General features: G+C 42.8%; 4 protein-coding genes and 1 long non-coding RNA gene across 10 annotated transcripts; 4 read left to right on the plus strand and 1 right to left on the minus strand.

Moving 5' to 3' along the window:
• The first annotated feature begins 10657 nt into the window (after positions 1-10657).
• RHBDL2 (rhomboid like 2) lies at positions 10658-67294 on the plus strand. 6 transcript variants are annotated; one of them, XM_033422086.2, is made up of 10 exons: positions 10673-10812; positions 24537-24611; positions 36170-36251; positions 37743-38009; positions 42750-42898; positions 46977-47089; positions 59735-59835; positions 61493-61553; positions 65908-65969; positions 66735-67294. In XM_033422086.2, exons 4-10 carry the CDS (start codon positions 37764-37766, stop codon positions 66912-66914), a joined length of 912 nt encoding a protein of 303 aa, XP_033277977.1. In that variant the 5' UTR covers positions 10673-10812; positions 24537-24611; positions 36170-36251; positions 37743-37763; the 3' UTR covers positions 66915-67294. The 6 variants fall into 6 exon arrangements, with proteins under 6 accessions (XP_033277976.1, XP_033277980.1, XP_033277978.1 ...); XM_033422085.2 differs by lacking the exon at positions 24537-24611 and having other exon boundaries at positions 10658-10812; XM_049695487.1 differs by lacking the exons at positions 10673-10812; positions 24537-24611 and adding an exon at positions 34969-35103.
• A 5982-nt stretch (positions 67295-73276) lies between these two features.
• Positions 73277-75082, plus strand: GJA9 (gap junction protein alpha 9). The gene has a single exon (XM_049695446.1). It carries the CDS (start codon positions 73440-73442, stop codon positions 74982-74984), a length of 1545 nt encoding a protein of 514 aa, XP_049551403.1. The 5' UTR covers positions 73277-73439; the 3' UTR covers positions 74985-75082.
• Positions 75083-76210: 1128 nt separating this feature from the next.
• On the plus strand, positions 76211-83349 carry MYCBP (MYC binding protein). The gene is made up of 5 exons (XM_004266427.3): positions 76211-76339; positions 76533-76605; positions 80440-80488; positions 80729-80858; positions 82127-83349. Exons 1-5 carry the CDS (start codon positions 76256-76258, stop codon positions 82169-82171), a joined length of 381 nt encoding a protein of 126 aa, XP_004266475.2. The 5' UTR covers positions 76211-76255; the 3' UTR covers positions 82172-83349.
• Positions 83259-86605, minus strand: LOC125960693 (uncharacterized). Its single transcript, XR_007470621.1, has 2 exons — positions 86208-86605; positions 83259-84426 (listed from the first exon to the last, which is right to left on the minus strand). It is a non-coding gene; the product is annotated as an uncharacterized LOC125960693 (long non-coding RNA).
• Positions 86606-86687: 82 nt separating this feature from the next.
• Positions 86688-103132, plus strand: RRAGC (Ras related GTP binding C). The gene is made up of 7 exons (XM_004266425.3): positions 86688-87034; positions 88729-88932; positions 89900-90099; positions 92612-92726; positions 93895-94037; positions 96037-96185; positions 100420-103132. The coding sequence occupies exons 1-7, from the start codon at positions 86798-86800 to the stop codon at positions 100569-100571; spliced, it is 1200 nt and encodes a 399-aa protein (XP_004266473.1). The 5' UTR covers positions 86688-86797; the 3' UTR covers positions 100572-103132.
• Positions 103133-143417: the final 40285 nt, after the last annotated feature.

Raw genomic sequence — 143417 nt, forward strand, 5'->3', positions numbered from 1 at the left:
AAATATATATGTATATGAATGTATAGTTGACTCGTGAAAAACTCAGGTTTGAACTTCCAGGATCCACTTACACAGATAAGGAAGGCTGACTAAGTTATATGCTGATTAACCCCTTCCTTGTTCAAGAGTCAGCTGTAGATATAGATATTTGTGTATGTATAAATATGTGTGTATATATAAAATCTAAACAGTATTTTGGAAAATATTATTAGATTTGTCCTAGGTACTTTATAGTTTTCAAAAATATAGTTAATGATATATTCTTAAAATATTATAATGATATCATTTAAAGGTCTTTATATTATGTTAATTGCTGGTATGTAGCAACTGAATTGGCTTTTGAATATTGATCATAAAGCTGATACATTTCCTAAATTATTAATTCAAATAAATTGCTTGTAGTTTTTTTTGGGGGGGGTTTCTATATAAGTAAGCATAAGCATATTACCTGCATGTAATTTGTTTTGTTTTTTACTTTCCAATTCTTCAAAAAAAAAAAAGAGTTTTCTTTTTTTACTTTTTCTTTTTCTTTGCCCATGCATGCCATGCAGTTTGCAGGATCTTAGTTCCCCAACCAGGGATTGAACCCGGGACCAGCAGTGAAAACACTGGGTCCTAACCACTGGACCACCAAGGGATTCCCCTTTTTCTTTTTTTAATGTACAGTCTATCACCTCCAGCATAATATTGAGTAGAAATGGTGATGATGGGCATTCTTGCCTTATTTCTGATTCTAAAGAAAAAATTATTTTAATATTCCACTATTTGTAGTAGTGGGCCCCTAAGATGGCCCTCAAGGGTCATTACCACTTAATATTCACACCCTTGAGTAGTTTCCTCCCTCAGTGAATCAGGGCTGGTTTCTATGGTGGTAGAAGTGATGATGTGTGACTTTGACGCTAGATGATAAAGGGCATTGTGGCTTCCACCTAAGTACATTGGATTGTTTGCTTTGGGGTAAGTCAGCCATCATGTTGTATGAACTCAAGCAGACCTGTGCAGGGGTCCACAAGGAGAGGAATGAAGGCTTCCTGCTAACAGCCTGCACCAACTTGCCGACAATATGAGTGAGACACCTTAAAGTTCATCCTCTAGCCCCAGTCAGGCCTTTGGATGACTGCCACCTCATTAGAGTTTCTGAGCCAGGACCATCCAACCAAGATGCTCTTGAATTTCTATCCCACAGAAAGTATGAGATAATAAATGTCTGTTGCTAAAACTAAATCACTAAGTTTGGGGGTAATCATTTATATAGCAATAGATATTTAATGCACTATTTAAATATATTATTTCTCTGTAAGTGCTACTTTTGCTGCATGCCAAAAATTGTGGCCTGTAATAGTTTGGTTTCAAGTGTATTCTTTTTTCTTTAATTTATTTTTTATTGAAGTATAGTCAATTTACAATATTGTGAAGTATTTTCTAATTTCCATGATGATGTCTTTCTGACCATTGGTCATTTGGAAATATGTATTTTAAATTTCCAGATATATTTTTTGTTTTGTTTTTATTTATCTTTTTGGGGTTTTTCTTAAATGTTTTATTCTGGTAAAATATACATACCATGAAATTTGCCATTTGAAGCATTTTTAAATGTACAATTCAGTGGCATTAATTATATTTACAATGTTGTAAAACCATCATCACTATCTATTTCCAAAACTTTTTCATCACCCCAAACAGAAGCTCTATAACCAATAAGCAATAACTCCATGTCTTCCCCACCCCTCAGCCCCACCCCTGGTAACCTCTATTCTATTTTCTGTCTCTATGAATTTTCCTTTTCTAGATATTTCATTTAAGTCGATTTTTTGTTATTAATCTGTAGCTTAGTTATATTGTGATAAGAAAATGTGATTTGTATGATATGATTTCTCTGAAATGTTTTGAGACTTGCTTTATTACTTAATATAAGTCATTTTTATAAATATTTTTATGTTCCTGGAATGATAGGTACAGTGTTCTATTTAAGTCCATTAGATCAAGCTTGCTAATTATGTTACTTAAGTTGTTTGAATAAGTGTAGGGATATAAGAAGTTAATAAATGTGTTATTATAGTAAGATATTTTAACATACTCCTCACAATCATTAATATGTAAATATTCAATTAAATTTATCAAAACTAATCAAACAGACTTGAAAAGGAATCCAATAAAATGTACAGAAAGAAAAAATGTAATAACCGACATTAGAAATCCATTGTATGGGTTAAATCACAGATTAAAATGAAAGAAAGATTTAGTGAATTAGAAGTTGTGCGTGAAGAAGTTATGCAGAATACAACACAGAAACCAAGAGAGAGAAAATATAAAACAGAAGTTTAAAGACAACGAGTGGACAGTAAGAAGATCCAATGTCCATCTAATCAGAGTTGCATCCAGAAGGAGATAACAGAGACTGAAGGAGAGATGCTCTTCAAAAAGGTCATTGTAAGAATATTCCAGAACTGATAAATAATATCAACTCATAATCAGGAATCCAAATGAATACAGAGTAAATAAATAGAAAATCATAATAGTGAAACTTTAAAACATCAAAAACAAAGAGAAGACTTAAGAAGCAATGAGAGTCCACTGAGATGTACACTTAAAGATGGTTATAATGGTAAATTTTATGTTATGTATATTTTATCACAAAAAAGTTCTGAGAAACTTACAAAGATCAGCAGCTCTAAATTAAAACCTTCAGCAATCTCTGTAACTCGTGGCATGGTGAACTTCAATACTGTGATCTCAGCCAGGCAGCAGGCCCCATATATTAATCCTTCCATTTACCCTGCTGTTGGTTTTCTGGCAGTTCAAGGGTTCTTAAATTTCTCTAGTGAAATTAAACAAGGGAAAATATCGAGGATTTTTAGAATCTCTTGTTATTTGCCCAGACTTATTGTCATTACTATTTACTTTTTCTTGGTTGTACTTTTCATTCCCTCTTTAATTTATTTCAACATATTAAACATAATAAAATTATAGTTTATAGCTGTTAATAGCAGTATCTGTGATTTTTTTTTTTTTTTGCGGTATGTGGGCCTCTCACTGTTGTGGCCTCTCCTGTTGCGGAGCACAAGCTCCGGACGCGCAGGCTCAGCGGCCATGGCTCACAGGCCTAGCCCCTCCGTGGCATGTGGGATCTTCCCGAACCGGGGCACGAACCTGTGTCCCCTGCATCGGCAGGCGGACTCTCAACCACTGTGCCACCAGGGAAGCCCATATCTGTGCTCTTTATGGGTATAATTCTCTAGTTGGTTGCTTCTGCTTGTAGGCATTTGTTTCTTTGTGTAGTTAGAGACTTTTTAAAAAAATTGTGAGTCATGCTGAAACTTTGTGGGAAAATGTTTGAGGCTTGGAATTAATGATATTCTTCAAGAGGAAGTTTGGGTTTGCTTCTCCCAGATGTCTGTCTGTCCTACCAATCCAGAAACACTTTAAATTTTCATCTTGGAGTGTTTTGGGTCACACAGCTAAAGTGCGTATGTCCCTAGGTAAATATATATGAGTGGAGGTATGGGATAGAGAATTCTTGGGATAGAGAATTCTCAGGAGAGAGAGTTTTTTGTTTGTTTATTTTTTACTTTACGCTGATCCAAGTTAAGATAGACCTGCATCCCCACCACTCCCCGTTTTTGGTTTTTGTTTTTAGTTTACCCACTGCCCACGAGGATATTAGTGGTTAGGGGATTGGAGAGGCTCAGCCTTATCCTCTGATTTTACTTTCTGCTCTCCTTAGACTCAGGCTTCCTTACCTCCGTAACCCATGAAAACACAGATGCTGGATCACTAGGAATCTGTATATGCCACTGGGGCAAATACGATTCTCACAATTGCTTACTCCTATTTTCTCTTAGGGATTCCTCACATCCAGTCAAGGTCAGTCATGCATTAAAAAAGATTTCTTTACATCTTATCTAGTTTTTGTTTGTTTATGTTTGTTTTGTTTTGTTTTAAAGTTCTGCTCTAATGGGTTTTCTGTGAATGGTATGTCTTTTTTCATAAACAAATATCTTTTTAACAATTTATTTTTCCTTTAGGCATAGAATGCTAAAAACCATAAGGAAAGGACTTCCCTGGCCGTTCAGTGGTTAAGACTTCGCCTTCTAATGCAGAGGGTGCGGGTTTGATCCCTGGTCGGGGAGCTAAGATCCCACCACGTGACTCGTGGCCAAAAAACCAAAATGTAAAACAGAAGCAATATTGTAACAAATTCAATAAAGACTTTAAAAATGGTCCACCTCAAAACAAAAAAACAAAACAAAACCATAAGGAAAGCTAATTTATTGGGAGGCTTATGTTTGCAGTTCATCTGACACATTGAGGAAAGAACTTAGCATTTGGGGAACATGCTCCATGCAATCTGGAAGAATACAATGAGTAACTTGTTGCAGCCTACTTTTTTTTGTTTGTTTGTTTATTTTTGTTTGTTTGCGGTACACGGGCCTCTCACTGTCGTGGCCTCTCCCGTTGCGGAGCACGGGCTCCGGACGCGCAGGCTCAGAGACCATGGCTCACGGGCCCAGCCGCTCCGCGGCATGTGGGATCTTCCTGGACCGGGGCACGAACCCGCATCCCCTGCATCGGCAGGCGGACTCTCAACCACTGCGCCACCAGGGAAGCCCATGTTGCAGCCTACTTTAAATTGCTTCCTGTTAGAGCCTGACACACTAGGGCCTCAGAGCTGTCCAGGTAGTCACTCTGCATACCTCTAGTGACTCTCCTGTACTTTTACCACTCACTATGGATCAGACAAGTAGCTTGGTGGCCAGAAGCCACAGAGACATGTCCTGACACCTGCTAGTGGCTGAGGGAGCCTTCACCTGGAAAAGGTGGGAACCTCATTTATGTTGCCCAGTTTGAAAGTTCAACAAACATTCATTGTTTCATACTTTGTGTCAGATTCGGGGCATAATTGCATGGATACAAAGATGAAACAGTGAAGGTTACTGTTCTTGAAGAACTCATAATCTCAGGGCATGCCCTTTAGCAGGGAAAGAGAAAGACACACACTCAGGTACTTTAAATACATTGTGGTAGGTGTTATGATGTGTGTGAGATAATAGAACGTATGTATTGGTCTCTGCACCCAGTTGCTGGCACAGAGCTGCTAAAACCCTTGTAATTTCCTAAGTGGTAAGAGCATCTTTCTTTCTAATGGGGTGACTCTGAGTGGGCTCCTGGATGGGGGCTGGTCACCAGAAGGACTAAGCCATGATTAGAAGCTTGGAATTTTCAGCCCTACCTCCCCACCCCCACTTCTCTAGTAAGGGTAGAGGGATTAGAAATGGAGTTGATAATTGATCATGCCTACATAAGTAAGCCTCTTTAAAATGCCAATAGCACGGTGTTCTGAGAGCTTTCAGGTTGGTGAATACATCCATGTACTGGGAGAGTATGCACCCTAACTCCATGGAGGCAGAAGCTCCTGCTGTTGGGACCCTCCCAGACCTGGTCTTGTATGTCCTCACCTGCCTGTTCATCTGTATCCTTTATCATATTTTTTAACAAACTGGTAAATATAAGTGTTTCCCTGAGTTCTGTGATCCACTCTAGCAAATTAATCAAACCCTAGTAGGGGAACGTGGGAACCTCCAATTTGTAACCAAGTGGATAGAAGTTGTGGGTAAAAATGTAAAATGGATGGCTAGTGGGAAGCTGCTGCAGGCACAGGGAGATGAGCTCGAAGCTTTGTGACCCCCTAGAGGGGTGGGATAGGGAGGGTGGGAGGGAGACGCAAGAGGGAGGGGATACGGGGATATATGTATACATATAGCTGATTCACTTTATTGTACAGCAGAAACTAACACAACAATGTAAAGCAATTATCCAATAAATATATTAAAAAAAAAAGAAGTTGTGGGTAACCTGGGGACCCACTACTTGGGACTGGCTGACATCTGAAGTGGGGATAGTCTCGTGGGACTGAGCCCTTCACCTGTGAGATCTGACACTCTCTTCAGGGCAATAGTGTCAGAACTGAGTTAAATTGTAGGACACCCAGCTGGTGTCACAGAAAATTGCTTGGTGGTCACACATTTGATGACCAGAAGTGTCAGGAGAGAAGTGTTCTGTATGAGCAGAAGAGGAGACACACAGGGGGAAAGACTGGAATTTTCTACATACACTGTGGCAAGCTCAGAGTTCCAAGAAAATATTTCTTTACCCCGCATCTCCACACAAGGAGCTCTCTGCAGCTCCCAGGTTAACTTCTTTTAGTTACAGCTATAAGAAGAGACAGAGTAGAGTCTCTCTTCCCCTATGGCCAATTTTTAGGAAAAGGAAACGAACTGGCCCAGCCTGAGTCAAATGTCCTCCTTCTGTGGTCCAGTCACTGAGACCAATGCTGGGCATGGATTACATATATGACCGCCAAAGTCTGGAGTGATGGTGTGGGGAGGAGCTGGGTGTGGTGAGCTGGAAAGATACTTGGCCCTTGTCTTCCTGTAGCACCCAAACCCGAATCAGTCCTACCACCCTACTATGTTCCTTGCCAGAGCAGCTAATAGCTGTAGGAGGGGGGAAAAAAGCCACACAAACAGTTGTAGAAATTTCAAATGCAAAATCTAAATGGGAAAAGATACTTTTTTTTTTTTTTTTTTTTTGCTGTGAGGCTTGTGGGATCTTAGTTGCCTGTTCAGGGATCAAACCCAGGCCCCTGAAGAGGAAGCACAGAGTCCTAACCACTGTACCGCAAGGGAATTCCCAGGGAAAAGATATTCTAGGTCTCACGATGTTGGTTGGGTGAGGAGGGATGGTGCTAGGTGTGGTGCTTTACAAAGAAGGCTGGTTCACTGACCCCAGAGGGCCATGGTCTTTATATACAATGGAATGCTACTCAGCCATAAAAAATAATGAAGTAATGCCATTTGCAGCAACATGACCTACAGATTATCAACTAAGTGTGGTATGTCAGAAAGAGAAAGACAGGACTTCCCTGGTGGTGCAGTGGTTAAGAATCCGCCTGCCAATTCAGGGGACATGGGTTCGAGCCCTGGTCTGGGAAGATCCCACATGCTGCGGAGCAACTAAGCCCATGCACCACAACTACTGAGCCTGTGCTCTAGAGCCCGCGAGCCACAACTACTGAGGCCGCGTGCCACAACTACTGAAGCCTGCGTGCCTAGAGCCCGTGCTCTGCAACAAGAGAAGCCATTGCAATGAGAATCCCGTTCACCTCAACAAAGAGTAGCCCCTGCTCGCTGCAACTAGAGAAAGCCTGTGCACAGCAACAAAGACCCAACACAGCCAAAAATAAAAATAAATAAATAAATTTGTAAAAAAAAGAAAGAAAAAGACAAATACCATATGATATCACTTATATGTGGAATCTAAAATATGACACAAATGAACTTATTTACAAAACAGAAACAGACCCACAGACATAGAGAACAGACTTGCAGTTGTCAAGGGAGAGGGTGGTGGGGGAGGAATGGGATTGGGAGTTTGGGATTAGCAGATGCAAAGTATTTTATATAGGATGGATAAACAACAAGGTCCTACTGTATAGCACAGGGAAATATATTCAATATCCTGTGATAAACCATAATGGAAAAGAATATGAAAAAGTATAGATGTATAACCGAATCAGTTTGCTGTACAACAGAAATTAACACAGCATTGTAAGTCAACTATACTTCAATAAAATAAATTTTTAAAAGTGGGGGTACGACCCTGGCGCTCACCACAGTCCAAGGTCAGGCTCTGAATTTTTCAAGCTTGGATACATGACCTTGTCAATATTTCAGAACTGAAGTGATTTGTAGGTACTGATCCACATGAATGAGATCGTAAGCAACCAGTGTACAAACTGTGAATGAGAATTTATTAATTTACAAAATGTATTTAAGGGTATATCAGCCCTCCCCAGATCTGTTTTTCAAATACTTTTTGGAACCCCAACTCAATGCCGAACCCTGTGCTGGCTGCTGGGGACACAGAGATACATTAGATACAGGCTTTGCTCTCTGAGAGCTCCCTAACTTACGTGTGGGTTGGGTGTGGGCAGACACCTTTGCTCTCTGAAATCACACAGGTTGGGAAGCCAAATCACAATCAGGAAGCAGCTTGTTGAGGGTGAAGGAAGAACAAGGGGGGTTGGTTGGAGGGTTGGACTGTTCAGTGAGTGATGTCTTTGGCAGCCTGGGTCCTGCTTTACTTGGTGGGGAGAACTGGGTACTGGAGTTGACCAGGCACAGCCACTGTCCCTGTGCAGTTCTGCGACCCAGCGCTGCCACTGTTGGCCTCAGACGCTCTTTGCACTTTTATGGCTTCCCTCGGTCCTTTTGAGCAGGACCTTCTTTCTATAGACAGTTCCCATCTTATGGGAAAACTCCCTCCAGTCCTGGGAGCCTATGGTGTTGGTGGCATTCCCCATGAGTCTTGTCCATTTCGCAATGATCTTAATGTCCTATCACTCAGGGCAGTATCTGCTTTCCCTGGTTTCTCACTCCCTGAGGGCCCCTCACTCTTGCCTCTTTGTTAATCTGTGTTATTCTGATTGGGTTCTCACCACCCCCTCTGTGAGCCTCTACATTACTTTGGTCATGTTTCCCTCGTCCTAACCGTTTTTTCAAACATTTGACAATTTCCTTCAATCTTTGATTGAACTTCTTTCCCTCTAACTCCGAACGGGTGACCTTGCCACCTACTTTAGTTAGAAAATAGGGATGGGGTGCAACTCCCTTAAGCTCCTGAAAAAAGGCTCTAGTGCTTTGGGGCATCTCCAAGTGACACCCCTCCCCCTTTCAGCCTACTTGCTCTGTTCCTTCCAGTTCTCATCTGCTTTTATGGTCTTCCTGCTCAATCCCTATAGTGGAGAGGATGCCTGGTGCTATAGACTGAATTGTGTTCCCTCTCCCTCCACTTCATGTGTTGAAGCCCTAAGCCCCCCGTGTGATGGTGTTTGACATGCAGCCTCTGGGGGGTAATTAGGTTATGAGAGTGGAGCCCTCATGATGGGATTAGAGCCCTTCTAGGAAGAGACAACAGAGAGCTTGCTTCCTCTCTCTGCTTTCCACCATGTGAGGATATGGCGAGAAGGTGGCCATCTGCAAACCAGGAAGAGGGCTCTCACCAGACACTGATCTGCCAGCACCTTGGTCTTGGTCTTCCCAGCATCCAGAACTGTGAAAAATGAATGTTTTTTGTTTAAGCCACCCAGTCTATAGTATTTTGTTATAGCAGCTCGAACTGACTCAAACCCTTGGTTCTCACTACTGGCCTTTCCTCTTTCTTTCCCCTGCTCCATGCTCTGCATGTCCCTTGGTGTTTCCCAGAGTTCTGTCCTAGATTTCCTTTTCTCCTTTCTCTGGTTTCTCTCCCTGAGTGATCTCACCCAATCCCAGGGCTTCAGTTGCTATTTCTGTGCAACTCCTAAATATCTTTTTTCCAGCTGTTTGCTTCCCCTCTGTGAGATACTAGAAAATACATATATTGGTCTCTGTCCCCGGTTCCTGGCACAGAACTCCTAAAACTCTTGTAATTCCTAAGTGATAAGAGCGCTGCAAGCATCTTTTTGTTGTAATATTTGGTCTTTGACTCTGTCCCTGACACAGGGCTCTTAAAACCCTTGTAAACTCCTAAGTCCAGATAAGAGCACAAGGAGCATCTTTTGTTGTAACAAGGCCACTCTTTGTGGGCTCCTGCATGGGGCTGGTCACTAGGAAAACCAAGCCAGTATTAGAACATTGGAATTTTCAACCCGGCTCCCTCCACTCCTTTAGAGAGGATAGAGGGGCTGGAAATGGAGTTAATCATCGATCATGCTTACCTGAGGAAGCCTCCATAAAATCCCAATATCAGGGGGTCCAGGGATCTTCCAGGTTGGTAAACACATCCACCTAGTGGCAGGGTGGTACATCCCAACTCCACGGGGACAGAAACTCCTGTGCTTGGGACCCTCCCAGACCTCGCCCTATATATCTCAGGAAGGGAACACGAGAACCTCTGATTTGTAGCTAAATTGGACAGAAGTTGTGGGTGAGCTGGGGACCTACTTCTTGCAATTGGCTTCTGAAGTGGAGGGCAGTCTGAGCCCTTCATCTGTGGGATCTGACACTCTCTTCAGGTAGGTCATGTCAGAACTGAGATAAATTGTATGACACCCAGCTGCTGTCGCAGAATTGTTTGGTGTGGGGAAAACCCACACATCTGGTGTCAGAAGTGTTGTGTGGTAGTCGTATGTGAGTAACGGAGAAACGCAGGAGGGAAGACTGTTTTTTTTCTCCTTAGTTGCCCTTCCACCATCCATTCTCTCTACCCGGCTCTGCCTTGCTCTGTGTCTTGGGACGCTGACCCCTGTGGATGGCATCAATAAGCTCTCTTGCCCTCCGGCTTCTTGTCGAGTTGAGCCAGTGAGAAGAATTAGGAAATAGGAATGCGGGGAAAAGAAAGAAGCCCTCCTGCTGAGCTCTTTCCCCAGAGAGCTAAGAACGCCGGGCAGGAGACCCAGGAGGGTAGGACTTGGAAGAGGATTGGAGTTCAGGGCCTCGGCCAACGAGAAAGAGCTAAGGGGCGGTCACAGGCTCTCTGGCTCAGACCCAGGCAGGCGGAGCGAGAGGACTCATTCATCCAGGGCCAGCCCAGGGCTGAGACTGCCGAGCTGGCTGGACCGGCCCAGGCCGTCTCAGGGCTGGGAGGGGATTTCCTCGGGCTCCCTCCCCTGGGGGCTGGGCCGGAGGGAACCTGTGCGGAGGATTTTAATTTGGGGAGGGACCTAGGAGTGCCTGGCAGGGCGGGAACTTCAGGGCAGCTGAGGCAGTCCCTTGTCCTGGAACACGGGGGGAGCAGTCTGTCCTGCCTGGAACGGCCCTTGGCCTCCCCGAGGTAAGCTGCGAGAGCTGGTAGCTGGTGGACCGGGTCCCTCTGTCTGGCGGGTGGGGGGAGAGCCCGAGGCCCAGAGCCAAACGTGGGGTGCTCCCTTGGCAGCCTCCTTCCGCAGTAGCCTTCATGAGTGGCCGCTTGGGATCCTGCTATTTTCATTTTAAAAGTTGGCAGCACGGGGCTTCCCTGGTGGCGGAGTGGTTGAGAGTCTGCCTGCCGATGCAGCGGACACGGGTTCGTGCCCCGGTCCGGGAGGATCCCACATGCCGCGGAGCGGCTGGGCCCGTGAGCCATGGCCGCTGAGCCTGCGCTTCCGGAGCCTGTGCTCCGCAACGGGAGAGGCCACAGCAGTGAGAGGCCCGCGTACCGCAAAAAAAAAAAAAAAAAGTTGGCAGCAGGTTGGGCCAGCAGTCAGGGGGCTGGCTCTGACTCATCCCCCTCCCCCATGGCCGGAGGGCCAGGTAATGCCATTGCCCCTCCCAGCGCTGGTCAATCACTGGCCTTCTTTCTCTTCCTTCATCCCATTCTCCTCAGTGACTTGCCTCCCAGTTTTTTCCTCCCTCCAGCTGAGCCAGATCCTAGTCCTGTGCTGCCCGACCTCTGCCCCAGAGACCACAGCCAGGGGAGACATCTCTGGCTTCTTCCTGCACAGCAAGTCTCCAAGGTTATTTGTTTCCTCCTTTCTGGTACAGGTGTCTGAGCGATTCTGTTCACTCGTTCATCTGTTACTATTCATTTGTTTATTCATCGTTCTTTGAGCAAGTGGCTGGATTCTCTCTGGTGGGTAGGGCTGGGGTTGGGTAGGGGTGGGGTTAGTTTGGGGTGGGACACACAATTTCCGCTCTTCCTGGGAATAAGAAAACTGAAATTTATTTCACAAATGTGTAGTGATCATTTATAATCTGGTGGCCAGCGTGGCAGAGTGGAAACTCATTTTGGAGTCATAGACACACTTGGATTTATATCCCACCTCTTCCTGAGCCTCAGTTTCCGTATCTCTAAATAGTATTGTTATGAAGATGACATGAGACATACATGTCAAGCACCAAGCCGAGTGCCAGGCACACAGTGGGGCCTCAAGAAACATTTCTACTCTTTCCTTCTTCTTTGGCCTCCTGCCTGCCATGCCCCTCCCTAACTGCCACCTTCTCTATCTTGTAAAGATGTGTCGACACCCATGGCCTTGAAGGCACTTGGGCAGACCTGGAAACACTGAGCTGGGAGTGAAGGAGGTGGTGAAGGGAGGGGCTGAATAGGGAAAGCACCTCCTGCGGGGTTTGAGGTAAGAACACTGACCAGGGCTGGAACCTCTAGTTGGAAGGAAAGGAAGGCTCTCCTGCTGTGTTTCTGAATTTGCATACTCACACCGAGCCAAAGATAGGAACTACCAGTTCCAAAAACCAACTCTGCCTGGCCTCAAGTAACAGGCTTTTAAATGCGTAATCTTGTTGAATCATAACCCTGTTACATTATTAACAGCCCCATTTTACAGAGGAGGAAATGGAGATACAAACAGACAAAGGGATTTGCCTAAGGTCACATGGCTAATAAGTAGTGCAACCAGAATTCAGATCTGGCTCAGACTCTAGACTCCATGGGCTTTGTTTAACTCCTTGCTGTCCTTCAAGCTTCTGTGTACCAGAAAGAACAAAAGGGCATCAGCATTCCCCCAACTTCCTAGACACTGGCTTCTCACTTCCTCTACATCTCCTGATCTGGGCTGCTTCATCCAAGTGGGAAAGAGCACACTCCTTCCCTGATTCGTTTATTAATTCACTCATTCATATTTCATTCATTTAGTCAAGTGCTCTGTTAGTCCCAAGAGGGCAGGGGCCATGTCTGTGTTCACAGTTTATAACAAGCACCCTATGTGTCCCTGATAGAGAAATGGTCAATGAATCCTTTGTGAGTAAATGAATTCAACAAACGTTAATTGATGCATTCTGTGGGCTCCATAATAGGGATTCAAAGATGAAGAATCCCTATTAAGAATCTATCTTCAGGGCTTTCACAGCCTTGTGGAGGAGACAGTGATAATGCAAAGAAGACAATCGTAACTTAGACAGGAGCAGAGGTTGCTGAGGGGACCAGGAGGGGCATTTAATTTTACCATGTCTGCTTTGTTCGCTACTGCATCCGGTGCCTAGCACCACGGCATGCACATGGTAGATGCTTAATAAGGCTTTGCAGAGGAGGTTTAGGACAGTCTTGGAGAGAGCGTTAGGACTTTGCCAGAACAAATTAGAGAGAGAAGATATTCTAGCAGAGGGAGATGCTCCTGAAAAGACCTAGTGGAGGGTGGGAGCTGGAATTGCAAGGGGCTTAGTAAGGCTGAAACTAGTGGTTACCAGTGGGGAGAGGGGAGGGGGAGGGGGAGGGGGAAGGGCAAGAGAGGGGTAGGAGATTGAGAGGTTCAGGCTACTCTGAAAAATAAGCTGCAAGGATATATTGTATACCACAGGGAATATAGCCAATATTTTATAATAACTTTAAATGGATATAATCTATAAAAATTTGGAATCACTGTGTTGTACACCTGAAACTAACATAATATTGTAAGTCAGCTATACCTCAATAAAAAATTAATTAATTAAAGGCAACAAGAAAAAAAATGAAGGTGGATTCTCTCATAGACAGAAAATTATTCTGGTTTGACTCACTGGCTTGACAGTGAGGACTGGTTTTGACAATTGGATTGTATGGTAGACATTTTCCATAAACTGAACAGGCTAATTCTGTAGCTCCAAGGCTTGGATGAAGGTATATCTAAAGAGTGTCTCTAATAAAGACTATGCCAGAAAATTCTGTCTTGGAGCCAATTTTAATTTGTGAGAAATAATTTTAGTTGTTGACTTAAAAATGTATGAGAGTAACATAGCTTGTCCAAAATTCTTATGGGGATTCATGAGCAAAAAACATGAAGACTACACGTGTATGGCATAAATAACATCACCGGGCCAGGCACATCATGGTGGGGATCCTGATCAGGTGAGGTGAGTGGCTTGCCTGGAGGTAAGCGGGGGTGGGGGGGGTGGGGGGCAGAAGCGGAGCAAGAACCAGGGTAATTGTAGTGCTCTTTCTATGACCCCAAACTTCCTCCTTCCTTCCTTCTTCCACTTACTTGATGGTTTATTCAGCAAACACTTAGTAAGCACCTTTAGATGGAGTAAAAAAAAGAAACATTTCCTACCTTCCTGGAGCTTACAGACAACAAATAAACAAACCAGATATTTTTAGATAGTGGTAAGTACTAGAAGTGAGTTAGCAGGGGGATATGATAGCGAATGTGGGGTGGGCGGAGGTTGGCCTGCCACTTCAGAGAGGCCCGAAAAGGAGCTAGCCTTGAGGCAGGAGAGAGCTTGGTGTGTGCCTGAGACAGGAAGACGCCCCATGGCTGCAGCACAGAGATGTTGGGGGAGTGGTAGAAGGCTACAAAGAAGACAGGAGCTAGGTCACGCAGCATTTATCAGCCATAGTAAGGATCCTGTATTTATCTTGAAGACAATGGGAAACCGCTGAAGGATTTTTTTTTTTTTCTCGGTACGCGGGCCTCTCACTGTTGCGGCCTCTCCCGTTGCGGAGCACAGGCTCCGGACGCGCAGGCTCAGCGGCCATGGCTCACAGGCCCAGCCGCTCCGTGGCATGTGGGATCTTCCCGGACTGGGGCACGAACCGGTGTCCCCTGTATCGGCAGGCGGGCTCTCAACCACTGCACCACCAGGGAAGCCCCCGCTGAAGGATTTTTAAGCGGAGAGTTGATGTACTCTGATTTATGGTTTTGTTTTGTTTTGGAAGGGGGGCAGGAGCAGAGATGGAGACTAACTGGGAGGCTCTTGCAGGTGAGACACCTGCAGTCTACTCTGCTGAGGGGTATGAAGATGAACAGTGTTAACGGGAAGGCAGAATGGTCTGGGATGTCATGTCGTCTTCTAGTTCTTCTGAGGAGTGCTGGTAGCTATTGCTGTATAACAAATCACCATGAAACGTAGTAGCTTCCAACAACAACCATTTGATTTTGTCGTGATTCTGTGGGTCTGGAATTCGAGTTCAGCTGAGCAGTTCTGCTGCATGTGGTGTCAGCTGGGGTCATTCCCTTGGCGGCGGAGCTGGGCTGGAAGGTCCAAGAAGGCTTCACTCATAGGTCTGGCACCTTGGTGCTCTTCTGTGTGGCCTCTCTCTCCATGTGAGTAGCTTGGGCTTCCTCAAGGCATGGTGGCCTCAGTGTAGGTTGACCTTCTTATATGGTGTCAGGCTTCAAAGAGAGAGTATTCTAAGAAGAACGAAAGTGGGACTGCAGATCTCTTTAGGCCTGGCCTTGGGAGGTACCCAGCACTACCTCTGCTGCACATTATCAGTCAAAACCAGTCACAGGACTGGCCCAGATTCAAAGTGGGGAAACAAACCCACCTTTGAGTGGAGGAATGGCAGGTAATATGCTCCATCTCTAATCTGCCACACTGGGCTTCTGGAAACTGAATAACCACAACTACCCTGATGATGTTGACCCACTTTTAAGTCTAAACCACAGTTTAGTAGTCTCGCCCTCTTACCTGCGGTTTTGCTTTCCCCTGGTTTCACTTACCTGAGGTAACCTTGGTTTGAAAATATTAAATGGAAAATTCCAGAAATGAACAATTCAAAAGTTTTAAATTGTGCATTGTTCTGAATAGCTTGATGAAATCTCGAGCTGTCCTGCTCCATCTGGCCCAGGACGTGAATCATCTCTTTGTCCAGTGTCTCCTGCCTGTTCACCTAGTAGCAGTCTCGGTTATCAGTTGAGGTATCGCAGCGCTTATGCTGAAGTCACCCTTATTTACTTAATAATGTCCCCAAAGCACAAGAGTAGTAATGCTGACAGTTTGGATATGCCACAGAGAAGCCATAAAGTGCTTCCCTTAAGTGAAAAGGTGAAAGTTCTTGACTTAATAAGGAAAGAAAAATGGGGACTTCCTTGGCAGTCCAGTGGTTAGGACTCTGTGCTTCCATTGCAGGGGCACGAGTTCGATCCCTGGTAGGGGAGCTAAGGTCCCACAGGCTGCGTGGAGTGGCCAAAAAAGTAAATAAGGAAAGAAAAAGAATCGTATGCTGAGGTTGCTAAGATCTATGGTAAAAATGAATCTTCTGTCTGTGAAATTGTGAAGAAGGAAAAAGAACTTTGTGCTAGTTTTGCTGTCTCACCTCAAACTGCAAAAGTTATGGCCACAGAGCATGATAAGTGCTTAATTAAGATGGAAAAGGCATTAAATTTGTACAATAAGGTATTTGGAGAGAGACTGCATTCACATAACTTTTATTACAGTATATTGTTTTAATTATTCTATTTTATTATTAGTTATTATTGTTAATGTCTAATTTATAAATTAAACTTTATCATAGGTATGTACCTATAGGAAAAAAAACATTGTATGTCTAGGATTTGGTGCTATCCGCAGTTTCAGGCATCCACTGAGGGTCTTGGAATGTATCTCTGTGGATAAGGGGGGACTACTGTATACTGTGTTGGAACAATTTACAGTCTTTATTCCGCACTGGATAGAGAGGGCCTGGGGAACAGGAAGTGGTTTTGTTTTTGTTTTTTTCTTTGTGTTTCCAAAGCCTAACCTATACAAGGCATTCAGGGTATGTTGTCCAATGAAGTCACACATCACATAAGATTCATTGGTTATCAAACCATAGTGTATATGAGAATCCCTTGGGAAGCTGTTAAAGAGACAGGCAGATTCCTGGGCAAGACCCCAGCCCAGAATCCAAATCTCTAGGGCAGGGGGTTTGAGTCTTGGCTTCACATTAAAAAATCCCAGTGCCCAGGCCCTAGCTCCAGAGGCCCTAATTCCACTAATCGGGGTGAGCTCAGATATCGACACTGTTTTACAGTCTCCTCAGACAGTTCTGATGTGTATCCAGGGTTAAGAACTACTGCCCTAGGATTAGAACCAGCCATCTTCACCTGACTTCTCCAGATGATTCTGAGGTAGATGGTGACCAGCTGTCCTTGGTGTGCCCAGGACTATCCTGATGTTAGCACCCTAAGTCCCATATCCCAAGAAATCCCTAGTCCTGTGCAGATCAGCACAGTTGGTCATTATCAGTGGACCGTTGTAGATGAGGCAGTGAAAGCCTTTTTGAAAAATACCTGGAAATGTCTAATGAAAGCAATGATTCTGCCTCCTTACTTAAGGCACTGAAATAGTATCATAATGTTATCAAACAGAGCCAACTCCTTGAATTAAGGAGGGTTGTCGCAGAGCACTGCGCTCTGGTGGGCTAGGTCATTAACCTAGTTAAATAGTGTGTCTGTCTTTGGGAATTCTTCCAGACTCTATTCCTTAGTGTACATGAGGCAGCTTTGAAAGCCTGACCACAATCAATAAGGATGATGTGTTGAGGATAGTATGAGATACAAGGTGAAGTTTTTGTCTCTACACCAGTACATGTTATTATTACTATTATTCATATTATAATAGAGTACACAAATATATGTAATATCTTAAATAGCTCTGTGGGGTGGCAGTGGGGTATAGTAGAGCAGATCAGGATCTAGCCTCAGAAGAATGGGATTTTGCTCTGGCTTTGCTATGACTAGGTGTGCAATCATGGGTTCCTCTTTTTGCTTTAGTCGTTCATCTGTAAAATGGGAATAAAAATGGCGTCTTCTTCACAAGGCAGCTGGGAGGCTTCATCAAAATAACATGAGTGGGGGCTTCCCTGGTGGCGCAGTGGTTGGGCGTCCGCCTGCCGATGCAGGGGACGCCGGTTCGTGCCCCGGTCCGGGAGGATCCCACACGCCGCGGAGTGGCTAGGCCCGTGAGCCATGGCCGCTGAGCCTGTGCGTCCGGAGCCTGTGCTCCGCAACGAGAGAGGCCACGACAGTGAGAGGCCCGCGTACAGAAAAAAACCAAAAACAAACAGACAAAAAAACATGAGTGGGACTTCCCTGGCGGTCCAGTGGTTAAGACTTCACTTTCCAACGCAGGAGGTACGGGTTCGATCCCTGGTCAGAGAGCTAGGATCCCACATGCCTCGTGGCCAAAAAAACCAAAACATAAAACAGAAGCAATATTGTAACAAATTCGATAAAGACTTTAAAAATGGTCCATATCAAAAAGAAAAATCTTAAAAAACAAACAAACAAACAAGTGATGGGAATTCCCTGGCAGTCCAGTGGTTAGGACTCAGCACTTTCACTGCCGTAGGCCCAAGTTCCATCCCTGGTCGGGGAACTAAGATCCCGCAAGCTGCATGGTATGGCCGAAAATTAAAAAAACAAACAAAAAACAAACCAACCAACAAACAAATCCCCACAAGTGAAAGTGGTTCTGTGGGTTGGGAAGGGGAGGTATCGTGATTGTCTTTGAATGGGAGAGGCACAAAGAAGTTATTCCACTGAGAGGCCTTGTACGTGACCAAGGTCCTGGTGCCCTGCTGCGCGCAGCCGCAGCCACAGCTGTGGGACTGCCTACCTCAGCTGCCCTCACAATTGAGGGCAAGTGTGCTTTGCTTCAGGAAGAAGGAAAACTTCTGGAAAAGGTGGTTTGTGAAGGCATTTTTTTTCTTTTTTTGTTTTAAAATCCTTTGCCTATTTGTTTCAAGTGTATTCTCAGAGATGTAGCAAAAAGAAAACAACCACAACCACAAACCTATAAGTTTGAAAAGCTGGTTCTTAATTTCTGGAGCTAAAAAAGCACTTTTTCAGGCTATAACCACAGAGCGATTGCTGCAGGCCTCTGGGATGGGGCATAATAATGGTTTGCAGTGTGATGAAGGAGGCTGTTAGTTTCTGTGGTCCCTAGGCCAAAGTGGCCTCTCCAATTTCCAGGTTGCCTAGCAACACCACCAAAAGTCTCCCCATTAGGCCCAGCTGGGCAGCAATTGGGTACACCCAGCCTAGTCTGTCGCCCAGCCTCCTGGGCACCCTGGCCACATCAAGGCTGGACTTGTCCTCTGCAAGGGCCTTCCTGGTACCGATGAGTGGGTGGCCAGCTGTTTAAAAAAAACACAATTCAGATGTTTGAACCCTATTTGTTTGAATGCAGCTGGGAAACAGCACAAGTGAATGATCAAAAGCGTCTTCTGCCAAAGAGGAGTTGTCCTAAGATTGGTGCCCTTGGCAGCGCTCTCCTGGGTGAGGTGAAGAAGGGAAGTTGAGCCTAACTTAGTCCTCGGGTTCTCAGAGAATCAAATCCTTTTCCTTTCCTGGACGCCTGTCTCCATCTTGATTCCCTGTGGCAGGAATGGGAGTGGTGGGGATTCCCAGCCCTGCCTGCCAGTTCTTCTGTAGCTCCCATCTGGGAACTCTCAGCGTCTAGTCTGGGCCTGTTTGGGGAGATGGAAGAAGAGGGAGGTTAGGGAAGAGGGAAGGATGGGATGAAAATAATCAAAATAAATGTGCACACTTCTTGAACACTTGTTACCTAGAGATCACAGGGCAGAGCAACACACGGGGTCTTTGGAGTCAAGACACCTTCAAAGGCTCCTGTCCTAGCCTTCTCCTCACTAGCTGTATGACCTTGAGCAAGTTACTCTGGAAGCCTGAGTTTCCTTATCCATAAAATGGGGATGTTATCCCACCTTACAAGGTTGTTGTAAGCAGCAATGAAGAGAGTGCTCGTAAAGTGTTTAGCATAGAACCTGGCACACAGTAGGTGCTCACTATTATGGCAACTCTTTCATTTGATTCTTACAATAATTCTGTAAGATATTGAGCAAAGTAGAACTCGGGTCTTCACAGTGCCAAGCACAAGGACTGGTGCTCCTCAAAGACAGGTGACACTCCCTTTTTTAACCCCTACGGCATGGTGGCTCTGCAGGTCTCCTCTGACAACTCAGTGATGGCAGAATGATGATGGCGGGGGGGGGGGGGGCATGTGCAGAGGAAAAGTGTGAGGGAAAGTACTTTTCAGTTTAAAGTAACACAAAACTCTTAGTTAACGTGGTGTACGTGGAATTCCTCTCTCCTTCCCTTCTTCCTTCCAGTATTCTTTTAAATAAACTTCATATTTTGTAACAATTTTAGATTTACATAAAAGTTGCAGAGAGTTTGTTTACCTTTTACTCAGATACTTTTCTGAACACCTGTGCACCAGGAACTTTCTGGGCATGAGGAATACAGCAATAAAACTGTGTCTACCTTCCGAAGATCACAGAGATTGTGAGATGGAGTGGACCTTGGAGAGCCTTGTCTGTGGTTCTCAAAGGTGCTGAGGCCTCCCCTTCACTGGTATAAGTGTCAGGAATTTAATAAATCTATTAAATTAGTTTCTTCAGGACTGGGGCCCAGGAATCTGTATAAAAGCAAATGTTGAAAAACAAATGCCTGAGGGGATTCTAAGGCATAGCCAGTGTGGGGAACCGCTGGTCTAGTCCAGAGTGTTCCCTGTGCAGGTGAGAGGACTGTGGCTCAGAGTTGGGAAGGGACTTGCTCCAGGTCACACAGCCAGGAAGTGGCAGAGTGAGACTGATAAACAGATCCCCTAGTTCTGTGCTGTCCTTACACTGTGTCTCCCAGACACAGAACAAGAAATGAGTTTAGCTTGCAACAGGAAGACCCCAGATAGAGTTTAGAAGAGTTCCTTGGCTCTTCAGGTGTAGTAGTTAGGGTCTTGGTTGCAAGGGATTCTGATTCTGATTCTGACCAGTAAATGAATTTTATTGAATGCCCATTGGGTAGTAAAATTTAAAAAATCTATTTCGCTCATCGTACTCACACTTCTGGCACCAAATGTGTGGGTTTTCCACACCGTGCAATTCTGACACTGGCTACCCCACTGATTAAGGGCTCAGTCCCATAAGACTGCTCCCTACTTCAGATGCCAACTGCAAGCCTGGGCTTCCAATGCTTCCGACCAAATGGCTATAAATTGGGGGTTTCTGTGACCTCCCCCCGCTTGTGTTCTATAATTTGCCAGAATAGCTCACAGAACTCAGGAGAGGGCATTACCTACTATTATCAGTTTAGTAGAAAGATTACAACGCAGGAGCAGCCAAATGGAAGAGGGGCGTAGGGCAAGGGGAAGGGATGCAAAGCTTCCGCACCCTCTCTGGGTGCAGCACCTTGATCTGTCCTCCAACCTGGAAGCTCTCCAAACCCATTTGTTTAGGATTTTTATGGAGGTTCCATCACATAGGGATGATTGATTAAATTATTGACCACTGGTCATTAAACTCAATCTCGAGCCCTTTTCCCTATCCCACAAGTGGGGACTGAAAGTTCCAACCCTCTAATCACATGGTTGTTTCCTCTGGTAACCAGGTCCCACCCTCTAAGAATCACTTCATTAGCATAAACTCAGGTACAGTTGAAAAAAACTTACTATGAATAACAAAAGATACTCCTCTCACCCCTATCACTCAGGAAATTCCAAGGGTTTTAGATCGGTGCCTGGAACCGGGGATGAAGACCGAATATGTATTTCTTAGTATATCATAATATCATGGTAGATTACAAAATCACTGGAAGGAAGCAAAGTTTGGGAAATAAGCAGAAACACACGGAGACCAGGCACCTACAAGTACACCAAAATCACAGAGCCAGGTAGGCAAAGACAGCCCCCTTGTCGCTGCTGCATGCTCTTCACTTCAGCCTACATCAAAGACACAGATGGCATTGGATTCTGGGTGCCACACTGACTCCAATGGCAAGGCTGGATGGACACCAGATACCGCTGCCACTGCTTTAACGTACACTGCTGTAAGAATCTTCCCCATCCCCAGCTCCAGTCCCCCAAATTCTAAGCAAATGCAGCTGATTGTTCAAGCCTAGGTCACATACCTGAGCTCTAGCCACCTAAGGACCTGGAAAAGTGAGTACTGAGCATTTTTAGCTTTTGTACTGGGAAGTGGTCCCTGCTGCCCACCCAGATTCATGAGATGAGGAATTCACCGAGAAAAACCGACAAATGACCATTACATGTGTTATCAAAAGAATACAGTGGAAGCGTTATAGAACCAAACCTGGGTTGACTGGCCTACACGCTAAAGTCAATCTACTGACACCAGGTTTTGGTGAAGGAAAGTGCAGTGTTTACTGCAGGGCACCAAGCAAGGAGTCCAGGGCAGCAAGTGCTCAAAACACCTGAATTCCCCGATGAGTTTCAGCAAAGCATTTTTTTTTTTTTTTTTTTTTGCGGTACGCGGGCCTCTCACTATTGTGGTCTCTCCCGTTGCGGAGCACAGGCTCCGGATGCGCAGGCTCAGCGGCCATGGCTCACGGGCCCAGCTGCTCCGCGGCATGTGGGATCTTCCCAGACCGGGGCACGAACCCGTGTCCCCTGCATCGGCAGGCGGACTCTCAACCACTGCGCCACCAGGGAAGCCCAGCCAAGCATTTTTTAAAGGCAAGGTGAGGGAGGCGTGACCCAAGGTATGTGATCAGCTGGTATACAATTCTCTGATGGTGAGGAACAGGGTGGTATCACAGGAGTTAACATTATCAATCCTTAGGCTCCAGTAGGCCTGGGGACTACGTGGTCACGATCATCAGGTAGTTAACGTCTTCCATTTGGTGGGTGGTTTAGCATCTGCAAAACAACTCAGGAAATGTGCATCAGATACTATTATCTAGGTACTTCAGAGAGGAGCTAAAGCAGAGGATATGAGGGAGAGGTCTGTCCCGGGAAGGCCCCATAGCCCATAGGGTCCTGCTTGGTTATGGAAGTCATTGACTTAAAATTTTCTGGCTATAATTTATAAGAATTTTGGGAGACACTATGTGGTATTGAAACTGCTAGGAGGCATTTCAGGGGGCTCTGAGGACCTCCAATCCTTTATGTCTCAGCGCATTAAGAATTCAGCGAGAGGCAAAGTGATAGATAAGAAGTGATTTATTAGAATAGGACGCTTGTGATGCTTACCATCGGGCGGGTGAGAAGGTGCCGGAAGAACTTAGTGAGCTACAGTTTCATAATCAAAGGAAAAGTGGGGAGGGGGAAAAGACCATCTTCCTCATTTTTGAGTAGACGTCACACTTCCATCATCAGCTCCTCCTCTATGTTGGGGCGGGGAGTTTTCTTGTCCCTACGTGGTCAAGCCAGGACTGTCATGGCACTATGGAAAAATTATTTCAGGTCTCAGTACAATGAGGGTCTTTCACTTTGAAATGTCACCTTTCCATAAATTATTGTTTTTTTATGTGTGCAGAGAGCATGTCCTAAGGGTCGTTAACTTACTGAGCTCACTGGACAGGATGTGGGTCTCATGCCACCATTGTGTTATTGTTTGGGGGCATGTCTCATGCTTCTGTAGCATGGTTTCGCTGCTAAGCAAGCCTGCTTGGTTTTATGGTTAAGCAAACCTGCTTTCTTGAGTGATCATTAATTTACAGGGGTCTCCCATAATTTTTTCTTTACTTACAATCCTCTGGTGGAAATAACTATTTATCTACTTTGTCCCTTTACTCTGTCCATATCAGTATATAGTGAATGAGGGCACCTAAAAGGTCTTTGGAAAAATCCCTTGCCAATGTCGAGTCTCCTGGGTAAATCTTTTTTTTGGCCACACCACGTGGCATGCAGGATCTTAGTTCCCCCACGAGGGACCGAACCCACACCCCCTGCGGTGGAAGAGCAGAGTCTTAACCATTGGACTGCCAGGGGAGTCCTAAATCTTCTTACGGAAATCTCTTCTTCTACAGATTTTTCTTTTTTTTTTTTCAGATTTTTCTTTTTTAAAGGCAGATGATTGTTCTGGATAAATGAGCACAGCCTGCTCTTTCCAATCTTTGGCCAACACACTGGCTACATGACTCGTAACACGAGCAATGCTTATACCAGGTAGGGTCAGGAAGTAGGAAAGTTCTTTCCACTTTTCCTCTTCTTAAGAATAATTGGTAACTTGAAGGGAAGGTCTTTGGTTCCTGAACATCTCCATTTTTAACCAGAAGGCTATGAGTCTTTTCTACTCTTCCAACATTCTTTTTAACAATCCACCCCCAGTTGTTCCCTAAGGGTAAGATGAGAACATTTCACAGCAGGGCCACCCACTTTTGATCTGAATGTGTGTGTGTGTGTGTGTGTGTGTGTGTGTGTGTACGTGTGTATTTCAACAAAGAGTTGGCAGCCACTTGCTGCAGATAAGAGGTAGGAGGTGAGGCATGATATCAAGTCAACATTAAAGAAAGCTCAGGAAACCTGCATGATCTTTGCTTAATGAGTAGGAAAGCACAGTCAGTGTAGGAAACAATTTCACTCAATGAGTAACGCTGTGATGAGACTGACCAAGTAGATAATTTGATAGCTGTGGATGTTTTTATATCTCTGTGAGACTGTAATGTGTTGTAATCATTGCTGGCTTGTTTTTGAGGTTCTTGTGCTGTCAGACTGAGCCTCTGACAATTCTGGTAATCTAGAAAATTCAGATACTCTATCCCAACTATGACCTATAGAACCCATGGAGTATACAGGCCACACCTACACAATTAATGACATGATCTTAGATTAGACTTGCTTTGTGAGGCCCTAGGGAGGGAAACCTTGGACCCAGGAGCAGAAGGGCTGGTGAGCAGATTTCAGCACAGTGTAAGGATGAACTACCTAAGAAGTAGAACTATCAGAAAATACAACAAGCCAATTAAAGTACATTCAGGTTCTTCGTAATTTTTCACTACTCTGAATAGTTCTGCACTGGACATCTTTGAAAGATAGCCTTGAGTACTCGCTCAAATACATTTGTAGCATAGATTTCTAGGAGTAGAAAGGTTCTGTTGAAAGGTATATGCTTTTCATATTTTATAGATACTGCCCAATTGCCTTGTGAAAATGCTGCATCAATTTATACCTCTTAAACTGCACCCATTTCCACACAGCCTTGTAAGTATGAATCAGTCTATTTCATTGTTGCCAATCTGGTCAGTAATGTTTCCAATGTGGTGAACTGTGCTCAGAAACTCAGGTGTGGATGCAGAAGATAAACAGGAATGGCAGGGACGGGGACTGTCAGACTAGAAGCAGCACCTGTGAGCATCAAGCAAGATGCTGGAGATGAGATGAACCAGAGAGGGGCCTCTACCCCCAAGGAACAGGCGCCCAGACAGGTACAGAAGTCAGAGTGTGACAGTGTCTGACCGAGAAGAGAGGTCAAAACAAAATGCCACCATCAAAAAAAAAAAAAAAAAAAAAAAAAATGCCACCATCACTACCAACATGTTCATCTGTTTCTGGAATCTACAGTAGGTAGGACTAGATGTCGGATCCCTTTACTGCACGTGCCAAGGAAGAAAGCAGACACACAGTGAGTCTTAGCTAAACTGAATGGGTCAGATACCTTTGCAGCACAGGAAACATATTTCACTAAAATATCTAAAATGATGGGCTTGAAGTTGTAACATTTCTGGAAATTTTGAAATCTGGAAAAAAGAAAAATTGCGGGGAAATGTAATCCTTGTTTCTCTAGCTCCTTTTATAGATATAAAGTTGTGTTATTCACAATGTGGAACTTTCCTCATGAAATGATCATGTGTGATATTTAAATTTACAATAGGGCTTATTAACACAATGTTAATCACTCCTAATTGAACTTTTTTTTTTTTTTTTTTTTTTGCCGTGCGCGGGCCTCTCACTGTTGTGGCCTTTCCCGTTGAGGAGCACAGGCTCTGGACGCGCAGGCTCAGCGGCCATGGCTCACGGGCCCAGCCGCTCCACGGCATATGGGATCTTCCCAGACCAGGGCACGAACCCGTGTCCCCTGAATCGGCAGGCGGACTCTCAACCACTGCGCCACCAGGGAAGCCCTGAACTTATTTTTTAAAATGCCTTAATATTTGTGTTTAAGAGCTGCTGATCTTAAATCCATACTCGTTTTGCCATTTATGAGACATGAAAGAAACTATAAATAATCATTAATATGCAACGAAAATTAATAAAATAGTTATCTCTACAGACTTAATGTCTGACCCTGGGAGGCTGGGTGAGTGGGAGGTAAGAAGCCTTTATTTTCAGCAAAGTTACTGGGGAAAAATAAATAAAAGGGGAATTCTCTTCTTCTCTAAATTTACTGGATATAACCTATTGTAATGTGGGACCTTGCCTAATGGAATACATTTGAAAATGAATTGTGACCTGATTCCTAGTAACTTGCAGTGTGAAAATAGACCCCAGACTCAGCCCCATCCCTTCCATTTGTCCATCCATCCATCCACACACCCACTCATCCATCCATCCATAACCAGTAATAACTAGTAATTATGGAGTGTTTACTATGTGCCAGAAACTGTTCTAAGTGCTTTACATGCATTGTCTCAAATAATTTCCCCCATAATGCTATGAGGTAAGGGCTATCACGATCCCGACTTTAAAATGGGATCTGAAGATTTTCCAATAAATTAAACATAGAATTACCACATGACCCAGCGATTCCACTCTTAGGTATATACGCAAAAGGATTGAAAACAGGTATTCAAATAAAAACTTGTATGGGAATGTTCATAGCAGCTCTATTCACAGTAGCCAAAAGGTGGAAATGATCCAAATGCCCTTCAACAGATGAATGGATAAACAATATGGTTTTGTTTGTATATCTGTCTATACAATGCAGTATTATTCAGCCATAAAAAGGAATGATGTACTGACACATGCTACAACACAGATGAACCTTGAAGACTTTTCTAAGTAAAAGAAGCCAGACTCAAAAGGCCACATATTTTATGATTCCATTTATATGAAATATCTAAAATAGGTAAATCCATAGAGACAGAAAGTACATTAGTGGGTGCCAGTGGCTGGAGGGAGGGGGCAATGGGGAGTGACTGCTTAGTGGGTATGGGGGATTTGTCTGGGGTGATGAAAAAGTTCTGGAACTACATAGTCGTGATGGTTGCACAACACTGCAAATGTATTTAACGTTACCGGATTGTACACTTTTAAATGGTTAATTTTATGTTTATTTTACCACAATTCTTAAAAAATGTAATTTGAGGCTCAGAGAATTTGAGTGACTTACTTAAGGTTACTTTACAGCTGATAGGTTGTAGAGCTGTGTTTTAATCCCAGTCATCTGGCTCTATGGCTCATGACTTTAAAAAAAAATTCCAGTGAAAAACTTTATTTTGGGCCATTTAGGAAGTTTAGATACACTGGACTGAGCTGAAAATATCAGTAGCATTGGATACCGTTGATTAAGCCCATGCTGGTGACAAACAGTATGTTCTATCTAGTCTTCACAGTGACCTTGAAAAGTTAATATTATTGTGTTTGTGTGTGTTTGTGGTAAAATAGACATGACATAAAATTTACCCTTTTTACCGTTTTTAAGTGTACAATTCATGGCATTCACTGCATTTACACTGTTATCCATCTCCAGAACTTTTTCATCTTCCCAAACTGAAACTCTGTATAGTACCGATGAAACATATAACTCCCCATTCCCCCTGTCCCCCCGCCATTCTATGGCTCATGGTCCCAGGTCCAGGGCTATTGTCTGGGGTTGCACATAAAAATAAGACATGACCACTTTCCAGGTCTGTCTAGCCTGTGTACCTGCCCTCTAGTGACCTTGACACTGTGTCTTTCTCCACCACATTAGAGAAGTCCGGTTGCAGGACGACAGTCGTTGAAGTGTGCAGAGGATCCTCTGTGGCCTGTGGCTGGGGAGCGGGAGAAGGAAGCCAGGCAATGGAATATGGTTGGGATGAAAGGCAGGGATGAAGGCATTACAACAGGAAGCTCTGTTAGGAAGGGTGAAGATGAGAATTGGGAAGATACTGCTTGTCTTCTTTCTTCCTGGATTGTTCGGAGGAGTACGTGAGAATTTGCATGAGGATGTGCTTTGAAGAGACTGGGGTGCTCTGCACACTTCCGTAGGACTCACATCATGACTGAAGTGGACTTGTTTTAAGGGCATAACTCAGCAGAGCAGTTTTAGTGGGGGATGCAGATGATAAGATGTTTAGTGGATACAAACTCCTCCTTCAAGACACTAGGCCACAAGGGGAGGGAAGAAATAGTACAGTGCTTGAGACTTTAGGGTCCAGCAAAGGTCTCACAGATATGACTTTGTTTTTATTATATCTTATTTTTTTTAAGTTTAAGGTGTACAGCATAATGATTTGACTTACATACATCACGAAATGATTACCACAGTAAGTTTAGTGAACATCTGTCATCTCATATAGACAAAACATTAAAGAAATAGAAACAATTGTTTTTCCTTGTGATGAGAACTCTTGGGATTTACCATCTTAACAACTTTCATTTATAATGTACAGCAGTGTTCATTATCTTTATCATGTTGTACATTACATCCCTAGTACTGTTCTCTTATAACTAGGAGTTTGTACCCTTTGACTACCTTCATCTAATTCCCCTCCCACTCACCCCTTTGGTAGCCACAAATCTGATCTCTTTTTTTATGAGTTTGTTTTCGAAGCATAATTGACCTACAACACTGTTAGTTCCTGGTGTACAACACAGTGATTTGTTATTTCTGTACATTTCAAAATGATCACCATGAAAAGTCTAGTTGTCATCTGTCACCATACAAAGCTATTACATAATTATTGACTGTATTCCCCACACTGTACATTTCATATCTGTGACATTTATTTTGTAACGGAAAGTTTGTACTTCTTAATGTCCCACCTTTTTCTCACCTCCTCCCACCACCACCACTCTGGCAACCACCTGTTTGTTCTCTGTATCTATGACTCTGTTTCTGTTTGGTTGTGTTTGTTCATTTGTTTTGTTTTTTATTTTACTTTTTACTTTTTATTTATTTATTTTCCTTGTGCTGGGTCTTAGTTGTGGCATGAGGGATCTTTAGTTGCGGCATGTGGACTCTTAGCTGTGGCATGCATATGGGATCTAGTTCCCCAACCAGGGATTGAACCTGGGTCTGCTGCACTGGGAGCTTGGAGTCTTACCCACTGGACCACCAGGGAAGTCCCTGTTTTGATTTTTAGATTACACATATAAGTGAGATCATACAGTATTTGTCATTTCTTTTAGCATAATACCCTCTAGGTCCATCCATGTTGCTGCAAATGGCAAGATTTCATTCTTTTTCATGGCTGAGAAATATTCCTGTGTGTGTGTGTGTATGCACACACACACACCACATCTTCTCTCTCCATTCATCTATTGATGGGCACTTAGGTTGCTTCCATATCTTGGCTGTTGTATATGATGCTGCAATGAACATAGGGGGGCATATATCTGTTCTAGTGTTTTCGTTCTCTTTGGATAAATGCCCAGAAGTGGAATTGCTGGTTCATATGGTAGTTCTATTTTTAATTTTTTGAGGAACCTCCATACTGTTTTCCATAGTGGCTGCACCAATTTACATTTCTACCAACAGTGCATGAGGGTTCTCTTCTCCACATTCTGGCCAACACTTGTTATGTTGACTTTTTGATAACAGCCATTCTGAAAGGTGTGAAGTGATTTGCAATTGTGGTTTTCTTGGTGGGGGGGGGCACACCTCACGGTTTGTGGGATCTTATTTCCCATACCAGGGATTGAATCCTAGGCCACGTCAGTGAAAGTGTGGAGTCCTAACCACTGGACTGCCAGGAAATTTTCCTCATTGTGGTTTTGATTGCCTTTCCCTGATGATTAGTGGTGTTGAGCATCTTTTCATGTGCCTGTTGACCATCTGTATGTCTTCTTTGGAAAAATGTCTATTCAGGTCCTCTGGCCGTTTATCTTTTCTTTTTTGAATTTTATTTATTTTTTTATACAGCACATTCTTATTAGTCATCCATTTTATACATATTAGTGTATATACGTCAATCCCAGTCTCCCAATTCATCCCACCACCACCACCCCCAGCCCCGCTTTACCCCCTTGGTGTCCATATGTTTGTTCTCTACATCTGTGTTTCTATTTCTGCCCTGCAAACCAGTTCATCTGTACCATTTTTCTAGGTTCCATGTATATGAGTTAATATACGATATTTGTTTTTCTCTTTCTGACTTACTTCACGCTGTATGACAGTCTCTAGATCCATCCACGTCTCTACAAATGACCCAATTTCATTCCTTTTTATGGCTGAGTAATATTCCATTGCATATATGTACCACATCTTCTTTATCCATTTATCTGTTGATGGGCATTTAGGTTGCTTCCATGACCTGGCTATTGTAAATAGTGCTGAAATGAACATTGGGGTGCATGTGTCTTTTTGAATTATGGTTTTACCTGGGTATATGCCCAGTAGTGGGATTGCTGGGTCATATGGTAATTCTGTTTTTAGTTTAAGGATCCTCCATACTGTTCTCCATAGTGGCTGTATCAATTTACATTCCCACCAACAGTGCAAGAGGGTTCCCTTTTCTCCACACCCTCTCCATCATTTGTTGTTTGTAGATTTTCTTATGATGCCTATTCTAACTGGTGTGAGGTGATACCTCATCATAGTTTTGATTTGCATTTCTCTAAGGATTAGTGATGTTGAGCATCTCTTCATGTGTTTGTTGGCCATCTGTATGTCTTCTTTGGAGAAATGTCTATTTAGGTCTTCTGCCCATTTTTGGATTGGGTTTTTGTTTTTGTAATATTGAGCTGCATGAGCTGTTTATATATTTTGGAGATTAATCCTTTGTCTGTTGATTTTGTTTGCAAATATTTTCTCTCATTTGAGGGTTGTCTTTTCATCTTGTTTGTGGTTTCCTTTGCTGTGCAAAAGCTTTTAATTTTCATTAGGTCCCATTTGTTTATATTTCCATTTCTCTAGGAGGTGGATCAAAAAGGATCTTGCTGTGATTTATGTTATAGAGTGTTCTTCCTATGTTTTCCTCTAAGAGTTTTATAGTGTCCGGTCTTACATTTAGGTCTCTAATCCATATTGAGTTTATTTTTGTATATGGTGTTAGGTAGTGTTCTAATTTCATTCTTTTACATGTAACTGTCCAGTTTTCCCAGCACCACTTATTGAAGAGATTGTCTTTTCTCCATTGTATATCCTTGCCTCCTTTGTCACAGATTAGTTGATCATAGGTGCATGGGTTTATCTCTGGGCTTTCTATCCTGTTACATTGATCTATATTTCTGTTTTTATGCCAGTACCATATTATCTTTTTTTTTTTTTTTTTTTCATATTATCTTGATTACTGTAGCTTTGTAGTATAGTCTGAAGTCAGGGAGTCTGATTCCTCCAGCTCCATTTTTTTCCCTCAAGACTGCTTTGGCTATTCGGGGTCTTTTGTGTCCCCATACAAATTTTAAGGTTTTTTGTTCTAGTTCTGTAAAAACTGCCATTGGTAATTTGACAGAGATTGCATTGAATCTGTAGATTTCTTTGGGTAGTATAGTCATTTTCACAATATTGATTCTTCTAATCCAAGAAAATGGTATATCTCTCCATCTGTTTGTATCATCTTTAATTTCTTTCTTCAGTGTCTTATAGTTTTCTGCATACAGGTCTTTTGTCTCCCTAGGTAGGTTTATCCCTAGGTATTTTATTCTTTTTGTTGCAATAGTAAATGGGAATGGTTCCTTAATTTCTCTTTCAAATTTTTCATCATTAGTGTATTAGAATGCAAGAGATTTATTTGCATTAATTTTGTATCCTGCTACTTTACCAAATTCATTGATTAGCTCTAGTAGTTTTCTGGTAGCATCTTTAGGATTCTCTATATATAGTATCATGTCATCTGCAAACAGTGACAGTTTTACTTCTTCTTTTCCAATTTGTATTCCTTTTATTTCTTTTTATTCTCTGATTTCCATGGCTAGGACTTCCAAAACTATGTTGAATAATAGTGGTGAGAGTGGACATCCTTGTCTTGTTCCTGATTTTAGAGGAAATGCTTTCCGTTTTTCACCATTGAGAATGATGTTTGCTGTGGGTTTGTTGTTTATGGCCTTTATTATGTTGAGGTAGGTTCCCTCTATGCCCACTTTCTGGAGAATTTTTATCATAAATGGCTGTTGAATTTTGTCAAAAGCTTTTTCTGCATCTATTGAGATGATCATATGGTTTTTCTTCTTCAATTTGCTAATATGGTGTATCACATTGTTTGATTTGTGTATATATATTGAAGAATCCTTGCATCCCTGGGATAAATCCCACTTGATCATGGTGTATGCTCCTTTTAATGTGTTGTTGGATTCTGTTTGCTAGTATTTGTTGAGGATTTTTGCAGCTATATTCATGAGTGATATTGGTCTGTAATTTTCTTTTTTTGTAGTATCTTTGTCTGGTTTTGGTATCAGGGTGATTGTGGCCTCATAGAATGAGTTTGGGAGTGCTCCTTCCTCTGCAATTTTTTGGAAGAGTTTGAGAAGGATGGTGTTAGCTCTTCTCTAAATGTTTGATAGAATTTGCCTGTGAAGCCATCTCATCCTGGGCTTCTGTTTGTTGGAAGATTTTTTTCATCACAGTTTCAATTTCATTACTTGTGATTGGTCTGTTCATATTTTCTGTTGCTTCCTGGTTCAGTCTTGGAAGTTTATACCTTGCTAAGAATTTGTCCATTTCTTCCAGGTTGTCCAATTTAGTGGCATAGAGTTGTTTGTAGTAGTCTCTTAGGATGCTTTGTATTTCTGCGGTGTCTGTTGTAACTTCTCCGTTTTCATTTCTAATTTTATTTTTATTTATTTATTTATTTATTTATTTATTTATTTTGCAGTATGCGGGCCTCTCACTGCTGTGGCCCCTTCCGCTGCGGAGCACAGGCTCCAGACGCGTAGGCCCAGCGGCCATGGCTCATGGGCCCAGCTGCTCCGCGGCACGCGGGATCCTCCCGGACCGGGGCATGAACCCACGTCCCTCACATCGGCAGGTGGACTCCCAACCACCGTGCCACCAGGGAAGCCCTCTAATTTTATTGATTTGAGTCCGCTCCCTCCTTTTCTTGATGAGTTTGGCTAATGGTTTATCAATTTTGTTTATCTTCTCAAAGAAACAGCTTTTAGTTTTATTGATCTTTGTTATTGTTTTCTTTGTTTTTATTTCATTTCTTTCTGCTCTGATCTTTATGATTTCTTTCCTTCTGCTAACTTTGGGTTTTGTTTGTTCTTCTTTCTCTAGTTCCTTTAGGTGTAGGGTTAGATTGTTTTTTTGAGATTTTTCTTGTTTCTTGAGGTAGGCTTGTATTGCTGTAGACTTCCCTCTTAGAACTGCTTTTGCTGCATCCCTTAGGTTTTGGATCATCGTGTTTTTATTGTCATTTGTCTCTAGGTATTTTTGATTTCCTCTTTGATGTCTTCAGTGATCTCTTGGTTATTTAGTAACATATTGTTTAGCCTCCACATATTTGTGTTTTTTACGTTTTTTTCCCCTGTAATTGATTTCTAATCTCATAGTGTTGTGGTCAGAAAAGATGGTTGATATGATTTCAAGTCTCTTAAACTTACTGAGGCTTGATTTTTGACCCAGGATGTGACCTATCCTGGAGAATGTTCCATGTGCACTTGAGAAGAAAGTGTAATCTGTTTTTGGATGGAATGTCCTATAAATATCAATTAAATCTATCTGGCCTATTGTGTCATTTAAAGCTTGTGTTTCCTTATTAATTTTCTGTTTGGATGATCTGTCCACTGGTGTGAGGTGTTAAAGCCCCTCACTATTATTGTGTTACTGTCAATTTCCTCTTTTATAGCTGTTAGCAGTTGACTTATGTATTGAGGTGCTCCTATGTTGGATGCTTATATATTTATAATTGTTATATCTTCTTCTTGGATTGGTCCCTTGATCATTACGTAGTGTCCTTCCTTGTCTCTTGTAACATTCTTTATTTTAAAGTCCATTTTATCTGACATGAATATTGCTACTCCAGCTTTCTTTTGATTTCCATTTGCATGGAATATCTTTTTCCATCCCCTCATTTTCAGTCTGTATGTGTCCCTAGGTCTGAAGTGGGTCTCTTGTAGGCAGCATATATATGGGTCTTGTTTTTGTATCCATTCAGTGAGCCTGTGTCTTTTGGTTGGTGCATTTAATCCATTCACGTTTAAGGTAATTGTCAATATGTATGTTCCTATTACCATTTTCTTAATTGTTTTGGGTTTGTTTTTGTAGGTCCTTTTCTTCTCTTGTGTTTCCCACTTAGAGAAGTTCCTTTAGCCTTTGTTGTAGAGCTGGTTTGGTGGTGCTGAATTCTCTTAGCTTTTGCTTGTCTGTAAAGCTTTTGATTTCTCCATCAAATCTGAATGAGATCCTCGCTGGGTAGAGTAATCTTGGTTGTAGATTCCTCCTTTTCATCACTTTAAGTATATCATGCCACTCCCTTCTGGCTTGTAGAGTTTCTGCTGAGAAATCAGCTGTTAACCTTATGGGAGTTCCCTTGTGTGTTATTTGTCATTTTTCCCTTGCTGCTTTCAATAAGTTTTCTTTGTCTTTAATTTTTGCCAGTTTGATTACTATGTGTCTCGGTGTGTTTCTCCTTAGGTTTATCCTGTATGGGACTCTCTGCACTTCCTGGACTTGGGTGGCTATTTCCTTTCCCATGTTAGAGAAGTTTTCGACTATAATCTCTTCAAGTATTTTCTTGGTCCTTTCTCTCTTTCCTCTCCTTCTGGGACCCCTATAATGCAAATGTTGTTTAGTTTAATGTTGACCCAGAGGTCTCCTAGGCTGTCTTCATTTTTTTTCAGTCTTTTTTCTTTATTCTGTTCCACAGCAGTGAATTCCACCATTCTGTCTTCCAGGTCACTTATCCGTTCTTCTGCCTCAGTTATTCTGCTATTGATTCCTTCTAGTGTATTTTTCATTTCAGTTATTGTATTGTTCATCTCTGTTTGTTTGTTCTTTAATTCTTCTAGGTCTTTGTTAAACATTTCTTGCATCTTCTCGATCTTTGCCTCTATTCTTTTTCTGAGGTCCTGGATCATCTTCACTATCATTATTCTAAATTCTTTTTCTGGAAGGTTGCCTATCTCCACTTCATTTAGTTGTTTTTCTGGGGTTTTATCTTGTTCCTTCATCTGGTACATAGTCCTGTGCCTTTTCATCTTGTCTGTCTTTCTGTGAATGTGGTTTTTGTTCCACAGGCTGCAGGACTGTCCTTCTTCTTGCTTCTGCTGTCTGCCCTCTGGTGGTTGAGGCTATCTAAGAGGCTTGTGAAAGCTTCCTGATGGGAGGGACTGGTGGTGGGTATAGCTGGGTGTTACTCTGGTGGGCAGAACTCAGTAAAACTTTAATCTGCTTGTCTGCTGATGGGTGGGGCAGGGTTCCCTCCCTGTTGGTTGTTTGGCCTGAGGCAACCCAGCACTGGATCACACCAGACTCTTTTGTTGGGCTAATGGCGGACTCTGGGAGGGCTCACGCCAAGGAGTACTTCCCAGAACTTCTGATGCCAGTGTCCTTGTCCTCACGGTGAGACATAGCCACCCGCTGCCTCTGCAGGAGACCCTCCAACACTAGCAGGTAGGTCTGGTTCAGTCTCCTATGGGGTCACTGCTCCTTCCCCTGGGTCCCGATATGCACACTACTTTGTGTGTGCCCTCCAAGAGTGGAATCTCTGTTTCCCCCATCCTGTCGAAGTCCTGTAATCAAATCCTGCTAGCCTTCATAGTCTGATTCTATAGGAATTCCTCCTCCCGTTGCTGGACCCCCAGGTTGGAAGCCTGATGTGGGGCTCAGAACCTTCACTCCATTGGGTGGACTTCTGTTGTGTAAGTGTTCTCCAGTTTGTAAGTCACCCACCCAGCAGTTATGGGATTTGATTTTATTGTGATTGTGCCCCTCCTACCATCTCATTGTGGCTTCTCCTTTGTCTTTGGATGTGGGGTATCTTTTTTGGTGAGTTCCAGTGTCTTCCCGTCAATGATTGTTCAGCAGTCAGTTTTGATTCCCGTGCTCTCGCAAGAGGGAGTGAGAGCATGTCCTTCTACTCTGCCATCTTGAACCAGTCTCTCCCTATGGCCGTTTTTCAATTGGCTTGTTTGTTTTCTTGATGTTGAATTGTATGAGTTCTTCATATATTTTGGATATCAACCCCTTGTTGGATATATCATTTGAAAACATCTTTTTCCATTCAGTAGGTGGCCTTTTCCTTTGTTGATAGTTTTCTTTGCTGTGCAAAAGCTTTTTAGTTCGATGTAGTCTCGTTTGTTTATTTTTGCTTTTGTTTACCTTGCCTGAGGAGACATATCCAAAAAAATATTGCGAAGACTGATATTAAATAGCAGACTGCCTGTGTTTTCTTCTAGAAGTTTTATGGTTTCAGGTCTTACATTGTAGTCTTTAGTCCATTTTGAGTTTATTTTTGTATGTGGTGTGAGGACATCTTTTCCCCATTGTATATTCTTGCCTCCTTTGTTGTAGATTAATTGCCTGTATAAGTATGAGTTCGTTTCTGGGCTCTCTATTCAGTTCCATTGATCTATGTGTCTGTTTCTGTGCCTGTACCATATTGTTTTGATTAATGTGGCTTTTTATATAGTTTGAAATCAGAGAGTGTGATACCTCCTGTTTTGTTTTTCTTTTTTAGGATTGTTTTGGCTGGATTACTTGTGAAACTAATAAAGCGTAAGCTTCAGACTTCTACTTGCATGGGCTCCTTCTAAAGCAGTGTATGTACATTTATAATTTTTTTATTTTGTAATTTTAATTTTATATTATTTTTTCCAAAGAACCCCCCCTCCCTAATTGTTTAAGCTTCAGGGTACACAAAATCTGTACCTACTCCTGCATAGAGGGCAAAAATCTAGTGAAATCCTATCATGCAGATGTAATCATGGTTAATTCTCCAGATGTTTTCCTGTGTGACAATATATTACTTCTTACAAAAATTGGATTGTACTCTATGTAGTATCTGGCAACATTATTTTTTTCCCTTAATATATTTGAGCTTCCCCCACCCCTATTTTTGACCTGAAAACATTTGATTGAAAGATTTAAATAGTTCAACCAGAAGTGAAATATAACAGAACTAAACCAAAAGGAGAAGGACAGTACAGCTAGCACCATGACACAGGGAGAGGAAAGAGTATGGAGAGCAGGCCTCACTGTTACAGACGTGCTGCCTCGGTAACCTATGTATCTGCTTGGTATCACCTAGCACAGCTGTAACTGTACAATTATTTGTGTAATTTTTATTGACCTCAGCCTCCTGCATGACATTTTAAACACTTTGGGATAGGGATGGTGGCCTGATACAGAGTAGGTGTTCAACAGGTATCTGTTGAATAAATCCTTGAGTGTTTGGATGTTGAGGATTGAGTTCAAGGGAATACTGGATGTGGAAATTAGTAGGAACTCAGCCAAGAGTGTCAGATGTCAGAGAATTGTTGGGAGGATGTGTTTTAGCGAGGGTGTTAATGTTGTATCTGGAGAACCAGTAAGGAAGGGTCTACTTAATTCCCAAGTGCTACAGAATGGGCAAGGTGGCATTTTAGAAAGGACACTGATAATTTAGAAGGAGAAGATGTGGGTTTAAATCATTTTTGAGGGGGGAATGGGAAGCGAAAATTTTAACCTATAATGGGGCCCCTAGCATAGTACCTGATATATAGTCAATGCTCAGTAAATCATTTTTGATTCTGAATCAGAAACTAGAGATCTGTGTGTGGCCTGGGAGCAGAAGCAAGATGAAACTAAGAAGGGAAAGGAGATTATTTACTTAAGCTGGACAAAGCTGAGTTCAGTTATGCAGTGAGCGTGGTTTGGGCTCTGAGATACTTCACCTCGTGGCAAAGCTACTTCTTACACTAGTGGTTGCTTTGAGAGTCAGTGGCAGAGGGGAAGGACTTGGTATGTGAGGTAGAGTTGCCATCCCGAATTTCCAGTCCATCCTTTGGGTGGTGTCAACAGGTAAATCCATAAATGACTTCTGGGGAGTCCTCTCCCTCAACTGGGGAGACTCTAGTGCTTTCTCACCATTACACACTGGTGACGAGGGTATGGATATTATGTATGTTTGGGCACCAGATCTTCAGCTGCCTTCTATTAACACACAGGAAAGGCATTGGAAACCAATGGTTGTGCCAGAGCGCCCAGGAAAGAGCCATGGCCCAAACACTATAGGGTCATCTGTTTTTCCCTGACATTCATGTCCCTTTCAGGTGGAGGGTGGACCCAGGATAATGGCTGCTGCTCATAATTTGGAAATGGAAGAGGACGTGAATCTAAATAGGGATAGAGAGATGAAAGAAATGCTGGAAGAGGAGGAAATGAGAGAGGACAGGGCAGGTAAAGATCCCTTCAGGCTTAAAAAGGTCCACAGGATTGTCTCAAAATGGATGCTTCCTGAACCGGTGCGAAGAACATACCTGGAAAGAGCTAACTGCCTCCCACCCCCTGTGTTCATCATCTCCATCAGCATTGCTGAGGTAAGCATTCGGGGTGGTGGGCACTGGTGCAAGGACCTCTGGGGGGTTGCACACACACTGCGGCTTTAGATCAGGTCTAGATAAGAGACTGAAAAACGTAAGAGGAGAGCTTGGCGATGGCAAGTACAGCACACACAGAACTCGACCTCACCCTCTCCAGAGTTCCCTTCCCAGGTTTTTCTTATGTTCCCAGTCACTTTTAGGCAAGGGTTGAGTTTTATTTTTCAAACAACTCCCCTGCCCAGCAGTGACCACAGTTTTAGTGGTTTCGTTTCATTTTAGTTTGTGGGGACTTTAGAAATCAAATAATTTTGGGGTTGCAAATTGGTTTGATCTCATGAACCAACTTTGACTGATTGGTAAGGTCTATCAGGAGCCATATATTTAGAAGAATTATAAGTTGCCTCCAGATTTCAGTAGGAAAAAAATGGGATCCTGTAATGATGTCTACTATGGGCAGCATGTAGTGGGTTTCAGACTCTGGTCTAGTGAGCCCTTTTGTTTTCCAGAAAAGAGTGCAAGGCCCAGAGACATGGGGCGATTTGCCCAAGGCCACATACTTAGTTATTTGGCCAGGACTGGGCTTCTCCTGAGCCTTATCTCACCCAGCTTTTTCTCCCACACCATGATGCCTCATAAAGGAATTGACAGAGGATGGCTGCCTGTGGGGTGTGACTTTAGGGCCATTAGGAAGTCATCCTCTTAATTCCCACTGATGCCTCAACTTCCTTATCAGGGACTGTATTGGTCAGGATTCTTTAAAGAAGCAGAACCAATAGGATGTATACACCCTCACACACACACACATTATCTATCTATGTATCTATCATCTATCTACATACACATGTATATGGAGAGAGAGAGATTGCTTTATTTTAAGGAATTGGCTCATGTAATTGTGGAGGTTTGGCAAGTTTAAAATCTACAGGGTAGGCCGGGACTGGAGACCTGGGGGTAAGACTTATAGTTGAAGGCCAAAGGCCATTTTCTAAAAAAAATTATTTTATTTATTTAATTAATTTTTTGGGTTGCGTTGGGTCTTAGTTGCGGCATGCAAGGTCTTTTGTTTTGTTGCACCTTGCGGGCTTCTCTCTAGTTGTGGCGCACGGGCTTAGTTGCCCCACGGCATGTGGGATCTTAGTTCCCCAACCAGGGATCAAACCCGCGTCCCCTGCATTGGAAGGTGGATTCTTTACCACTGGACCACCAGAGAATTTCCTAATTAAAAATTTTTAAACAAATTAGGGAATTCCCTCGTAGTCCAGTGGTTAGGACTCAACGCTTTCACTGCCAGGGGCCCGGGTTTGATCCCTGGTTGGGGAACTAAGATCCGACAAGCCATGTGGCACGGCCAAAAAAAAAAAAAAAACTTTTTTAAAACAAATTTTTTTATTTTGGAATAATTTTCGCTTTACAGAAAATTTGCAGAGATAGTACAGAGAGTTCCTGTATACCCCTCACACAATTTCTCCCATTGCTAATATCTTATATTTCCATAGTACATTTGTGAAAACTAAGAAACTCATATTAGTATATTAGTATTAAGTAAACTACAGGCTTAATTTGGCCTTTTCCAATTTTTCCATTAGTGTCCTCTTTCTGTCCCTCTTGTACCCTCGAACCCAGGGTATCATGCTGCATTTAATTTTCACATTCCCCCCAGTTTACTCTGATCTGTGACAGTGTCTCAGTCCTTTTTTTGTTTTTTTTTTGCTTTAAAATATGCTGTTTATTTTTTCTCCAATTATAAAAATAATACATTGTCCAAACAGATAGTTTAGAAAACACAAAAATCCACCCAGGAAAATGACAACAAAAGCCCTTTCATTCCACCAGCCAGAGATGAGCGCTGCTGGTGTCTGTACAAAGGCACATCTGAGGCCGTGTGCCCGGTCCTGGGCTCCGCAGAACTGAGGTTGGGACTGCAGGCCATGAACTTACAGCGAGACACACATAAGAAAGCCAAGCAGGATAAAGGCGGAGTCTTGTCCTCCAACAACTAGAAGCCGTTTCTTCCTCCTCGGCACATGGTGAGGGCCAGCGTCCCAGGCCCTGCAGAGGCCCCCCAGCCGCTGCTAGGGGAGCACAGTCTACCCAGACGCTCTGGAATGATTTTGAAATCTGGAGCAGATTCACGGCTACCCGTGTGCTGATTTCACTCACGGCTTCCAAATCTGCTCCCTGGGCCAGTAGCGGGTGGGGAGAGGGCTCTGGCCGGGGTGCCCGAGGGGCCTGGACACGGGCCATCACTTGCAGAGAAATGCCCGGGAGCCACGCATCTCACGGGGGACTGGCCTGCCAGGACCTCACCACGTATAGACGATGCCTTTAAGTTCGGGCAGAAGACAGAGAACTCACACTAAAAGGAAGGCTGCAGTAAGGCTCCAAAGTTTCTGCACATAGAGCGGTGGCCTTAAAATCCCCTCCCCTTGACCATTTTTGATGCTGCAGAGCTGCATCCACCTGGGGACACAGGAAGAGCATGTCTGGGCTCCCTGGGGACAGGGCTGGCCTTTCCTCCTCTCAGCCAGACGCCCACGTCCATGGCCACAGGCGACGCCCCGGGGTTCCACGGGGCACAGCGGGGATCTGCGGGCAGGAACCCCGAGCCTGTGGGTGCGACCGCGGGTTCCAGAGCGGGCACCAGGAGATGGGGGTTGGATTCCCAACTCTGCCGCCCACTGCCCTTGGACCAGGCAGTCTCTTGGGCCTCCGTTTCCTCGACTATAAAACAGGAATAACGCCCACCTCATGGGCTACTGAAGGGACTAAATAAAACATGAGAAGCAGGTCACAGCACTGGCCCATCTCAAGGGTCAATAAATGTCACAGTACCCATCACTCTTTCCCATTAACTTGCTTCGTGTCAACCCTGTGGCTCTCATTTTTTAAAAAACTGTCCCTCTGAGCACTGACCAAAGACCGGGGGGGGTTAAATGGGAGGTTTATCCTATCCAGAGCCAACCTGAGTCTATATCCAGCCAGGCCTGCCAGGTGGCGAGAACCCATGAGCCAACGGCCTGGATCCTGGATCAGAGACAGCAGCCCGGCGAGGGCTCTGCCAGGGCTGCGTTCAGACTGGAGAGCAGACAGGACCCAACAAAGGATGGGCTTGTGCGGAGGGGCCCTGTGGGGGGCACTGAGGTGATGCAGGCAGACCTCAGGGGAAGGAAGCCCTTTCACTGGCCAAGCTGGAACCCTCCCTGCAAAACAATGAATCCCCCATCATTGTTTTGCCTTTAATCATATTTTAAACACTTAACATACGAACATCTGTTCCTTGATGTTTTGTCTGTTCATCTGTCATCAAAATGAAAGTCCAGAACCTTCTGTGCTAATTTTTTTTTGTTTTGTTTTTGTTTTCATGGTACGCGGGCCTCTCACCATTGTGACCTCTCCCGTTGCGGAGCACAGGCTCCGGACGCGCAGGCTCAGCGACCATGGCTTATGGGCCCAGCCGCTCCGCGGCATGTGGGATCTTCCCGGACCGGGGCACGAACCCGTGTCCCCTGCATCGGCAGGCGGACTCTCAAATACTGCGCCACCAGGGAAGCCCCTCTGTGCTAATTTTAAAGTTGGCCTGAACGTTTAATAATGAACAAAGCTGCTTAAATTTCCCTCTAATTTTGTCTAAGTCTTCGTGAAGTTTATCATAAGTAGGGTCATCATAAGGGAATTTCTGAATCATTGCAATCAACGATTCTAAGACCTTCATCTATTTGCTGTCTTTCTCAGTGGAGCAACCGTGCAGGAGACATCTCCAAGCAAAAGCGAAACCTTGGTAGCACCTGATCTCAGATCCGATTTTAGCTCCATGAAACGTGCCATGCTGCCTTCCTTCAATCATACCCAAACTACTTCCTTTTTCATAGCCTTCCTGATACCCTTCCCCGTGAAACCTCTCATCCGCCATCACGATGGCGTCGAATGCGTCCTGACTCCTGGCCGTGGCGGCAGCCATCCCGCCCCTGCCCCTGCCCCTGCCTTTACCCCTCACCCCTCGTAAGGGCAGACCTTACGAGGTCTGCCGCCGCAGACCCGCGAGGCTCGTGCACGGACGCACCACTCCTGGGGAGGCGAAGTCCACTTCCCAGTTTCAGTCTTTGCTTTCCATGGCTTTGATGGTCTTGAGGAGTACTGGCCGGGTATCCTGTAGAATGTCCCCCGGTCTGGGATGTCTGATGTTTTTCTCGTGATTAGACTGAAGTTATGGGTTTGAGGGAGGAAGACCACAGAAGTGAAGTACCCTTCTCATCAGATCACGTCAGGTAGCAGAGGACAGGGGACATCCACATGACATCCCTGTGACGTTCACCTTCATCGCTTGGCTAAGGTCATATTTGCCAGGCTTCTCCACTGCAAAGTTACTATTTTTCCCTTTCCCTCCTCTATTCTTCAGAAGCCAGCAGCGACTTAATTTCACATTAAGTTGTAAATGAACGACCAAATAGTGAGTGTGGGAAAATGAGGGCAGTGGGTATTTAAGAGGGGAAAGTGGGTTCGAAAGATTCTTCTTTGCAGTTTGGTCTACGGCTGCTCCTGATCGCTGGAGGAAGCGCCCACAGTTGTAGGGTCAGATATATGGCAGGGAATTGAATTCCTGTCATCTTCTGAGCACATGCTAGAGAGTGGCCCTCTTGAGAGCTAATTGTTTGAAACAGAGGTAGTGCCCGTGCGCTTTAACGGGGCCTCTCTCTGCAGAAGGTGTGGTTAACGTCTGTGTCTGCCCCACCCTGTCAGCTGGCAGTGTTTATTTACTATGCTGTGTGGAAGCCGCAGAAACAGTGGATCACCTTGGACTCGGGCATCTTGGAGAGTCCCTTTATCTACAGTCCTGAGAAGAGGGAGGAAGCCTGGAGGTTTATCTCATACATGCTGGTGCATGCTGGGTAAGGACTGACAGTTAAGTCACTGATATCAGAGGTGACTATAAGTCATTGTAACCCCGAGCATTTGTTCGGTGCTTTATTATTATTATTTTTTAAATTTTTTATTTATTATTATTTTTTTTCTTTTGCGGTACGCGGCCCTCTCACTGTTGTGGCCTCTCCTGCCGCGGAGCACAGGCTCCGGACGCACAGGCTCAGCGGCCATGGCTCACGGGCCCAGCTGCTCCGCGGCATGTGGGATCTTCCCGGACCAGGGCATGAACCCGCGTCCCCTGCATCGGCAGGTGGACTCTCAACCACTGCGCCACCAGGGAAGCCCGGTGCTTTATTATTGATCAGGCACTTTCACGTCCATAATCTTGTTTGATCCTCATGGCAACCCTAGGAGGCATGTATTACTCCTGCTGTTTCGTGTCTGAGGCTTATGGGATGTAGACTCTTGCTCCGTGTCCCACAGCTAAGTTGTAGAGTGAGGATCTCAACCCATTAGTGCTAACTCTAGGTCCAGTGTACTTTGTATTGCATTATAACTGCCTAATATTGGTATGTATGTAGGAATATTAATGAAAAAGAAATCGTTACCAAACCAGAAGTGTGTCCCTCAAGCTGTGTGATGTTGTTAAATGTTCCTTTGAAAATGTGAATCATCAGTGCCATCCTCCACACCTCTGCCAAACACTTAAAAAATTAATTCCTGAGCCTTTCGATGAGTGTATAATAATGTTCATTTAGAATAATACAAGCAATAGGTGATGTGAAGCCTGCCATTTTTGGCAGGTACAGTTTTTTAAAAAAAATTATTTATTTTTGGCTGCGTTGGGTCTTTGTTGCTGCGTGCGGGCTTTCTCTAGTTGCGGTGAGCAGGGGCTACTCTTCGTTGTGGTGCGTGGGCTTCTCATTGCTGTGGCTTCTCTTGTTGAGGAGCACGGGCTCTAGGTGCTCAGGCTTCAGTAGTTGTAGCTCACAGGCTCAGTAGTTGTGGCTTGCGGGCTCTAGAGTGCAGGCTCAGTAGTTGTGGTGCATGGGCTTAGATGCTCCGTGGCATGTGGGATCTTCGTGGACCAGGGCTCGAACCCGTATCCCCTGCATTGGCAGACAGATTCTTAACCACTGCACCACCAGAGAAGTCCCTGCTTACAGTTTCTTAAATGCTAATAGCCTTCTGACCTTGCTCAGAATCCGTGATTCACCATGCGCACTGCAGACAGTGAGCAGCTCGCTGCTGGCCCCTCCTCTCTGGTGGGCTCCTGGGGTTTCAGATGAGGCCAACTTCATGTATGCAACCTACCCAGCCCTGGACCTTGAAAGATAACTCTGGCCAGTGGCTAAATAGGGATCCATGGCAGGACACAGGGCTCAGAGGCTTGACAAGTTAGGGACAAAATCACCAATTGCCCCATTTCTGTGGATACTTCCACACTTTAGTTTTCCATTTAACAAGTATGTTCGAAGCGAATGTGGCTTCTGCACTCAAAGACTTTAAAATTATAAGGGGGAGCAGTCAGTTAAATAGTAATGCAAGGCAGTATAGTATTACAGTATACTGTAGTTACTTAACCTCTTTGTGCCTCAGTTTCCACATCTCTAAAATGGGGTAATAGTACCTACCTCATAAGGTTGCTGTGATTAAATGAGACAACGGTTTTAACAATTTTTACAGCGTCTGACACATATAGTAAGGTGCTCAAAAAGAATTCGCAAGGCTGTGTAGGACATGTCACATATGGGGTTGTATAAATTAGGGATGCTTTTGGATGCAAGTGACAAGAAAATGTAACAGGGGCCTAAACAAATGTAGGTAAATCTTTTGCCCATATAAGAAGCCCAGCGGTAGCTGGTTGGTTCATCTGTTTAATGAAGCCAGAACTCTTGATCCTGTGCTGACATCTCTGCTTTTCCCTTCGCCTTTCTGTCATGGTTGCAAGTTGGCTGCTGTAGCTCTGCATTCAAAGCAGGAAGGGGGAAGAGGTAGTACCAGGTACTGGTGACATCCATCCCTTTTGTTTAGATAGAGGCTCTCTTAAAGGTCTCCTAGCAGTGTTCTTACCTGCGTCTCTTTGGCCAGGACTACATGACCTGGCTACCCCTAGCTAAGAGAGATTGGGAAAATCAATACCAGCTCTTCTACCCTCACTAGAGGAGGTAGACAAGGGATAAAGAAATGGATGTTGGATTAACTACATAAATATAAACAGAAGAAGGGGATGATCAGGATGGGGATGGCTTCACAGATGACATGGATTCAAGCTGGACCTTGAAGGGTGCATAGAATTTGGATGAAAAAAATTAGTATTTCTCTTCTGGGTATATGACAGGATCTCAGCATTATGCTACTTCTACTCTAGCTGTTGAGCAGCGGAAAGAGTGCTTGGGGTGATTCTTTGGGGTTTTGTGCTATTAGTCACTTTGTCCTCACACTGTTCCCAGAGGACAGGACGGGATAGCTTTCTTTGAACTTCTTGTTCCAATTCACAAGGTGCACATATTTCAAAAACCTGTTTATGTCTGAGGTCTCCATAAGGTTGGTGTAACTGTCCTGGCTAGGCTGTTCTGTGCTGAATTATGTGTTACGTCTCACGTCTTTGAAGATGGCTTGTACAGTGATAGTTGTGGCTGGATGCACATGTGGCCTAAATGTAAGTAATCTGTTCTGTAGGGTTTGCCCAGAGAACCTCTTCAGTGGTCTGCTGGATATCTTTTAAGTAAATTAGAATTAAAAAACACAATCCCTAAAACTAATATGAAAGCGGCTGCACTTTGTGGAAGATTCAACAGCTGTGTTATTTTTTAACTTTTTGGTTTAACCCAAAATCTCTTAAAAAAAATAAAGCATTGTGCTACATGGCAAGTAAATTAAGGATTACTGTAATGTGGTAATTTGCTAAATTACATTCAGAGATTCTCCAGAGATGCTTGTGGGGTTTGACAAGTAAAATAATGTGAATTTCACTTAAAAATATTTTTCCCTATTTAAAAAGTATAATAAAAAGCATCTGTACTCAAAAATGTTATATGCCAAATTATGGTACATGGGAGATACCAACTTTAGCTATTGTTACTAGGTAACTTCTTTTTTTTTAATTCTGGTAAACTTAAAAAGAAAAAGCCTTTTTAATGTAGAACTGGGAATGAAGTTTCTCTTCCCATCTCTGTTTCATTAAAGACTATCCTGAACTTGCAAGACAGGTTGTTTAAAAATCTATTGAAATTTTGGGGCTTCCCTGGTGGCGCAGTGGTTAAGAATCCGCTTGCAAACGCAGGGGACACGGGTTCGAGCCCTGGTCCAGGAAGATGCTGCGGAGCAACTAAGGCCATGCACCACAACTACTGAGCCTGTGAGCCACAATTACTGAGCCCGCGTGCCACAACTACTGAAGCCCGCACACCTAGAGCCCGTGCTCCACAACAAGAGAAGCCACCACAATGAGAAGTTCACGCACCGCAAGGAAGAGTAGCCCCCGCTCCCCGCAACTAGAGGAAGCACGCGCTCAGCAACAAAGACCCAATGCAAAAAAAAAAAAAAAATCTATTAAAATTAGGACTCAACATGAGTGAATTAGTATTTTCTCAGTACTACTATGCAACCAAAACAAAAGCATATGCCGAAGCTGACATATCGTGGCAGTTGTCATCTAAACCCCGTAACTGCAAGCTTATTTTCCTTAAAGAAGCCTCATTGCTCTTTGTTTGACATTATCAGTAATTGTTGTAAAACAGAGCTTATAAAATAAATGTATACTTCTGGGACTTCCCTGGCGGTGCAGTGGTTGAGACTCCACACTTCCACTGCAGGGGGCACGGGTTCGATCCCTAATCCGGAAACTAAGATCCCACATGCCTCACAGTGTGGCCATAACAAAAAATAAGTGTACTTCTAAAATGTCCTTTTATCTGCTTTACATATTGAGGCTTCGTGTAAGATTTTATTTTTTTAAAAAGTCGCCTAAAAAAATTGGAAAGTGGAATTCAAGTTAAGCAAGTTCTTAACTAGAAACAACACATCAATGCCTGTTAATCTCCCAAGGAAATAACTGCCTGGGCTAGTCATAATATTTGACAACTGTGTTTGTCTCTGCAGAGTTCAGCACATCCTGGGGAATCTTGTTATGCAGCTCGTTTTGGGTATCCCCTTGGAAATGGTCCACAAAGGCCTCCGCGTGGGGCTGGTGTACCTGGCAGGAGTGATTGCAGGTTAGTGTTCTGAATGTAACACAGAATCAACACCTCTGGACTCTTAGGAGGTAATAAACAAAGGTAATAAACATTTTTTTGAAAATAAATTTTATTTATTTATTTTGGCTGTGTTGGATCTTCGTTGCTGCCCACGGGCTTTCTATAGTTGCAGGAGCAGGGGCTCCTCACTGCGGTGGCTTCTCTTGTTGTGGAGCACGGGCTCTAGGCACGCCGGCTCAGTAGTTGTGTCTCACGGGCTTAGTTGCTCCGTGGTATGTGGGATCTTCCCGGATCAGGGCTTGAACCCATGTCCCCTGCATTGGCAGGCAGATTCTTAACCACTGCGCCACCAGGGAAACCTGGTAATAAACATTTAAATCAAGATTTATTGCATTCCTCATATGTGCTAGGGTACTTGATAAGTTTAGAAATACGTTAATTAGAGATAAGATAAGCGTATAGAGAGGTCTTTGTGCTCATTCTCAGGTACCTCACAGTCAGACAGGGTTTTGTGCCATTGGAAACTGAGTAGTTTGGTGTTCAGGTGTATATATTGGATAAAGGACTAAAGCCAGAAGGTCCTTATTTGTCAAGACTAATGATTTGGGGAAATAAGGTGATCAAGATTGCATTTAAGGAAGAAAACTTCAAGAGAATGTTGAGAATAGCTAAAGGGACCCAAAGACTGGGTAGGGACTATCACCCTGGGACTAGCGGCATATGCCAATGATCTCTCATACTGGGTGTGCCAAAGATGATTCATTAGGGTGTGGGCAGAAAATATTAGAACTCCTATCTATCCATTTATTTCTTAGAAACTTCAAAAAATTAAACTTTTTATTTTGAGATAATTATAGATTTACACTGTAAGAAATTAAGTACCTAGAGGTTCCATGTACCCTTTAACCAGTTACCCACAATGGTAACAGCTTGCAAAACTATAGTACAGTATCCTAATCAGGACATCTACACTGATACAAAGTAAAATATTTCCAACACCACAAAGATTCCTCACAGTTGCATTTTTACAGCCATACGCTCTTCTCTCCCACCCCTTACATGTTCCTTTACCCCTAGCAGCCACTAATCTGTTGTGTCTATCATTTTCTCACTTCAAGAATGTTATATAAATAGAATAATACAGTATATAGCCATTCAGGATTAGCCTTCTTCACTCAGCATAAGTCTCTGGAAATTCATGTAGGTTGTTGCATGTTTCAATAGTTCATTTTTATTGCTGAGTAGTATTCCATGGTGTGGATGGAAAAGCACCACAAGTTTAATCCTTCACTCATTGGAGGACATTCCAGTTTTGGGCTATTACAAATAAAGTTGCTATAAACATTTGTGTACAGGTTTTTGCAAACATAAGTACAGTTTTGTGAACATGAGTTTTCATTTCTCTAGGATAAATGTCCAAGAGCAAGTTGGTTGGGTTGTATGGTAGTTGTATATTCAGTTTTTTAAGAACCAGCCAAAATGTTTTTCAGAATGGCTGTTTCATTTTACTTTCCTCCCAGGTTTGTATAAGTGATTCAGTTTTCTGCATCCTCACCAGCATTTATGACTATTTTAAATTAATTAATTAATTAATATTTTTGGCTGTGTTGGGTCTTCGTTGCTGCTCGTGGGCTTTCTCTAGTTGCCGTGAGCGGGGGCTACTCTTTGTTGTGGTGTGCAGGCTTCTCATTGCGGTGGCTTGTCCCGTTGCGGAGCACGGGCTCTAGGCACGTGGGCTTCAGTAGTTGTGGCACACGGACTCAGTAGTTGTGGTGCATGGGCTTAGTTGTTCTGCAGCATGTGGGATCTTCCCAGACCATAGCTCAAACCCATGTCCCCTGCATTGGCAGGCAGATTCTTAACCACTGCACCACCAGGGATGTCCCTGTCACTATTTTAAATTTTAGCTGTGCTCACACATTTGTGATCTCATCATGGTCTTAATTTGCATTTCTCTAATGGCTAATGATGTTGAACATCTCTTCATGGGCTTATTTGCCATCTGTGTATCCTCTTCAGTGAAATGTCTGTTCATTCTTTTGCCCACTTTCTAAATAATTAGATTTTTTTTAACTGTTGAATTTTGAGAGTTCTTCATATATTCCAGATCCCAGTCCTTTATCAAATATGTAGTTTACAGATATTCTCTTTTAGTCTGTAGCTTGTGTTTTCATTGTCTTAACAGGGTCTTTCACAGAGCAAATGTTTTTAATTTGATGAATTCCAGTTTATCAATTTTTCCTTTTATGAATTGAGCTTTTGGTGTCATGTCTAAGAACCCTTCACTGAGCCCTGTTTTGAATATTTTCTCCTATGTTATCTTCTAAAGTTATGTTTTGCACTTTACATTTAAGTATGTGATCCGTTTGAGTTGGTTAGTTTTTGTATAAAGTGTGATGTTTAGATTTTCTTTTTGTTTGTTTATTTGCCTATGGATATCCAAATACTCTGGAATAATCTGTTGAAAAGACTATTCTTCCTTCACCGAGTTGCTTTTATACCTTTGTCAAAAATCAGTTGGCTGTAGTTTTTTTTGTTTTTTTTTTAATAAATGTATTTATTTATTTTTGGCTGCGTTGGGTCCTCATTGCTGTGCGCAGGCTTTCTTTAGTTGTGGCGAGCAGGGGGCTACTCTTCGTTGCGGTGCATGGGCTTCTCATTGTGGTGGCTTCTCTTGTTGCGGAGCACGGGCTCTAGGTGCACGGGCTTCAGTAGTTGTGGCTCATGGGCTCTAGAGTGCAGGCTCAGTAGTTGTGGCGCACGGGCTTAGATGCTCCGTGGCACGTGGGATCTTCCCGGACCAGGGCTCGAACCTGTGTCCCCTGCACCGGCAGGCGGATTCTTAACCACTGCGCCACCAGGGAAGCCCTGGCTGTAGTTTTGTGGAACAATTTCTGGGTTCTCCTTTTTGTTTCATTGATCAATGTGTCTACCCCTCCACCAGTACCACATAGTCAGTACCACTGTAGCTATATTTTAAGTCCTGAAATCAGTGAGAGGGATTCCTCTGATTTTTTGCTCATTTTAAAGATTACTTTATGCATTTTTCTTTTACATAAAGATGGGTGTCTAATTTTCTTTTTTTCTGTGATAACAAAAAGCTTTCAGTAGTAAGCTACTTAACAGATGTTGCTGAAAAGACAAACACAAAATATGTCTCTTCAAAGACATAATAGTATATTTCTCTTAAGGAGTGATAACGTAACTACTTTTCCAAAGATACTCATGCTATGAAAGGGGCATTTTGAAAACTGGTCAATGGGAATCATTCCATAATTATGTGATTTTGCTCCTGAAGAAGATGCAATAACTCTCACAAGTTCACACTTAAAAAGCCAGGAAACAATTTTCTCAACTGATTTACAATTTCTCAGTGAAGAGTTTTAGCGGGTTTTAAACTTATTGACTGTAACACTTTCTGATTAGTTTGCAAGAACACATGACTGATGTTAGGGAAGGTGGGAATTAATAGCCACGTGACAACAAAATTTTTGCATAATTGGAATAAGTGTAGGTAATGATGCAGTTCTTCCATTTGAAACTGGACATTGTTTTTAAATTTTATATTTTGGTAATGACAGTGATTAAGAGAAAATTTCCATGGAAAATAATTGAACTTAGAAGTATATCTTTGCATTTCTGTGTCATGATATTTAACCAGGATTTTTAAAAATAATGAAGCTTATTTAATAACACTGCTCATTGAAATATTTTCTTTTTAAAGAATATTTTTTAGAGCAGATTGGGGTTCACAGCAAAACTGAGAGGATGCTACCGAGATTTCCCATTCATCCCCTGCCCCCACACAGGCACAGCCTCCTCCATTATCGACAGAATGGTACACTCATTACAACTGATTAACCTGCATTGATGTATCACAATCAACCAAAGCCCATGAAAACTAGGGTTCACCCTTGGTATTGTACAGTCTATGGTTTTGGACAAATGTATACTGACATGTATCCATCGTCACAGCATCATACAGAGTAACTTCACTGTCCTAAAAATCCTCTATGATCCACCCATTCATCCTTCCCCATCCCCCAACCCCTGGCAACCACTGATCTTTTTACTGTCTCCATCGTTTTCCTTTTCCAGAATGTCATACAATTGGAATGTCATATAATTGGAATCATACAGTATGTAGCCTGTTCAGATTGGTTTCACTTAGTAATATGCATTTAAGCTTCCTCCATGTCTTCTTATTGCTTGATAAGAATTTTTTGTATCATTAATGAAGTAAAAATAATTTAAAAATGTGTAACCAATATAGCCCATCCTTTAAAATTCTGTTTTTGTGTTTTTAAACACATATACATGTAGTGGTACATACACATGTAATTTATAAGTGAATATACGTATACTGCAGCGGTACATATACATGTCGTTTGTAAGTGAATTTACCTATACTGCAGTGGGTAGTTGTGTTAGTTTCCTAGGGCTGCCACAGACTGGATGGCTTAAAACAGTAGAACTGCATTGTCTCACAGCTCTGGAGGCTAGAAGTCTGAATCCAGGTGTCAAGGGCCATGCTCCCTCCGGAACCTATGTGGGAGAACCTGTCCTTGCCTCTGCCCGGCTTCTGGTGGTGGCCATCAGTCTTTGGGGTTCCTTGCCTTGCAGCTGCAGCATTTCAACCTCTGCCTCCATTGTCATATGGCGTTCTCCCTTCATGTGTCCCTGTCTCCTCCGCTTATAAGGACACAGTCATGTTGGCTTAGGGGCCCACCATACTCCAATATGACCTCGTCTTAACCAGTCACATCTGCAACAATCCTATTTCTACATTAGGTCACATTCCGAGGTGCTGGGGGGTTAGGAGTTCAACATATTTGGCGGGGGTGGGTGGGTGGGACACACCATCTGACCCATGGTGGTGCTCAAAATTTTGCCCATCACAACTGTGCCTGCTTCCCAGAGCAGGGGGGACAGAGAGCAGGAAACCATCATGAGACATGGTAAAGAGATGGGCTTGGCCAGGCTTAGTGATGCAGCTCCCCATTCTACCTCCCTCCTACCTCTGTGGATCCTGTTCTCCCACCTCCTCCTTCTGTCCCTGCACACACCCGTATTTCCTGACTCCAGCTCCTATACCTGCTTCTCCCACAGCTTGATTTCAGCCTGTGGAATCAGCTCTGCCCCAGTTTCAGAGTAGAGAGAGAGGAGAGAACATGAATAACCTGTTCACATCCTCGGCCCATTTTTGCAATAACTTTTGGCAGGCATCTCTTTGCCATGAGAGTCTCTCCTTCACGCTGCTGCTTGTCACCTTCCTCAAACACAGATTAGATCATATTACACCCTTGCGAAAACATTTACAGTGGCCAATAGAAAGCTGAAATGTCCAAGATTGCTCTGCGTTACCCTCCACTGTCTGGCCCCACTGCCTTTCATTCTTTTCTTCTTCTCCTCCTTCTCCTTCTTCTTTTTTAAGGAAGAATAAACTTCTTTATTATGTTTTAAAAAAAGAAATTATATATGAAGAGGTTAGAGGGAGACGAGGCAAAACTTTTTTAAAATCACTTTTGAGGTGTGATTGACATACAAAATTTTGTACATATTTAATGTATACAACTTGATGCATTTGGACATAAGTATACACCCGTGAACTCATCACCACATTCTATGCTGCAAACATATCTATCACCTCTGGAAGTTTCTTCCTGCTCAGTGTCTTTCTTGCTTTGCTTTTTTTTTTTTTAAATGAGGGAAGCAGTAATACTTTATTTTTACCTTTTGACCCCTTTCATCCATTTCTCCCATTGCTTTGCTTTTTTCCCAGATTCCTTCATACGTAACATCATTTTAGTTTCCCTGCCCTTGCTCCTGGCAAAGTGTGGTCTTGAATTAGCAGTATTGGTATCAACTGGGACCTTGTTAAAATGCAGAATTTTGAGCCCCACGCCAGACCTACTAACTTGCATTTGAACAAATCCACACGTGATTAGTAAAGATTGAGGAGCGCCAGCCTGCACTCCGCTCAGGGTCCCCCAACCTGACTGACGGTCAGAAGCACCTGGAGAGCTTGTTACAACTAAAGTTATTCAGATTCCACCCAGATCTACTGAATCAGAATCTCTGAGAACATGGCCCTAGGATCTGTGTTCTTTTGTTTTTCTGTTTAGTGAGGTATAATTGACATATAATAACTGCTGATGTTTTGATATGTGTATATAACCATGAAACTATCACCACAGTCAAGGTAGTGATTGTTACTCTCCGCCACATTTTCCGGTAACCTGTTGGAATCTCACCTTCCTGCCTCTCCCTGTCCTTCCCTCACCTTCCCTGGGCAACCACTGATTATCATAGGTTCAGCTGTATTTTCTAGAATTTTATATAAATGGAATCATGGAGTATTCTTTTTTTTTTTTTGTCACTTCTGTTATTCAGCATAATTGTTCTGAGGTTTGTCTATGTTGTTGTGTGTATGAATAGTTGATTCCTTTTTGTTGCTGAGTAGTATTTCATGGTGGGAATATACAGCAATTTGTTTATCCATTCTCCTGTTGATGGACATTTGGGTTGTTTCCAGTTTGGGGCTATTACAGATGAAGCTACTATGAACACTGGTGTACAGTCTTCGTGTGGACAAATGTTTTCAGTTCTCTTGGGTAAATACCTAGGAATAGAATGGCTGGATTCTATCATGGGGTTACATTTAACTTTTAAGAAACTACCAAACTTTTAAAATAGCTTTACTGTGATATAATTCATATATCATACAGTTCACCCATTTAAACTGTATAATTCAATGTTTTAAAATTAATTTACAGGGTTATGCACTCTTTATCACAATCTAAATGTAGAATATTTTTGTGCCCCAAAGAAACCCTGTGCCCATTAGCAGTCACTCCCCACTCCTCACCCCAGATCCCTTCCCCAGCCTTAGACAACCACTAATCTACTTTCTGTCTCTTTAGGTTTACCCATTCTGCACATTTCATAGAAATGGAATCATAAAGTTTGATCTTTTTTGACTCTTTTTTCCACTTAGCATAATGTTTTCATCCTTCATCCATGTTGGAACATGTATAAGTACTTCATTCCTTTTTATTGCTGGATACATTCCATTGTATGGATATACCACATTTTCTTTATCCATTCACCATTTGCTGGACATTTGGGTTGTTTTCACTTTTTGGCTATTATGAATAATACTGCTATAAACACTTGTGTACAAGTTTTTGTGTGGATCTCTTGTGTATATACCTATGAGTGGAATTACTAGGTCGCATGGTAACAAAGTGGTACCATTTTACATCCCCACCATAAGTTCCAGTTCCTCCATATACTCATCAACACTTGGTATGGTCAGTCTTTTAATTTTAGCCAATCTGTTGGGTATATAAAGGTATCTCATTGGGTTTAAATTTGCATTTCCTAATGAGAATGAGGGTGAACATCTTTTAATGTGCTCAATTGCTATCCATATATCTTCTTCGGTAAAGTATCTGTTTAAATCTTTTGCCCATTTAAAAATTGAATTACGGGGACTTCCTGGTGGTGCAGTGGTTAAGACTCTGCACTCCCAATGCAGGGGGCCTGGGTTCGATCCCTGGTCAGAGAATTAGGTCCCACATGCATGCCGCAACTAAGGGTTTGCCTGCCACAGCTAAGGAAGCCCACATGCTGCAACTAAGGAGTCTGCCTGCTGCAACTAAGACCCAGCGCAACCAAATAAAAAAAAATTGAATTGCATTCCTTTACATTCCTTATTATATATTATTATTACAATTTCTTTTTTTTTTTTTGGCTGCATTGGGTCTTCATTGCTGCATGTGGGCTTTCTCTAGTTGTGGCGAGCAGGGGGATTCTCTTCATTGCAGTACACGGGCTTCTCATTGTGGTAGCTTCTCTTCTTGCAGAGCATGGACTCTAGGCACTTGGTCTTCAGTAGTTGCAGCATGCGGGCTCAGTAGTTATGGCATGCAGGCCCTAGAGTACGTGGGCTTCAGTAGTTGTGGCACGTGGGCTCATGGGCTCTAGAGCACAGGCTCAGTAGTTGTGGCACACGGGCTTAGTTGCTTTGCGGCATGTGGGATCTTCCCGGACCAGGGATTGAACCCTTGTCCCCTGCATTGTCAGGTGGATTCTTAGCCACTGTGCCACCAGGGAAGTCCCTATTAAAAGTTCTTTATCACATATGTGACTTACAAATATTGCCTTCTAGTTTGCTGCTTGTCTTTTCATTCTCTTAACAGTATCTTCTGAAGAGTCAAATTTTTGAATTTTGATTAAGTATAATTTATCAGTTTTTAAATTTTAGGAATTATGCTTTTAGTGTCATATTTAAGAAATTTTGCCTAGCCCAAGGTCACAAAGATTTTCTCTGTGTTTTGTTCTAGAAGTTTTAAAATCTTAGGCTTTACATCTAGGTATACGATCCATTTTTATACATGGTGCAAGGTATGGATTGAAGTGTCACTTTTTTGAATGTAAATGTCTAACTGTTCCAGCATCATTGGTTGAGAAGACAATCCTTTCTTTACTGAATTGCCTTTGCGTCTTGTCAGAATCAATTGTCCATATATATGTGGGTTTATTTCTGGACTTTCTGTTGTGTTTCCCTCATATATTTGTATATATTTACACCAATACCATACTGTCTTGATTACTGTAGTTTTCTATTAAGTCTTGAAATTGGGATGTGTCAGTGCTCCAACTCTGCTCTTTTTCAAAGTTGGTTTGGTTATTCTAGGTCCTTTGCATTTCCATGTGAACTTTAGAATCAGTTTGTCAATTTCTACAAAAAAGTCTACTGGGATTTTGATTTGGATTGCAATGAATCTTTAGATCAACTTGGGGAGAATTGACATTTTAACAATATCGGAGTCTTCCAACCCATGAACAAGGTATAGATTTCTATTTATTTAGGTCTTTCAAAATTCCTTTCAACATCTTTTTTAGTTTTCAGTGTTTAGGTCTTGCACATTTTTGGGGTCAGATTTATTTCTATATTTCATATTTTTGATGTACTGTAAATGGTACTATTTTTAAAATTTCTATGTCTGATTTTTCATTGCTATTACATAGAAATACAGTTGAGTTTTCATATATTGATCTTGTATCCTCCAACCTTGATAAGTTCACTTATTATTCCTAGTAGTTAGTCTAATAGTTTAACTGTTAAACAATGAACTTCTAAAGAGATTTAAATAATAACAAAATCTTGTATATTTGCCCACATCCTTACCATTTCTAATGCTCTTCATTCCTTTGTGTAGCTCCATATTTCCATCTGATATCTTTTTTTGTCTTCTTGAGAATTTCCTTTAACATTTCTTTTAGCATGGGTCTGTTAGTCATCAATTCTTCCAGCCTCTGTATGTCTGAAAAAAAAATCTTCATTTTGCCTTCATTGTTGTAATATATTTTATTAGGTTTGGAATTATAGCTTGACAGTATTTTTCTTTCAGTACCTTAAAATGTTGTTTTCTCATTTGCATTGTTTCCAATGAGAAATCTGTTGTCATCCTTACCTTTGTTCCTCAGTATGAAGCATGTCTTTTTGTTCTGGATGCTTTTAAGAATTTTAACTGTTTTGAGAATGTGATTTTGTTATGCCTTGGTGTGCTTTTCTTCACGTCTCTTGTGTTTGGGATTTGTTGAGGTTCGTGGATCTGTGGGTTTATAGTTTTCATAAAACTTTGGAAAAACTTTGGTCATAATTTCTTCAAGTATTATTTTCTGTATCTGCTTTCATTCCTCTTTTCTGGGGACTCCAATTATGTATTTATTATTATACATATCAGAAGACTGCTTGAAATTGACCTATAGCTCATTAATGCTGTATGCATTTTAAAAAATATTCTTCTCTGTGTGTTTTATTTTGGATAGTTTTATTGCCATGTCTTCATGTTCACTAATCTATTCTTCTGCAATGTCTAATTAGCCAATCAACTGAACAAGTTTATGTTTTCATTTTAGACATTGTAGTTTTCATCTTTAGAAGTTTGATTTGAGCCTGTTTCATTTCTTATATAGTGCTATTTAACTTTTGAACATAGAGAATATAGTTGTAATAATTATTTATTGCCCTTACTTGCTAAATCTTACACCTGTGTCAGTTTTGGTAGGTTTTTATTTTTTTTAATTGAAGTATAGTTGATTTACAATATTGTGTTAGTTTCAGGTGTACAGCAAAGTGATTCAGATATATACACATATATATATATATATATTTTTTTTCCAGATTCTTTTCCCTTATAGGTTACTACTAGATATTGAGTATATTTCCCTGGGCTATACAGTAGGTCCTTGTTGGTTATCTATTTTATATATAATAGTGTGTATATGTTAATCTCAAACTCCTAATTTATCCCTCCCCCCCCTTCCCTTTTGATAACCATAAATTTGTTTTCTATGCCCGTGCGTCTATTTCTCTATTGAAAATAAGTTCATTTGTATCATTTTTTAAAGATTCCATATAAAGCAGAAACTAACACACCATTGTAAAGCAATTATACTCCAATAAAGATGTTAAAAAAAAGATTCTACATATAAGTGATATATTATATTTGTCTTTCTGTCTAGCTTACTTCATGTAGTATGATAATCTCTATGTCCATCCATGTTGCTGCAAATGGCATTGTTTTCATTCTTCTTTTATGGCTGAGTACTATTCCATTGTGTATGTATACCACTTCTTTTTTTTTTTTTTTTTAACCTCATCTTCTTTATCCGTTCATCTGTCGATGGACATTTAGGTTGCTTCCATGTCTTGGCTATTGTAACTAGTACTGCAGTGAACATTGCCGTGCATATATGTTTTCAAGTTATAGTTTTCTCCAGATATTTGCCTAGGAATGGGATTGCTGGATCATATATGGTAACTCTTCTTTTAGTTTTGATAGGTTTTTTTGTCTGTTTGTTTTTGTTTTCTGGCTGTGCCACGTGGCTTGTGGGATCTTAGTTGCCCAACCAGGGATTGAACCAAGGCCCTCAGCAGTGAGAGCTTGGAGTTCTAACCACTGGACCGCTAGGGAATTCCCAGGTTTGTTAGGTTTTAATTGATTTTTTTCACTTCATTATGGGTCATACTTTCCTGCTTCTTTGCATGTCTGACAATTTTTGTCTGGATGCTAGACATTTTATCTTTGGATGGTGGATATTATTATATTCCTATAAACATTCCTTAGATTTGTTCTGTAACTCAGTTAAGTTACTTGGAAGCAGTCTGAACTCTAGCTGCCTGGATCTATATGGACCTAGACTCTAGACTCTATCTCATCAACTTAAAGTTTACTGTGATCTGCCTAGGTTCCCCCTTCATGTACTGCAGCCTACAGTCTCTCTCAAGGCAGTAAGCTGGGCAATTAGTCAACTCATCTTATTTATTTCTTGTTTCTCAGGATTCACTGTCCTTTGTTATCTGATGTCCAGTATCTTGAAGACCATTTTTTCGTGTATTTTGTCCACTACTTTCAGCTGTTTCAAGCAGGAGGAAAAATTTTATCCTTGGCACTTCACTGTGGCCAGAAGTGGACATCTGTATTTTAAAAATAAATTTCTCATGATTAAGACACAACCACCCCAGCCCTAGTTTGTAGGTTAACATTTGAAAACCACTGCTTTAATCCTAATGGACTACTTCTCACTGATCTTCAGTCATCCATATAACTTTGTTTCTATGTTTTTGCTATTCCAGATCCCCAAGTCCTGACCTTCTTCCCCCTTGTTTTCCCTGTCCAATCTTAAAGGGTCTTCAGAGTTTAATCAAAATGCTGTCTCCCTCCTCTCAGAGTAGCAGGGCTTCCACCTCTCTGCTGAGAAAGTCGTTCTTCCCTAAATGCTTCCATAGCAAATTTATTACATTAAAAAAAATCATAGTAGTTGTTATATTCTGCATTTTATGATAACCGTTTGCTCATCCATTTGTAAGATTCCTAAGGTCAGACACTTTGTCTTTTTTGCATAAAGTAGGTATTGTATTGTGTTGTATCCTAAGGAATGAAGGAGGGCCTTGAAGGCAAGAGAATGAGTAATAGAACTAAGCAGTACAGAGAGAACACCTCAGAGTTTCATAAGGTGGTTCTAAAGTCTTGTTTTGGTTCAGGCAATATAAGATTGGGTTAGCAATAGGTTTCATCTTGCCTGGTGAATGTGACTGAATAATATGTTAAGAAGGATTCTGAGACCACATCTTGACTCCATGAGAAAGCTAGCCTTTAGATAATAAAATGTCGGAATGTCTCAGGTGTTTTGATAGTTTTGGCTGAACATGTAGGATATTTTGAAACAATGGCTAACAAGTATAAAATACATGTCACAGAGTGTTCTAAGCATGATGCACATATAAACTCATTTACTTCTCCTGACAACCCATTGAGGTAAGTTCTATTAATACCCCCATTTTGTAAACAGGGAAACTAAGGCACAGAGACGTTAAGAAACTTGCTCAAGTCACAGTTGGTTATTCTGGCTCCAGAGCCTGTGTTTTGATCACCATTATACTGTCTTCATATTGAACATTTAATGTTTCATAAAAATTGAGGGAGTTAGCCCACACAGCTATACTTTTCTAGTATGGAAGGGACAAAGTGAATTTGTTGTTTGTTAATATAATTGTCCAAGCTTCCCCAACTTTTACCTTAGATTAGAAAGATTTATCCTTCATGATTTTTATAGTCATATCTGATTCTTTGTGTTTTATTTCTTTAGGATCTCTAGCCAGCTCCATCTTTGACCCACTCAAATCTCTTGTGGGTGCTTCAGGAGGAGTCTATGCTCTGATGGGAGGCTATTTCATGAATGTTCTAGTGGTAAGAACTTTGGGAGTGGAATCTATGGACCTTAAATATGTTTTTTAAAACAATTACTGGTATTTGGTTCAGGGCGTCTTCATTTATCAATATTTACTAAGAACACATCTTCCATTTGGCCACAAGAGTTTTCCTTTCATATTTTATCTTTATTTTTTTCTCCCGATCTCAAAAATAATGAATATTAAATAAAATTCAAAATTGAAAAATAGGAAGTCAAAGTTCCCAATTTAGTATCTGTTAACAGTTTGATATACATCCTTTCAGACATTTTCTATGTGTATTCAAAATTCTACCAATAGTAATGTTACAAAAATGGAACTACCCTTATATTGTTCTGCATCTTAACATAAAGTATCCTATCTACTCATGGCAATACACAGAAATCCAGCTCAGTCTTTTCAGGCGCTCCACATCACGCTCTATATAGCTGTATCCCGACATTTAATCCTTAATTGAAAAGAAATCTCGGGTGATTACAGCTTTTCACATTTCAAAATAATGCTGTAAGGAATGTTCTTTCACACCTATCTTTTTGCATTTGTGTGATTCTTTTTTCAGGTAAATTCCTAGAAGTGGATTTACTGGGTGAAGGCTTTACATTTTCATTGATAAATGCCTCCGAAGTTGCATACCATTTTACACGCCCATGATATAGTATGTGAGATGCCAACCACTTTTTAAAACAGGCTAAAATCCTGACTAAATTAACCCTTTAACCACATAGGTGTGCTTTAAAGATACTCTAGGAGGAAGAAATATGAATCAATTAAAAAACTGTTCAAAAAATAGAAGTCATTTAGAAAAATGTTTTTCAAACTTTGGATTGCAACCCATTAGTGGTTGTGAACGCAGCTGAAGGGATTGTGAAAATCCCTTTACAAACAAAAATTTCAGTACACATCACGTGTAATAAGGATAAGTACTATTTATTTATGTGTGTTATGTAAATTATTTGTTACTGTAGGTCATGGTCACAACAATTTGAAAATAATTGATTTAGAATAAACACAGCTATTTCAGCATCTCTGGGAAGAGAGTTAACTTGAAAGGGAAGGGAGAGGTAACTCGGGCTGAAGTGGGAGTATCTTTCTGAGTCTGCTCTGTCCTCTAGTAACACACGAGGGTACTGCAAGCTGGTGGTGTGAGATTTTTCAAAGCTAAAATCCAACTGGGTTGTTTTTGGACTAACTGACATTTAAAATTTTTTGAAATTATCTAAAAAAATAAAGGTAATACTCAAATTTTAGTTGTCTTTGCTAACTCCTACTTAGAAAGAGGGTAAAGATGTATCAAATGAATATTAACCAAAAAACTTGGAAATATTTCATCAGATTTAGTTTGACAACATGCATTAACTATCTATGACATAATAAGTGTTGATTTGTTATTACTTATATTTAGATTATTTCCTGCTAATAAAATTGTGTCTACTTTATATCAAGGAATTTAATATCATGTTTCATTTTCACTCCAAAGTGCACCAGCATTGTGCTTCCCAAATACATTTGAAAACTGGGCTGTTACACCGATGCTTTGTTTTGCAAATATTTGACACTCACACTTTATTTTAAATGATAAAGCAGATGAAGGGGGAGGACAGTTGAAGTTTTGTTTGCCAATAGATAGCTTATATTATTATTTATTTCTTTGTAAGAATTTTCGAGAAATGATTCCTGCCTTTGGAATTATCAGACTACTCATCATCGTCCTTATAAGTAAGTGTGTTTTGCGAACACTTCACACCTTCAATTTTATGGGTTCAACCTTCAGAAGACCTTCTCACATTTCCCAAACACTAACAAGTAGGATGACCATCAGCCTAGAGTCAGAAAGAATGGTTTGTCTTCATAGCCCTAAGCAGACAGCTGTGAATGGAGTTTTCACAGACCCTGGTGGGTGTTTCTTAGAGGTGGCTCTGTTTCTTTCTGGAGTGCGGGGGAGTCAAGAGAGTAGGGCTCGAGGCACTCCGTCCACTTCAACCACAATACCATCGTTTATGGATTTTAAAAAATATATATATATATTTAAAAATATTTATTTAATTTATTTATCTTTGGCTGCGTTGGGTCTTCGTTGCTGCACGCAGGTTTTTCTCTAGTTGCGGCGAGGGCTACTCTTTGTTGCAGTGTGCGGGCTTCTCATTGCGGTGGCTTCTCTTGTTGTGGAGCACGAGCTCTAGGCACGCGGGCTTCAGTAGTTGTGGCGCATAGGCTTAGTTGCTCTGCGGCGTGTGGGATCTTCCCGGACCAGGGCTCGAACCCGTGTCCCTGCATTGGCAGGGAGATTCTTAACCACTGCGGCTCCAGGGAAGCCCCTGGATTTTTAAAATTTTTTTATTTAAAAAAATTTTTTATTGGAGTATAGTTGATTTAAAATGTTATGTTACTTTCTGCTGTCATTTATGTTTTATATACTGGATTTTTCTTGTTCATACATTAGATTCTGCGTATGATTTTGTCAGAAAGGCAAAGCTTGAAAACCATTCATATAATCCATTTTCTTCCTCAATTTCAGATTAAAAAAAAAAATAACTGATCTAGGATATAAGCATGGAGTGGTGGCTGAGGATTGAAAATGAGAGCAGAGGTGAAGGAAGAGAGGGGTCAGGGAAGTAGGAGCATGACTGATGTGGCTTTGGAAATCTCCAGGAATGATAGTCTAGAATTACATGCTGAAAAAATTTAGGAAGTACGTTCAGTCTGGAGAAGAGGTGGAATTTTCGGCGTGTCTGAAAGTCAGGATTTTGGACGGGTGGCAGGCCATACAGAGTAGAAGCAAACAAGAGTGAAGGCAGAGCTGATAACTTGTATTTCTGGATCTGCTCCTGCTGAAGCTGTATCTGCGTGGAGAGTGCGGGGAGAAGGCTGACCCTGGGGCCAGACTGTTGGCTCAGACTTGAAGGCCAAGACAGAAGTGACACTTGATACAGGCTAAGCTTTTGGCTGTCCACATAGTAGGAAAAAATGATTCTGCAAATTGGTATCAAGAGTTCAAAAAAGAGACTAAATTAAGTTCATGAACGGTTTAACTGTAAAAACAATATTTCATCCCGAGAGAAAAGAAGTGACTTGTTTCTAGTTTATACCATACCATATATACTGTTTTTCTCCATAAGAAATCCAAAAAGTGAGGGAAACTAGTCAGCACAGAAAGGAGGACGGATGTCTGGGAGTTAGTTAGGAGAGTTGCTGTGCAGGCAGAGCCGTCTGAGTCACAACCAGAACCAAGGGACAAGTCCTTAGACAGAAAAATATTCTTACACAAGTTATCTGGGTCATCAGTCAATCTGTTTCTTTCAGGTAATTATGAATGACTTTTGTAAAATAAGCCTCAAACCCTCAGTGAGGAAAAGGTTTTAATACTCTAATACCCTTTAATGTTGGAGTAAAAGCCCTTTCCTCATGCACAGGGTTATCTCCAAATATAGTTTATGTAACATTCTGTCATTCTTTCTTTTCCTTTTTTAATTGGGGTATAATTGCTTTAAACATTTTGTCATTCTTGAGGTAAGTCATACAATCACTGAATGATGTGCTTTTATTATATCCTACAAACATAGGTAGGACACACTAACATCAACCTTCCCCACAGGCCATTTCTAAAAGTTCTTTGGCCTGGTTTACCTACTATTGTAAATGAGAGAAGTTAGAACAAACTCTGGATTAATGAAATACAAGTACATTTTAATTTTAAACATGTTTCCTTGGGAAAATGTATAGTTTTTTTTTTTTTTTAATGGTAAATATTATTCCTAATTGTGAAGGACAATTGGCCCTAGGACCCTCCTTCATTAAGCATTATTTGTTGGATCTGTTTTCTAACAAAGCAACTGACCTTCCCCGGAAAAAGTTCAGGAAATCTCACATTTTCATCCTTCAAAAAAATCCGTATAAAGGCAGCTCCCTTAAAATGAGTGTCAAATTTTATTGAAGACAGTGATTTGGTTTATTGGAATGAGGGCTTCTTTTCAGGTGGGAAGACAGGTCTCAGTTTAGAGACTGCAGCAGCTTAGAAGTAAACTCCCCTGGGAAGCAGAAAGGGCCAGGCAGGTGTAAGTCAGAAGTGGCCAAAACAAGAGAGGAATTGAACGGAGAAATTGACATGCTAAGGGTTACAAAGAGTTTTTGAAAGGAGGTCTCCTACTGTGGAAGACTAGACCAAACTGTTTCCAGTAAGTCAACCCTGTTTTCCAGCAGTGGTTTTCTTATACTTTCCTAGTCCTATCTCTGTTATTTACCCTGGATCAGGAATTGCAAATGATCGAAAAAACAATATAGCCACATTTATCCAGCATTTTGTGTGATAGTCATTTACAATTAAATTAACATTGAGTACTTCTCCTCGACCTCAATTTCTATCCAGTGACTTCAGTGTCAATACTGTATTGAAAGGGAAACTAGCCAGAACACATGGTCCTGATGCTGTTTTCCCAAAGGCAAGGACTAGGTCTTTCTGTCTCCTAGGACATTCACTAAGTAGAGCACAGGGAATTGGGGGATGGATGTGGAATGTGACAGCTGCAGGAGATGTTTCCAAGTGCACATGTAGGGCAGAGTTCTTCTAAGCCAAGAAACCTGGAAGCCCTTTTAGCATCAGAGGTCTGACTTATTTGAGGAATGTCTAAGTTCTGGCTCTCAGTGTTCCATTAGAAAATGTGGACTCATTTCCTTTTTGGGCCCATCTTCTGTTCTCCTGATGGCAATCAGAGGCGATTAGTGTGGTGGGTGAGAGTGAAGCCTCCCAAATCCCACTACTGCCTCTGAGATGGGCAGCCTTGGGCAAGTCCTTAACCTCTGTGTTTTGGTTTCTTTATGTATAAAACGCCACCGTCATTCCTCACTTGGGTTGCTGCAGTCGTAGTAAGTAGCTTGTCTGCTTGCTCCTGTCTTTGCTTCCTTAGAATATGTTTCCTACACAGCAGCCAGAATCATCTTTTAAAAACATAAGTCGGACATGTCACTCCTGTGCTCAAAAGCTTCACAGCGTAAAAGTCAAAGTCCTTACAGTGGTCCATAAGGGCCCTACATCTGCTTCTGTTTGATCTCATCACCTACTACTTTATCCCTAACTTTAGTCCAGAATCACCCGAAGGTCTTGTTAAAAAACACAGACTGCCGAGCCCTACCTTTAGAGTTTCTGGTTCAGTAAGTCTGGGGTGGGCCTGAGAATTTTCATTTCTAGTAAGTTCCCAGTGATGCTGGGATCCCAGTGGATCCTTTGAAAACCACCTATGTGACCAGATCAACTGCTTTGGTATTCCTCAAACACACCAGGCGGATGGTCCTGCCTTAGGGACTTTGCACTTCCCTCTGCCTAGAGGACTCTTACTTCAAAGGTCAGCATGGCTTGCTCCCTTATCTCTATCAAATGCCATATTCTCCTTGAGATCCTCCCTGACTCTGCAGTTAAAAATCATACCCTAGGGCTTCCCTGGTGGCACAGTGGTTGAGAGTCCGCCTGCCGATGCAGGGGACACGGGTTCGTGCCCCGGTCCGGGAAGATCCCACATGCCATGGAGCGGCTAGGCCCATGAGCCATGGCCGCTGAGCCTGCGCGTCCGGAGCCTGTGCTCCGCAACGGGAGAGGCCACAACAGTGAGAGGCCCGTGTACCGCAAAAAAAAAAAAAAAAAAAATCACACCCTACTCCCAGCATTCCCAATTCTCCATCTTCTCTTTGTGTGTTCTCCATAGCACTAAGCACTGTTTGACAATATTGTATGTTTTACTTATTCATTTGCTTTCCCCAACTAGACTTTCAGTTCCATGAGGCAGTCTGATTTGTTCACGGCAGTATCTCCACCATCTAGAGTAGTGCCTGGCACATGGGCGATAATCAATAAATACTTCTTGGATCAATACATCTACAAAATGGGATAATGACAGTACCTATTTCATGGGGTTGTTGTGAGGATTAATAATGCAGGTTAGTACATGTAAAACTCTTAGAACAGTACCTAGCACAGAGTAAGTCTCAATAAACGTTGCTACCGTTGCTAGAGGGGAACGAAAAATAACTGGTGCACTATTTTGGAGATCGTGGGGCTTCACTGGGCTGTTTTCCCCTCTAGTTGTGTCGGACATGGGATTTGCTCTCTACAGAAGGTTCTTTGTCCCTGCAAATGGGTCCCCGGTGAGTTCAGTTTATTTTTTAAATTACCTATCATATCAATAGCTAAAAAGGGTCACCAAATAGGGGCAACAATTCTGAGATTTAGGACAGTCAGTTTTACACTTGGAAGTTAAGAAAATGCCTGAGGAAATCAGCCTTTTAGATTGTCCTTTTCACTTCTCTCTCTCATAGCCCTGACAACTGGCTCTAGTTCTCTGCACCTGCTATACTGGTAGCTATTCCAAAAAACAGGAGTGAAGGGACTTCACAGAGAATAAAATGCAGATTGGAAAGCAGCAATAATTTGGGTCCAGATGAATTTACAATAAAAAGAAAACTGACAAAGATTTCCAGTTTTATTGAAATTGGTCTTTGAATTTGGTAGATTCTGTTTGACTATCTGTGTGTATTTTTTAATTTAGACATGCCATTTATGTGGGATCAGATTATGCTCCTATAGAGATCCCTCGTGGCACCTCAACTCTTACTCTCTTGGTTGGCCTTATACAGAACCATCCTAAACGCAATGATGACCCAGAATAAAGAGAAATGATGGCTCTGTCTTCTGTACTCAGAGCCAGTGAACTGATATTTTTTTTAGCTTTGCATGATTTGGAATATCTCCTCTCTGTGCACATGGAGTTTTTTTGTCTCTTTTGTCTCACCACCTTGCTGTTCAGACTTTTAAGACTCTTTGACTGGGATGGTATTTGTTTCTTAAACAGCTGAAATATGCAATTAACATTTTCTTCACTTATTCCCATTTTTCCCCCCTTTTTTCTCAAGGTGTCTTTTGCAGCTCACATTGCAGGTGGATTTGCTGGGATGTCCATTGGTTATACCGTGTTCAGCTGCTTTGATAAGGCACTGCTGAAAGATCCAAGGTTTTGGATAGCAATTGCAGCTTATTTAGCTTGCGTCTTATTTGCTGTGTTTTTCAACGTTTTCCTATCCCCAGCGAACTGACCTGCCCCTAACACAAACCAATTAATGAAAAGAGCCATCTGGGAAAAAACTGGAGAACTCTCTATGAAGCAACAGAGAAGTCCCAGCAAATGCTAACAATTTTATAAAGAGGAAAAAACACCCTTGAAGTCGCCAGTTTCAAAGACTGCTTACAAAAGGAGTTAGGGTTTAAGGAAGGGGCTCGCCTGTGCATAAGGGGGAAGAGGAAGAAAGAAAAGGGAAGGGAAGTGAGAACCAAAGATTGGCTCTTTCCCAGGCGTGCTGCATGAGGGTACGTATCCTCTAAAAGAGACTTACTCTCCCAGGAGGGTATACTATAGAGATTGCTTGGTAGAATCCACAAATAATGTTCTATGCTGAAAATAAAAACTTTTCACATCTGTCAGACTATTGATTATCACTTTCCATCACCGTTCGAGTAGATAAGTCACTGTTTGGGGTGCTTTATATGCATTATTGCTCATCTTTTTAACAACCCAGAAAGGCAGCTATTACTCTGTGTCTTAGAGAGGAGGATATGGGAACTCTTACAAAAAATCAAGTAACTTGTCTAAGAAGGGGCAGGATTTAAAGGTTGGTAATGACTTGACAGCCCATATTCTCCTGCCCTCCTGGTCTATCAGTGCTGTGTTCCCCAAATACCAAAAGTTTATTGTATCATGACGGGGTTTCCCTAGTGGCGCAGTGGTTAAGAACCGCCTGCCAATGCAGGGGACATGGGTTCGAGCCCTGGTCCAGGAAGATCCCACATGCTGCAGAGCAACTAAGCCCGTGCGCCACACCTACTGAGCCTGCTCTCTAGAGTCTGTGAGCCACAACTACTGAGTCCACGCGCCACAACTACTGAAGCCTGCACGCCTAGAGCCCGTGCTCCGCAACAAAAGAAGCCACCGCAATGAGAAGCCCGCGCACCGCAATGAAGAGTAGCCCCCGCTCCCCGCAACTAGAGAAAGCCCGCGCACAGCAACAAAGACCCAACACAGCCAAATAAATAAATAAATAAATTTATTAAAAAAAATAGTATCATGGGAGTATGGGAAGGAACCTTTCTGAGGGTGTACCAAGAATGGTAGAAATACCTGATGGAAGAATTCTCTGGATTGCTAGTTTAAGATTCAAATAGTGTCGGCAACTAAGCCCGTGTGCCACAACTACTGAGCCCGCGTGCTGAAACTACTGAAGCCTGCTTGCCTAGAGCCCGTGCTCCGCAACGAGAAGCCACTGCAATGAGTAGTCCCACTCGCTGCAACTAGAGAAAGCCCATGTGCAGCAACAAAGACCCAACGCAGCCAAACAAAACAAAACAAAAAGATTTGAATAGTGTGTCTAGGATCCCAAGGAACCTGGAACTACCTTTCTCGTGCACACTATGTACCTGGACTTTTTTTGGAGTCTCATCTATGATAAGATTCTCATCCTTTATGTGGCTAGTGGTTCTTCTATGAGTGGGTATCTACAAAAGGTAAAATGTCATATCTGAAAGCTGGGATGCCTGTGTCCTTTTCTTGTATGGAACCCAGATTGCTGGCCATTCTTTTTCCAAAATAGTAGTTTTAGGTCACCTGAACGCAGGAAATACAATTTTTTCTTCTTTTATCATAAGCATGTTTTATTTAAAACCCACCTAAACATGTTGCTGTATTCTGAAAGGAGGATACATGCTTAATTATAGTGAGAAAAGTAGTATTTTAGCATTTTGAGAAAAGCTGATCTGGGATTTGTTTCAGAATTCTTTAAAATTTGAGTATGAGAATACAGTTATGTTCTTGGTTAAACAAAGAACTTAGAAACTCTTTTACCTTTCCACCCCAAACCTGCTCTTTTCCCTTGTGATGACCAGTGTCAACAGTTGGGTGTATATTCTCCTAGACCTTTTACGACTCAGGATGAGCAGAAAGGGAAATGGCTTTCAGTTGATGGCTGACTCACTCATTGCATTGAACTGCACTGAATCTGCTCTATGCCCCCCAAGGGATAAATTCAGAGAACAAGTTGAAGATGACTTTGGTATAACTTCTCAAAGCATGATTTGCTTCTCAGATTTACCTAAACTAAGAAAGGTTTGGGTTAATCTCGCTGTTTTAGCTATTTAAATGTACATATGAAATGAAGTGGGTTTTTTTTTTTTTTTTTTTTTTTTGCGGTACACGGGCCTTTCACTGCTGTGGCCTCTCCCGTTGCGGAGCACAGGCTCCGGACGCGCAGGCTCAGCAGCCATGGCTCACAGGCCCAGCCGCTCCGCGGCATGTGGGATCCTCCCGGACCGGGGCACGAACCCGTGTCCCCTGCATCGGCAGGCGGGCTCTCAACCACTGCGCCACCAGGTAAGCCCTGAAATGAAGGTTTTTAACAAGATAAATGAGATCACACTACATGTATTGTTCTGTAACTTGTTTTATAATATGACTTAGGGATCTTTCTGTTAGTTCCTAGAGATCTTTATTCTCTGAATTGCTAATGATAAAGATGTAATAGTTTATTTAACCATTCCTCTATTGAACACTTAAGTTGTTGCTGATTTTGTACTATTACCAACAGTGCTATGTGAACATCCTAGTACGTGCAGTGTGTCTTTGAGAATGAATGAATGAATGAATGAATGGATATTTCAAGCATCCAGAAGCGGAAATGCTATGTTAATTCTGATAGATTTAAACTACCTTTTTGTTTTTTTGGCCATGCCACGTGGCTTGTGGGATCTTAGTTCCCTGACCAAGGATTGAACGCGGGCCATGGCAGTGAAAGCTCCAAGTCCTAACCACTGGACCACCAGGGAATTCCCTAAATTACCTTTTTTTTTTTTTTTTTTTGCAGTATGTGGGCCTCTCACTGTTGTGGCCTCTCCTGTTGCGGAGCACAGGCTCCGGACGCGCAGGCCCAACGGCCATGGCTCACAGGCCCAGCCGCTCCACGGCATGTGGGATCCTCCCAGACCAGGGCACGAACCCGCGTCCCCTGCATCGGCAGGCGGACTCTCAACCACTGCGCCACCAGGGAAGCCCTCTAAATTACCTTTTTAAAAATTAATTAATTAATTTTTGGCTCAGTTGAGTCTTTGTTGCTGGGGCTTTCTCTAGTTGTGGCGAGCGGGGGCTACTCTTCGTTGCGGTGTGCTGGCTTCTCATTGCGGTGGCGTCTCCTGTTGCGAAGCACGGGCTCTAGGCCTGCAGGCTTCAGTAGTTGTGGCACGCGGGCTCAGCAGTTGTGGCTCACGGGCTCTAGAGCGCAGGCTCAGTAGTTGTGGTGCACGAGCTTCCTCATACTTTTGCCAAAAGCAGGTATTATAAAACTTGAAAAAATTTACATTTTGATAGTTAAAAATAATACTTTATTTTAATTTGTATTTCTCTGACTACTAATGAAGCTTAGTGTTTTTTAAGTTTACTAACAATTTATATATTATACATAATATATAATTTATATAATACATAATATACAAATATGAATATATATATATTTTCCTGATGAAAGGGTTGCATTTAATTTGAAAATTAGCTATAGTTGGCAAAGAAGCCCAGGGAAGAAATATTTATCTGCCATTGCCAACCCACTAGGTCACTAGCTCTGAAGAGAGATCTTTAATGACCTAAAGTGCAATGTAATTGTTAATAATAGAAAACTAGACAGAGAAACAGGATTCATCTAACTATGAAATCGGACATGACCCATTGATTATTAAGACTGATGACTAAGAAGTTATTATCTAGTTAGATTATTTTGGTACTAGAAACATCGTTCACATTACCAAAAACTGTGATGTCTTTCTGGGTTCCCCGGGGGGCAAAGTTACCATTAAAAAAGCACACAAACATCTGGTGTTTTAAATGTGACATCTCTGAATTATAGAGGAGCCATTTATTCAGCTTAATTTAGGGCTCATAATTTTAGTCTCCTAAACTGTGCTGTAGTATTAGAAATGTTGGAAATATTCTTTATGTGTGCTGCCCAATAAGGTAGCCACTAAGCACATGTAGCTATTTACATTTAATTAAAATTAAATAAAATTTAAAACTCAGTGCCTCTGTTACACAAGCCACGTTGCAAGTGCTCAATAGCTATGTGTTTCTAGTGGCCATCTTATTGGACAGTGCAGATAGAGTCTATTCCAACATTGCTGCAAAAAGTTCCACCGGATTAAAAAAAAAAGTTCCATTGGGTAGCGCTATTTTAGAAGCAGGAATGAAGACAGGGAGATGGATTTTAGCTGATGCCTGACTCACTCACTGCACTGAACCAAACTGAATCTGCTCTACATTTGCAAAGGGACACATTCAGAGATTAAGCTGAAGATGGCTGTGGTATAACTTTTAAGCATGATCTGCTTCAGATTTACCTAAACTGAGAAAGGTCTGTGTTAATCTCTCTGTCTTAGCTAATTAAGAGTCATTTGAAATTTTTTTGTTTTCTTTTGAACTCTATAGTACTGTATCTGTGTATATTAGTATTTGTGTCATTTGCTATGAAAGCTTTAGGACCTAAGATTTGAAGCTAAATAATAGTACTTCTTCTTTCAGGAAATACCATGCACTTGTCCTTTAAGGAAAAAAAAAACCTTTAATTTCCTTTGGTGATTTTAACAGTAAAGTGCTCATGGTAAAAGAAAAAATTAAAATATATATAATTATAAAAAAATTAAGTCAGTTGTAATCACACTATCCAGAGATAATCATAGTTAATATTTTGATGAATATCCTAGGCTTTATTGGACGCATCTCTACATATAAATAAATTTACAATAATGGGGCCATATTATTCAATATTTTATAATGTGAATGTTACTGAAATGATATATCAATGTCTTTTTATGTTAGTATATATTTATTACTTCTATTGGTTGCATAGTACCACGCTGTGGATGTACTATTATTTATATGAACAATACAGTCTTTCTTGTATTGATAATTATTTTGGATATTTTCAAGTTATGATTATTATAAACAACAAGAATAGTATCTTTGCTTACACTTTAAAATGCTTTGGATTGTTGGGTCAAAGAGTATAGTACTATTAACATAATAAAGTCAAATAGAAATTTTCTCTATCTCAGGAATACAACTCAATTTTAGAAGTTTGATGCTTCTGCAAGTCTTCTGAACTATATAAAGCTTTCAAAAAGGAACTAAAGACTCTAGAACCTGTTATTTAAAAAGTCAAAACTGTCACTATTTGACATACCTAATGTAAATAATTAAACTTGTAAGAGAAAACAGATGATTTCTTAATATCTCTTTCGTGAGAATTTCAAGTGTGCTTAGACAGGAAAAATAACAGTTTAGTAAAACAGTTAAGAGCTGACTTTAGAGCCATGGTGATTGAGTTTGAATACCAGTTCTAGCTGTGTAATCTTGGGTAATTTAAGGTGTGCCTCAGTTTCCTGATCTGTAAAATGGGGGAACAACATACCTACTTCATAGGATTTTTGTGATGCACATATCTTGTAGCTATAATATCCCAGTATGTTGTTTGATTGTGTATCATTTCCCTTTCTATAAGGGATATAGGACATACATTTATATGTTAAATGAAAGTGAATGAAAACATTCACTCTTTTTTTCTTTCCTTTGGGATATACTTTCTCTGAGATATCCTAGGGTATCAACTCTAATATGGAACCTACTGGCTCATAATCCAAGCATCTATATTATAACTCGCCCCACTGCTCCCTCCACAAAGCAAGCTACATGTCTTAAAAAGGTCAAATACTGTTATAATGAAAATTTCTATAATACTACCACCATACCAATGATCCAGTTATTTCAAGCACTATCTAATAACATCCTGGTAGTACAAAATAGTTGAGAATTTTTGGAAAATTTTCACAGCAAAGTTAGTAATGATTCCATAAATATTCATAAATATATTACTGAAATGATTTCTGAAAATGCTCAAAAACTGCCAGAAAGAAACTAGAATTTAGACATTTAAATGTGGATTAAAAAACGAATCTACATTCTTATAGTGAGAGCCAGATTTGTTTCTTTTGGTTTCTTTAAATGCTGTATCTTACTGAATTATGAAATGAAACATGCCTTTTCCTTTGTGCATAAATGAGATTTTAAAATCATTGACTTTGGTTATAGTTTTTATATAAAATAATCTTAATAGGTTTGTAAGATCAAGTCAGTAGTTTTAGGAACCTCTCCAAAAGTTCTCAGTTAAAAAAAATAAAACAACAAACTTCAGCTGAGTAAGAAGACTCTTTTCTTACAGGAATTCCTATAATTCTATTCTTCATAGGAGGGAATATATACACCCCTCCTCCAGGTATCTTTTTTTTCCCCATTGCATTGTAAGGTCTAAACATAAATTATTTTATATTCCTGACATCTTAAACATATTCTTGGTAACAGATTATTACAACTTTCTAGGGAAAAAAGTAGAGCAACCAGCATGCTGAAAGAGTGATGCTTTGTTCATATTTTGACCATAGGTTTGCCTTAAGAAATAGTACACCCCTCAGAATGGAAGAATTTATCTGCCTCCTATTTGATGGGGTTCAGAGCTAAGATGGCTGACTAAATAAACATGGGGGACTGGAATTTCCTTGGAGGCATTCTGAAGGAAGTTCACATCCACTCCACCATGATTGGGAAGATGTGGCTCACCGTCCTGTTCATATTTCGAATGCTTGTTCTGGGTGTAGCTGCTGAAGATGTCTGGAATGATGAGCAGTCTGGCTTCATCTGTAATACAGAACAACCCGGCTGCAGAAATGTATGCTATGATCAGGCCTTTCCTATCTCCCTCATTAGATACTGGGTTTTGCAGGTGATATTTGTGTCTTCACCATCTCTGGTCTACATGGGCCATGCTTTGTACCAACTGAGAGTTCTGGAGAAGGAGAGGCAGATGAAGAAAGCTCAACTGAGGGGTGAACTGGAGGAGGTAGAGCTTGAAATGCCTGGGGATCGGAAGAGATTGGAGCAAGAACTGCGTCAGCTTGAGCAAAGGAAACGAAATAAAGCTCCACTCAGAGGAACCTTGCTTTGCACTTATGTGATACACATTTTCACTCGCTCTGTGGTTGAAGTTGGGTTCATGATTGGACAGTATCTTTTATATGGATTTCACTTAGAGCCTCTATTTAAATGCCATGGCCACCCGTGTCCAAATATAATTGATTGTTTTGTCTCAAGACCCACAGAAAAGACGATATTCCTGTTATTTATGCAATCCATAGCTACTGTTTCACTTTTCTTAAATGTTCTAGAAATATTCCATCTAGGTTTTAAAAAGATTAAAAGAGGGCTTTGGGGACAATATAAATTGAAGGATGAACATAATGAATTTTGTACCAACAAGTCAAAACAAAACCTTGCCAAATATCAAAACACATCTGCAAATTCACTGAAACGATTCTCTTCTGCAACTGATTACAGTCTGTTAGTGGAAAAGCAAACACACACAGCAGCGTACCCTGGTTTAAATCCACCTGCATTTCAGACAGATCCAGATAATCACAGTGGAAATGATGACAAAGGCATTTTGGATGAACAGGAAACGCTACTTTCTGAGATGTGTATGCTTAGTACTACCTGTGGTCATCTTCAAAACATCAACTCAAGTAATAAAGGAGACACTCATAAAATATCTGGAAAAGAAGTTAATGGTAACCAGTTGAGGGGAAAAAGAGAAATTGATGGCAAAGACAGCAAAAGGAACCACTACTCTAAAGGTCACTGTTCTCTTCCAGGTGATGCTATAGATCTGAACAACCACACGGGGCAGTCACCCCAAACAGCTTTCTCTCTGCCAGCTAACTACACCTGGAAACCGAAATGGCTTCGTGCTACTTGGGGTCCCTCTGCAGAAAATGAAAAGCAGGCATCACCTCCTAAAGGTAACCTCAAGGGCCAGCTCAGAGCGAGCACAATCAGAACGCTTCCTCCTTCACAGGGAGACTTCCATCCACTTGACATTCCAGACACTCCTGATTCTTTGGGAGGGTTGTCCTTTGAATCCGAGTTGGTCAAAACCTGCAGTAACCCTACTGCTTGTCCTCCAAATCATTTAGTGTCGCTGACAAACAGCCTCATTGGTAGGCGGGCTCCCACAGACCTTCAGATCTGAACAGCTGTTGGCTTTTAGACATTCTGTGTATTACATTATCAAAGAAGTAGCTTAATGATGGTTGAGCACAGAAAAAACAGATAGGGCAGCTCTACAGACCACCTGTTTAGACAGACAACTGCAAACCCATTTAAAAAAGGGAAAATGGCTCTAATTCTGAATTGGGAAGGACTAGTTTCAAGTTCAAAGACATAGAGTTACCAAATCAGGACTACTTTTCTACAGGCTCCCTTCAGAATAGCACTAATTTTGGGAAAATCACATGTCAGAATCGAAGCTAAATGGAACAAGGTTTTTCCTTGAAGGGAGCACAGCCTTCAGAGATTGTTCTTAATCTATGTAATTCCCTCTTTTGGTTATTCATCTTTTACTTCTGGACACTGATTATACTTTGTTTGCCCCTGGGACTTAACGCAGTTTCTTTATAGACTGCAACCTGATCTGTCTTGAATATAATCATAATGTTGCTATCTAGGTAAATAAAATCCTAAAAAGACTGGTCGCTTTCTTTCACCAGTTTATAGATAGCATCGTGATTCAGTGCCAGGATCGGAGTCTTGGCTCTACTACTCACTGGTTATCTATACTTGACCGTTTACTAACAGTACCTACCTTACAGGGATGGTGTGAGAATTAAAATAAGAAACATATGTGTTTAATGCACTGCCAGGCACACAGTAAGCGCTCAAAAGTGCTAGCTATTATTAGCACATTACTGCTCACCCTCCGGAGGCCCACATCAAGTTGGCCACAAAACAAGGAGACTCCAAATATAAGAGCTGGAGCCCAAACAGACGATTCTAAGCAGTCCTCTAGCCATTGGAAATCCAAGGGTTGCCCTCGTTAGTGCGCCCTTTTTCAAGATGGGGGTCGACAAGCCAGCACACACACGCTGCCAGAGCTCCGGAGGTCCTAGTTGAGACAAGTCCGCCCACTCCCGGTGTCAGGAGATCCCAGTCTCTAGAATGAGTTCTAGTGCTCCAGGCTCAGTAGGCCCCGCCCCCTGGAGCCCCGCCCACCTTTGGCCCCACTGGACACTTGTCCGGAGTTACCAAAACCCAGCCTCCTACTAAGTAACCGAAACTCTGCGAGAACCGGAAGAGGAAGGAGGAGTGCTGCTTTGCTAGACAGAGGGGCGGGCGTACGCAGCCTCCTTGGGCTCAGCTCACTATGGGGCATTCAGAGCGTCCTGGTCGCCATGAAAACGGGCCACACCCCGGCGGTCCCGAACCGTGGTTCGCAAGTGCGCAGGCGCGTGCGCCCTTCCGCGCATGAGCAGTGCTGCTCCGAGCCCTCCCGCCACGGTCTCCGGCGCCAGCTACGCCGCTGCCGCTGTCACTATGGCCCATTACAAAGTGAGGGGGCGCGGCGTGGCTGGGGGCGTGCGGGCGGTAGCCAGCCGCTGGTCGGCTTGGGTGGGAGTGGGGGCGCGCGCGCAGGTCTGGGGGGCTTGAGGTGGCGAGGCGGAGGCGGCGTTGCTGGACTCCCAGCGCCTTCTTCCTGCTCCGGCCCCCGGGCTTCGGCCACTGACCCGCCGTGTCTCCTCAGGCCGCCGACTCGAAGCGCGAGCAGTTCCGGAGGTACTTGGAGAAGTCGGGGGTGCTGGACACGCTGACCAAGGGTGAGCATGGGCCAGGAGAAGGTTTCTCGTGACCTCGTCGTGCTCCTCGGCGCAGCGCCCCAGACGGGCCGTGGCGTGGGGCAGGAGGGGAACAGGTGGAACTCGTCCCGGGTTCAGCGAGGTGGGCCTCGGGGTTCAGCGGGGACCGGCTCACGCCTGGCTGCCGGCCGCCGCCGGGGTTGGGTAGCCTCGCACTCGCTACCGCTCTCGCCGCAGGGAGTGAAACTCTTGCAGCTGTTGTGAAGTCCCTCCAACTTCCGTTGCTTTGCCTTGAGCAGCCGCAGTGAGCATGTTTGCTAAAGACCTTGAGAGCCCAACTCCTCCCTCCTGACACTTTTTTCGGAGCCCTCAAAATCCTGTACAGAAACACTTTCCTTTGAACAAAGGGCAAGTGGGGGAAATGACCAGGTTTGAAAGCGGGCTACAAAGTAGCTAAGTGAACCTAATCCCCGAAGTAGCGGTTTGGCTGTGGCTTTTCAACGGAACCCAGTTTCGTAGTCTGTATCAATTGCTACTTTGTGCAGATTTCACAATTAAAGTAGAATCACAGTTTAAAGAGCTTGAGGGCACATCAAAACGGTTATATTGTTTTCACTTTTAAAAATGGAAGCTGTTACACTGTATCTCTTACTCTGGGGTTCAAGATCTAAGTAGATGAATAAGGTGCTTGAAACTGGAGGGTTCCAAGAGGTAGTGTGGGTACTGCTTACTTCATTAGCTAAGCCGTAAGGCGAATGCCTGTTATGTATCATTCAACTCACTGGCTGGAACTTTCTAGGGTGCAGAACAGAGAAGTTGGCAGGGGTGATGATCTGGGTCCCTACGAGAAGTACAGTAAATATCTGGGAAATAATTTGGTAACTGCTCTTTGGCCAGAAGCAAAAGTTAGGAGAAAATTCTGGGAGAATAACAACTCTGGGTCTTAGCAGAATGCAGGGCTTTTAATTCCCAAGCATGGGCTGGTAATTTTGAGTTGCTACCTTAGGTTCAGGTACCAGTTTCCTATCTCTTTGCAAATAAGTTTCAGTAAACATTTAAGGGACTACATGAAAGCACTTGTGCTGTCATCTGGGGAGGTATCACAGACTCTTGGAATTTCATCGACCTCCCCCACCCCTCAAAAAACTCCACAAGCGCACTTCTTTCATTTAACCATTTTATTCAGGTGTCTGTTCTAGGCACCGGGGATAAAACAATGGGGGAAAAAAAAAGTCCCTGCTCTAAATGAACTTATATCCTAGTTGGGGGAGACAGATAAACCATAGTTTCAACCAGCGGTAAGTGTTATGAAAAAAACATAGCAAAGTAAGGGCATAAGGAGGATGGGTGTGCCATTTTATATAGGGTGGTGAGGCAAGGCCTCTCTTAAGACATTTGAGCAGAGACATGAGTGAAGTGTGATGTTGAGTTTCAGGAGGTATAAGGAGGCCAGAGTGGCTGGATGGAGTGAATGAAACATACACTGGTAAGGACAGAGAAGTGATGATAGTGGGAGGTAAATGAAGATATTCAGCCTTGTGGCCATACATGGATTTTCCTTCATGAGAGACTGGAAACCACGAGAGGCTTCTTTTCCCTTACTGACATCTACTGGTATTCCTTCTCAACTTTCCTAGATTTCCAGTCTCCTAAGTAACATCAGACAACAGAGTATCTACTGATATGATCTATTTAAAGTTTGATTTTGTGTACTTTACACAGATTTAACTTATAATTTTTATCCAGCTTATTTCCACGTTAAAACGCTAACATTAAAACGCGATGGGGGCTTCCCTGGTGGCGCAGTGGTTGAGAGTCTGCCTGCAGATGCAGGGGACACGGGTTCGTGCCCCGGTCCGGGAGGATCCCACATGCCGCGGAGCGGCTGGGCCCGTGAACCATGGCTCCTGAGCCTGCGCGTCTGGAGCCTGTGCACCGCAACGGGAGAGGCCACAACAGTGAGAGGCCCGCCTACCGCAAAAAACCAAAACAAAACAAAAAAACAAACGCTATAGGGATGGCTAAAGATAAAGATAAGTCATTTGGAAGAAGAGGCATTTTAGTTATTTTGAGCACTGTATCAACCTCTAAAAATCCTGGCTGCTAAGGCAAAAAGGGAAACACTGGGTATAGAGTTCTTGTCTGTTTAAAAGGAAGTATATTTCATCTATAGAAAAGCACAGGAAACTTGACATTTACATTAGGTTCTGTAATTATCAACCTTGTAACTACTACTGACAGAAACTTAGAAGCTAAAAGAAAGGGTAGGGGAAGAAAGGGTAAGAGTATTCATGTCTTATAAAGTTAGAATTTGGTAGAGATCAGTGGAAATTAATGGAAGAAGAAACAGAGGCTTGAGTACATAGTTTCAAGAAAAAGGTAATAAGTAGAGGAATTAAAGTGTACTGTAACACTGAAAGAAGAGGGAAGGAGAGGAGAGGGTAGTGATGATGTAAATATGCCAATTTCTCAAAAAACAGTGCTGTAAGTACGTTTAGAAGAGTATCAGAACTTAATGTAAGTTGTTAGTATTAGTTGCCCATTTGATTTTTTTAATACTGTCTATATTTGAAGGGTTATTACAACTCTAAAAAAATAAAAGGGGAGCATGTAAGTTGGTTTATGAGGTGTTCTTAAACTGGGGTCTAGATATGCACATTTTTTTGTGTGTAGATAGAGTTTTTTGTCTTTGATCAGATTTTTCAAAGAGTTCCGTGCACAAAAAAATTAACCACTGGTTTAGAGAGATTTTTACTTGAGTAGTATATCCTAGAAGGAATGTGTTCAATAATAAGATGGAAAAGATAGTGCTGACGTGAACTATTGGATATGAAACCACTAAAGTATATATTTTAATACTGATTTGAGCGTGTTGATTACTGGTAAAGTTTTTGGTTGGTAGTTGTTTAGCATGTTGTGTGTGAAACTTCATTCTTGAAGAACATTTTTGAATTCAGACCTTCTTCCTTCCAACAGTTAACCATAGCCCTGTTGATTCTCTACAGAGTTTTTCTCAAACATATCTACCTTGTTTTCATCCCTCTATCACTCTAGTGCAGGTCACTCTCTCCCTTTTTTTTTTTTGGCTGCGCCACGAGGCACGCGGGATCTTAGTTCCCCAACCAGGGATTGAACCCGTGCCCCCTGCAGTGGAAACCCAGAGTCCTAACCACTGGACTGCCAGGGAATTCCCAGGTCACTCTCTTTAAACTGGATTACCGTATCAGCCTCTTAATTGCTGTTCCTGCCTTTAAATCCTTGTCCCACTTGTCTGTCTTCCACACAGGAGTCAAGAGTGATCCTGTCACTCCCCTGCTTATAACTGTTTAATTATATGCCATTTTGTTCTTAGGACCAAGGCCTGACTGAACTTGCAGGATCCTCTAGTCTCCTCCCTAACCACCTTTCCAGCTTCCTTTCCTGCCCCCCTTTTCACAACTCCATCTAGACACACTTGAATTTTCAGTTCCTCAATATGTTGTTCTTTTGCCCCTGGCCTTCCCTTTTTATCTGAAACCACTGCTTAGGTCTCAGGTCTTATTTCTCTTTCTTGGGGACGCCTTCCCTGGTGCCCTGGGCTGAGTTAGGTGTTCTTCCAATATGCTCCTATAACCCATTACCCTATACTGCTGCTTGATAGTCTTTTTTTGGCTAGTTCCTTGTTTATCTTTTGCACTAGACTGTAAATTCATTGAGAGCAGTGACCTTGTCTGTCTTCTTCACCATGGTATGGACAGTCCTAGCAATGTGCGTGGTGTATAATAGACACTCAGTATTTACTGGGGTATGGAATATAATTTCAGCCATTTTAATTTAAGACTTTAATTGTTGTTTTTTCTGCTTTTTGATTTGCAGTTTTGGTAGCCTTATATGAAGAACCAGAGAAACCTAATAGTGCTTTGGAGTATCCTTTTCATTTTTCAAGTCAGAAAAAGGCCTTTATTTTTTTGAACTCCTATATTTTCACACAGATAATAACCTTTAAAATACTTTTGATTACTGAAAAAATTACTTTGAGTATTTGGATTTTGATCTCTGGGTAAATATTTGTGGTAGGGTGGGGTAACTCTCATCAGAGAATTATTTCAAAAGGCTATTTCATTAGTTTCATTGAGCTCAGGTAAATTCTTAACTTTTATATTAGTTTTTTAAAGCATCACTTAGGAGCTGCCACCCCAGAAAATCCAGAAATAGAGCTGCTTCGCCTAGAATTGGCAGAAATGAAAGAGAAATATGAAGCTATTGTAGAAGAAAATAAAAAACTGAAAACAAAGGTAAAATTTTTGAAAGAATTCATATTAAAAATAATGTCACCTTTAATGATTATATGACCAAAACCTCACTAAGATGGACAGTAGGGGAGGGAGGCAGGTGAATATCAATCTCAGTTAACTGCAAGGCCAAGCTGATGCCCTGTCTAGAAAACCACAAGCAAACTGTAACTAGGATGAGCAAAGTGTGGTCAAGAAGAGGTTCTTGGGAACCTTCATCGACAAAAAGGTGAAAATATTGGTTAATGATTAGTGGTTTATAAGTAAATGGAGATTTCTTAGTCTTAGGCAGTTGACTTAATAGGTCGATACAGGGCCACTGCTTTGCTAATGGAACCCCTTAGATTGTGCAGTGCACAATCTGCACAGTCACGTGGTGGCCCTGTAATGTGTTAACTCTGTAAACTTGTTTGCACTTAACCTCGGTACATTTGCTTGCCCTTAATTTTGTCTGTTGCTGAAGTTTTTTCTTTGTTTAGGCTTCCGTGAGAATTTTCATAAAGCTCAAACTAGTCAACTCTTAAGTCTTTGAGGTTTTACCACATCTGAATCACATAATGCATTTCACGTGACTCTAGGCATTTCTCACGATGTGTTTTATCTTCTCAGCCTTGTGAGATAAGTCACACAGGTGCACAGACCATTTTGTAGGTGAGGAAACTAAAGCACAGTGAAGTCTAATTAGCTTCTCAAATCTGACAGCTAACTGGAACAACTCAAATCTTAGCACAGTGTTGCAGCAGACCCCAGCTCGGCATAACAGAAAATTCAGTGTCTGAAATTATCCAAGATCCCACAGTGTGTAGATGCCACACAACTTTTTGGCACCTTTTAAGTCAAAAGCGTTAGCTGCTCCTCATTGACTGGCTAGATTAATGTATGTCACATAATTCTTTTTTTCTGCTTTTTAGGAGAAAGTTCAGTAAACTTATGGTGGAGAGAAAGAATATGGTGGCTTATACCTTACTAGAAGCCACAACATCTTTGGGAAGATATATATTATTGCATATCAAGTACTTGTGTAGTGCAGTCATGAATGGGAATTAAGTTTTAGTTTCCCAGTAGTTTTAAAGGTTTATTTAAAAAGAACTTTCACTAGGTTTGATTATATTAAATATTAAGATCACTGAGTGGTTTAAAAAGGATAGGATTTTAATATAAACTTACTGATTCAGTAATTAAATTGAATAGTTAACTCGTTTTGTTACTATTAAGTTTTTTACCCAATTTAGAATCAAATTCACCTAAACTCCTCTGTCTTTGCCCCATAGCTTGCTCAGTATGAACCACCTCAGGAGGAGAAGCGTGCTGAATAGGATTCTTCTCAGTTGAAAAGACACTGAAAAATGGTTTTGTATGACTTGAATAGTTTGTATAGTATATAATCTTTTCTGAACAGATGCTATAGTACTCTTTTAATGTTAAATTCACCTATCACACTTTAACTGTTATAAACACATATACTTAGAATCACCAATAAAAACTCAATATAACTTTCTTTGGGTCTTAAAAGCAGGAGAATCAAAAGGGAATCCTGAAAAAACATCTAAACACAGCCATCTAATTCATTACCTTAAAAGACATTCTGTTTATTAGTCTGACTAGGAATGATGGTACTGGTTGTATTTTAGCCAAGGAAGTTTAGCATGGAGCTATTCCTTGGTTTAGTTCAGGATATGAACACAGGTACAGTCATTCTTTAAAATGAAGATGACACTGTTGTTTATATTCTCTGTAGGCAGCTGGAGAGATCTGTGTGACATAAGATACTGTTGCATGGGGTCTCATGAATCTTCTGCTCTTGTTTATATAATGTGGAACAAATGACTCTTCTTTGCCACCACTTTGCCTTAGATAACTGTGTGTGTGCCAGTGTGAACTCTGACACCACATTTCCTTCTATGCAATCATGCCCTATCTGATAATGTTGCCTTGCTTTACTGTGTGCTTCCGTGGGTCCCAGTTGCACATTGGCCTTTCTGTGTTGTTTTTCAACTTGCTATAATAGCAGTTATCCTGATTGTAATTTATATAACTTTAAAGAGAATCACACTGTTCCCCTGCCTTACTTGTTGCTTAGCCGAACACAGAACAGAGGCAATATAAAATTCTGGGTTCACGCACAAGCTGGGACAAGAAGGGGAATGAGCCATATATCGTGGAAAATTATAGTTTGCGGGTATAATTATATAGTGCTTTTTTCCCTCAAAGTATTTTTCTAGCCTTGAATTCATTTTATCTTCATTATCCCTGTGAAGTAGGTAGGCAAGTATGAGGGGAGGTGGGGTGCTGAATTTTTAGGCCAAAGACTGATATAAATACAAATTATTTACTAATTGTAGAACCTTGGGCACATCAGTTAATTGCTCTGAGATTCACTTTCCTCATCTGTTAAATGGGAGTAATATCTGTGCTGCCTACCTCACAGGGTTGTTGTGAGGGTCAAATGGAATGTATGTGAAAGATTTGTAAATGGTAAAGCACTATATTCTTGTTTGTTAGTTCTTTTTCCTTTCTTGGAACACCTACAGTCAGATGTTTTGTGTTACTGATCCCTTATTTTCCTTATTGACTGACTAGCATTATTAAGTAGTAGTCCTGGGCTTCCCTGGTGGTGCAGTGGTTGAGAGTCCCCCTGCCGATGCAGGGGACACGGGTTCGTGCCTGGGTCTGGGAGGATCCCACATGCCGCGGAGCGGCTGGGCCCGTGAGCCATGGCCGCTGAGCCTGCGCGTCCGGAGCCTGTGCTCCGCAACGGGAGAGGCCACAACAGTGAGAGGCCCACGTACCGCAAAAAAAAAAAAAAAAAAAAAAAAAAGTAGTAGTCCTATTTCATGTATTCTGTCCCTATTGTTAGAGAAATGTCTTTATTTTTTGGTGAAAACACACATAGAAAACAAAATCCAATGAAAGCTGGTTTAACTAGCAAAAGCCTCAGCACCTTCTGGAAACTGTGACCAAGCCAATCATAAGGGCATTTTAATCAGTCATGTTGGCAGGAATGTGGCAATTGTCTGTGCCTCTTCTAGTCACAAGTTTGTTTTTGGAGGGGAGTCAGATACAGTTGGAAGAACATTTACTTGAATTGGTTTATGTTTTACCGGTTCGAGTGCCTCTTACATGGACAGCAGTGGGCTGCGTGCTAGGTGTTATAAAGGTGAATGACTTGAAGTTAGCTTTAAGCCACGTATATAACCAACTACAATGTGGGACAGGATGTGCTAAGAACCATAAATAATAATAAAACATGGCCCCATGGGAGTTTTGGAAGAGAGGGAGACTTGGCTTCCTTAAGCAATTGGTATGACAGTCCCTTTGTGGACAGGCAAGTAGAAATTTTTTCTGGCAGCCAACCCTCATTTGCTTTTTTCCCAATGGGACTGGTATTAATATTTATGTAAGTCAAATGACTGTCTCTTGTACCATCCTTTTGAACAGAATGGCAACCTGTGGGTTGGATAATCAGACCTTTTGGGGGAACTGACCTGCTTAAACTGCTGTATCAGTCAGTGCTATGAATTCAGGGTCAGCCTGGCCTCTGGAGGTCCTCTTCAACATTTCTAGCAAGGATCTGAATGAAGACAGTATACAAGAAGATGCTCAATGGAGTAAAAAAGGATCCAATCTATTTAGTTCCTGTTTGTTTCAGCTGCCTTATCTATAAAATGTAGATTTCGTTATCTTGCCTACCTCACAGGGTATTGTAAGGATCAAATTAAACATAATGGATGTAAAAGTACCTTGCAAATTGTAAAGGACTACATATGGGTCAGATGGTAGTAATGCTAATTCTCTAAGTGCCACAAAGTTGGAAGGGCTGGTTGGTAGACTATATTGAAATGAGCTTGAAAATGATCAACAACTTGAAGTACCTAAACTTCGCAGCCTAAGCCAAAAAGTTGAAATATCAAGTCTTATATTTAGGTTAAAAAATGTAGCTATACAAGTTTAGTCACTAGGATTGCTGACAAAGTACTAGTTCCAGTGACTATCAATGTGAACCACTTATACTCCATGTATATTAAAAAAAAAAATCCATTCTGGAAAGCATTAATAGAAATATTGTCCAGGTGCTAAACAGTCACCCTGAAGGCTGTATTGGTCAGTATTGCATTGTAGGTGTCAGACATTTGATGGATGTTGACAAGCTCAGTTGCATATAAAGGAGAGTGCATTTGAAACTATAAGGCTGTGCTGTCCAATACGGTAGCCACTAGCCACATCTGGCAATTAAAATTAAACAAAATTAAAAATTCAGTTCCTCAGTCACACTAGCAACAATTGAGCAGTGTAGATGTAGAACATTTCTATCATCACAGGAAGTGCTATTGGACATTACTGTAGAAGGAATGGCTGAAGGAACTGAGTATGTTTAATGTGGAACAGAGAAGACAGTGGGTAATGAAGACTGTAATCTAATATGTGAGGTGCTGTCGTGAAAAAGATGATGACCACTGCTTATAGACTCTGGTATGTAAGCGCCAGGGAGTGTGATTTTTGACCTGAATAAGAGACTTTTAAACAAAGTTTTACCACAGTGGAATTGGATGCCTGTTGAGATAGTGAGCTCTCTTCCCTGGCATCTATTGAAGTGTATGCTGCATGTCTATCAGTCAGAGACACTGTAGAGTGGATTCTCTTTAGGTGAGAGGTTGTACTAGATGACCTCTAAGTATGTGTCCTACCTTTAACTTCGACGTTCAGACAGAACCAAGTCCCAGATTTGCATACATGCTTTCCCTTCACAATCAAGAAGTTAGTTTCCTTGGAAGATCAGTACCACCACCCATGCCCCCTTCAGGAAGAGGATCCTCTTTTGTCAAATTTCCAATTCTAAAGCCTGACTGAAGAGTAAAAATTCCTCTAGCTTTCCCAAACATTGGTGATAAGCATTTGCTTTGGTTTGCTTTCTTTATTCATTCCTTTGGTTTCTGATCTGAAGGAGGTCATAGAAGATGCAATGTTCTATGGGTGGACAGGATTACTGAAGAAGTAGACTTTGGGTGGGGAGGAGGGGGAATCTTGTCCTGATGAGTGTGAAGTGGCAGGAGTATTCACTGTCAGTGATTTGCTGAAGAAAGAGGATAAGACATTCTCCCTTGCTTGCACTTGCTTTCCTATCAGGGTCCAGTTACCTGCTAGAACGACCTATCTCACCCATGACTCTGCCTTGGTTGAGGCTTTGCCCTCACTCTGGCTGGCTCCTCCTCCATACCTTTGCACATCCCAACCATATCCATCCTTCTAGAACTATTCAGACGCCAGCTCCTTAGAGATGCGTCCACCCAACTCTCGAGCATTTTTATCTACCTTTGACCTTACGATTTGATATCTCGTACGGAAGCTACTTACGCAGAGGTCCGATCCCCATTAATCTTGGAGCAACTTGAGGGCAGGCAGGGTCCAAGGCGGTTCCAGTTCTGTGCCCCTTGTGCCCCAGGACTTCGCGGGCATCAATAAATACTGGTTGGGCGAGCACAATAGTAGTAGGAGAACAGTCAATTCTCTCAAGTGCCCAGAGAGCATCTCCTATTGCGATGGCCTCCGGAGCCCGGAAGAAAGTAGGAGAGCGGTGAGGAGCAAGGTACGTGGCTGGGCAGGGCCGAAGTGCGGGCTGGGGCGGAGGGCAGAGGGCTCAGGGCTCAGTCGGGCCGGGCCACCCTCCTCGTGACTCCTCCTCCCCCCTCCACGGCTCCGAGTCAGGTGATTCCGAGCACGTGACGGGCACCACCTACCTTGCTGCTCCCGAGTGGCAGATCGGGCGGCCAATGAGGGGCCGGGCCCGGGCGCCGATCCTATGAGAGCCGGGCTCCGGGGGGCGGGCCGCATGGCGGTGGCGGCTGCCGGGGGCGGTGGCGGCGGCGGCGGCGGCCTGGGGAGGCGGCGGCCTGGCTCGGCCTGGCGTGGCCTGTCAGGGCGCGGGCGGCGGCTGCTCCAGCACCATGTCCCTGCAGTACGGGGCGGAGGAGACGCCCCTCGCCGGCAGTTACGGCCCGGCGGACTCATTCCCAAAGGACTTCGGCTACGGCGTGGAGGAGGAAGAAGAGGAGGCGGCAGCGGCGGGCGGCGGGGTTGGGGCGGGGGCCGGCGGAGGCTGTGGCCCGGGGGGCGCTGACAGCTCCAAGCCTAGGATTCTGCTCATGGGGCTCAGGCGCAGCGGCAAGTCCTCCATCCAGAAGGTGAGTGGGGCCTCGCCGGCCCCTCCGCCCCTCCCCCTCCCTCCTCTACCCGGGGGCGCGGGTGGCCGCCGGGGGGGAGGCCCCGAGGAGGGCGGCGGCCGGGCTGTCCCAGCGCACTTTCTCTTCTCCTCCGGTGAGCAGAGCCCGGGCGCGGCCCTCGTCGGGACCCCGATCTTGGAGTCCACGCCCAGGTCAGCCGAGGCCGACTGGGTCCCCGCGCTCCCCGAGTGGCCGGAGCGAGGCAGGTGTCCGTGGCACCGCCCGGGACCTCGCCTCCTGGGACCCAGCCCTTGTGCCATTCACGAAACTGAGACTTGCTCCCCGGTTCTAACTTGGAGAACTTCCCACACTCCCTCCCCGGACCCGGTTGTGTTTGTGCCTCTCACTTCAGGTGATCTGAGTTTTCAGGGCTTCCCAGGTGAGCCCCAGGGAGCAGCGTCAGAAAGAGTAATGACTAACTCTTTGGCCTTTGTAATGACTCCTCTTGTTACTAGTACGAAGGAGACTTCACTGTGACATTTGTGGGATTTGGGGGCTGTTCTTCCACCTATTTTAGTACTTGTGGCCCGGTGAGTATAATTACTAGTGATTTTCCCCCGTTTGTGAGTGGCTACAAAAATTTTGAGACCTGGAGAATATTTGCAGACCTTTGTCAGTTCATGTGCTTTCACTTGGGGAATGTCGGGAACGGATGGAGGGTTCCTCACTTTTTAATAAGGGGGAAATAGAGGCAGGGTTGACCTCCTTCATCAGCCATGGCTCTTACACACAAAGTGAGCTGGCGATAAAATGCTAGATACCTGGCCTTTTGCCCTTTCCACTCTGTTGCAGAGGTCTCTCCAAAATAAATCTCTGCATGATATTCTGTAGACATGATGTTTTTAAGAAGTAGTCTTCCACATGTAATGGATTACTGTGTTTTATTTATCTTTTACCTTTACAGCAAAATCTGAGTACATTTATGGTAGGTTTTTAGCAAACTGATTTTAATTCTTTTCACTTGTTACTCACTATCTAAGCCTTGGGAGTAACTATCCATTTTCCTCATCTAGAAAGTAACAGAGAGGCAAATTAGTTTTGTGTTAGAATTGTATAGATTGTGATAATTTTGTTTCTTAACAATTGCCTTTACCATTTATTTGGGAGCTGTCTTTTCCCTGTCAACTCCCATTCTTTCCCCTCCCCACATATATTCCTTCTCCCTCAATATGTCACTTTCTGCTTGGTATAATTTGCCTTTGTTTCATTTCTTCCACAAGACTGCAAACCCATTGAGGGCAGGGTCCAGTCATTTTCATTTCTGATTACTTCTCAGAGCCTGATAAGTTTTCATTGAACAAAACTGCTTAAACTTTATAAGTTTTCATAATCTTAAGGCAGATTTTGGCAGAATTGATAGTTTTACAGAAAAAAAATCAAACTGAAATGAGAGACATTGCTACTGATAGTATTGAATACAGACAGAAAATAGCAGAAAAGTTTCAGCTTTTCTGGTGATTTGGTTTCAGTAATTTGGTGTCTTCTGTTAGAAGTTAAAGGATAGTGGATACCAGTGGATACACCATTCACTTTTTACCTCTTTTAAAATTTTTGCTATAGGATCAAGTTCTTTAAATTATGTTAATTCAGGGTGGAGTTCTGTATTTTAAATAAAAATTGGAGTAGTCATTAAATTGTTTTCTTTATTTTGACAGGTGGTGTTTCATAAAATGTCACCCAACGAGACCCTCTTTTTGGAAAGTACCAACAAGATTTACAAAGATGACATTTCAAATAGCTCCTTTGTGAATTTCCAAATATGGGATTTTCCTGGGCAAATGGACTTTTTCGACCCTACTTTTGACTACGAGATGATCTTCAGGGGAACAGGAGCTTTGATATATGTCATTGATGCACAGGTAGTTAGAAATGATAATGTTTACTTTTCTTCTTTGGTGATGGAAGATGTAGGGACAAAGGAAAGTTGTTTATTTGTCATGTGCTTCCTGCAGCTTATTTCTTTGCCAGTAGATTCCCTAACAGTGCGAGAGATGTACCTGCAGAGGTGCTTTGGGAACAGGCATGCCATTGTACAAGTACAGAATATCAGATGACTAGGAGATATGGTTTATATCCCTGAGTTCTAGTTAGTGAGCAGCGTCCCGTTTTTGTTAATAGTAGATATTGCTGTACTCTGTTAACTATTACAGTAGTGATGTCACTCACTGAAAAGGTCTCATCAGTGCCCATAATATAAGAAGGAATGTGAGAACTGAGTCAGTAAATATTAAAGTGAATAGTTTCTTTAGTTGACCAAGTAGGGTTTAGCCCAAGGAGCACTTATTGAGGGCCTAGCATGTGGCGGGCACTCAGACTAATGGGATGTGTCTCCATCCTTAAGAATCTTACTTTTTCTAATCTTAAGCATTAGTTAGGAATGCTTTCTGAGTGACAGGATCTGTAATGGCTGCTTTCATATACATGACCTAATTAATGTCTTCACAAAACTGGGAGGTAGGTACTGTAATTCCGATTTTATGGATAAGTAAACTGAGATCACGGAGTTTAAGCAACCTGCTTAAAGTCACACATCTAATAAATGGCAGAGCTGGGATTACTTTAAAAATTCTATTGGGAAGAAGTGTCCATTTCCCATTTCTTTTCCTTATATTATCAGTATTAAAAATTACAAGCATTAACTTGGTAGTTGAATTCTTTATCTTGAGCGATTGAAGATCTGTTTAGTGGTATAAGTTAATGTATTTGGATGTTTGAATATTTATGAATAATTAGGATAATATATTTTCTGTGGTTGGGGAAAGAGGTAGTTTGAGGCTTTCTTAACTTAAGATTTCTTTTTAAAAAATATTTTGTTCTGACTTACAGGATGACTACATGGAGGCTTTAACAAGACTTCACATTACTGTTTCTAAAGCCTACAAAGTTAACCCAGACATGAATTTTGAGGTTTTTATTCACAAAGTTGATGGTCTGTCTGATGATCACAAAATAGAAACACAGAGGGACATTCATCAAAGGGCCAATGATGACCTTGCAGATGCTGGGCTAGAAAAACTCCACCTTAGGTAACAACCTGTGTGTTTGATATGAGAGCCCTGAAAAGTGTGTAAATGTATTCCCATCTCTGTCATTACAAACACGTAGCTCTCTGTTACTGGTATACCCTTCCCAAATCTGTAATGTTTTTGATCTCTTTGTTGTTGAATTCAAGCAGGTTTGGGAGCCTAATGTTATTGAGACGTTACTTTCCCCCTTTTTTGCATTTTCCCAGAGGTGGAAGTCATGTGAAGTGTGTTTCTGTAGGTGTGTTTACAAATTCATCTCGAGAGACTGGAGTCAGGCTGTTTCCTCATGGCATAAATCTGCTTTGGGGCTCCCCTCTCTTGGTTTCATTATTATTATTTTTTTTTCCTTCTTGCCTCGGTTCAGGGAATCTCTGTCGCATTTGTTGTAAAAGTCTGTAGCTTGAGCTTTCACAGTGTCTGTTTCAGTAGGAAGAGCTTTTTAAAGAGGGTACACTTTAATGTCTGGACTGTAATGTATCTTGTTTATGTTTTTTAAAACACGCTTTTATGAATCTCTAAAAATTGGGTTAAGTGAGTGTATCTTATCAAGTTTAAAGAGCTCTCAAGTTTAAAGAACTGCCGATTCGTAATTAAATATTAAATTATTAAAGAACACCTATTAGATAGGATTGATGACTTGTGTACTTGTGTTCTGAAAGTGTATAAGAAATATTTCCTACATCTTATTTATTTATTTTTTTATGGTTTAGGTAGAAATGACTAATAAAAAGTACCCAAGAAAATGTTCTTTTGATGATATAAACAGCTTAAAGGGGAAGCAGGCGAGAGACAAACCATAGCTATTTCCTTATCCCTGGTCTGTTATAATGACTTCTCTATAGGCTCAAGCCAACCCCCATTTTTCAACCCCTAATATTCTCTAGGGCCTCTGGCTCCAAGATCCTTCTGTTATTCTCCTAGGAAACCACATAGAAAAGTCTCATTGACCTCTAGCCTGGATTAAAATATGTGCAAGTAATTCAGGCTTTAAAAAAATTCAGCAGTATTTGTAGGAGAAAGTGAAAGTATCTTCCCATAAAATTCTTCAATCTTATTCTTCCACCATGAATGATGGATTTTAAGCCATGATTGTCCTGTGTTCTCCAGTGCCCATGGGAACCCTTCTGGTCCTCTTAACACCATGTCTGTGTCCCTTTCCAGGGCATCCCGCCTCATTGGTACGCACCATCCCTTTTTCCAGTTCTCTGTGGGGCCCTAGGCCTTGTTAACAGCATTAAGCTTTATTAATAACTAGCAGGCCTATGGATGAGGCTGTATTTGATTTCCAATTTCCAGAAACTTAGCTTACTATAAAGTGCCCTGTGGCTTGGAGGTTCTTCCCTGCCCCCATCCACCTCCAAGCCTCATAGTTCCTGCAGGACCTTCTCACGTTGCCAAAATATTCCTTTGACCCTAGTGCCTGTGGGGGGATCATCTTGGTCTCACCTGTGCCATTGTTCTGACATCTAGATTAGAGCCCCATCTAGGTTAGCTTCTTAGGTGAGCTCTTTGAAAGTATCTTTAAATTAGGTACAAAGTGTGATATAAACAGTTATGTGTCTCTGACTTTGTAATTTGTGTTTATAATTATATAATGGATACAACTTTATAACGAAGAGTATATTCCCTGAGTGAAAAAGTAGGTACAATTGACCACACTGTTATTGTTAAAGGTCTCTCTCTCGCAAATACGTGTTTTGTTGAATCTACAAATTTACTTCACTGTGCATCCTCTTAGGCCTCCAGATAGCTGTTCCATTCTCTCTAGAGCCCCTGCTCTCATCCTCCATAATATGTTATTTACATAAATTCTAAGCTCCAGTTTTATTCATTCATTTATTCACCAAATGTTTATGAGCACTCTTCAGGGTAGTGGGCCTGCAGCTGTGAGCAAGGCTGACAGAGTCTCTGTCCTCATGGTGCTTATATTCTGATGAATGAGACAGCTCAGAAGCATTTATAAATAAATGTATAGTATAATTTTAAGTGCTTACCAGTGCTGTGAAGAAAAACAAATTAGGGGAAAGGCGTTGAAAGTAATGGGTACAGGGGTACTATTTTAGGTAGGGGGGTCAGGAGGGAACTTTCTGAAGCGGTAACATTTTAGTAGAGACCTGTATTGTATTCTTATTTAATGAATGTCACCTATCTCCTATGAGCTTTCTCTTGGTTTTTATCTTGGTTTTTGTCAGTTATGGGCTTAAGAAACCAAGGTTTTTGGATCAGATTGCAAAGACTTAGGTGAATATTCAGGTTTCTGCATCTGAAAATGCTTTCCTGTGTACTGCCTCAATTGCCCTCTGTGTAAATGCAATAAAGGGATGGAGAGCTACAAGCCAGGTGGGGAAACTGCATTTGTCATCTTTCATGATGGGTATGGTACACAAGATAAAGAGGCTGTATTGGAACTTACGGAAATCAAATGTTAAGAAACTTAAAATTCTATGTATCATGATAATTGTCACTGGACTTAAGATTTTTCAAATTAATCAAACTATGTTGTGTTTTTCAGCTTTTATTTGACTAGTATCTATGACCATTCAATATTTGAAGCCTTTAGTAAGGTGGTGCAGAAACTTATCCCACAACTACCGACCTTGGAAAATCTATTAAATATCTTTATATCAGTAAGTGAGCTATTTAATTCACTGTAGTTTCTGGTTCCGTTTTTGTTGAATATATTTGTGTTATCAAGTTCTCCAAAAAATTGCTGGAATTAGTCTGAATCAAGCTTAAGGACTAATAATACAATTAAGTGTAAAGTAAGTAATAAAAACATATAAAAAATGGCTTGAGGGCTTCCCTGGTGGCGCAGTGGTTAAGAGTCCGCCTGCCGATGCAGGGGACACGGGTTCGTGCCCCAGTCCCGGAAGATCCCACGTGCCGCGGAGCGGCTGGGCCCGTGAGCCATGGCTGCTAAGCCTGCGCGTCCGGAGCCTGTGCTCCGCAGCAGGGGAGGACACAACAGTGAGAGGCCTGCGTACCGCAAAAAAAAAAAAAGGCTTGAGTTATTTTCTGAATTTTTTTCCTTAATACTCACTTTTTCTTGTTTTAAAATGGCCTGATGAGAAATTTTCTCATGCTTTCTGAATTAATATCTTCATGGTATCTGTTTCCTGAAGGAAGAGTAGAAAGTAGGGTAGATTGGGTTTTGGGAATTGGACTTAATCTCTGCCTTATTGGAGGTCACATTGAAAAATTGATCCTTTCCTTGCTAACTGTAATCTGTGTCATATTTCACATTACTTATTTTGAGGATTCAGCTTAATAAAAAAGGATATTTTTCCAATAAATTTAGCATTCAGCCACTATATTTCCCAAACATTTCTTTGAAGGACTCAATGTATAGTGATCCCCAATTCTTTGGGCTTTTTGGGTTATGCTAGATGTTGACGTGAAACATTCTTTGCCACATCAAGCCTTTCTGGTAGCAAGGTCATTTGAATCAGAGATTGTTTATTGCCCCAAAAAGGATTATTGAAAATGTAGCATGGCTTGATTTTTGGAGATTTTTTTGGGTGTGTGTGTGGCATCTTAGGAAATAATTCATTTAAGTAAAGAGGATGAAGAAAAAACAAATTTGGTGCGATTATGTCAGTAAATCAGAGCAGAGAAATAATTCCACTTTTATTCTTTGGATAAGAGATGTGTCTCCTAAGCAAGTACTATTTGCTCTTTTGGTTTTAGGTTGTATAATTAAAAATGCTCTTGGATGTTAATCAGTGATTCAAGATCTTTGATAAGTTTACAAATTGTGATTCTTAAAAAATGAACACTCAATTTTGTTTTTTCAAGAATTCAGGTATTGAAAAAGCTTTTCTCTTCGATGTTGTCAGCAAAATCTACATTGCAACAGACAGTTCTCCTGTGGATATGCAGTCATATGAACTTTGCTGTGACATGATTGATGTTGTAATTGATGTGTCTTGTATATATGGGTAAGTCGTACATATATATTTCTGCAAGATCTCAGATACGGGGAAGACTACCAGCTTGATTTGTCAGGGGGATTAATTTCTGAGGCGTCTAGCAAGTAGTGTATGAAGTAGAATTGTTCTGACCATAGTGCTTCAACTTGGAGCATGATTTCTGTGTGGGTGGGCTGCTGGGTCTTACTCCTTCAGCATAGGTGGATAAGACCGGTGTGACTAGTGCCAGACTCACTATCACTGAAAGTTTCACCCGCTATTATTTGGGGGGTTTGTACTGTGTCTTCTCACTACTGCAACTTAGCTAGATCAATAAATAAGATTAATTTATTTAAAACACTCTGAATAACAAAGTATGTACTGGTTCCTAATTTAATCTCAGGTTTTGTGGAACTGAGGGATCCTTAATCTTTCAGAGAGCTCAGAAACAAGGAAATCAGAATTCTGGATGTCAGAAGAACTTATAAACATTTGACCTATACATCTAAGTTTCCAAAATAAGTCTCTAAAATATAAACTCTTGTTTTATGCATATTTACCACACTCTATACAGAAATTTGTAAAAGCTGGCAAAGAAGTGATTTTGTAGAATAACCCAGAGGATAGGTGAAAACTTTGGTGAACTTACTGGTGTTTCAAAAGCCAGTAACCTCTGCAGCCTCTAATAGCCCTGATTCATCTCATGTATTAATGTCAGTCCTCACAATGCACTTTCTCGATGCTCTGACATTACCTTTGCTTTCTGATACCTGTGTCCTTTATCTGTTGTTCCTCTCTGCTCCACCTAGTCTAAATTCCTCTTTCATCTCTCTGTCCCTACCCTTTACCTTGCTCTCTCCGCCTAACCTTGTCAGTGTCTTTGTCCAGCTGCCTCTGGGTAGGAGAATGCATTTGTGTTACCTCTTCTTTACCTGTCTATTCTTGTCTTGCATTCCTGTCTCTTTTTCAGTTTTGTGATTATATGCTCTCCTTTGTTTTTATTCTTTCCACAGTGAAAATGAGATTTTGTCCGTAGGTTATGCAGAAGAGTTTCCTGTTCCTATTCCTAATTTTAAAAATGGATGAATAGAACATTCGCTTTTTCTTTAAAAATAAATCAAATTTTCATAAATCAAATTTAGTTATAAAGTTTATTTTCAGTATAAGGTACACTGTAAACTACATTATATATGATAAAGTGCATTATAAAAAAGAAGAGAAATAGCCATTTGTATTCTTAACACAATACATGTGTGCAATTCGGTATGCTTTATTGAAGTTCAGTTTGCTGCTTATTTGATATTTTTTTTTTTTTTGGCTGCATTGGGTTTTCATTGCGCACGGGCTTTCTCTAGTTGCGGTGAGCAGGGCTACTGTTTGTTGCAGTGCGCGGGTTTCTCATTGCAGTGGCTTCTCTTATTGCGGAGCACGGGCTCTAGGTACACGGGCTTCAGTAGTTGTGGCATGCGGGCTCAGTAGTTGTGGCTTGCGGGCTCTAGAGTGCAGGCTCAGCAGTGTGGTGCACAGGCTTAGTTGCTCTGTGGCATGTGGGATCTTTCTGGACCAGGAATCGAACCCATGTCCCCTGCGTTGGCAGGCAGTTTCTTAACCACTGTGCCACCAGGAAGTCCTGCTTACTTGACTCTTGATTTACGTTTTTTGAATGGGACCGTATTTATTGATTTTAGTTCTTGTATTTACTCCTTTTTCATTGATGGCAGTTTTCATATTTCAGGTCCTTCTTTATTTGTAGAGGGTGTCAGCGCCAATTAGTGTGAGGGAATGTTGGAAACCTGCTGTGTTCCATGCATCCTAGGTGAAGAAGGTGATGTGAGCGCATGGAATGAATACTGCAGCATGGGTTGGGCACCCATAGCTAAACACAGCTTCTGTTCCAATAAGGGAGAGCAGGCATTCTCCTTTCTCAAAAGACTTCCAGGAAACTGGGTGGAAACCCTTATTGTTGTGCAAATGTGACAAAATGCTGAGTTGGGAAACCTCTAATGGATGATACTTTGTTTTAAAACAGGTTAAAGGAAGATGGAAGTGGAAGTGCTTACGACAAAGAATCTATGGCCATCATCAAGCTGAATAACACAACGGTCCTGTATTTAAAGGAGGTGACTAAATTTTTGGCACTGGTCTGCATCCTTAGGGAAGAAAGTTTTGAACGAAAAGGTAATGCATTTTAAAAAGATTTCTTTAAGTTCTTTGTCATAATTTCTTAGGTTCTTGAAAGCAAGAAAAAACAATATTGCAGTGTTAGAGGATTTACCAGCTCAAACTCCTTTTGTGCCTTCCCGTCCACGTACAGTGCAGACTTTCTCCTGCCTTCTTTTGGTCTTTTATTTTAAATCAAGTTTTTTATTCCAGCCTCTCTCATTTTACATCCTTCCATTACCTGTCTTAACTGCCTACGGTTTGGCTTCCACCTGAACCAGTCTGCTGAAGCTGTTTGAGAGGTTACTAGGTCTTTTTCTTGCTGCATTCAGTGGCCTTTTCTCATTCTGTGGCCTCTTCAGGCTTCTGAAGCATGTGCTGTCAATCCCTCCTCCCTCAAGCTTTCTTCTCTCTGCTTCCCTAAAGCAGAACTCTCCGGGTTCTTCTATGTGTTTCTCTCTCTGACCACCTGTCCTGTTTCTTCTGTTTTTCTTTTTCTGAGTGTTCTTCAGAGCCAGGTCTCCTGCTCGCTTCTTCACTTAATTCTCCTGGTCAGCGCATCTCATCCATGCCTTCAGTTAATCTTCTCTGTGTAGTTGATTGAAAAATTCACCTCTCCAACTCTGGCTTGGGCCTGTGTTTCCATCCTGTGTTTGGAGCTATTAGTAAGACATCTTCACTTAAATATTTTATCTTGTCCATGGTGTCAAAAACTGATGAATATTTTCCCCTTTGTTTCACGACCATCCCAGCTACTCTACTTCTGTTACTCGTTGCGCCATTTTTCTGGTGTCCAAGCTTAGCTATGTGCAGTCAGGTAATCGTATGGTGTAATTGCCCATGAGGCTCTTGCAGATCATCTCACAGAGAGCATTCTGTGTTTTCCTTTTTCTGTTCTTTTCCAGTGTTTACATTCAGTTTTCACCAAATCTTACCATTTGTTTCTTGGAACTGTTTCTCGGGTGTCCTTTCCATTTACACTGTTGGTGACTCCAATCCAGGTCCTCATTCCTCCAGCCTGTGGTGCTGCATTCAACATATATATTAATGGCTCAGCATGTATCATCTTTTATTCTAAAGGCAGACTAGGTTTCAGAAAATTCCTTTTATCATGTTATTTAACTACTCAAGGATCTATAGTAACTCTTTTTCACTGCAACAAGTCCCTGCTTTTCTGCTTGGGTTTTGTGATATTAATTAATATTGAATGAATTAATATTATTTCACTGATGTTGATATTAATGAAATATTTTAGATATACAAAGTGTTTTGGGTACAACAAAAATGTGAGTATTCACCTTTGAGCTTAAGAACTGAAACATGACAAATACATATTTGTCTTCTGTGTGTTCTCAGTTGAAACCCCCTCTTGCGCTCTGTTGAATGTAGTGTTTTCTTTTTCCTGTGCATGATTTAGTCTTTCACTTCATATCTATCCTTAAACAATATAGGGTATTGTGTATCTTTGTGTAAATGATGTCCAAATGTAAGTTGTCTTCTGCAAGTTGCTTGTTTCTCTTCATTCAAGATTGTTTTTGAGAATTACCCGTATCGATAGATGTAGCTCCAGTTCGTTCATTCAGTTGTCACTGCCACACAGTAGTCTATGGATTGCATGTACCACAATTTATATTCTTCTTGCTGGACATCTAGATGATTTTTAAGATTACAAATAGTTTTGCCAGAAATGCTCATGAACAAGTTTGCCTTTGCACATATGGAGAATTTCTCAAGAGTAATAAGTATTTAGGAGTGGAATTTATAGAGGACATATGTCTTCAGCTTTATTAGGCATTATTGAATTGCTCTCCAAAGTGGCTTTATTTTCACCCCAGACAGTGCTTTGTGGGAGTTCTTGTCACTTCATGTTCTTGATAATGTTTGATATTGTTAGACTGTTTAGTTATTGTCAGTCTGGTAGGTGTGAAATGGTATCTCATTTGGCTCTGGTTTTTATTTCTTTAATTACGGGTTAGAGCAAGCATCTTTTTCACTGCAGGTACCCTTTTATGTCTGTTCAGGTGTCTTCTCTGGTAATTTATCTGTTCGTATACTTTTATCTTTTTTGTACTGTGTCTTTTTTGTACTTAGGAGTTCTTTATTTTTCTCCATTCTAATCTTTTTTTGTTTTGCGGTACGCGGGCCTCTCACCGTTGCGGCCTCTCCCGTTGCGGAGCACAGGCTCTGGACGCGCAGGCTCAGCGGCCGTGGTTCACAGGCCCAGCCGCTCCGCGGCATGTGGGATCTTCCCGGACCGGGGCACGAACCAGTGTCCCCTGCATCGGTAGGCGGACTCTCAACCACTGCGCCACCAGGGAAGCCCTCTCCATTCTAATCTTTAAAAATTTAAAAAACTTTTGGCTATGGAAATTTTCAGATATACACAAAAGTAGACTAGCACAGCGATTCCATGTACCCATCTCCCTGCTTTCACAGTCATCAAGACATGGTCAGTCTTATTTGCTGTATATCCTCCTCACAACTAAATTATTATCTTTTGCTCTTTTGTTGTGGAAACTATCAAACATAAAAAAGTAGAGAAAATAATGTGAGGAACCCCTTTTTATCTATCACCCAGATTCAACAGTTATCAAAATCATAGCCATTCTTATTTGCTTGCTATACCTTTTCCCCTGCTGGGTTATTTTGTTTTTGTTTTTTTTTGTTTTGCGGTACGCAGGCCTCTCACTGTTGTGGCCTCTCCCGTTGCGGAGCACAGGCTTCGGACGTGCAGGCTCAGCGGCCATGGCTCACAGGCCCAGCCGCTCCGTGGCTTGTGGGATCCTCCCAGACCGGGGCACGAACCCGTGTCCCCTGCATCGGCAGGCGGACTCCCAACCACTGCGCCACCAGGGAAGCCCCCTACTGGGTTATTTTGAAGCAAATCTCTAACATCAAATCATTTTGTCTATACAGATTTCAGCAGGTGTCTGTAAGAGGTAGTGCGCTTTTTAAAGCATAGCAGTATTACCATCAGTAGTTGTGTAAAAATACCCAAAAAAACAGTGATTTCATAATATCATCAAATATCCAGCCAGTGTTCACATTTCCTTGATTGTCAGTTTAATTTTACCATTTGCATAGAAGTCAGTTTTAATGTCGTTGAACTTATTAAAACTTTCATTTTTTTCCTGAATCTGAAGGACCTCCGTAATTTGACTCTAACCTGCTTATTCAGACTCCATTCTCAGTACTTTTCCCCAAAATTCTCTGCCCCTATCTCCAGCCAGACCAGTTTGTTTCCTGTTTTCCACCTGTGTGCTGTGTTTCCTCATTGCCAGCTCCCTGCTGTTGTCTTGTGATTCTGCTCTCCCTGCCTGCCTGATTAAATCCTGCCGGTATCCTCAGAGCTCTGCCTCACACCTGGAGCTTTCATTGCTGCTTTTGCCCTGCACTTGGCTCTCCCACCTTTGGACTTCTTTCACAGTAGTCATTTTAACATCAGATTGTTGTGATTTCTTTCTCGTGTGCTGTCTTTACGTCCCAGTATCCTCGAGGACGTAAGTCCTCTCTTTCTGCTCTGCCCTTCTCAGCACTGGCTTCTATTCTCAAGTTCTCCTCGTGATCTGGAATGGCTCCTGGAGCTCCAGCAATCTTATCCATATTCTGGACATTAAGGAGGAATGGGGAGGAATAGGGAAGTCTTCCTTTTAAGGAGACTTCACAGAAGTCTCACACACTTGCATTTATCTCAGTGGCCAGAATTGGTCATATGTCCATACGTACCTGTAGGGAGCCCTTTGTTTGACCGAAATCTTATTTGGAAGCCGGTTCATAGAGCAGATGAGGACGGAGCTGCCTTACCTCCCGTATAGGGGAAGCAGGCTTCCTGAGACTCTGCCTGATGGGCCTCTCTGACACCTCCCAACCCCATGGCTCTACTAAGCAGTTTGCAAAACTGTTCCAACTGTTCACTTCATCTTTTCTTTGGCTGCCTCAGAGACTTGTAAAAGGAAAAGCTTGATAAATCAAAAAGTATTTTACTTTGACTTTAGATTTCATTGTAAATTTTCTTAGCAAATTTGTCTTCCTGATTGCTTTTTTATTTACCCTGTTCACTTCCAGGCCCCAGAGGTAACCAGTGTTAACACTTGGGCATACGCTTCATCATGTTTCCAGTGTGAAGAATTCCTCAATTGGATATATGTTTTTAAATACATATCAATTATTTTTTTCCGTCACCAAATGTTTCCTAGTAGATAGTCTCACAGTTGACATTCAGGAGGCCTAATCTCCTTTTTCTCTCCTGCAGGTTTAATAGACTACAACTTCCATTGTTTCCGAAAAGCTATTCATGAGGTTTTTGAGGTGGGTGTGACTTCTCACAGGAGCTGTGGTCACCAGACCAGTGCCCCCAGCCTGAAAGCGTTGACACACAACGGCACGCCGCGAAATGCCATCTAGCCTGAATGCCGGTGGTCGGGGTCTGTGCCAGCTTATTCCTCACTCCAGGGTCAGATGCCATGTGCTACAGGACATGGAAGTTGCCGCTTGTGGGAGTCTGGTGCCTGTTGCACTAGAGACAAGGGGTAGAGTTTCTCATTTGGATGAAAACCCCTTCAACCAGTGGTGTGCAACTGAAGCTACTATTTCTTTTTTTTAAAAAAATGGCAAAAAAGAATTCTATAGACCACAGACCTCAAGTGTCTTTCTCCTCTTGGGGGTCCTACTTTAAGTAGTTGGGATATTTTGGACCTGGAGATAACATCACTTACCCATCCTTACCAGAGAATGTTGCTGTCAATTACCAGTTGAAAATAATAGAAAGAACTGAGTTTTTATATGCTTCGCTTAGATTTTCATTTGAGTAGTCTCTGAAAATCCTGCCTTGCTTAAGTTCTAACACTGCCTCTCAGATTTCAATTTTGGACCTTGCACACCTCAGACCTTCTAAATGCATTTGCTTGCTTACTCAGAAGACACATGGTCTGACTGCAGCAAAGGACATTTCTGTATTTGTTTCTGAGGAAATGAGAAAATTTTATGCTGCATCAAGTCAAGAGCAAGGCTCAACAGTGGCCGCTGCATTAGTTCCCTCGGAAGTGTTGAAGAACAAACTTTAAAACAGAAGAAAATTTTTGCACCTGTGTTTTGGGTACCAGATATCTGGGTTCTTGCTCCCACGTTAGATAAATGATTCTGATCACTGTAACAAAGGGAATTAAAAAAAATTTTGTTTTCCCCGCAATCTCCTCCTCTTAGGAGGGAAATGCATTATGTCACTGAATTATGTAGCTCACTTTTCTTTAAACTTGATACCAGCCCCCACATTCCTTTTATTCTAAGCTATCGAGATCCTTTAAGAGTTGCTGTTTTGTTGACCCTGAATGACCCTCAGGCGCTGGTGGACTGTCCACTGGGACTGAGGAGAGCACATTGGCACCACGACGTGTCGTTAAACATACTTCGTCTTCAGTATTCTGACGCCAAGTGTCAACTGTGGTACTTTCTTCACCTAGGATATTAATTCATAATTGTTTCTTTTTGTTGAAGGTTGATACCCTTTTCCATCGACTTAAACTTACACGTTATTTTTACTCCACATGCCCAGTAGTCATGTATTCCAAAGCCACTGGACCACTTGAGTACATAAGTGCCACTGTTTAATGAAATATGTATATTCAGGTCTGTAAACCTAACAGTGTGACTTGGAGTGCTTCCTGCAGACGATTCTGACTGTTGAGTATTTACATGGACCATGGTGATATCCAAAAAAAAAAAATGCTTTTATATTTATAGATTATTTCATTGAACTATATAAAATGGGTATCAATAAATGTATTTACTCCAGAATAAGTTTTTTATTTGCCTAAGGTAATAGAAGGTTGGGGTGATGGAACATTGGCTTGTCCCGCTCTGTCATCCATTTCTTCTTTTGCTGCCTCATATGGTTAAAATGCCTTATATTTCAAGACTTCAAGTTCTGTCCTGTTGCAGGAATTTCATGCCTTGTGTCCAGATACCACCTCCTGGCCCGTTTCTGTTTAGGGTAGGAGGTCTAGGTAAAAATGGTGTTTCATACCAACAGATCTCACTCATGGTGGGGAGTATCCAGGGCCTGGCATAATTAATGTATGATATCCAAACCAGGAAGTGGTTCAGGGGATGAGATGAATAGAATACACTATACAAAATTTGCACTGATTCCAGCTCATTTTTCATCAGTTTCTGAGATACTCATTATTGACCCTTCAATGTTAAGTTCTGCTTACATAGTTAGGTTGGGTCTCAACTGGTTGGAGTAAAGTATACATCAGTTTATAGAAAGGAGGGAAGTAGAGGTTGAAAGATCTTTAATTTCATGACTGGATTACTTTAATTTTAAAACAATTGGAAATCACAAAAATAGATTTTAAAAAAAGCTTAAAATACTATCTAATCCTGTATCCTTTTTCAAATTATGGGAACTGAGGTCCAGAGGAGTAAAGAACATTGTCTAGGGTAATAGACGGGATGAACTTGTTAAACTCCAAATCAGGATACTGTTGAGAGTGGAAGGGATGCCATTAATAATTATGCCAGAGCAATGGGTGTAAACTACGCTGGGTAAACAGGGGGCAACCCAGTCATAGATCTAGTTAGTAGTGAAGTGGGGGCCTGTGCTGCAGACCTGGCAGCCCAGTACTGCCTGCCTTCATCTCCAGCCTCAGGCTCCCATTGGCTCAATGGAGATGATGCCTCAAGATGAGTGTACCATGGCATATAGGTGCCCAAGAAATATTTTTTCGTACTACTGTGGAAAATTATAAATTCAGGGAGTGATTAAGGAGAACAGGTGAAAAGTGATGGAATAGAAATAAAGTGAATGAAGAAAGGGGACAACTCAGGAAAAGGAAATGGAAAAATCAGAAAACTATCAAGGAGGGTTTGCCTGAAATGTTTTGCATCTCAATGGGTGTTTATCTTCAACTGGCTACCTCAGAGAGCTGGGAGAGATGGTGAAATAAAACGTTTTAAATCTTTTGCAGCAGGGTGTTTGAGCTGTTCTACATACCACTACCTCTCCTGTTCACACACATTCATACACACATTCACACGTGCACGTGTGTACACACACAGACACGTATGTAATGATATCCCAATACAGAATGCTCAAGGTATTTGGAATTGTATTAATTTACCTCCTACGTTTAGAATTCTGTGTGTACACAGAGAAACAAGCAATTTTAAAGATAAAATTATGATTGTCACAAGTTTAATGTGTGTGATTCATGGGCTTTGTTAAGATTCTCTATCCTGTTTTGTTTTGCAAATGCCGAAAGCTCTTGCAGTTATATCCAGAAGAGGTTAATTAGTGGATATCATTATTGTTTTTCACCTAAGCTAGCAAAGTAACTTTAAACACTCCCCTTCTTTCCCCCAGAAACCCTGAAGGAACACAGTCTTCCAAGGGACTATAGGTGGCAGCTGGGCATAGCTGGAGTGTATTTCTGTTAATAGCATCTTCCTTGAACTGCTCCTACAGAGTTGGGAGTCTGGACGTGTAAAGAGCACGCAGGAGGGACATGAAGGGACAGCACCTACTACAGATTATTGCAGGTGGTTTCTATGTGTATTACCTCATGTAATCTTCACAGTACCTGGTGAGGTAGGTCCTCTATTCTATTTCCAGATGGGGAAACAGGCCTGGAGAGGCCTAATAGTGGTGGAGCTAGAATTGGAATCCATGCAGTTTGATTCTAGAACCTGCATCCTTAAATCACCACTTGACCTTGCTTCCCTAGTAGGGAGGGAGGATTTACTCATGGGGTGTTTTGCAGAACATGAATTCTATAGTTAAACTTTGGAAACAGCCTTCTGTAGTCTCTTGGAGATGTACTATGTACAGTCAAATGTTCTCTGAAAAGACCTGGAATAGAGAAATCTGTTTACCTTGGTTTATATCCCCACGTTCCTAAGTTTGACTGTTTTAAGAAATGCCTATTCAAGCAGCATATAATAAATATACCAAAGGACATTTTACTGGAATATTTTCAGTGGGATTGGAAATAGGATTTTATTCCATTTCCCAAGTGTCTTAATACAACCTTTAGTGGACTGGTGGCAAAATAAGAGGAAATTTTGTGCATTTTCACAATTGAGATTAGTAGCTCAAGTTGCTCCTTCAGCCTGGAATCTCTCTCCCTTGGCTTATAGAAATTCTGTTCATCCTACCAAGGTCAGCTTAAATGCCGTATCTTCTACAAAAGCCCTCTAACCACTCCCCCTCCCCAGCACCTTGACATGGGTGGGTCTGTTCTCTGCTTCCTTGGTGCCTTGCTCATCACCTGTCCTTATAGGTAGTGACGGGGAAAGTGTATTTTCTACTCTGTAGTTTCTCCAGTATGCCGTATGCTGAAGAAAACCCGTGCTCATTTAAATGTCCCTCATTGTAGCTTTTTTTTTTCTTTTTTTTTGCGGTACGCGGGCCTCTCACTGTTGTGGCCTCTCCTGTTGCGGAGCACAGGCTCCGGCTGCCCAGGCTCAGCGGCCATGGCTTATGGGCCCAGCCGCTCCACGGCATGTGGGATCTTCCCGGACCCGGGCACGAACTCGTGTTCCCTGCATCGGCAGGCGGACGATCAACCACTGCGCCACCAGGGAAGCCCCCCCCCTCATTGCAGCTTTCATGTGAAGGCAGTGATGCTTTTCTGGTGTGGGCAGTAGCTTGTCTAGCTTTTCACCCGGTCTGGCTGCAGTGTCCATTTCCTTAGTGCTTGACCTCTAGGTGGCGGTGTTGTATTATTTAAACTCAAGCTTTCCGGCTCCTGCCCGTTGGCTCTGTTCTGAAAGTTTAAATTACCTTTATCACCCAAGTGTACACTTAACTTAGAGATCCAAAGGATTGCTTAAGTTATTTCTCCTGAAATCATATTCAGTGATGACTTGAGACACTGTATTGGAAGTGAAGCAGTTTGTGATTTTCACTTTTTCTATTCATTATCAGCTTTTTAACAAGGGGTTGGAGAGGATGAAGGTCATAACATTCTTTGTTTCATGGATTACGGGTTACAAAGGGGCTTTAAGAAGACCACACCATCCTCATGCCTATAGCAGGCAGAATGACTTGTTCCCTAAGCCATCTGCTGTAGATGTGTATGCTCTTAAAGACTCCCATGGAAGGAAATGCCACATATTTGAATGATAATATCTGCTTTCATCACTTTCTTTTGCCTCAGATGAGGTTTGTTGTAATTATTTCACACTTGAGAGCTAAAACACTGCAAAGGAAAGGCTTTAGCACATTATCCTTCCATGGGCATATCATCTCTCCACAAGCCCCAGCTGTGACTTCGTTCTACAAAGACAAATTTTAATGTAAAAAGAACTAGATACATCAACGCATCTTCAGAACTGTTTAAAATGTAATTGAGAAAATTGCAAAAGACAGTTATAATGAGGAACTTAGTGGAAGGAAACTAGTAACCCCCTGACCCCTCCAAGTACCCGTTACTACCAACGTGTCTCTGGAAAAGTGCTGCAACTTCCACTGTAAGATCCTTATACTTTAAAAAGCAACTTTTTGTTCAACATTGCTAATTATTAGAGAAATGCAAATCAAAACTACAATGAGGTATCACCTCATGCTGGTTAGAATGGTCTACAAATAATAATAATGTACAAATAATAAATGTGTACAAATACTAAATGGTGGAGAGGGTGTGGAGAAAAGGCAACCCTCTTACACTGTTGCAGCCACTGTGGAAAACCTTTTTAAGGAGGTTCCTTAAAAAACTAAAAGCAGGGCTTCCCTGGTGGCGCAGTGGTTGGGAGTCCGCCTGCCGATGCAGGGGACATGGGTTCGTGCCCCGGTCCGGGAAGATCCCACATTCCGCGGAGCGGCTGGGCCCGTGAGCCATGGCCGCTGAGCCTGTGCATCTGGAGCCTGTGCTCCGCAACGGGAGAGGCCACAACAGTGAGAGGCCCGCATACCACACACACAAAACAACAAAAAACTAAAAGTAGAGCTACCATATGATCCAGCAATCCCACTCCAGGGCATATATTCAGAAAAGAAGAAAACTCTAATTCAAAAAGATGCATGCACCCCAATGTTCATAGCAGCACTACTTACAGTAGCCAAGACATGGAAGCAACCTAATGTCCCTCGACAGAGGAATGGATAAAGATATGGTACATATATACAATGGAATATTACTCAGCCATAAAAAAGGAATGAAATAATGCCATTTGCAGCAAACATGAATGGACCTAAATATTATCATACTAAGTGAAGTAAGTCAGAGAAAGACAAATATCGTGTGATATCACTTATATGTAGAATCGAAAAAATGATACAAATGAACTTATTTACAAAACAGAAACAGACTCACAGGCATAGAAAACAATCTTATGGTTAACAAAGGGGAAGCGGGGAGAGGGATAAATTAGGAGTTTGGGATTAACAGATACACACTACTATATATATAATAAACAACAGGGATGTACTGTATAGCACAGGGAACTATATTCAATATCTTGTAATAACCTGTAATGGAAAAGAATCTGAAAAACATACATGTATGTGTATATATATACATATATATATAGTTATATAGTTATATATAGTTATATATATATATATAACTTAATCACTTTACTGTGTACCTTAAACAAATACAACATTGTAAATCTACTATACTTCAATTAAGAAAAGCATCTTTTGAGCTAAAGTGATGAAATATCAGGAGACATGTGACAATTAATTTGGTTTAATACAGCATAGCCTGCAGAACAGACAGAAGCTTGGTCTGTAAAAATGGAATATTAATCTTCTACAATGTTCTTTTTGCTGTTTTTCTTTTTTTTTGCCTGCATGGCATGCAGGATCTTAGTTCCCCAACCAGGGATCAAACCTGTGCCCCCTGCAGTGGGAGCACAAGTATTAACCACTGGACCACCAGGGAAGTCCCTTGTTTTTGTTTTTTAAGAGAGGTGCTGGTACACTCATTTTGATAAGTTGTATACACTCTTTCCTTTGTTCTCTCTCCTGTCTCTATTCAAATAGGCATGCAAACTTCCCGTTCCAGGTAATGAGTCAGCTGAGAAGGGAATGTTAATTTATTTGAGCCTATCTTATTCCAAAAAGCAATGGTGGAACTCTTTGTACTGGGGCCTTGTCCTAGCAAGGCATTGGCTTTACAGTTTTTCAAGATGAGCTAAGAAGTAGACCTAGAGCCCTAACCATTTCCCAATAGCTGTGTTTGGAAATTGGAGCTGCCTGCCGTTTCTGTGCTTGGAGGATGCTTTATTGCTGCATTGTAGTTCTTCCTGGTTAGAAGAGAAGATTCTAGGACTGAAGGTTCCTTGGGCTCTGTTTCCTCACTACATGACCCCTGTGGCAGGGTATTGATGGAAATGGGATCATTGAGAAAGGCAGGCTATTTGGCAAAAAGGAACTCATTTAAGTGTTGGGGGTCATAGGATCTTAGTGGAAATGTTCTCTGGACAACTCAAGTGATGAGGCTGGAAGGAGGGGAAGGGGGCTGAGCTGAGGGTTGAGAGAGGACACTGAGCTGGTGGGGGCAGGACTAAGCAAAGGCCACGGTAGATCAGTGGAAGGAGGATCGCTGAGGAAGAAGTCAGAGTGATCCTTGCAGTGAGAGGAAAACCAGGTGGACTGAAATGTGAAATGCAGTGAGAGACCTGATGGGTGAGAACAAATAGACCTAAATTTTGCCTAGGAGTATTGGAGACTTGGGAAAAACCTCTGAACTGGACAGCAGGACCATTTTCAACTCTATAGGTCCTTTCCTCTCTTCTCCCAATGTATTATTAAATCCTGAAATTATTTATTCTTGATTTCTTTCAGATTCAAGATAATGGTTATAAAAGTACTTGTTGAACACTGGTATTCTTTTTTATTTTACCCCAGGCCAGACCTGTATCACATTTTATCTCAATTCTTACAGAAGCCTCGGCTTGTCTCTTAGATTCTTCCTTTTCAAAATCTGGACTAGCCTATGATGATAATAGCATTATTTTTGTTATTATTAGCAGTAGCATTGGTATTAGACTATTTGACTGCTTACAACTTGCCAGCTATTGTGCTGAGAGCTTTACTTGTGCCTTCTCATGCAATCTGCCAATGTCGTGAGGTTGGAGCTGTTGTTGTGGTCCATTTTACAGGTAAGAAAACTGAGGCCCAGAGAGGAACTTCCAAGAACCTATTGCTAGTTACTGGCAGAACGTGAACTTGAAGTCCCATCTATCTGATGCCTGAGCAAAGGCCTGCCTTCTTGGTAGTAACAGAGCTCCTTAGAGGCTGAGTCTACAAAAGGAGGAAGGAAAATGGCTAATGGGGACTCTGAACGGCTTGCCCAAGAGCAATTTGAGAGTAGATGTAGTCATCCATTGTGGCAGAGGCAGGATACCTGTTCACCAAACAAGCTTTCTCTTCTTGGGCACAGGAATAACATTTCCAGCTTCCCTTGCAATTATGGGCTGTTGTGATTGAATTCTGGCCATAAGAATGTGAGTCAAGTGGTGTACAGCACTCCAAGCCTAGCCCATAAAATCCTCTCATGCACGATCCTCCATGCAAGATCCTTTCTTTCCACCAGATGGCTGCCAATGAGCACAGCAACACTGCTGAAAATGCAGAGCCTTGATGTGGAAGGAGCCTGGATCCCCCGGACACATTGTGCAAGGCTTATCTGCTAACAAGAAACAGTTGCATTGGAATGTTACATAAACTGTGAATAAATGTCTCTGATGTGAAGTCTTTGAGATTATGGACTTGATTTGTTATAGCAGTTGATATTATCCTAACTTATACACCTACACACTATGTGGGTTGTGATTCTTAGCTAGGAACTCAGGCAGGTAGTGAGTGAGAAAGGAAATCATCTCTGGAAAGGAGTGAACCAGAAAGATTCAGATTTTGTGGCCAGTTGCAATATGCCAAAAATAGTGTTCTTCAGGCCAAGGAGATTATAATAATTACAGAATTTGAAGCCTGGGGTTTGCTGGATACTCTTCAGGGGCAACTTCTGATGCAAGGAGTTCACTGTATGACTCTAGGAGTCATTGGATGGGCTACCAGGGGTTCGAGGGCTCCTGCATTTGTGTGCAAAATTACATGTACCAACTGGACAGAAGGAACCTGGTTTTTCTTCTCATTCTTCAATGGGTCTGCACTCAAAAAGGTGAAGAACAGTTGTGAGTCTGAACACAAACCACTTAGGAGGCTGATTTAGAACAGAAATGAAAACCTGACTAGGCTGAATGTTCTGGATTTCACATTTTTTCCCTGGGTTTCCAATTCTAAGTGGAAAAGGAGAGCTTTTCTTGAAACCAGTACGTGAGCAGATGGTGTGAGTACCAATGAGCGAGTAAAATAGTCCCGGTGAGTGAAATCATGAATATAAAATGTAATTGTCTTGTGGTCAAGTAGCACATTAGGCCAATAGTCTTAGGAAAAAAAGCAAGCCTGGATCATGGTTTACCACCTGGCCTTACCAGCCTTCTCATCTCTGTATGTCAGAAGTGTCTTCATCCTTCAAATCCCTTGCTGGGGACCTCCTCCTTTAACAAGATTTCCCTGGTCCTGCTTTTCCCTTTTTTTTTTTTGGCGGTACGCGGGCTTCTCACTGTTGCGGCCTCTCCTGTTGCGGAGCCCAGGCTCCAGACGCGCAGGCTCAGCGGCCATGGCTCACGGGGCCAGCCGCTCCGCGGCATGTGGGATCCTCCCGGACTGGGGCATGAACCCGTGTCCCCTGCATCGGCAGGTGGACTCCCAACCACTGCGCCACCAGGGAAGCCCTGCTTTTCCCTTCTTGATCTCACTTCTCAGTAAGACTCCTGGCCCACATTCTGGCCCATCTCATCTCCTCTTTTAATTATTCTATGTGTGTAACGATATCCTACAAGAGCCATCACTAAGTTAAGGGCAGAGTCTGTGCAGTAGCCCTCTTTCGTATCCACCAGGGGTGCTCAAAACAGGCCCGTCCTTAGACTATGTACTCAATACATACATTACTGGGCTGGGGAATAATGGAAAAAGTGTAAACGGCAGGACTAGGAGATACAAATTCTGACCCGTTCAAGACAGTGATGTCTGGGCTTGCTGTGGGTGACCACTATGTACCAATTGCCTGCCCTGGGTCAGGGTCCAGGCCAGATGCTTTCCGCTCATTTAACAAATATTTACTGAGTGCCTACTGAGTACAAGGCTCTGTTCTAGGTCCTGAGGATGTATCAGTGAACGGGATAGCAGAGTTCTTGCCATTAGAGTGGTGGCTGAATTTCATTCTGACAAAAGTTGGGATGCAGGTGAAGGAAAACAGAGCCTCAGAGAGAAGTGAAGTCAGGTGCCCTAAATTGCACAGCTGGTAAGGGAATGTTGATCTTCTGATTCCAAGTCCCAGGGGCTTGTCAACACTCAAAGAGGGTATGGAGGAGAAATAAGAAAGATATTAGACAGAAACAAACACACCATTGTAAAGCAATTATACTCCAATAAAGATGTAAAAATAAATAAATAAAAGAAAGATATCAGAGAACTCCATTAACAAGGAGTTCTGTTATTTTTTTCCCCCGCATAAGAATGGAAAGCTTCTTTATGTCGAAATGTACTATAAACAAAACAGGATTAAACCAGAAAAAATGTTTGCCAATGTGTAATAGACAAACTTTATATATATATATAGATATATATATAGATATAATATATATATATATAGATAGATATAATATATATATAGATATAGATATAGATTTTGGCCTCGCTGAGCAACTTGTGGAATCTCAGTTCCATGACCAGGGATTGAACCCAGGCCACGGCAGTGAAAGCACCGAATCCTAACCACTAGGCCACCAGGGAACTCTCAACAAAGTTAATATTCTTCATATAATTTTACAAATCAGTAAGAAACACATTGCAAAATAAAACAAGGAAAAAATATTAGTGTGTGGCATGCACACACAAAGTAGAAGAGGCCCAAAACATGACAAACCACAAAACCTCACAAGTAATAGAAGAAATGCAAATTAAAAAAAAACAATGGGCTTCCCTTTCTCTTTATCAAATGGACATTTTTTTCAAGGGGTGATGCTGGATGAGAGTGTAAGGACAGAATCTTCCATACATGCTTTAGCAGTCAATTTTAGGATGGTTTAAAATTAATTGATTGATCCTTATACATCTTTAAAATAACAGATTTTAAAAGTCTCTTCTTTTTTTTACCTTTTTAACAGTGTTTTCCAATTTTTCTACAATGAATATGTATCCTTTTTATAATTAACCATATATATTAATATACGCATTTAAAAATATCCTATAATTATTGAAGGGAAGATGAGGAAGAGAGGTTTAGTGGTTTTTAACACGCAGTAGAGCATGGTCCTAGACTCAGAGTAGGGGGACTAAATTGGTTGTCTGCAGTTTCCAGTGCATCAAATTGCTCCTCTTTTGTGCTTCCTCACCTGGCCCACGTGTGGCTCTCTTCCTTTTCCCTCCTAGTCAGAGCCTGATCATCAAGTCCTCCAACTTAGTGTGGTCTGAGCAGTCTCTGTTGTTGTTATGTTGTATGCCTTTTAAGCAGTGGTTCTGAACCCCAGCTGCACGCTAGAATCACTTGAGGCTGATTTAAAAACATAGCGATACCAGGTCCATCCCAAACCAATTAAATAAGGCTGTCCCCTTGTGACTCACTGTCCGTTAGTGTTGTTGAGACCCACTGGATCCAACCACATGTAGTTACCTTGGGTGCCCAGGCTTACATCATGACCATAATATAAGCTTGTTGAATCGAGTTAAATAGGTTTGGTCTCCCAGCTCCTCCGTCACAAAGAATCTGATTTTGCCAATCTTTATTATTATTTTTTGATGCTAACCAAAAGTGTCAATAGAGACACATGAGAGGTGTCAGATGTATATCTGCTAGTCGGTACACTGTTCTTTTTTCTTTTAAATTCCTGGGTTGCGATAGCTCAAAGTATCTGCCGTTAGTACCAGGTTTATTGCAAAACTTTCAAAGCAAGATGAATTTTAATTCACTTGGTTAAACAAAGAAATATGTTGCATTGCACTGTTTGACAGAAGCAATCATTAGCCCCCATAGGGAAGTGACTGTATTTATCCATCTCTAGCACTTGGTAGGTGCCCAGTAAATATAGGCAGAATGAATAAATGTATGACAAAATTGAAACCATGGTAGTACAGTGTCTCTAACTTTATACTTGTCTCTTACAAGGGTCTCTAGTTCCTTCAACTCCCCCCAGACTACCTTGAACCACTAACTTATTATTTCAGACTTAAGTTGAATATCTGTTTTACCCCAAACAACTTTCAAGCACTAAACACTCTTCAAAGTAAACCAGTTCATGGGCTGGGACAATGCCCAAGAACATTTTCTCCAGAACTGGGGCTCCTGTAGATGGCCTGTCATTTTCTCAAACTCCAGCATTTGCTCTCATACAAAATTTCCCCTTCCTCTCTCCTCTGACTAAAGACTCTGTAACACAGGTAGGAGCCTCATCAAACTTCTCTTGTTGCATCTGCTCTGTCGGCAGACGTGGTACTGTGAAAACAAATGTCACTGCAAGAGCCATAATTTAAGATGTCCTTTTAAAAAATTCCAATTTCATCATTTCACAGAAGAATAGATCAATATTTCTACAGTTAAGAGTTTAGTTAAAAACCCTGCTGTGCAATGAAATAATGCATCTGCTATTGGCGTAGAGCGACTGGGATGTTAATTCCCTGGTTTTGTGTCAGTTAAGGGCAAATTAGCCTTCCAGCACCAGTCATGACTCATTATGTCATTATGTAGAAGGCACTTACTGTACCTCCACTACTATGCAATTTAGATCCAATAAAAATTGTGACAGCGTTTTTATCCACTTCATTAAGCTACTAATTTCTTGTAAAAAAATGTACATTAATCTTTTTATAGCTTCATGCAGAGTGGCATATTTTTAGACTCTAACATTGATTAGGTCCTGGTTAAGAATAATTTTCACAGTACTTTTAAGAAATGTAAATAAAGTTACAATAATTTAATTTTTCAACATAGTTATGACAGTATTGATCTTAAAATGAACATGTTGGCTGAATTAAATGTGGAGCCCAAATGAAATACAGACTGAATATTTAAACATGCAACAAATTACAAAGCATGGCTTAACAATACCCTGCAAACAGAATGAAGAGAGGGAGCGTGAACCTCCGTGGAAAATATTAATTGCTCGTATTTTAAAAGATGTAAATGGGGATTTTTTTTTGACATCTGACTTTTCTTACCCAAATGTTTAAAAGATACAGTAAAAAATTGTCTTCCTCCTTTGATTTTTCATTCTTTGTGAAGTATTAATGACTTTTCTGCCTGAATGCATTAGGGAAAAGTAGAAAAGGAGAAAGTTCCCTCTGCCAGGGTTGCAGTATTAGGTTGGAGTCAAAGAAGATGTGCCCAAGGCTTTCAGAGGGTCCGGTGAGTGGTCAAGGTCAGGGTGTTGACACCTGGGTACTTGGTGGCAGGAACTGCTCCTATTCACTCCAAGCACCCATCCTACCCAGGTCTTTTTTGAACAGGGCTGACCAAGCCACGAGTCACGTCCTCATTGGCTGTAAAGGTGAGCTCTAAATGCTGGCTGGCATTTGGTGCAATTACACAGATTTCCCATTAGATCCTGACCTGCCGCGCTGGATGTGTCTCTTTGCTCCGGAGTCTGAGTTGCATTCTGACTTTGCTCGCCTCTGGCAGTGGTGTCTTCTGCTCTCCCAGGACAGGGAACCCCAGCCCTGTCCTGGCCTCCAAACTTGCGCCATCCTTGGCACGGGTCCACCATGCTGGCCCCAAGAGGCATGCAGGGAATGAGAGGGGTTATGGGATGATTCGACTTTATCACAGGAGCTACATAGAGTGGGAACAGTACTGTGTTGGTGTCAAAGACTTCGATTCTTCCAGAAAATAGCTGTGTCTCCTCTCCAAGTCTGTCCCTGTCTCCCATATGAAGACTTTGTGCTGGGTGATTACAAAGGGTGGCTATAGAACTACATTTCTGGGACTGAAGACCTCTCTCTCAATGAAGGAATTCCTCCCTGGGACAGCCCTGGTGGGCTGTGCATGGATGCTTCCAATGTTGGGAAGCTCACTTCTTTTTGTTTTGTCTTTTGATTTTATTGAGTCCTGTATCTCTTGCAAAAGGATTTACAAGTGGGGTTAGAGAAGAGCTTCCTGTCTTGTGATACATTTTTCACTTTCCCTGAGACAGTACATGTCAGAGCAGTTCTAAATGCTGCTGCCAGCCAGTCATGTCTCAGTATGAAAGGTGCTACGGCTGCTGCTAAGGGCAATTATGTTCCCGTTCCCGCTGTCCAGGCCCCTGGTTCTGGGAGTGCATTGTCCCCAGATAGGCTTTTGAGGGGCCAAAGGCCTGTCCTTCGCCTGTGGCCCAATTCACATCTCCCTGGCCCTTGTCTGCTCTTTAGAGAGCCCACAGTGGCTGGAAACGGTCATTCTGCTTTCTGGCTGCCTCAGACACTGGGCTCAAACAGAGCCTCCTTCCCTGGTGCTTCCCCTTTGCACTCCTCTTTGCAGCTGCTCCACTGCTCCCCAGCTGTTTCCTGCTGGTCCACGCTGCTCTCCTAGGAGCGAGGCTTGTCATGGCTGCTCTTTTCATCTGTGCAGTGCTTTACCCATTAGGGTAAAGTCTCAGACCTCATCTCCTAAGAGCATCACAGCCACTCAGTGAGGCAGGCAGATAAACTGTGACCTAGAGAGGCAAAGTGACAAACCCAAGGTCACAGGGCTAGGAATCGGTGGAGCCAGGACTGGAACCCTGGCCTTCTCACTCAAGATCCTGTGCTCAGTATATCAGAGCTTACAAAATGCTATTGGGAGGGGGGCAGAATAGTGGTCAAGTGCTTGGACACTAGAGCTGGGTAGATTTGGTCTCAAACTCCAGCTCTCTTACTTACTAGGTTATTTAGCTAGGGTAAGCTTAGGTAGCTTACCTAACTTCTCTGAACCTCTGTTTCATCTTGTATACAATGGAGATCAGTTCTTTTTAACCTCACATGATTGTGGTGAGGATTAAATGACATAAAACATGAAGCCCTCAGCCTTGTACCTGGCACGTACTAAACTCAATAAATGGTAGCCATCAACACCATCACTATCATCACCAGCTTCTACTACTGCTTCACTCAAAATCTCACCATAACCCTGTGCAGCAGGTGTGCACTGATTCATTTATAGGTATTTATAATCATAATAGATACAGTTGACAGAGGGAAAAATGAGGTTCAGCACGGTTTGCGAGGATCTCCTTGAATCCTGCTCCTATATTTCTTTCTGCCTGTGCTCAGCACCACTTTGACAAGCCCACACCTACAAGCCTCCCTCCTTCTCCCTTGCCTTCACATGCCCACGCTCAAGGATGATGGCCTCATGGCCCGCTGGTCCCTGGTTCTCAGAAGGCCACCCAGTGACACGGATGCAGTGGCTGGGGAAACAGGATCCAGCCCAGAGGAGGAGCTGAGCTGTGCCCGAAGCACCCAGCCTCCCTCTCCAGGAAGAACTTGTGTTCTGGGGTCACCTCATTACTCCCTGCAGAAAGCTCTTTCAACTTCAGTATGGGGTTCTGGATGTGACGCTCTTGCAAGGACACCCCGAGGACTGGTGGGTGGTTAAGCTCTGTTTGTCTTCCAAACAATGATCCCTTCAAGGTTTGTATAAATACTCAGTCAGCTTCCTATTATGACAATGTGAAGGAGAAACTGGTGGCATCTTCATAATGAAGACTTGAAGAAAAGTCAATGGCAGTGAATAAATTAGATGTTTTTACCCTTCCTGTCCTGCTCTTCCTTGAATACCTCAGTCCCCTCCTGGGATCAGCTTGTTGGCCGGGCCCTGGATTCCCAGGCAGGCCCGTCCTGAGCATCAGGCCGTGGAGGAGGAGGGCTGTGGGTCGCCCTCACCCCACCAGGCTGCAAAGTCCTAGAGTAGGAGGGGTTTAGGTTTGCAGGCTCCTTTGCCAGATGGCATTTGATATGAATATTGACATTAATGACGTTTGGATAATGATGCTGTCTGTGGCAGGGGCTTTATTACTGTTATGAACAGCGTGGTCCTGGAGGGAACCATTCCGATTAGTTACCTTTGTGTGTGAGTTGCAAATGTTTAACAGACAATTATCAGGAGACGGTGTTCTAGGGGATTCGGGTTATTCCTGGATTCCCAGGCAGGTTCTGAAATCAGTCTGCACCTTGGAGGAGTCGGTCGGGGCTGCCTGAGATCATTGCCTTCCGTGCAGAGCCGGTCACCCCAGTCTTTCCTGTTCGTCCCCCAGCAAGGCTTTCCCATTCTCGGGGGTTCTGCTTTGTTGCAACCTCTTCACATCAGATACATCAAAACCCTACCTTTTACACTTCCTGAGGGAGTTTGAGCCTCTTCCTATTAAAAATGAATAATAAAATCCTCCGCTTTCATCCTAATGGGGTTAGTAGGAGGTGTTTAGCTTTTTATAGCTACCTAGATGATGGAAGGAGGCAGATGAAGCCATCACAAAATTAAGGAAGAGGTCATCATTAGAAGCCAGGGACCCAAGCCTTTTAAAAGCATTTCTGGTCTTAATTCAAAGCGTCTCTCGGTAGAGCTTCAGTGAGCAGAGGCCGAGGGTTTCCTCCGCAGGAACCAAAGCTTTGGCAAGGTGGAGACTGTGTGTGTGGCAGGTTTCTCTACAAGTCCTGTGGAAGGACCAGTACCTTCAGAGCGAATAGGACCCTTTCAAGATGGATTATCTGGTGGAGGGTTACGCCTGTTTCCCTACATCAGGCAAAAGCCCTCTGCCCTTTTGAGAAATGAATGAACGAATGAATGAATGGGACCTTAGTGTTTGGCGGGGTCCTGGAATGGCTTCAGAGGCCAGACTGGCCATTGCTATGGACCAGATGGTCCTGGGATTTTAGCTATCAGGTAAAGCGGGAAGTCAGGAGGCTGAACTGAACTTCTGGAAACAGCATAAAAATGGATTGCTGTGTGTGCTCCCAGTGCCGCTCTAAATCTGAATACAAAATAGAGAAGATGCTCTTTTGCTCCTTTCAGACTAATGATTTTGTCCTTTTTCCCTCTCCTCCTTGTTTTATTTCTTCATCTATAACATCTGCAAGAGGCCAGTCAGAGTAATAAAACTGTGCTAAGCTCGCCTAATGCCAGCCATTGATCCAAGGGTGGGACACGATTAATCAATGGGATTTTAGCGGTGTTCGTGTCCCCAAAGGCCATCATGCCCAAAGGCAGCTCTTGCCTCCACCAAGGGGAGGCATCTGAGACCTGACGGTGCCGTGATTCTCTAGGTGTGGACTCAGGGAAGTGGTGAGAGATGGGGTGCCCACCCCGCAGGAACAGCCTTTGTGGCAGTTTCAGACAGCCACTTTGGGTGTTCGATGGCCTTGCTTTTAGGATGTACACTCACCACTCACTTCCTCTGCAATGTGACGTCACTGTGGGATTTGCTTGGCTCCAGGGTACGGGTCCCATGGGAGATGGAAGGGGGTTTCTAGAACAAAGAAAACCTCATCCAACATACTAGGTACCTCTCACATAACTACAGGCCTGGGGAAATCATCTCCTCTAACTCCCTCATTGTGCACTCGAGGAAACTGAGGCCCAGAGAGGAAAGGGACTTGCCCAGGGTCACACGGTGAATTAGTAACACGTCAGAACTAGAAGTCAAGTCTCCTGGGCTGAGCTCTTCCCCAAGCTGAGTCAGGATTAGACCTTGTTGCAGTCACATGAGGGAATCAAACAGAAGGTTGATACAGCAGTTATAGAGAATTCAGGCAGGGTAGAGACACCCAAACTGAAGAATTCAGTTTGAAAAAATTGTAACACATTTAAAAAAGAGGCTGGACATTCCTTTTCTTCCTTTTTCTTGAATGTGTTTTTTATTGTGAGCTATCACACATATATAGAAAAGTGAATAAAACACAGACACGATTTGACAAATAATTTATAAAGCAAATACTATTGCAGCCACAATCCAGGTTAAGAACTAGAGTATTACCCACTCCCTCAAAGCCCACTGTATGTCCCTTCCTTATCCCAACCCCCTCCCTCCTAGAACTAATCCTACCTTGACCATTTCCTTGCCTTTTTGCATAATGTTCCCACCCAAATAGCTTATTGCTGTTTGCTTTTAAACTTTGGATAGATGGAATCATCTTGTATGTATGTGTTCTTTTGTGTCTTGTTTCTTGGCTCCAACATTATGAGATTCATCCATGTTGTTTCCTGTACTTGAATTTCGTTCATTTTCGTTGCTTGTACTTTTTTTTTTAAATGGAAATTGTCTTAAAAAACCTATTAGAACCCAGCCCTGTGAAATAAGCGTGATATAGCTCAGCCTAGAGGGTGGGAGTTGGAACAAGGGTGCCCCAGAGAGGTTGTCTTTTGGGCTTTGGTTCTGGCTCTCCTGATTATATGCCATAATTTTTTTTTTTTAAAGCATTAGGGACCTGATTGTTTTATTTTTATTTATTTATTTTTTTACATCTTTATTGGAGTATAATTGTTTTACAGTGGTGTGTTAGTTTCTGCTTTATAACAAAGTGAATCAGTTATACATATACATATGTTCCCATATCTCTTCCCTCTTGCGTCTCCCTCCCTCCCACCCTCCCTATCCCACTCCTCCAGGCCGTCACAAAGCACCGAGCTGATCTCCCTGTGCTATGCGGCTGCTTTCCACTAGCTATCTACCTTATGTTTGGTAGTGAACATACACTAATTTAAAGGACACAGGTTTGTGCTGGGGCCCGATCTCCACACGGCCAGTCCAGGGAAGGGAATCCCAGAATTCCTTGCTTTGCAAAGGAAGAGCCTGACACAGACTGTGAGCCCCCTAGGGGCAGGAGCTGTTTTATCTGTCTTACATTTCCAGGATCCAGTATAGAGTCAGTCCACAGCAGGATATCAATAACATTTGTCCACTGAAGGGAAGAATAAAGGTTCTTTAGAACAGCCCTCTGCAGGATGCCTGAATCTCCTCTACAAAATGGTCTCCAGTGACCAGTCATGAAGGAACTGTTTCCTTGGTGGGCTGATGGAGGTCTCCCAAATGCAAAAACCAGCTTAGTGACGGAGGCAGGAATTTTGATCATCCTTAGTAACGTTTGTGTCTTATATTCAAAAAGACCTTAGAAAGGTCAGTGTTAACCAGAAACTCACCATTTCTCAAGAAATTACATAAAAGGGAATGTGGGGAAGAGAGGTCTTCTTAAAAATAAACACAGCCTGCGATGTGCTTTTGCAGAGAGCTCTGGAGAGTTGAGTGGGGCTGCTCCAGGTCTCCTGCTCTGAGTTGTAGGGTTTGTAGCCAACGAAGCTTCTCTGGCTGGCTCTGAGCCTCCTGCTTTGGTGGGAGAAGCAGCTGAAAGTGAGGCTGTCTGCGCTGCTTCGTGGGTTGGGCTGGCTGGACAGCAGTCTGATGGGCTCAGTGACCCCAACCTTACCCAGCCAGGTCAGGCATCACGATGGCTACCATGGCAGCAGCAGATGTATATGCATCTTGCTGAATTATTTTTGTTTGTTTGTTCATTTGTTTTAAAGCCCATCCGTTGAAGAAATACCTTAAAATATTTAGGACCTCAAGGCGCATTATAGGATCAACCCCCAGCCCCACCCCCCAGAGCCCCTGGAAGCTTCCAGAACTTTTATGGAATCCATCCTGGAAGTTAAAAATCTATGCTTTTCTTTCTTTCTTTCTTTTCTTTTCTTTTTTTTTGAGGCACTTACTGTAATTTGCATGGAGTTATTTCTGGGATCATTTATTAAGTCAAACTTCCCCAACCAGATGTGAATTCTACGTCTGTTTTGACCACCAGGATTCAGCTAAGGGCTTGGTAGGGACTTGGTGATGGGCGAATATTTGTTGAATGAATGATGAGCGTGTGCTGAGGGGGACTGACTCAGTTGTAGACTGAAGGAAAAAGACCAGTCCTCCTCTAACCCCATCCAGTTCTCAGTCAAGGGCAGTTCAGAGCTTTCCGCAGAGAACTACTGCCGGTTAAGCCCCCGGAGAGCCCTGGAAGGCGCCGCGGGGAGGCCCGCCTTCCTGGAAAGTTTCCCTTGGAATTGTCTTCAAAAGCTGCGACGCAGCCCCCGGAGTTTGAGCACGAATAAATCATTAGCATTTTATTTACAATTCTGGGTTTACAATTCCTAGAAAAGGATCCTGCTGTTCAGTGTGGATTCCTGCTTTGCTGGCTTTCCGTGGCGCCGCCTTCTTCTACCGTCTTGGGGGACTGGGTTTGCTCAAGACTCATTTGGGCAGGAGTGGGGTGTGAAGCGGACGCGCGGAGGACTGGCCTGGAGGAAGGGGGATGCGCCTCTCTCCCCGTCCCGTGTTTCCCGACGACCCTGAGCGGAGAAGTCGTACCCTCTCCGTTTTACCAGGAAAGCAGGTTTGATTCAGGAAGGGTCGGGGACTTGTCCAAGGTCACACAACTCGTGCTTAAGTTTGCTCCGAATGCTTGGCTTCCAAACCCGTCCGGGCTGCAGTGGACCCTGGGAGCCCTCCGCGCCCCGGCCCGGCTCGGGTCCCTCACGGCGCCCACCCGCCGCGCCCGCTAGATGGCAGCCTTGGTCTCCGCCGCGCCCCGCGGCCGGCGGGGGCTCAGCGGAGGCCGCCGCCAAGCTCAGGAGGGTCCGGCCGGAGGCCCCGCGGGCTGCTCCGTGGGAGGCGCTGCTGTGGGCACGCAAGCCCGGGGTGACAGAGTCCAAGTGACCAAAGGAAGAGGGTTGCTGGAAGCAGTCCAGGCTCCCCTGCCTGGAATGAGCGGGGGCTTGTTCCGGGCTCTCCCGGTGCGGGGTCCGAGGGCGCGGCGGCCCGGGCTCCAGGACCTCCGCGGGGTGGCGGCGCTTTCAGCTCTGGCAGCCGGGGATGCGCGTGCAGGGCCCGCAGCGGGGGCCACCGGACCTATCCCGATCCGGTCTCTTAAGAAGTTGCCCACGGTTAAGCCTTGTCCCTTCTCTGGGCCCCAGACGGGCGTTCTGAGCCTCGCACTAGTGACCCTGGGTCAGTCACTGACGGCCTCTTAGCCACGGCGACGCTCCCCTACCCAAGACGCACAGTGGCTGGCTGAGTCCCCCCTCCTTTCCCCATCCCCACGGCCGCACCTCTGGGGAGAAGCGATTGGCTGGCACACCTCGGGACCTGGGCCCAGCCACTGGATAGAGAGGTTTGTTTGTGTAGAGGAGGTGGCCGTGGTGATGGTGATGGGACAAACACTGTCCTTCCCAGAGTAGGGGGGAGGTGGGACCCAGGGGGCTGGGGTCAGTCCTGATGTCTCTGGAGTGTATGGTACGAATTCATGGATTTGTTTCATTGGCCTCTTTCTTTAGGGATCCAAGTCCTAGTCCTAGGGGCTCTGCCCTCAGGGTCCTGTGTTACTCTTTTGGGAGCTGCCTCCTGGGCAGGTGAGGTTTACAAACACCCTCTCCCCTCCCTTCTGCAGTCAAGTTCCTTCTCTCCAGGTGGTTTCTCTGCTTTCTAGGAGGAAGGGGGCTCCACCATCTTTACACCCTGGTCAGGGACAGACGTGATCTGCTTCAGGTTCCGGGAAATTGGGCCTTATCATGGCACTTGAGGTGGGGACACTGAGGATCCAGGGGGAAGGTCTTTGTCAAGGTCACTCCCAGGCATCCAGGTGTCCCACACCAGGACTCTTGCTGCCGTAAGACCTGTTCAAATGTTTTTCTACTTTAGATCCGACAGTCCTTGCAAAGTTCTGCAGTTTGCATTGATTTTGAGAGGCATCTGAGGCTTCTGGGTAGAATGCATGGGTCATTAGGTCCTAGGAGTTGGGTCAGGCATTGAAGGGGCATTGTTTTTCCTTGCTGTGGGTCTCCAGGCCATGCCTTCCCCAATCCAGCCCCTGCAGGTCAGGTCTGATGTGGAGTTAGAGAATGGTGATGAGAACATCCCCTGATCGCATCAGTCAGGCAGGGAAAGGGGCCTGCCAGGCAGTGTAGATTGGTGCGAATAATTGGTATCCACCACATACCCCTCTGTTAAGACCACAGTTTCCATGACAGAGCCGCTCTTTAATGGAGCCTGTCAACTCGGCTTAGGCCACAATGGCTCAGAGCACACCTGCCCCAGAACCCTTGTGAAAGTGGGATCCTGGGCGTTAACCGTGCCTTGCCCACGCCGGACGCAGAAGGCGGCGGAATTCGATTTCGAAGGGGACTTGGACCTGGCACCTATCAGACCCGCCATCGAATTACTCGGTAATTATTCCGCACAGCCGCCCAATCGGCCCGGGTCCCCGGCGTGGCCGCCAGCAGACAGAGGGGGAAGGTGAGTATCCCCGGAGGCCCCAGCGCACGCCCAGGGCGGAGAGGGCCTCTCCGAACCCGCTGGATAAGACCCCCTTTGACCGCGTGCCTGGGTTTAGAGCCGCCGTCTTTACTGGCAGCCGGAGAGGCTGTTTGAGGAAATGGAAAAACTTGTGTCGGCGGCGTCAGTCTTGCAAAGGGGTAGCCAAGCAGTTTGCAGCGCGTTCTGTTCCTCGCGCTGCCGCCACCGCCTCGGCTCCTCGGAGGCTGCTGGGGAGGAGAGAGGGGGAGGAGGTGACCGAGTTCACGTCCCCAACGCTGCCTCTCCCGGAGTGATGGATGGCTGTCTACTCGGGCGGGGGAGCGCCAGCACAGCTCCCTCTGCAGGGAGCTGCTCTCAGCCTCCCACACCGGGCGCTGCGGCTTTTGGCAAACTCTTTCCCCAAATGCTCGGGGAATATGGACTCTGGGTCAGTTAATTTGGCCGATTACTTCGCGTTAATGAGACCATCCTTTTCGGTTTCGTCCCGATCTGTGGCAGCCTTGCGCAAACTTCCATCTCCCCCTCCGGGCTCCGCTGACACCCCCCAACCCCGCCATTTACAACTAACCCACGTGGGTCTTCCTTCCAGGACTCACCTGAGTTTCCTTGATGTGGCACTTTGCGCTTGGGCTAGGGAACAACTTACCTCTGGGAAGACAGATCAGAGATGGTGGGTATCCATTCCTCTCTTCTTTAAAATATTCGATTAATTGTTGAAAGCTCTAGTTAAGCAGTTAATTACAGGAATAGATTCAGTTTTGTCTTTCTTTGCTCCCCACCCCCAAATGTCCTTAGTAAATCTTCAGTAGCTGGGAATTCTGAGATCAAAACCAGGGGGGTGGGGGTGAGGGCTGAGGAGGAGAAACTCTTCCTGTTGGAAGGGGTCTTTATTTTGCAGTTGCTTGGGTCTAGTTCATGATGCAAAACCAAATCCCAGCTGTTGGCTTCAGGGCAGGATGTATGGATGCTACTGCATCTGGGGGCCAATGTACTTCAAAACCGACCTCACCAACAATAATGATGGTGAAAATAATAATATGAGGCAGCTAACATTTCTTGGGCACCTAGTATGTGCCAGGTGCTGTGTACTCTATCTCCCTTATCTTATTTAATCCTCAGAGCAGACCTATAAAGTAGGTGCTATTGTCATTCCCCACTTGGCAGGGGAGGAAACTGAGGCTCAGAGAGGTTAATTAACTTGCTTATGGTGACACAGCTGGAGAGGAACAGAGACAGAACTCAGCCTAGGTCCTCCCGATTTTAAAGCCCTGGACTTAATCACTCTGCTCTATTGTTACAGAAGCTTGCAGTTATTTTGCTGCAAAGCACATTTGTATGTTGGGAAATACCCTTTGAAATTATTTTACAGTTTTGCAATGAGTGGCTGTTTGGTTTTGCTGTTTCTCTTTTTTTCAAAATAGAGTGAAAAACAAAAACAAAAAAACCCCATCTCCTACTTTCCAATGGGTCAGCCAGATCAGAGGAGGAAGAAACCACTGAGTTTCATTGCTGGCTTATATAAAAGAGAAGTTGCCTTAGAATTATTTGTCTTAAAAAAGGATCCATTAATTTAACTCATATTTAATGCACTTGCTGTGAAGTCTTATGGAGTGTCTTCCTTTTGCCACTGTGCCCTCTTTCCAGTGTGCCCAAATGGAGCTGGACAAATCTGTCCTCCCTGGGTACCCACTGTACTTGCCCTTCACCCTCTGTGAGGATGGAGAGGGCCACCCAATGAGAAACCTTCGTACAAGCTGCTCAACTGAGTTGGCTGTGAGTTGGCCAGAGCCAGGGAGAGTGAGAAACTTACAAATTTCAAAACTGCCCTGGGCCAATTTAATCAAATTCTGCCACCTCCATCCTCTCCACATTTTTGAATTCTCAAAAATTCACTCCCATCTAAGATGCGTACAAGAGTGGAAGGATTTTGGAATGTTAATAATGCAGACTTTTACAGCACAGCAAGGTGAATTCTCAAGGGGTAACGGTTAACATCTGCTTTTTCTTTCCCAAGATAACAATGGGGAAGGCTGGGCTCTGCATGCACACACACCAAGCCAGGACTGTAAGAGCCGAGTTTTTTTCTCTCAGCAAAGAGGTAAATTGTGCCCAGATCCAGCACTAGGAACAGTAACCAGAAAACTTGGATGTAGCAAGAGTGACAGTGATAGAAAACAACAACAACAACAACAACAAACAAAGCCAAATCTCCCATGAGGCTGTGAACAAGACCCTATCTTGCGGGGGGTTTGAACGATGGCAAGAAGCTCTCTGCTTCCTCCCAGTGGGGCAATTCTTAGCAATCAGCGTCAGAGCCCATGGTCCTGACATGTCCCCTGGGAAGCAGCAGGATGCTTTGTATCAGGAGACAGAGAGCTCAGCCTCTGGTTCTAGATACAGGCTCTGAGGCATTCCAGGGGTTGACAGCGGGGGTGGGGTGGGGGTGGGGGACTTGTGCTTGTCTTCTTTGAGGGTTTCTATGCTTCTGCCATCATCTCTGTCCCCCACGGTAAAGGGTAGTGACTGCCAGTGAGCTCTGGAAACAGAGGAACCTGGGTCCCAATCCCAGATATGCCCATGTGAATGTAAGTGAACTCTCTGAGCCTCAGTCTTCTCATTTGTAAAATGGGGATAATAAAACTGACCCGGTGGGTTGTGGGTCGCTTAGCACAGAGTATGGCTCAGTACATGGTAACTATTTTTAAAAAAGCGCACATAAATATCTACAGTCCACACTTGTTTTCTAAGACCCATTGCACACCTTTTGAGCTGCTCATTTTGGGGAATAAAATGCTCTGTAACTTGGAGGAAACTAGGTGACCCAGAATACAATTTCTGATCTAGCCTTGCCCTATAGATTCACTTGAATGGTTCTGTGGAAATGATCCAGAGTCAGATCTAGAAGCAGTGCAGACATCCTTCTAAAGGGAATCTCTTGGTTAGTTTTATCAGTAAAAAAATGACCTAGAAGTTATTTTTTAAAATGAAGGGTGCCAACCTTGTGTTTGCAGCTACCTAGGGATTTTTATCATGGGATTTTGGGGCTGAAACGAATGCTCTTATATGTTGCAGCAACGTCTTGCAGCTCAGAGAAATGTGAAGAAATGGTCAGGCTTCATTGTACAGATGCCATCCTAGCCGCATATTGGAAGTCCTGAGCTGGTGCACTGGCTTCTTGGTTTCTATCTTTCGCTTGCATAATGCAATTTAAATCCCTTGTTAATTTCCAGGTCGAGTTTCATTCATGAGGATAATCTTTAATAGATGTTAAATATAGGGATCAAGTTAAGTGCATTATTTCTTTTTTACAAAGTGCTAATTGTTCATGTTCTCATAAATTATTTTCTCTTCTCATGTAGCAGGTTTTATGAAAGAACTTTTCAGCCAGTGCTTTTAACCCCATTGTATGAATATTATCCTGTAATCAGCAGGTCGTTCAGAGCCTTCCTGTGCTGATGATCTCTATGTCACCCTTCAGAGCAGGAAGGAGAAGAAAAATGAGCTCGTTTGGAGCATATGTATATATGAGTGGCTCACAGACATTAAAACAGATTTTATACCCAAACATTTTAAACTTTAAGCGCATCTTTTCAGCTGCTCTGTTCCTACTGAGACTCTTGAGGGATTCAGCCTAAATCTACTTTTTTTTTTTTTTTTGATGTACGCGGGCCTCTCGCTGTCGTGGCCTCTCCCATTGCGGAGTACAGGCTCTGGACGCGCAGGCTCAGTGGCCATGGCTCACGGGCCCAGCCGCTCCGCGGCATGTGGGATCTTCCCGGACCGGGGCACGAACCCGCGTCCCCTGCATCGGCAGGCGGACTCTCAACCACTGCGCCACCAGGGAAGCCCCTACTATTTTTTAAAGGTCTGAACAAGTTATTGATTTTATCTTATTTAGTTTTAATTGTGATAAAATACACATAACATAAAATTTAGCATCTTAACCATTTTTAAGTGTACAGTTCAATAATGTTAAGTACATTCACAGTGTTTTGCCACCAATTTCTGGAATGCTCTCTGTCTTGCAAAATGGAAACTCTGTATCCATTAAACAACAACTTCCCATTCCTCCCTCCCCTCCTCCCTGGATACCACCATTCCATCTTTCATTTTTATGAATTTGACTACTCTAGGTACCTTGTATAAGTGGAATCGTATAGTTATTTTTTTTGTGACTGTTTTATTTCACTTAGCATGATGGCCTCAAGGTTCATCCATCCATATGTCAGAATTTCCTACCATTTTAAGGCTGAATAATATTCTATTTTATGTAAATACCACATTTTGTTTATCCATGTATCTATTGATGGACACTTGGGTTGCTCCCACCTTTTGGCTGTTGTGAATAAGGCTACTATGAACATAGGTGTACAGCCTGAAAACACTTCTGATTGTTTCACTTATTCTAAAAATGTTTAACCACGTTCAGGAAGGACCCTGTGCTGAGCTCTAAGGAGAAGAGAAAGATGCTATGTCTGCCCTCAAGGAGCTTGCATCAAGAGAAAGACAAGACAGTAGTAATACCACCTATTTATTGAGCTCTTACGTGCATCACTTTATTTAACCCTCACCATGACCCTCTGAGGGAGATGCTGTGTTATTGCTGTTTTACTTGCGAGGAAAGTAAAATTCAGCACCATCAAGTCACTTGCCCAAGATTATAACACTCTGGGGAACTGGCATTTGAACCTAGGTCTGTTAGACTCAAAACCTGCATCTTTTTTTTTTTTTTCTTGGCTGCCCCACACAGCTTTTGGGATCTTAGTTCCTCCACCAGGGACTGAACCAGGGGCCCCTGCAGCAGAAGCACGGAGTCCTAACCACTGGACTGCCAGGGAAGTCCCGAAACCTGCATCCTTGACCCAAACGATATTGTACCTCTTGCGATGGCATAAAACCCCGTAAAAAGAAGGGAGAGCCACAGACATTGTGCTGGGAGAGTTCAGAGGGGATGCTTCCTCTGGGGATCGGAGCAGGCTTCTTGGGGGAAGAGACGTTAGGGCTGGAGCTAGGAGTACAAGGAGGGTTTGGGTGGGCAGAGATGGGAAGGAAGAAGATTTTACAGGAAGGGTCATCACAAACAAAGACCCAGGGGAGAGAAGGCATGAGGATTCCAGGGCAAGGGAAGTGCTTTGGTTAAAATGCAAAGGGACTTTCTGGGAGATGAGGCTGCTGAGATACACATGGAGTCAAGCCGTTTGAGCTGGAAGGGCCGAGGGATGCGGATGCTCATTTCACAGAGGAGGAAGCCAGGATCCCAGGAAGAAAACAAAGCTCATATCGCCAGACTCCAGACCAGTGCTTGTTCCACAGCAGATTGGAAAAGGCCGAGGGGTCTCGTTGTGGGGGTGACGGGAAAGCCTTGAAGATGTTTGAGCAGAAGTATGACATGCTTTGGACTACCTGGGCATTTGGTCTTGTATTCTGAGCCCCAGAACCACAGGGCAGTCCGAGACGTGAGGGCCACTATCGCACACATAAGGGCTGTGGTGACTCAGCCCCCTACTGGTTCTCTGTGGGCCAGTGCTCTGTGGGTCAGTGCTGAGTGACCCTCTCCCCAGACTCCTGCTAGAAGCTACTGAATTTGCTTCTCCCATCATGGGTATATTTCCAGACTTTTAAAAAACAACTGGAGGTAGTATGTGTGAGGGAGGTTAGGAACACAGCCTCTGGAGTCAGACAGTTGCAGGTTGAACCCACCTCTTTGTGCTATAGCTTTCTCAGTGCCAACAGAGGAGTGCAGTAGGACTCTCTTGCAGATTAAGTGAAATATCGTCTCGAAGGGAGGAGGGTGCCTGGCATTTGGAAGCACTAGTTCAATGTTAGGATGGTTGTGGGTGTTCCCAGGATGGCTCAGCAAGATGTTTTCTCCTGAGTGGCAGCCCATTTGGGGCAGTCAGCACTGGCTCTCAGGCTGAAGATCCCGCCCCTGATCTAGAACAACAGAGAAACCAAAGAGAGCCCAAAGGCCGATGTTGGGTGTCAAGAGCCTGATTTTTGGATTTTTGAAGTTTGAAGATTGCACTTAACACCTGCCACACTTCATCTGAGTTGCACAGCCCTGGGAGGGAAGTGGGCAGGCACTGACGACCCTGTGACAGGTGAGTAAGCGTGCTCCAAGAGGGTAGCACAAGCTCACGCAGCCAGGAGGTGGGGGAACCGGGGTTCCTTCTGCGGTGACTATGATGCTTCAGTGTAGGGCTTTGCTTGTGCCTAGAGATGTTTTCCAGGGACCCAGGGGAATGTAGACGGACGGCTTTCAGCTGAAGTCATTCTTTCACCTTCCATTTGTTCACTCGTTCAATACAGATACAGAGCACTTCCTACACCTAGGGACAGTGCTGGCTGAATATTTCATTGTACTGATAACCCACATTTTATTTTTCTATTCATCAGTTGATGAACATTTGGGTTTTAATACATTTTAGCTATTACGAATAATGCTGCTGTGAACATTCATATACAAGTTTTTGTGTGGACATATGTTTTCAGTTCTCTTGGGTATATACCTAGGAGTAGAATTGCTGAGTCATTCTATGTTTAACTGTTTTCCAATCCCTGCACCATTTTGCATTCCCACCAGTAGTGTGTGAGGGCTCCAATTTCTCCACATCCTGCCTTTTTGGCTATAACCATTCTAGTGGGTGTGAGGTGGTCGCTTATTGTAGTTTTGATTTGCATGTCCCTAACAAATGATGCCGAGCGTCTTTTCATGTGCTTATTTGCCATTTGTATATCTCTTTTGGAGAAATGTCTAGTCAAATCTTTCCCCATTAAAAAATATCAGGTATGTGTCTTTTTATTATTGAGTTGTGAGAGTTCTTTATATATTCTAGATATAAGTCCCTTACTAGATATATGATTTGCAAATATTTTCTCCTGTTTTGGGGATCGTCTTTTCTTTTTCTTTTTTTAGGTCAAATGTTTTAAATTTTGATGTAGCTCAATTTTTCTTGGTGTGTGCATGCACACACACTTTTGGTGTCATATCTAAGAAACCATGGCTTAACATGAGGCTACAAAGATTTACTCCTATGTTTTCTTCTAAGAATACTATAGTTTCAGCTCTTACATTTAGGCCTATGATCTATTTTCAGTTCATTTTTGTGTATGATGATGTGGCTATCCAGTTGTACCAGCACCATTTGTTGAAAGGACTAGTCTTTCCCCATTGAATTATCTTGACACCTTTGTCAAAAATCAATGGACCATAAATGTAAAGATGTGTTTCTGAACTCTCATTCTATTCCATTGATCTATGTCTAGCCTTATGCCAGTGCCATGCTGTCTTGATTACTGTAGCTTTGTAGTAGGTTTTGCACCCCCCAACTCCCAATCCCTTTCCCCAGGCTAATTGCGGGTGCTCAGCATATACTTGGTGCATGAATGGTGGAAAGAGGCAGCAGCGCTTTTTGACTGATGCTGGGGCAGCAGGTGCATGCACACTTACATCTGAACCACAGGGCTTCTTAGCCCCTTCTTAAAAAATGCCACCCCAAGCACAGCCTTCTTCTCCAGCCTCCTCCTTTGAACTCATTTGTTCCTGATCTGCTTCCTAGGCCAGAAAACTTTAGTGGCAAAGTGCACGCCTCGGTCTACCTCAGAGACAAATACTCCTGCTCTTGGCTGCTTCCTCCAGCAGTGCGGTAGCTCCCTAGCTGTCAAGACCTCTGCCACTTCACCCCTCTGAGCCCCATTTACTTTGACAGTATTAATACCCACCTCTCAGGATTGTTGAAGAATAAATTAGATAACGTGTCAAGCACGAAGATAAGTGCTTTACAAGCATTTACTCCGATGAGATAGGTACCCAGCTTCATTTTTAAAGGTGGGGAAATCGAGGCACACAGAGATGAGATTGTAGACCAGGGCTCCATATCATTCCATGGCAGAGTCAGGACCCAAGCCCACTCCAGTCGGGCTCCGGAGCCTGTGCACCCCGGCCGGAGTTGCAGAGACGATGGCAGGGAGCTTTCCAGGGAGAAGACCCAGCTCAGGGCATATTCTGGGGTGAAGCCTGCGCCCCTTCCCGGTTCCCTTCCCAGCCTCTCCTTCCCTGGCGGGTCTCCCCAAGGTGGTCTGGCCGGGCAGGGCAGGAGGCAGGGGTGCTCCGGAGGCTGCCGGGCCCGCGGCCGGCTTGGCTTCCCAAAACCTGGGCAGCCGCGTTCTGCCTCGGTGGCCCCGCTGCTAAGGACACGGCCCGGGATGTGCCGAGCATTCGGGATGGAAAATGAGCACAAAAGAACAAACAGGAAGGCCTCGAAAATGCTAATACGGGGCCCGCGCGGCTGGCGGCGGCGCAGCCCGGGGCCGCGGTCACGGCGCTCTGCCTCATTATTGTTGCCGGGGGCCCGCGGCCGCGAGCAGCGGGGGACGCGGGGCCGCACGCGGCGCAGCTGATGGCGGCGCTGATGGCACGGCAGCGAGGCCCCCGGGCTCAGCGTGTGTCTGGCCTGCCCGGGCTGCGCGCTCCGGGGCCCCGCGCCCCCCGTGGCCCCCGTGGCTCCGTGTCCCCCCGACCCCCGCGCGCCCAGGGCGCCCGCGCCCTGCGCCCCCGCCACCCCCGCTACCCCGTTGGCCCCTCCCCCCTCGATCCATTCCCCCCTCTCCGTCCCTGCGGCGCCCGTGCCCACGTGTGCACCCCGCGGCCCTCCACTGCTAGAGCGGGCTGGCCCGGGGCGCTGGGGTGGGAGGCTAGGGAGGTCGGGGCGGAGAGCTGGGAGTGGGTGCCTTGCCACCCCACTTCCCTGGCCCGGCTGCTGAGGAAGCGTGCGCCAGTTTCCTAATTCCCATTAATTTTCTAATGAAAAAGACTTCTTTTAAAATCAAAAAAGTGATCAACGCTAGTCGTGAAAAGCTCAAACAATATAGCGATACATAAAGTAAAAAGCGAAAGTCCCTCCAAACCTTCCTTCCCCAAACTTCCTCTCCAGAGATAACCACCGTTTACGGATTGGTATGGAGCCTTCCAGATTTTTGAATACTCGTAGCAATTTGAATTTAAAAAAAATTCAAAATCGAAACATAAACAATATAGGTACCCCCCCTCCCCCCCCGCAAGTTGCAGTCCTGTTATACATTCTGGTCTCTCACTGCTTTCCTCGCCTAAGAATGTGCCTGGAGATCTTTCCACGTTATCAGGCGTAGCCCTATGTAATTCTTTTCAAAAGCCATATAATAATATTCCAGAGCACCAGGGTACGATAATTTAACCTTTCTCCTGCTACTACTAATTAAATGCTTGCTACATGACAGGGCTTTAAGCACCTTACCTGTATTATGTCATTTAATCATCATAACAGAAGACAAGTGTAACAATTCCTTTTTTAAGGAATAAAGAAACAGGCACAGAGAGGTGAAGGAACTTGCATGAGGTCACACAGCTAGTAAGTGACAAAGTCATGATTCAAGCACCGGTGGACTTGACTCTGAAGTCTTGCTCTTCTCCCAAAGCTCAGTGCCCCTCCAGATGTATCCTTTAGGTCACTGAATATTGGTAGGGGGGACCCTTTCCCTTCCCTGCTAGTTGTTTTTAATCCCACACACAAGCGCTACATCTGTTTCTGTGAGATTCAGCTGATTTCATCGTGGTGATTCTAGCCCAGTGATGTTGCTGTGGGGATCGAATAATTGAAATAGTATTGTATTTACCTGTTAAAAAACAAGTATTAGTGGGTATGAAATGAAAGGTAATTCTTCCACTCCAGATTTCTAGTTTTCTTATCAGAGGAAACCGCTGTTAGCAGTTTCTTATGTATCTTTCTAGACATTTTCAGTGCATATACTTTGCCACATAAATGGTAGCATACTCGACAGACTTCTGAACCTTGCTTTTTTTCCCACTAACGTATTTGGAGATCATTTTGTATTGGCATATACAGATCGATCTCATTCTTTTTCTCGTTGTTGTTGTTTTTCAATTCAATTTTGTTTTTGGAATAGGTAATACATTCAAAAGATTCAAAAATCAGAATCATAGAAACAGGAATACATTAAGAAGTCTTACTCCTATCCCTGTCTCTCTTGTGGGTGTTCCCCTCCCACCTTGGGCATCTACTTTTATTAGTGTCTCTTTCCAAGGTCTCTTTATACAACATTCACTATATTTTTTATGTGTTTAGCTATCCTATTGATGAATGTTTAGATGTTTTAGGGTTTTTTTTTTTTGTGATCACATAAAAAAGCTGCAGCAAACATACTCTTTGTACATGTGTGTGAGTATATCGGTAATTTTAGAGGTAAAATTGCTGGCTCAAAGATCAGGTAGATTGAAAATTTGAAACTTATTGCCAACTTACCCTTTAAAGCAGTTGTGCCCATTTATAACCCTGTTGATAGTTCATGAGCATGCTGGTATCTTCATATCTTCGCTTACACTAGGTACTATTACATTTTTAATCTTTGCCAATCTGCTAGATAAAAAATAATAATTCATTGTTTTTTTTTTTTTTTTTTTTTTTTTTTTTCCCGGTACGCGGGCCTCTCACTGTTGTGGCCTCTCCCGTTGCGGAGCACAGGCTCCGGACGCGCAGGCTCAGCGGCCATGGCTCAGGGGCGCAGCCGCTCCGCGGCATGTGGGATCTTCCCGGACCGGGGCACGAACCCGCGTCCCCTGCATCAGCAGGCGGACTCTCAACCACTGCGCCACCAGGGAAGCCCTAATTCATTGTTTTAATGACTGAGGATGAACATCTTTTTAAATGTTTAAAAGTCATTTGTGTTCTTTTTTTGGTCTTGTTTTCTATTGGGTTGTTGGACTTGTTCTTCTTGGTTTCTGAGAGTTCTTACATAGTATTATGGAAATTATCTTTTTCCCAGTTTGCCATTGTCTTGATTTGGTTTTTGTTTTGTCTGGCAGAAATTTTCACATTTTGATGTAGTTAAATTTGTTAATTTTAAAATAATTCATTGGATATGTATCTTACTTAGAAAGATCTTAAAAATATTTTTCACATTTTCAAAAATATTTTTCATGTTTTCTTTCTTATTTTTATAATTTTATTTTTTAGTGTTTAAATCTTTCATCTACCCAGAATATGTTTTAGTATAAGAAGTGAGGTAAGAATTTAGCTTTTCTCCCCCAAATGGCTAGCCAGTTGTTCCAATACTATTTATTAAATAATCAAACATTTCCTCATTGTTTTTAAATGTCATCTTTATATACCAAATCCCAATATATGTTTGTGTCTATTTCTAGACCTTTTATTCTCTCCATTGATTGGTCTATTCATATTTCAGTACCAAATTGTTTTAATTACTGATGCTTTGTAATTTGTTTTAATGTGTTAGTAAGATCAGCCATCATGCCATTACTCTTTTTTTCCCCAGAATTTTTCTGGTTATACATATATGTTTATTTTTACATATAAACTTAAGATTTTCTTGTCTTGTTCCAAGAAATACTCTTTTGGTACTTTGGGATTATATTACATTTATGACATAATTTAGGGAGAATTGACATCTTTTTAGTCTTTTACATCAAGATCATAATATGACTTTCATTTACTCTGGGGCAGAAAATGCTCAACAAGTACTTAATTTGTTCTACATTTTGCAGCTTCTCAGACATGGCAGGGCAACTAACTGTTTCTGGCCAGTGAAATATGAGTAAAGGTGACATGTGACACTTTAGGGCTGAGACAATGACAAACACATGTGTGATTCTCTCTTTTTCCTTTGCTTTGGTGATCATGGAAGCATGAGGTATTGCAGGATCAAAGTAAGCCTATTGCCGAACCACACAGGAGGGCGGCTGCTTCGAACACTTGCCCAGATACACGACTGAATTCAGGTGAGAAAAATAGGCTTGTATTGCATTAAGCCACTGAGATTTTGGTGCCGGTTGTTTCTGCAACATCATTTAGCTTATACTGCCTGATACACCTTCAGCAGTGTTTTAAAGCTTTACTCTCTTAGATCCTGTGCATTTCTTGCTAGGTCTCTTTCTTTTGTTGCTGCTATCATAAAGGAGAGTTTTTTCCTTCCTGTATATTTTCTAATGGCTTGTGATTTATATATAAGAAAGCTATCAATGTTTATATATTAAATCTGTAATCAGTCCTCTTACTGAAACTCTTAGATTTCCTAATAGATTTTCAGTTTATATCTTGGATTTACCTTTCCTTTAAAATTTTTAATTTTTTTATTGAGGTATAGTTGATTTACAATATTATATTAGCTTCAGATGTACAGCACAGTGATTCAGTATTTTTACAGACTATACTCCATTAAAAGTTTTTACGGGATAATGGCTATAATTCCCTGTGCTATACAATATGTCCTTATTGCTTATCCATTTTATACATAGTAGTTTGTATCTTTTTTTTTTTTTTAGTAGTTTGTATCTTTTAATCCCATACCCCTATTTTGTCCCTCTCTCCCTTTCAGTAACCACTAGTTTGATTTCTGTATCTGTGAGTCTCTTTCTGTTTTGCGTATGTGTTCGTTTGTATTGTTTTTTAGATTCCACATATAAATGACCTTTCCTTTTTACATTTTTCTTATTTGTTGCTGGTCTGGAAGTTGATAAATAACTAAGTGCTCTAGGGCAAGGTGTATTTTCTGTATTTGCAAAACAATGAAATCATCTTAAAAAAAAATGAGTTTCGCACATATACTAAAGCTGGAATTCTAGCCTCACATGAAATTTTAGGTGATTAGACCACACTGGGCTGGTATTCCTGCAGGAGAAAATGCACTGGAATGCATGTGCTGCTGCTCTAAGGTGGGTCATGACTCCAGAATTTAACCAGTCCCTATTTTTTTAAACCTAACTCTCTTTACCTTTTTACATTACCTGCATGGCCCCTAAAGGCATTTGAGTTTGCAACCTTGCTGGTACTTTCAGAAAGAAATTAAGTTAATATTGATGAGAGTAGGTATCCCTGACTTATTTCTGACTTTAATGGAAATGCTTCTAGTATTTTACTGTTAAGTATGAAGCTGGCTTTTTCCTCTAACATTTTATTATGAAAAATTTCAAACATACAGAAAAGTGGAAAGAATTGTATATAGTGAACACTCACATACCCAGAACCTAGTTGCTACAATTAACATTTTATTATACTTGTTTTATTACATATCTCTCCATCTACCCTTCCCTTCATCCATTCATCAATCTGTCTGATTTTTTTGGATGCATTTCAAAGTGAGTTGAAGACATCAGTACACTTTACTTCTAAAAATGTCAGCATACATCTCATTAACCAGAGTTCAATATTTGATATGGTTCCTTTTTTTAGAGGGGTAAAATTTAATACAATTCAATGCACAGGCCCTAATCATACCATTCCATGAGGTTAGATGAATTTGTACACTTGCATAACCCCAAATCCTATCAAGATATAGGATATTACCATAATTCCAGAAAGTTCTATTGTATTCATTCTTAGCTCAGTTCCCATCCCTCTACCTCAGGCAACCACAGTTGTGATTTCTTCCTACCATAGATTAGTTTGACCTATTCTAGAATGTCATATAAAAGAAATCATACTCTTGTGTAAGTTTTCTTTCACAAAGCATAATGTTTTTGAGATTCACCTACGTTTGCTACAGGTATCAGCAATCCTTCTTATTGCTGAGTCTTACTTCATTGTTATGAACTAAATGTTGTGCTCCTCCCAAAATTCATATGTTGAAGTCTGAACCCCCAATGTGATGGTATTTGGAGATGGGGCCTTTTGGAGACAGGGTTAGATGAGGCCGTTAGGGTGGAGCCCTGGTCTAATGGGATTAGTGCCCTTATAAGAAGAGACACTGGAGAGCCTCTCTCTCTCTCCCTCTCTCTCTCTGTCTCTCTCCTCCATGTGCAGGCACAGTGTAAAGGCAGCCATCTGCAACCCAACGAGAGCAACTTCACCAGAACTAGACCATGCTGGCACCTTCATCTTGGATGTTCCAGCCTCCAGTACTGTGAGAAAATAGACTTTTTGATTGTTTAAGCCACCCAGTCTATGGTATTTTGTTATAGCAGCCTGAGCAGACTAAGACATTCATTATCTGAATATATTACAGTTTGCTTAACTATTATCCTGTTGATGAATACTTAGATCCTTTACAGTTTTAGGCTAATATGAATACAGGTGTTATGAACATTTATGTAAAAGTCATTTTGGGGACTTTTGCTTTCATTAATTACTCTAGGGAAAATACCTAGGAGAATGGCTGGGTTGTATTTAATTTTATAAGAAAGTACCAGACCTTTCTCAAAGAGTTTTACATGTCCACCAACAACGTATGAGAGTTCTGGTTGCTCTGTATCCTTGCCAACACTCAGTGTTGCCTAAATTTTGTTTTGATGCTTAAGATGTATAAATCATGTTAATGAAGTATCTACCTATTCCTATTTTATGGAGTTTTTCTGTTTTTAAAATCTGTAATGAATGATGAAATTTATAAAATCTTTTTCAGCACCTGTAAAATGATCATATAGTCCCTATTCTTTAATTTGTTAATTATAGTGAATTATAGTAATAGATTTTCTAAAATTGAACCAGCCTTGCATTCCTGGGGTGAACTCCATTTTGTCCTGGTATGTTAGTCTTTTAATACATGGTAGGATTCTGGTTGCTAATAATCTATATAGATTACTATTCACTATGCATAAATAAGACATTTTCATTTTGGGCTCTTTCTTTGTAAGGTTTTGGTTTTGATATTATACGAACTGTGAAAACAGATTCTGAAGCTTTTTAGCAACCTCTGCCCTCACCCAGTGATTTTGGACTTGTGGTTTCTGTATGATGTTTTCAGCTTGTTGATTGGTTGATTTTGGCCTCACAAAAATTACTGGGAGACCCTTACTGCCTGTTGTGTAAGCACCATGACTATAGCTGCAATATACTGAGGCAATGTAGCTAGTGATTAAGAGCATAGGCTCTGAAACCCAGTGGGGTCGAATTCCAGCTCTTCCACTTGCTAGCGGCATGGGGCAACTGAGGCTCAGTTGCAAATGACTGGGTCAGAGCACAGAGATAAAGAAGGCTTTCAAATCTTTGTCTATAAAACAAGAACAATAATGGTATCTGACTCCCAGGGTGGTTAAGAGATGCAGTGACAGGTAAAGATACTAGCAGAGACCCTGGTACACCATAAGCATGTGAGAGACGTTACGGCAAAGCTGGTTCCAGCCCCTTAGTTGAGTTGAATCCGTCAAACTGTTGCATTTCTCTGTTGATCCACAAAATTTGTGGCAGTGTTTCTTGTCCCCCTAGACACAGTGTAGGGATGTGAGAAAAGCCAATCCACATTTCCCTGGACATTCACTTGGGTGGATGATAGGAGCTATCTTCCAGATGGGGCCAGCTGGCCTCACTCAGACCCATGGAGATTGGGTGCCAGGAGTGATGTCTTCTCCATCACCTACTCTCTTCACTTACTCCTGTTTTCCTCAGAAAAGGGAAATTGACAAGTTCTTTGGAGCAGGCTAGGTTCCTGGCTGTTGCTGTATTGTCTGTTTCCCTTTGTTTTGAAAGACTGTTTCTAATTTTAATGTTTTAGAAGCTAGCTCTAAGGCTTTCCTCTTATCATCCTACCTCAGTGGGAGTGGAAGTCTTCCTGGCTCTCGGCAGTGGAGAGGCAAGAAAGAGTAAGGGTGCTGATGGGGGATGGAGGCTGCTTCAGAAAGGCGTGAGCCCCCTATCTCTGCAGGTGTTCAAGCAGAGGCAGGATGGTCACTAGATGTGGAAGCCACCGAAGGGATTCAGGCATTGGTTGATGGTGGTGGGTATGGGGAGTGGGTGGGGGTGGATTGGACTACGAATAACCATTGAGAAGAGCTTTAAATCTGGATACACCTGAGTACAAGTTCTCACCTCTGCAACTCCCTCATTGTGTGATTTCTGGCAAGTCACTGCTTTTCAGAGCCTCAGTTTCCCCATCTATGAAATGGGGACAATAATACTGACCTCACAGGAGGCTGTGAAGAGCAATGGGATAATGGGGAGAAAATGCTGTTTCTTTTCACCCAGAGGTTTCGTGAAAAAAGGAGGAGGATTCTAATGTTCAGGAAGATGAACTCTATTGTTTTTAGCACCTGCATGTCTTTGCAGCTCACCCCCATCTTTTCCACACAGCACAGGGAGGGTGTGCTTGGGTTTAGAGGTTTCCGCATTAGAGGGTTTAGATTATGTGGAAGCTGTGGCTAGACCAGGTCCAAATGTCACAATGAGTGGGTACTGTAGTGTGTTTGAGTGTTTTCTGTTATATTTGGCTTCACTGGCAACTTTTCCCAAATTTTGTGGGAATATCAGGGCAACATTGGGATGTCCAATTTGGCAAAATGACCTTCCTTGGATAAGAAATGCAGCTGCCTGGTCACTTCCTGTGGTCCCGAGGAAAGTCAGATTTGAGTGTTAATTCTATTGTGCTGAAAAAAAAATACAGTTGAATACCAGTGCAAACCATTAGATTTTTGGGTGTTCAGCTAACAATTCATATGCAGAAATTTCCAAGAGAGGAGAGATTTGGAATTTTGAAGGACAAGACTGTCTTGAGGTTTGATGGTTAAACATTACGTTCTAGAACTACAAGATGTAATAATGAAAAAAATTGGGGGATAATTTCCCTATAATGGCAGATGGAGATTAAAATGCAGCTGGGGACATTTTTAACATGAACAGAGTGGATGAAAGCAAGTCCTAAAGGAGCTAACCTGCGTGAGCCAAGCTCTGCCCTCACACCTCAAACTGAGGGGGGCATTCAAGAGACAGAGAGGTCTTTACCTAATTCAGTTGTAAGGGGAAGGGGAAGGACTAAATGGCTGCAGCAGCAGGTTGGTGAGATAAAGTGATTCTGGAACTGGAAAGTAGTTTTGGTTTGGAGTTTCAGATTATAAAAGACGCCAAACCGGTGAAGAACCACTCATTGCCAGTATGGATACAGAATGATGCCCATTTGCCGTTGGGGTAAACTGAGGTTCAGAGGCACACAGATTTCTAGAGGCTACCTGAGGAGTGAGGCATACTTGAGACAACAATGCACATCTCCTTATCCTGGTCTTCCATATGGATCCTCTCCAACTGGATCTAAATGCCCTGTTGTTTAGACTGGGCTGGCATGATCCGCACCAGGATTATAGATTCAGCTTCTGCAGGTGCTAATTAGCAATGTGGAGCAGTGAAACCTTCAAATCCTAGCCAAAGGCTGTATCCGTCTGCCCCAAGCCCTGCAGCTGGTCCTCCCAGGAGGCTAAGAGTGTGCATGACTCTGGGTGCTTTATCCCCCACCCCGTTGCACAGACAGTTCAGAGACAAGAGTGCCTGCTAGAGGGAGTGTCACTCAGGTGGTGGAATGATCATTGCTATTTATAAGCCATGGGATTATCAGTGAACTGGCAGTGCGGGATGCGGGTGGCGTGGGGAGGTGGCATGCTTTGTACTGTCTGATGAGGCCCCTCTCTCTCCTCTCTCCCCACTCCCCTTGCCACTCCCTTCCTCATAGATTCTACTGAAACTCACTAAATGCAGAGAGTGAATGGATTTCTAGTGGACACTAGTCAAGGGGCTGAGCTTTGCACCTGGGGTGATGTGGGACAGAACAGAGACGCTGTGGAGGAGCAGAATCCAGACCATAGGTGTGTGAGTCTGGGGACTCAACCCACATCCTGGGAAGGTTTGAAAAGCCCCTCTGTAGGTCCCCCAGGCAGGGGTTACATCTGGCGGACATTATTAATACCCCCTATTTATAGTGGAGGCATCTGAACCTTGAGAGTCTGTTGGCTGGCTGGTCAAGGGCTCAGTTCTTTTCCCAGCTGGAGCTTTAGATCCTGACAGAATCCTCACACCTGGAGGGAGAACTGGTCTGCTGCTGGGGGTCAAATGGAGACCCACTGAGAGATGAGCTGGGAAAGCAGGGAACAAGGTAGTCTAGGAAGCGGGACCTGCTATGGGTCAGGCCGCTCAACCTATGATCTCTGAGGATTTTGGAGGCTGCTTTCTAGAAGCCTGAAACACCCAAGGACCTCTTTGTTCCTGGCTGGTCAAAGGCCCGACCGCTTCCTGCAGCAGCCCTGGGTTCCTCCCCACCGCTCTGTACCCTGGGTCCTGAGCCCTGGAGGTCAGCTTCCCAACCCAGCATTCTCACCAGCTTCACGGGCATACATTTCAGTGTGAACAACAAAAACACAGAGAAAAGGGGACTCTTTTCTCTAGAGCATTTATTATTAGGGGCCAATGGTACCTGGAGGAAAAACACCGACTTCCAAATTCTGCACTGGAAACCAAACCTAATTTAGGGGAGTACAACGTGCTGAAGAAAGATTGCCTCTTAATTTTAGATTCATGCGGAATGCAGGGAAGAAGGCAGAATCCCTTAACATAACACAGGCTTTTTGGTGGTGTAACAGAATAATAAATCCTTGAGGAATTCCCCAAGCAAGGTAAAGTAGGATAATATACATTTCTTAATATTGCAGAAGTTTCCTTAATCTTATTGTTTAAACTTTTCAATAAACCGCAATGTTTATTAGTAGTTTTTCATTTCCAACTGTCAGATAATTCCTTTTGCTAAGTTGGGATGTACAGGGTCCCCCAGTGCCTCTGGTTTCAGTTTCCTGTGATATATATCTGACCAGACATTTGATGTAATAGAGAAGTATTGTGTTTTCCACTGTGGTGAACTTAGAGGTTCAAGTGTGTTAATGAAATTGAATTGATTGTAATATTTTATAAAAGTTTCTCCAAACGGAAATATTGTTAGCAATTCGAGTTGTCAGAGGATATAAGAGCAGAGATGGAGACCTGTTTGCGGTGCAGGAGGCTCCTGGCTAAATACTGGGTGGGGATGCGGAGAAGGAGGCTTGGTGTCCGGGAGTTCGTTTCCCCATTTTCTAGAAAGAGACCTATCGCAAGGAAGGGCAGCCAGGCTTTCCCCAGAAAGGTCTGCAGGGAGCACAAAATGCATTTGTATTTCGTAAGCGGTATGCATTTGTCCGTGGTGAGCACGGCACCTGGTTCCACATAAAATCTCCTTTGCCGAGCACCACAACGGGGGACATTGCGGGGGCTCCACCAGGCTGGAGGTTGAACTGAAGAATTCCAAGCCCCTTTTGCAGGAAAGGGGTGGGAGATGGCAACATTAATCGTCACCGAGAGAGAACTTTTTCTCTATCAAATGCCCTAGGACTGTTATTCTCTGCAGTCGCTCTGCAGGCGAAAATCCCATCTTCAATGATCAGCACCAATGATAAGGAAATTCCTTTTTACCCTCTCCCTGATTCCTTTTTTTTTTTTTTTTTTTGGCGGTACGCGGGCCTCTCACTGCTGCGGCCTCTCCCGTTGCGGAGCACAGGCTCTGGATGCGCAGGCTCAGCAGCCATGGCTCACGGGCCCAGCCGCTCCACGGCATGCAGGATCCCCCCGGACCGGGGCACGAACCCGCGTCCCCTGCATCGGCAGGCGGACTCCCAACCACTGCGCCACCAGGGAAGCCCCCCTGATTCCTTTTAAATTGATTTTTCCCCCCTCTCAGAAATGGCAAATAATTTAACATTGTTACAAAATTCCTTCCTTCCGCTCAGTAGCAGAGTGGGGAAAAACCTCCGCTATCAGAGTAAGGAAAAGAGTAAAGTCCCACCCACTACTGAGGTCTGTAACTGAGCCATTAGTTCTGCTTGAAGCCGCTGTCTGCCCCAGATTAGGTTGATGGCAGGTCCTGGTGTTCTCAGATACCTTTGGTAGCACACTCTGCATACCCTTTCACCACCTGCATTCTGGTCTTTCAGAATTAAAAGACAAAAAATTGGCCTGAGATGTTTTCTGCTTTCTGGGCAGGTGCCGGGATGATGGAGAGCATGCCCAAGGCAGAAGCCTGTTGGTTTTCTGCTGCTAAATTCCAACTCCTCGGCCTTCTAATATTTAGCGAGAAAAGCAGTCTGAATATAATTTTCAGAAAAGACTGGATTGAATGGAGCAATCAGTAAAGAAGGGTTTCGAGATCACCTTTTGTAATTTCTTCTTTCCTCTTCTTTTTTTTTGTATAAATTTATTTATTTTTATTTATTTATTTTTGGCTGCATCGGGTCTTCGTTGCTGCTCGTGGGCTTTCTCTAGTTGGGGCGAGCGGGAGCTACTCTTTGTTGAGGTGCGCAGACTTCTCATTGTGGTGGTTCCTCTTGTTGCAGAGCACGGGCTCTAGGCACGCGGGCTTCAGTAGTTGCAGCACCCGGGCTCAGTAGTTGTGGCACGCGGGCTCTAGAGCACAGGCTCAGTAGTTGTGGCGCACGGCACGTGGGATCTTCCTGGACCAGGGCTTGAACCCATGTCCCCTGCACTGGCAGGCGGATTCTTAACCACTCTGCCACCAGGGAAGACCTTTCCTCTTCTTTAAATGATGCTCCAAGCTAGTCAGGACTCAGGGGATTCAAAGGCATAGAGGTGAGCCTGTCTCCTGTAGGGCTGTCCTTGAGCCTTGAATCTCTTCTCTGTCTTAGAATTTAGGCCTGCCCCGAGGCAGGAATGGAATCTGTGCTGTCCAATACGGTAACAACTAGTCACATGTGGCTATTTAAATATAAGTAAGTTCAGATTCATGAAACAAAAATAAAATGAAGATTTGGTCCCTCAGCTGCACTAGTCACATTTTAAGTGCTCAGTAGACATCTGTGGCTGACGGCTACTGAACTGGATAGAGCACAACATTTCCATCATTACAGAAAGTTCTCTTGGACAGTGTCTGCATGAGACCTGGGTCTGGTTGCCCAGGCTGGAGGGCTTGATTATACTCGGGGCATAAAACTGGAAAGCCCACAGAATTTGATGTTGCTTAGATAGCAAGGCTTACTGTTTTTTTTAAAAAAATTTTTTAATGAGGTATAATTGACATAAAACATTATATTAGTTTCAGGTGTTGTACAACATAATGATCCGATATTTGTATATATTGTGAAATGATCACTGGATCACTGTAGTAAATCTAGTTAACATCCCTCACCATGCATAGAAGGCT

Source organism: Orcinus orca, chromosome 1 (genome assembly GCF_937001465.1).
Source record: "Orcinus orca chromosome 1, mOrcOrc1.1, whole genome shotgun sequence".
Classification (NCBI taxonomy): Eukaryota; Metazoa; Chordata; class Mammalia; order Artiodactyla; family Delphinidae; genus Orcinus; species Orcinus orca.

Bases quoted from the DNA above. Each gene is read 5' to 3' on its own strand.
- RHBDL2 (XM_033422085.2), top strand. From the start codon at position 37,764: ATGGCTGCTGCTCATAATTTGGAAATGGAAGAGGACGTGAATCTAAAT. The intron at 38,010-42,749 runs GTAAGCATTCGG...CCACCCTGTCAG, and splicing joins TCTCCATCAGCATTGCTGAG to CTGGCAGTGTTTATTTACTA. The intron at 42,899-46,976 runs GTAAGGACTGAC...TTGTCTCTGCAG, and splicing joins TACATGCTGGTGCATGCTGG to AGTTCAGCACATCCTGGGGA.
- RRAGC (XM_004266425.3), top strand. From the start codon at position 86,798: ATGTCCCTGCAGTACGGGGCGGAGGAGACGCCCCTCGCCGGCAGTTAC. The intron at 87,035-88,728 runs GTGAGTGGGGCC...TTATTTTGACAG, and splicing joins GCAAGTCCTCCATCCAGAAG to GTGGTGTTTCATAAAATGTC. The intron at 96,186-100,419 runs GTAATGCATTTT...TCTCTCCTGCAG, and splicing joins AGAAAGTTTTGAACGAAAAG to GTTTAATAGACTACAACTTC.
- MYCBP (XM_004266427.3), top strand. From the start codon at position 76,256: ATGAGCAGTGCTGCTCCGAGCCCTCCCGCCACGGTCTCCGGCGCCAGC. The intron at 76,606-80,439 runs GTGAGCATGGGC...TTTGATTTGCAG, and splicing joins GCTGGACACGCTGACCAAGG to TTTTGGTAGCCTTATATGAA. The intron at 80,859-82,126 runs GTAAAATTTTTG...TTTGCCCCATAG, and splicing joins ATAAAAAACTGAAAACAAAG to CTTGCTCAGTATGAACCACC.
- GJA9 (XM_049695446.1), top strand. From the start codon at position 73,440: ATGGGGGACTGGAATTTCCTTGGAGGCATTCTGAAGGAAGTTCACATC.